The sequence below is a fragment of the Myxine glutinosa genome, chromosome 12 (assembly GCF_964187855.1).
Source record: "Myxine glutinosa chromosome 12, kmMyxGlut1.1, whole genome shotgun sequence".
NCBI classification, from domain to species: Eukaryota; Metazoa; Chordata; class Myxini; order Myxiniformes; family Myxinidae; genus Myxine; species Myxine glutinosa.
This window is the reverse complement of record NC_136272.1, coordinates 39,041,923-39,186,101: the sequence shown is the minus strand read 5'-3', so window position 1 is coordinate 39,186,101 and position 144,179 is coordinate 39,041,923.

Sequence of the window (144,179 nt, the reverse complement as noted above, 5' to 3'; positions counted from 1 at the left end):
CACTTGTACTGGCTTTGAAAAAACACTTTTTGCAGTTGTGATAGTGTTGAAAAACCACTTTTCGCACTTGTGTTAGTGTTGAAAAACCACTTTTCGCACTTGTGTTGGTGCAGGAAACCACTTTTGCACTTGTGTTAGTGTGGAAAAACCACTTTTCGCACTTGTGTTAGTGTTGAAAAACCACTTTTCGCACTTGTGTTGGTGCAGGAAACCACTTTTGTACTTGTATTAGTGTGGAAAAAACACTTTTTGCACTTGTGATAGTGTTGAAAAACCCCTTTTCGCACTTGTGTTAGTGTTGAAAAACCACTTTTCGCACTTGTGTTAGTGTTGAAAAACCACTTTTCGCACTTGTGTTGGTACAGGAAACCAATTTTGCACTTGTATTAGTGTGGAAAAAAAACTCTTTGCACTTTAGATAGTGTTGAAAAACCACTTTTCGCACTTGTGTTAGTGTTGAAAAACCACTTTTCGCACTTGTGTTAGTGTTGAAAAACCACTTTTTGCACTTGTGATAGTGTTGAAAAACCACTTTTCGCACTTGTATTAGTGTGAAAAAAACACTTTTTGCACTTGTGATAGTGTTGAAAAACCACTTTTCGCACTTGTGTTCGTGTTGAAAAACCACTTTTCGCACTTGTGTTAGTGTTGAAAAACCAGTTTTCGCACTTGTGTTGGTGCAGGAAACCACTTTTGCACTTGTATTAGTGTGGAAAAAACACTTTTTGCACTTGTGATAGTGTTGAAAAACCACTTTTCGCACTTGTGTTAGTGTTGAAAAACCACTTTTCGCACTTGTGTTGGTGCAGGAAACCACTTTTGCACTTGTATTAGTGTGGAAAAAACACTTTTTGCACTTGTGATAGTGTTGAAAAACCACTTTTCGCACTTGTGTTAGTGTTGAAAAACCACTTTTCGCACTTGTGTTAGTGTTGAAAAACCACTTTTCGCACTTGTGTTGGTGCAGGATACCACTTTTGCACTTGTATTAGTGTGGAAAAAACACTGTTTCGCACTTGTGTTAGTGTTGAAAAACCACTTTTCGCACTTGTGTTAGTGTTGAAAAACCACTTTTCGCACTTGTGTTAGTGTTGAAAAACCACTTTTTGCACTTGTGTTGGTGCAGGAAACCACTTTTGCACTTGTATTAGTGTGGAAAAACCACTTTTTGCACTTGTGTTAGTGTTGAAAAACCACGTTTCGCACTTGTATTAGTGTGGAAAAAACACTTTTTGCACTTGTGATAGTGTTGAAAAACCACTTTTCGCACTTGTGTTAGTGTTGAAAAACCACGTTTCGCACTTGTGTTGGTGCAGGAAACCACTTTTCGCACTTGTGTTGTTGCAGGAAACCACTTTTGCACTTGTATTAGTGTGGAAAAAACACTTTTTGCACTTGTGATAGTGTTGAAAAACCACTATTCGCACTTGTGTTAGTGTTGAAAAACCACTTTTCGCACTTGTGTTAGTGTTTCAAAACCACTTTACACACTTGTACAGGCATTGAAAACCACTGCCCGCACTCGTGCTGGTGTTGAAAACCACTTTTCACACTTGGGTTAGTGTTTCAAAACCACTTTCCACACTTGTGCCAACGTTGAAAACCATTTCCCGCGCTTGTGTTTGTGTTGCAAAACCACTTTCCGCACTTGTGCTGGTGTTGAAAACTACTTTTCGCACTTGGGTTAGTATTGCAAAACCATTTTTCGGACTCGTGCGAGCATTGAAAACCACTGTCCCCACTTGTGCTGGCAATGAAAACCACTTTTTGCACTTGCTTTAGAGTTGCAGAACCACTTTCCACACTTGTGCTGGTGTTGAGAACCATTTTACGTGCTTGTGCTAGTGTTGCTAAACCACTTTCCACACTTGTGTTAGTGTTTCAAAACCACTTTCCACACTTGTACTGGCGTTGAAAACCACTGTCCGCACTTGTGCTGGCATTGAAAACCACTTTTCGCACTTGTGTTAGTGTTTCAAAACCACTTTCCACACTTGTGTTAGTGCTGCAAAACCACTTTTCGGACTCGTGGGAGCATTGCAAACCACTTTTCGCACTCGTGATAGTGTCGAAAACCACTTTTCACACGTGTTATTGTTGGATAACCACTTTCCGCACTTGTGTTAGTGTTGCAAAACCTTGTGTTAGTGTTGAAAACCACTTTCCGCACTTGTGTTAGTGTTGCAAAACCACTTGTTTCACTTGTGCCAGTGTTGATTCGCCACTGTACACACTCGTGCTGGTGTTGAAAAACACTTTTCACACTTGGGTTAGTGTTTCAAACCCACTTTCCACACTTGTGCCAACGTTGAAAACCATTTTGCGTGCTTGTGTTGCAAAACCACTTTCCGCACTCGTGCTGGTGTTGAAAACCACTTTTTGCACTTGTGTTGGTGTTGAATAACCACTAGTCTCACTTGTGTTGGTGTTGCAAAACCACTTTTCGCACTTGTGTAAGTGTTGAAATACCACTTGTCTCACTTGTGCCAGGGTTGAAAAACCACTTTTTGCACTTGTGTTAGTGTTGAAAACCACTTCCCGCACTTGCGTTAGTGTTGCAAAACCTTGTGTTAGTGTTGAAAACCACTTTCCGCACTTGTGTTAGTGTTGCAAAACCAGTTGGCTAACTTGTGCCAGTGTTGAAAATGCACTTTTTGCACTTGTGTTAGTGTTGAAAATCACTTTTTGCACTTGTGTTAGTGTTTCAAAACCACTTTCCACACTTGTGTTGGTGTTTCAAAACCACTTTCCACAGTTGTACTGGCGTTGAAAACCACTGTCCGCACTTGTGCTGGCATTGAAAACCACTTTTCGAACTTGTGTTAGTGTTTCAAAACCACTTTCCACACTTGTGTTAGTGTTTCAAAACCACTTTCCACACTTGTACTGGCGTTGAAAACCACTGTCCGCACTGGTGCTGGTGTTGAAAACCACTTTTCACACTTGGGTTAGTGTTTCAAAACCACTTTCCACACTTGTGCCAACATTGAAAACCATTCCCCGCACTGTGTTTGTGTTGCAAAACCACTTTCCGCACTCGTGCTGGTGTTGAAAACCACTTTTTGCAATTGTGTTAGTCTTGAATAACCACTTGTCTCACTTGTGTTGGTGTTGCAAAACCACTTTTCGCACTTGTGTTAGTGTTGAAAACCACTTGTCTAACTTGTGCCAGTGTTGAAAATCCACTTTTTGCTCTTGTGTTAGTGTTGAAAACCACTTTCCGCACTTGTGTTGTTTTGAAAGCCACTTTTCGCACTTGTGTTAGTGTTGAAAATCACTTTTCGCACTTGTGTTAGTGTTTCAAAACCACTTGCCAGACTTGTGTTAGTGTTTCAAAACCACTTTCCACACTTGTATTGGCATTGAAAACCACTGTCCGCACTTGTGCTGGCATTGAAAACCACTTTTCGCACTTGTGTTGGTGTTTCAAAACCACTTTCCACACTTGTGTTAGTAGTAGGGGAAAAAGGTTGATACTGGGACACCCGCACCCAAACCCACTGGGACACCTAAAAGGGGGCTTTTTGACTGGAAAAGGGGGTGAAAAGGCACAAAATCGCTGAAAAATGGCCCAAAAGTCCTAAAATCGTTGTTATTTTGCCCCAAATCGTGTGTTTTTTAAAGTGGGTTTTTTGGAAATCATGACCGTTTTTTCGCCATACACCATGCTAGTTTGAAGGGGTGATATAACTTTTTTATAAGACAAAGCGAAGGCGAAGCCGAGCGGCGTCTTTAAAAAAAGTTATCAAGTTAGTAATTCTCTAGCCTCGCCAACGGTGAGGCAATACAGGGTTCACTGATTGTTTGCGGTCCTTTGGTCCTTCTGTTTATTACCCCCTCTGCCAGGGATCCCTCGCCTATTATCCCCCTCTGCCAGGGATCCCCCGTTTATTATCCTCCTATATCGAGGTTCACTGTTTGTCTATGATCCCACTGCTCATGTATCGAGGCTCTAAAATCCACCTACCTGTGATCCCCCGTTTATTATCCTCCTATATCGAGGTTCGCTGTTTGTCTATGATCCCACTGCTCATGTATCGAGGCTCTAAAATCCACCTACCTGTGATCCCCCGTTTATTATCCTTCTGTTTATTACCCATTGACTCATGTATCGAGGTGATTTAGTAGATTATCTATACTTCCATTGTACATCCCCCCTTTAGCAAGAGGCATGATATCCAAAAGGAACCGATGTGTTCCCATCATTATTTAAATATCGTTTATCATCATATGCACCAAGTGCCTTCTTAAGAACTTTCTCGGAATATATTTTATGTTTATAACTTCTTATTCCTTTAATATTTCTGTACACAACCTCCTTTGTATCCATCGTGTTTTTATAATCATCAAATCCGAGAGTTTGTTTTATAACCCCCTTCTTTATTCCCTTTAGCTTTTTACCAGTTTTGTTTTTTGTAATTCTTGTGAGTAAAATGAACCCAATATTTCTTCCCCATTCATATCATTTAATTTGTAAGTCCAAGGAACTGTATCCATTACATCAATGATTTTAAATAATTCACGAGTCCATTTTTGTGTATAACCTTTTTCAAAATGGCTTTTCCATCTGTATATTCTTACAATATCACCAACTTTAAACTTGGGCTTTCTTAAATTAATCTCCTTTTCATATTCTAATTTTGTAAATGTTTCTGATGGTTTTGATTTTGTTGATGAATGAACTGTATTATTGTAATTATCTACAATATCCTGAATTAAATAGACCCATTTTTGAGAACCGAGTTGTGTGAATTTTTTATATAATTTCTCTTTTAAAGTACGATTAAAACGCTCAATAACAACTGCTTTTCCTTCATTAAAGGTGCTGTATAATTTAATACCCTTCCCCTTAAGAAATTTCATGAATATTTTGTTATAGAACTCTGTTCCCTCATCAGTCCATAACTTCTTTGGTTTTCTTTTATCCCGATCAAATATTAGCTTAAAGGCTAACATTAAAGTATCACCCCTTTTATTTTTTAAAGGGACAACCCAGGCAAATCTACTCCTCAAATCAATAACGGTTAAAGCATACCTGTATCCCCTGTCATTATTCAATTCAATTAAATCAGCGGACCATATGTGGTCGGTGTATTTAGAATAAACCTTCCTTCTTTTAAACTTTGTGATTATAGGTTTATGTAATTCTTCAGCCAAAAGCTCCTCAGTCTTGATTACATCATTAGAGCCTAATAGTTTTTTGAGGATGAATAACCAAGACCAAGTTTCAATTTAACACTTATCATTTTTTTCACAATAAACCTATCAACTTTCTCTCTCAATGTCGGATTTCGTATCAAAGACAAATTATACAACATTTCTCTGTCTGATTCATGTTTTTCATCCAATGTGGTGGTATCCCCATAAGCAATATCATGCTTCATACACACTTCATCAACCCTATTTTTTGGTCTGGACCAAGGTTTAGGATTGTCAGTCTCATCTAATCTTTTATCCAAGTTTGTTCCTGGGCCACAGAAAGAATATCCAGGTAGATGTAGTTCCCCAGGAATTCCAGTTGTTGTAAATTTACTTCCTGACAGAATCTTTTGTATGTCTCCTCCACTTTTAGGAGAGATGAATTGACACTTTTTAGAACCACACACTTGACATATTCCTTTTTGATAAACTCTATTATTTTTAGCTTTAACATACAATACACTTTTAGATTTAGTTTTCTTTTTACATTTGAGACAATAACTCATATTTATTTATCAGAAAAATTCCGACAGAGTATCAAAACCTTTTTAGTTTTTAACATATACATTTCTATCTTAATTTTTAAAAAATAAAGAATCCTTAGAAATGTCTTCACTTTCTCCTCCATTTATTTACAAATAAAACTAACTAAAGTCAATACCACTTTCTCGTTTAGATCTCCTCCCTGAAATTGAACTCATCTCATCCGTTTTTAAAACCAATTTTTTCACAAGAGTCATTCTTTCTTTATTTTCCTCCGGTGCGTTGAGATTGATTTATTTGATGTAATACATTTAATCTTTTACGAATCTCACTGATTTCCATCTCCCTCTCCTCCCTCTCCTCCTCCTCCTTCTCTTCTTCAATTCCTTTCTCAGCCCTTACAACCCTTGAGCTTGAGTCCCAAATAATATTATACATATACTCATCTGGATTTTGAGATATACTTGTATCTATAATTATTTTTCTCATAATAGGATACCAATAAGATTTGTTGACGATTTCTAAAAGAGTTTTATATTTCATAACTTTGAGAAGTTCATTTTTATTTAATACTTTAATCAAGTCTCTATTTGTGGGTTTAACAATATCAGTATAAGGCCAGTTTTTAATGACAAAATTTCCATGTGTATGTTCCAATTCGTACGGTATGTAAAACCGAGCACCCTTTTCTTGTAGGTATCCTTGAATACAAAAATTATAATTCTCTTGTAGTCTTCTTCCTGCCATTTATGTATCAGAAATATATGTGAGATTAATATTATGACAGGTGATACCACCCCATCTTCCCACTACCAAATCGGTTTGTATTCCTCGGCTTTCTATCCTTATCTCATTACCTTCCTTCTTTGTCATGCGAATCATCGCTATACTATCATATATTTTTATTTTCTTAAAATCACGTATTTGTTGTTTACTAATTGTACTTCCACATAAATCCTTATCTTCACCAAGTGGATAATATTCTTCTTTACGAGACTGATTTAAATCATGTAGGTCTTCTAAGTTTATTGAAAAAGACCAATTATACCCTAAATCAGGCATATCATACCCCCATTTATTAATTCGCATATTAACTAAATGTCCTTCTTTATAAAATTCAATTGTAAGCAGGTAGTTAAATTCAATGAGGAAAGGTGTATGGTCAGTATAACCAGGTGTTGTGGTTGTAAATTTTACTTGTTTCACAAAACGTGCTGTTTTATTTAACAAGTGTGATAAATCACTGAATCTAATTAAGTCATTCGCATCTGTAGGGTTTGGATAATTGATTAATTTATAAGTATTCTTCATATTAATATTTTTACTTACACTATATTTTTGTCGTTCAGCCTGTGCCTTTGTATAATAATTTGATAAATCAATATCCTGAGAGGATTTTCCAAAGATAGAACCATCTTTTCCAACATAAGTCATTTATATTAGATTAAAAATGATATCATAAAAATTTTCATTATTGTTGAGTTGAAATAATACATATAAACATAATTGACCACAACATTTAGAATTAATTTCTTGAACTTGAAATGTTTGATAAACACCATTCTGTAAGAATTGTATTACTTCAACAGGTGGTGGCATACCATAACTATCAAAATAATATTTATCCTGACTATTATGAATACAAACCCAATGAGAACCATTCTGTGTGTCTAAATTCATAATAATATTCTTTGTATTCTTATTTATATGTATTAATTCATCTCTCATACAGATTACCACATTATCAATTTTTAGTGTTTTACAATACTTGGCTAGTTCTATATTTGACGTTGTATTCTTTCCAAATTGTTTAAACCATTTATCCATTTATTTATGAGAAAGATACAATCCATTACCCCGTTTAGTTAGTTTAACACCCGCTTGAGCGATAGAGGAAAGCATATCTCCAACCAACAATCTAGCTTTATCAGGTAAACTTTCAAGTTTTTGAGCAAAATCTACAATTACACCACTTCCACTAATTTGTTTCTCCAACTCCTTGTTATGTCTTTCCAATTCTTTTTGAGCTTTTAGTTGTGCCTTCCTTTCGTTAGCAGTTTTTACCGCTGCTGAAATACCACCAGTCAATGCTCCCGCCGCACTTAAACCAGCAAATAAAGGAATTAGAAACGGGAGAAATCCTCCTCTTGACTCGTCTATTGAATATTTCTTTAACATAGGTTTCGTCATTTTAATTTTAAGTGATCCAACATCATTTAGTGTTTTTACTTGTGTGTGTGTGAGTAAAACATCAATTCTTACAGCTCCTTTTCTTTGAATTGTATTAACATTAATAATACAAGGCTTTTGATTTTGAATACAAGATGTTAATTTATTAAGATTGATTTGATTAACATATACCCCTACCATTTATTTATGAGAAAAAACCTATGTGATATTAATCATAACACCATTATCTGTATTAATCTGTAATTCTGTTTCCTCCAAAAGCAAACAATAAGCATCAACTTCTTCATTCTCCCCTCTTTCAATGTATAGAGAAGTATCCACTCGATTAGACTTTATAGTTTCCTTTTGAGAACTCAGGTCAATTGCGTAGATTGTATATAAACCTTTAAATGCAACCATATCCAAAATAGGATCATTATTACCATTACTTTCACACACCTTTTGGTAGGACTTGTAGGCTTCCGCATAATCATTTTTTTCCCAATCAATTTCCAATCTATCTCGTGGATAAAATGTGCCATCAAGAGAAACCCGAAGTTGTTTCACCTTAGCATTATCACTCAGCGCATTATTCTTATGAGTACCCTCCTCTCCATCTGGTTTTTTAAAAATGAGCCATAGGTATCGTGGCTTTCCTTCAAGAACACCCAAATTCCAAGTGTAGGTAGTGTGTTCCAGTTTAACGTGTTGACATCTTCTTTTAAGGTATGATACATTTAGCGGTTTCTTTGAGTTAAGTCTTCTATTTAACATCTCTTCCGTTTTAAGATTAGGAGTATATTCACTGATATACCAACACAAATCATTAATAACAAATTTATTGTTGTCTCCAAAAGCATTTTCATCCCCAAAAAGCAACCTATTTACATTATCATTCCTTTGTAGTTGAAATCTAATTTTAAGACCATACAAAACTTTATCATAATCGCAAAATCCAAATATACCTTTAAGAGGTACTGCTATGGTAAAACTATTCACTGCTTTTGTTTCATCATTATACATTGACTTCCTTTGACTATAACCAGGGTCTGTGTTTGTTCCCGTTGACATATCAGGAATAAAGCCTTCAACAGCTCCCTTACCCATTCTATCACCAAACGAATATAGTGTAAATTTCATCATTTCAGATGTAGCAGAGACATAATCAACCGCTTCAACCTCTTGTGTTCCAATATACAGGCGAACACTGTCAAACATTTTCCAGAAGAAATCATTTACGAGTGTAGCATTAGTATTATTCGCAGCCTTAGTGAATTTAAATTTACACAGCAAGAAACTATCAGCTATATTCAAGTAAGTTTGTTGATTATTTATTTCAAAACTTTTTGTTCCGTTTGAATTCCAGTCGGTTCCTGTAATAGCATTTACCTTAAAATAGTCTTCCTTTTTAGTAGAGTTTGAAATGATAATCGTATCATCCAAATCATAGATACTATCAATCGCTTCCATACTTGTATTTATATAGTATTAAAATTGTTGAAACCCTGACCCAAGTATTTTAATGATTTTTTGTCGTTCTTGTGAAGATAGTTGAGTTTTACCTTTTTTAATTTCTTTGATTGCTTGTAATTTATGGGACTCCTTTTGAGCATCTTTTATACTCTTTACAACACCCGCTACATTTCCCATGAGAGAAGCAGTTGAACCAATTAGGTCTTTATGTTTAAGAATGGTTGAACCAATACCCATTAGAGTATCAATTATCCCATCTCCTTTATTTCGAAATTGATGACCCACACCCCGTTGTCTCTTAGGTTTATAGTATCCTTTACCCACATACCTTGTATAGTCTGGTGAAAGGAACATGCCCTCCCCTGTAATTATTTTATATTTTCCCAACTCGTGTTTTCTCACAATAACCATTATTTATTTATTGAAAAACTTCACGTAGGTGAATTCTGATGGATATAATTTCATCATTAAAGGATATCATACGATTATCTTGGTCGGTTATCCTAAAATTTACTCTGTATATGGTTTTTCCTGACACAGGTAAATAGACAAGATTTTTGGGTTCCATATTAAATTTATAACCAATCGGGGTTGAGTATGCACTGAATGAAAATATTGTATTTGTTCTTATTCCATCGTTATAAGCACCATCAATCAAATCACAATGAATTAATACTGAATTTATACCGGAGGATATTTGGATAACATTATCACTGTAAAACGTCCCGTTATTTTCAATCTTTTTTGAAGAGAAACCCAATAGCTCTCTAAACGAATTTTCAATCGTGAAATCAACTTTATAATTATTTTTAAGTTTAATAGTTGATTTTGAAGTGTGTGTTTGAATATCTATTACAATATTTTTTGGTTCATCACCTTTTTCTTTCATAAGGCGAGAGAGTTCTGAAGATATTTGAGAAATCTCGTAAGCTCCGGGTGAAACGGTTATAGTTTTATATTCACTTCCTGGATTATAACTAAACTTGTTGTTTTTCTCTGTGATATTAAACAAGGTATTATAAGTTTCCATCGACAATAAAGATGCCTCATATGAGGTAAGGGGGTCAAGTTGTAGTGGGTAAGGGAATGAAGCTGTGTAATCGCTCGTTGTGAAATTAAAACTAAGAATTGTGCTTCTCATCTTATTTAATATCTAATAAAATATCTTTGTATTGACATTTATTAATTATTTTCATATTCATCAACTGATCTAAAATGGCTGAGGATTCATTAAAACAATTGTTGTTTCCAGCCTTCTTACTACCTAACAACAATAATAGCCTATTAACTAATTGTGATGGGTCATTTGGAAGAAAACTAACACCCGAACCAAGCTTACTTAAAGCATCAATAATATGTTTCTCCTTCTCGTTCTTCTTACTTTTACCAGCAACAGAAACTCCATAATCAAGTGCATTTAGCAACTCAATATATACCCTATCTTCCTCTCTTTCCATATCAAGTGGTTCCTCAAAATATTTTGAACCGCTGAATCCGGGGTTTGTTAGAAGAAACATTAATCTTGGAGTTAATTTAACATTTGGTTGAGTAGAACTCAAGAACATCAATTCATCATTAAATATCAATACCTTTTCTTCCACAAGATGAAACACTGCTGGTTCTTCTGTTGGAATGAGACCTGCTCTGGTTTTTGAACCCGCCGAATATTCATTGTTTTGAAGAGCTTCCACAACATAATTAGGGGGTTGATTTACCTGCTCAAGTTTCCGAAATAATCCCTCGTCATCATATTCTAATTCACCAAGTTCTTGTTTTGTTATCTGACTAAAATCTTTGAGCATTTGAAGTTTTTTCGGAGTAAATTCTACCGTGGGAACTGTAGGGTGTTGAGTTTTCAAAAGTGGTTTAAAGAATTTCTCTTGTTTTCTTTCAAAGGCTTCTTCACCAGTTAGTTTCTGTTTCCGTTTCTTCTTTATCTCTTCCTGTTGTTTAACAACTTTTGAAACTAATTGTTGATGTTCCTTAAACTTTCTTTCTCTTTCTTCGGTATTCATTTAGTATTGAAAAATATCATTTAGTATCTCATCTTGTTTCACAACAATATATTTATATTTTCCAATCGTGTGTTTCATATAATTTTCAAATTCTTTTTTACTACATAACGTAGAGCAATTATCTCTCCAAAAATTATTTACATCTATTGAATTTAACTTAAATAAAATAAAAGTATTGGCATTGTTTCTTATTGAGCGTCGAGGGAGTTGAAAATATGATTGACTAAGATATATACAATTACAAGAAGAATGTCTCCCTCTTGTATAGTAGCTATCCATTACTGTTTGGTTTCTCTCATTAACACAATCATCAAAGATGACGAGGTTCTTTTTTGATTTATCTAAATCTTGAGGTGAAGGTATATCATCCGTATTATCACTGAGAATACAAGTTATGGGTTTCGATTTTGATTTCTGTGTATCACAAAATAATTGTATTATATCATCAATATTATAATCATTTAGTTTGTTTTGAAGTTTAAATAAACCGATAATGTCTTCCTTTTTAAGACCCGCATTAAAACCCTGTGAGAGTAGTTGATACTCGGGTTGAAAACTTGACTTTGTAAAAATTATTAAATTATCATAATCTAAAAAATTAGAACCAAGGAGCATCTTTAAAAGTAAACAGGTTTTCCCACATCCGCTTGAACCAACTATTAGACATCTCAATGAATTTGGAATGTTTTTATGGTTATTAAATTTTATCTTGTTTTCCCAAACGGGTAAAAAATCATTCATTTATATATTTGGAAAACAAGTTATCCAACTTTTTTTGAGCTATTTGAGAAACTCTATATTTTATCCTGAGTTCAGGTTTAATTTCAAAATAATTCATTATTTTATTTATGTAGTATCTTGTATTAACATTTCCATTAAAATTATTTTGAATAATAAATATCATTAAACCCTTATACATTTCCTCAATACAAATAGTCTCTTCCCTTGAAAGAAATGGTGTATTATCATCACAATACTTAACATTCATCTCTCTTATTAATCTTGTAAAGTAATTCATTTTTGGTTCTAATTTAAAAGAGTTATATATATTTTTATATTTTTTATTATCATTAATTAAAATTAAATCACAGAAAATACATTGTTTATATGAACCCTCATTATTAAGCCCTATTCTATCACAAGCCGGACAATTCTCTAATTTATCATATGGAGAGTCTGGAAATTCTAAATATCCTTCAGAACTTATCATATTTATGTGGTAAATTTTTACTTAAACTAAATGCAAGTTTATTCACTAATAAATACAATGTTTCACAACACAAAAGACCAATTTCAATCTATTACCGAAGGTTCTATTGATTGTGTCAAAGATGTAAAGTTGAACAAAGATAAATATGGTAATTTTTGGGTTTATCCCGAATTAAATGATAATATTAGTCCATCAATTATGTTTAAAGGCCGCGGATTTTCTATTCCAGCTAAAAAATCGATAAAAGTCCATTTGGATCATGTCTCCCCCCTTCTAATGGCTATTTATGAAAAGATTGGTGAAAAATTGGACGCCACTTCTTTGGAACTTAATGATAAGACCATCAACTCAAGTAAAGGAGATGTATGTATATTTTTAAATAAAACAGATATTGATGTTAATAATAAAATCATAACCGGGGAGATGACATTTAGGTCAATTATAATTAAAGATTATTTGAAGATAACTTTTAATGTTAAAAATATTATTATCCAAAAGGATATTGAAAAAAAAATTATTGGGCTCGATGGAAATGTAATTTAGTTTAAGTAAAGTTTTCATATATAAATGGGGCACACAATTCAAAACACAATTGATTTCTTCAGCGGAATTCTCAGAGATCCTCTTGAAAAAACTGATACGTTATTGAGCCACTCTCCTCCAAGATATTTGGAAAGAAGCTCAATTAAAAATATATCTGATTTAAAATGGTCTGTTGGAGAGATTCATTTTCAGATGTGTAATAAAAAATTTATTAGTGTTGATACAATAATTATTGATCAAATTAAAAAAGCTTTCAATTTGCTAACCCTTAAACAAAAAACATTTTATGATAAAACTATGGGAGGGTCTTTTGGATTCACATTTATGAATAAAGTTAAAGATACTTGCGGCGGTTATTATTTAAAAGATTATGTTGACCATCTTATTGGTGAGATGGTTTATTGTAATTTTGAAGGCATCATGCATCTATCAAAAATTGAAATAGATCATAAGGAAAGAAATTTTACTTTAATGTTTAATTTAGACAAATTTTTACGCTTGTATTCAGATCAACCAGTTCAACCATATCCCAAAGAAGAAAAAAGACAAACGGCTTATGATGATTATCAAGATTATTTGGAAGAAGAAAACTCTAAAAGAATTTAAAAAAAATATATAATTAAAAGTGGTTCGCTAGAAACATATACACGTCTTCATCCAAATTCACCTCTACCATCTGACTCTGAAGAATCAGACTATGAATTATAGCCCTATAAATATGAGTAATTACGATTTAGAAGATTTTTTAGATTCATGGTCTGAAGATCTCACAAGTCATGATAGTGATGGAGAAACAATTGGGGATGAAGATTCCTACGATTCTGATAGCTTATGCTCAAATGATGAATATGAATCAAGCTTTATTGATGATGACACAACGAGTGATTTCTCGAGCTTCCTTGAATCTCAAAGTTCTGAGTCAGATTAAAAGTTGGCTTGGTGCCAAATGTGCGTGGCTTTAAGGAAAGATTCATAGTTAAATGAGTGCCAAAATCTCACGAGATTGTTCACCTATAAATATGACTTTTTGTGAAAAATGCAACGTGTCAGTTAAGTTTATTTATCAACATAATAAAACTAAAAAACATCTTGGGGTAAATAAGAATGATTTAGTTGGACAGGAAAAAATAAAGTGTGAGCCTTGTAAAAAATTTATAAATAAATCTAGTTTTAAAAGACATTTAACCACTGCTGGTCATGCAAAAAAATTAGCTCCCCCCTCATTAACCATGAGATGCAACAAGTGCCAAAAAGATATTCTAAAAGCTGGATATAAGATACACCTAAAAACTGCTTCTCATCGGAAAAAATTGTTTAGTGTTTCTAGACAAGACAACGCATTTAAGAACCACGTTAAAATTATAAGATTTTCTTTTGATGAATCAGATACAGATAATTTTAATGAAAACTTTGGGAATATTAGACCTGAACTTAGGAAATTCTTTGAAAAAACTTTTAAGGAAATGGGTCCATTTAAATATTATTTTGGGATAAACTATAAATCAACAAAATATGGGGAGACTCATGATATTTATAAGAGGTGTGATAATAAATATATTGTAAATGCTAATGAAAATTTTGAAGATTTTGGAGAAGATTTACACCCCGGGTTAGAAAGCCATGATTATAGTGGTTGGGATGCAATGCTTGGTGTACAAAGTGGAGGGGTTATTGGTGGAACAAACTCTGTTGATGTTCATGTTGTTAGCTCTGGGCCTCTTAGTGGGTCATCTTACATTGATCTTCCACAAAAAATTAGGGGGAAACAGGCTATAATCAATATTAAAAATAATGATAATAAATGTTTTATCTGGTCTATTCTTGCACATCTTCACCCAGTTGACCATGGGAAAAATCCACATAGAGCTTCAAAATATTATAAGTATGAGAATGAGTTAAAATTGGGAAATATTCAGATGCCGATGAAAGTTAAAGATGTAAAGAGATTTGAAAAGTTAAATAACATGTCTGTTAATGTTTATGGGTTAACTGATAATTTGAATGTTCAACCAATTTATTTCTCAAGAGATCTGAAGACAATAAATATTAATCTTCTTTTGATAAAGGATGGAGATAATTCACATTATGTACTTATTAAAGATTTTGCAAAGTTAGTAAGAACACAGTTAACAAAGAGAACAAACAAAATTCATGTGTGCCCAAGATGTCTAAATTGGTTTAAGACAAAGGAGCGGTTAGGAAGACATTCTAAATATTGTAGTGAACATAAATCAACGGTTGTTAAGATGCCAGACAAGGGTTCTTCAATTTATTTTAAAGACACAGAGAAAACAATTAAACACCCATTTGTTATATATGCTGATTTTGAGAGCATCCTACAAAAATGTAATGATGGTGGAAAATATCAAGAGCACATTCCTTGTGGTTTCTGTTATTATATTAAATCTGGAATTGGTGATGAATTAAATAAAGTAGTTGGATACCGGGGGCCAAAGGCTCCTGAAAAATTTGTAGAAAATCTTGAAAATGATTGTATTCGATTAACAAAAATTATCATGGAGAATAAAAAAATTAAAGAAAAACCAAAGTTTATACCTGTGTTTCTACATAATAATTCTCATTATGACACACATCTTTTTATAAGAGAGTTGGCAAAAACGACTGGAAAAATAACAGCAATTCCAAGTACAGATCAAAATTATATTTCTTACACAAAGATAATCCCATCAAGTCCATTAACCAAAATAAGATTTCTTGACTCCTTTAAATTTATGGCAAGTGGTTTGGGAAATCTTGTAAACAATCTAAAGTCATTTCCTAATCTTGAAGGAGCTTTTGAAAACACAAATTTATTAACTCAAAAGGGAATTTATCCATATGACTACATGGATTCGTTTGAAAGGTTCAACGATAGACAGTTGCCAAGCAAAGATGATTTTTGGAATGAACTCAACAATATTGGGATAACGGATAAAGAATATGAACACGCTCAAAATGTTTGGAAAGAACATGGGATTAAAAACATGGGGGGTTATCATGATTTGTATTTGAAAACGGATGTCCTTCTTTTGGCTGACGTTTTTGAATCATTCCGTGATATTTGTTTAAAGGGATATGAACTAGACCCAGCACATTATTTTACATCTCCAGGATTAGCATGGAGCACAATGTTAAAGATGACGAAACAAGAAATTGATTTAATTACAGATGTTGATATGCTCCTAATGATTGAGAAGGCAAAACGTGGAGGAATTTCCCAGGTTTGTAAAAAGAGATATGCGAAAGCAAACAACAAGTATCTTCAAGATTATGATTCCAAGAAAAAGAGCTCTTTCTTGATGTATTATGATGCGAATAACTTGTATGGTTGGGCAATGTCCCAAGCTGTTCCATATGGTGGGTTAGAATGGGTTCCAAAGAAAGATGAACAAGAAGTTTTTAATGAGCTATTAAATAACACGCAAGAGGATCTTGATGATTGGAAGGTTGGGTATTATTTTGAAGTCGACTTAAAATACCCAAAAGAACTCCATTCAAAACATCAGGATCTTCCATTTGCTTGTTCAAAGGGTACGCCTCAAAAAGAATGGTTGAGTGATTATCAAAAGTCATTTAATGTTAAGACAACAACAGAGAAACTTTTAACAACATTATTTGATAAAAAGAATTATGTTCTCCACCAGAGAAATCTTCTTCAGTGTATCAATAACGGATTAGTTGTGGAAAAAATTCATAGAATAATAAAATTTAAGCAGAGTCATTGGTTGGCAAAATATATTGACTACAACACTCAGATGAGAACAAAGGGAACAACTCCATTTGAGAAAGATTTTTATAAGTTAATGAATAATTCAGTGTTTGGTAAGACGATGGAAAATGTTAGAAATAGGAGGGATATCAGATTAACAACAACATGGAAACAGGCCTCTAGGTTAATCAACAAGCCAAACTTTGCTAGTATAACAATTTTTGATGAAAACTTTTGTGGGATCAATATGCTAAGGGAAGAAATTAAAATGGATAAGCCGATCTACATTGGGACTACAGTTCTTGATTTATCAAAGTCCTTGATGTATGATTTTTATTATAAGAATCTGAAACCAAAATATAATGAAAAAGTTGAGCTGATGTATATGGACACAGACAGCTTTATATTGGATATCAAAACTGATGATGTTTTTAAAGACATGATAAATAATTCTGAAGTATATGACACGAGTAATTACCTTGGGTTTAAAGATGGGAGGAAAGAGGCCTTCTCAAAAGCCAATGAAAAAGTTATTGGAAAATTTAAAGATGAACTTGGAGGAAAAATTATGAGTGAATTTATTGGCCTTAGAGCAAAGTCATATGCGTATAGATATTTTGATGGGGATAAACTTGAAACTGGTAAAAAGCTAAAGGGAATAAAGAAGGGGGTTATAAAACAAACTCTCGGATTTGATGATTATAAAAACACGATGGATACAAAGGAGGTTGTGTACAGAAATATTAAAGGAATAAGAAGTTATAAACATAAAATATATTCCGAGAAAGTTCTTAAGAAGGCACTTGGTGCATATGATGATAAACGATATTTAAATAATGATGGGAACACATCGGTTCCTTTTGGATATCATGCCTCTTGCTAAAGGGGGGATGTACAATGGAAGTATAGATAATCTACTAAATCACCTCGATACATGAGTCAATGGGTAATAAACAGAAGGATAATAAACGGGGGATAACAGGTAGGTGGATTTTAGAGCCTCGATACATGAGCAGTGGGATCATAGACAAACAGTGAACCTCGATATAGGAGGATAATAAACGGGGGATCACAGGTAGGTGGATTTTAGAGCCTCGATACATGAGCAGTGGGATCATAGACAAACAGTGAACCTCGATATAGGAGGATAATAAACGGGGGATCCCTGGCAGAGGGGGATAATAGGCAAGGGATCCCTGGCAGAGGGGGTAATAAACAGAAGGACCAAAGGACCGCAAACAATCAGTGAACCCTGTATTGCCTCACCGTTGGCGAGGCTAGAGAATTACTAACTTGATAACTTTTTTTAAAGACGCCGCTCGGCTTCGCCTTCGCTTTGTCTTATAAAAAAGTTATATCACCCCTTCAAACTAGCATGGTGTATGGCGAAAAAACGGTCATGATTTCCAAAAAACCCACTTTAAAAAACACACGATTTGGGGCAAAATAACAACGATTTTAGGACTTTTGGGCCATTTTTCAGCGATTTTGTGCCTTTTCACCCCCTTTTCCAGTCAAAAAGCCCCATTTTAGGTGTCCCAGTGGGTTTGGGTGCGGGTGTCCCAGTATCAACCTTTTTCCCCTACTGTTAGTGTTGCAAAATAACTTTTCGGACTCGTGCTAGCATTGCAAACCACTTTCCGCACTTGTGCTAGTGTCGAAAACCACTTGCCGAACTTATGCTAGTGTTGAAAATCCACTTTTTGCACTTGTGTTAGTGTTGAAAACCACTTTTCGCACTTGTGTTAAGTGTTTCAAAACCACTTTCCACACTTGTGTTAGTGTTGCAAAACCTTGTGTTAGTGTTGAAAACCACTTACCGCACTTGTGTTAGTGTTGCAAATCCACTTGTCTAATTTGTGCCAGTGTTGAAAATCCACTTTTTGCCCATGTGTTAGTGTTGAAAACCACTTTTCACACTTGTGTTAGTGTTTCAAAACCACTTTCCACACTTGTATTAGTGTTTCAAAACCACTTTCCACACTTGTACTGGCGTTGAAAAAACACTTTTTGCAGTTGTGATAGTGTTGAAAAACCACTTTTCGCACTTGTGTTAGTGTTGAAAAACCACTTTTCGCACTTGTGTTGGTGCAGGAAACCACTTTTGCACTTGTGTTAGTGTGGAAAAACCACTTTTCGCACTTGTGCTAGTGTTGAAAAACCACTTTTCGCACTTGTGTTGGTGCAGGAAACCACTTTTGTACTTGTATTAGTGTGGAAAAAACACTTTTTGCACTTGTGATAGTGTTGAAAAAACACTTTTCGCACTTGTGTTAGTGTTGAAAAACCACTTTTCTCACTTGTGTTAGTGTTGAAAAACCACTTTTCGCACTTGTGTTGGTGCAGGAAACCACTTTTGCACTTGTATTAGTGTGGAAAAAAGACTCTTTGCACTTGTGATAGTGTTGAAAAACCACTTTTCGCACTTGTGTTGGTGCAGGAAACCACTTTTGCACTTGTATTAGTGTGGAAAAAACACTTTTTGCACTTGTGATAGTGTTGAAAAACCACTTTTCGCACTTGTGTTAGTGTTGAAAAACCACTTTTCGCACTTGTGTTGGTGCAGGAAACCACTTTTGCACTTGTATTAGTGTGGAAAAAACACTCTTTGCACTTGTGATAGTGTTGAAAAACCACTTTTCGCACATGTGTTGGTGCAGGAAACCACTTTTGCACTTGTGATAGTGTTGAAAAACCACTTTTCGCACTTGTGTTAGTGTTGGTTGAAAAACCACTTTTCACACTTGTGTTGGTGCAGGAAACCACTTTTGCACTTGTATTAGTGTGGAAAAAACACGCTTTGCGCTTGTGATAGTGTTGAAAAACCACTTTTCGCACATGTGTTGGTGCAGGAAACCACTTTTGCACTTGTGATAGTGTTGAAAAACCACTTTTCGCACTTGTGTTAGTGTTGAAAAACCACTTTTCGCACTTGTGTTGGTGCAGGAAACCACTTTTGCACTTGTATTAGTGTGGAAAAAACACTCTTTGCACTTGTGATAGTGTTGAAAAACCACTTTTCGCACATGTGTTGGTGCAGGAAACCACTTTTGCACTTGTGATAGTGTTGAAAAACCACTTTTCGCACTTGTGTTAGTGTTGAAAAACCACTTTTCACACTTGTGTTGGTGCAGGAAACCACTTTTGCACTTGTATTAGTGTGGAAAAAACACTTTTTGCACTTGTGATAGTGTTGAAAAACCACTTTTCGCACTTGTGTCAGTGTTGAAAAACCACTTTTCGCACTTGTGTTAGTGTTGAAAAACCACTTTTCGCACTTGTGTTGGTGCAGGAAACCACTTTTGCACTTGTATTAGTGTGGAAAAACTCTTTTTGCACTTGTGATAGTGTTGAAAAACCACTTTTCGCACTTGTGTTAGTGTTGAAAAAACCACTTTTCGCACTTGTTTTGGTGCAGGAAACCACTTTTGCACTTGTATTAGTGTGGAAAAAACACTTTTTGCACTTGTGATAGTGTTGAAAAACCACTTTTCGCACTTGTGTTAGTGTTGAAAACCACTTTTCGCACTTGTGTTAGTGTTGAAAAACCACTTTTCGCACTTGTGTTGGTGCAGGAAACCACTTTTGCACTTGTATTAGTGTGGAAAAAACACTTTTTGCACTTGTGATAGTGTTGAAAAACCACTTTTCGCACTTGTGTTAGTGTTGAAAAACCACTTTTCGCACTTGTGTTAGTGTTGAAAAACCACTTTTCGTACTTGTGTTGGTGCAGGAAACTACTTTTGCACTTGTATTAGTGTGGAAAAAACACTTTTCGCACTTGTGTTAGTGTTGAAAAACCACTTTTCGCACTTGTGTTAGTGTTGAAAAACCACTTTTCGCACTTGTGTTAGTGTTGAAAAACACTTTTCGCACTTGTGTTGGTGCAGGAAACCACTTTTGCACTTGTATTAGTGTGGAAAAACCACTTTCGCACTTGTGTTAGTGTTGAAAAACCACGTTTCGCACTTGTATTAGTGTGGATAAAACACTTTTTGCACTTGTGATAGTGTTGAAAAACCACTTTTCGCACTTGTGTTAGTGTTGAAAAACCACTTTTCGCACTTGTGATGGTGCAGGAAACCACTTTTGCACTTGTGTTAGTGTGGAAAAACCACTTTTCGCACTTGTGTTAGTGTAGAAAAACCACTTTTCGCACTTGTGTTGGTGCAGGAAACCACTTTTGCACTTGTATTAGTGTGGAAAAAACACTTTTTGCACTTGTGATAGTGTTGAAAAACCACTATTCGCACTTGTGTTAGTGTTGAAAAACCACTTTTCGCACTTGTGTTAGTGTTGAAAAACCACTTTTCACACTTGTGTTGGTGCAGGAAACCACTTTTGCACTTGTATTAGTGTGGAAAAAACACTCTTTGCACTTGTGATAGTGTTGAAAAACCACTTTTCGCACTTGTGTTGGTGCAGGAAACCACTTTTGCACTTGTATTAGTGTGGAAAAAACACTTTTTGCACTTGTGATAGTGTTGAAAAACCACTTTTCGCACTTGTGTTAGTGTTGAAAAACCACTTTTCGCACTTGTGTTGGTGCAGGAAACCACTTTTGCACTTGTATTAGTGTGGAAAAAACACTTTTTGCACTTGTGATAGTGTTGAAAAACCACTTTTCGCACTTGTGTTAGTGTTGAAAAACCACTTTTCGCACTTGTGTTAGGGTTGAAAAACCACTTTTCGCACTTGTGTTGGTGCAGGAAACCACTTTTGCACTTGTATTAGTGTGGAAAAAACAATTTTTGCACTTGTGATAGTGTTGAAAACCACTTTTCGCACTTGTGTTGGTGCAGGAAACCACTTTTGCACTTGTATTAGTGTGGAAAAAACACTTTTTGCACTTGTGATAGTGTTGAAAAACCACTTTTCGCACTTGTGTTAGTGTTGAAAAACCACTTTTCGCACATGTGTTGGTGCAGGAAACCACTTTTGCACTTGTGATAGTGTTGAAAAACCACTTTTCGCACTTGTGTTAGTGTTGAAAAACCACTTTTCACACTTGTGTTGGTGCAGGAAACCACTTTTGCACTTGTATTAATGTGGAAAAAACACTTTTTGCACTTGTGATAGTGTTGAAAAACCACTTTTCGCACTTGTGTCAGTGTTGAAAAACCACTTTTCGCACTTGTGTTAGTGTTGAAAAACCACTTTTCGCACTTGTGTTGGTGCAGGAAACCACTTTTGCACTTGTATTAGTGTGGAAAAACTCTTTTTGCACTTGTGATAGTGTTGAAAAACCACTTTTCGCACTTGTGTTAGTGTTGACAAACCACTTTTCGCACTTGTGTTAGTGTTGAAAAACCACTTTTCGCACTTGTTTTGGTGCAGGAAACCACTTTTGCACTTGTATTAGTGTGGAAAAAACACTTTTTGCACTTGTGATAGTGTTGAAAAACCACTTTTCGCACTTGTGTTAGTGTTGAAAAACCACTTTTCGCACTTGTGTTGGTGCAGGAAACCACTTTTGCACTTGTATTAGTGTGGAAAAAACACTTTTTGCACTTGTGATAGTGTTGAAAAACCACTTTTCGCACTTGTGTTAGTGTTGAAAAACCACTTTTCGCACTTGTGTTAGTGTTGAAAAACCACTTTTCGCACTTGTGTTGGTGCAGGAAACCACTTTTGCACTTGTATTAGTGTGGAAAAAACACTTTTCGCACTTGTGTTAGTGTTGAAAAACCACTTTTCGCACTTGTGTTAGTGTTGAAAAACCACTTTTCGCACTTGTGTTAGTGTTGAAAAACCACTTTTCGCACTTGTGTTGGTGCAGGAAACCACTTTTGCACTTGTATTAGTGTGGAAAAACCACTTTTCGCACTTGTGTTAGTGTTGAAAAACCACGTTTCGCACTTGTATTAGTGTGGAAAAAACACTTTTTGCACTTGTGATAGTGTTGAAAAACCACTTTTCGCACTTGTGTTAGTGTTGAAAAACCACTTTTCGCACTTGTGATGGTGCAGGAAACCACTTTTGCACTTGTGTTAGTGTGGAAAAACCACTTTTCGCACTTGTGTTAGTGTAGAAAAACCACTTTTCGCACTTGTGTTGGTGCAGGAAACCACTTTTGCACTTGTATTAGTGTGGAAAAAACACTTTTTGCACTTGTGATAGTGTTGAAAAACCACTATTCGCACTTGTGTTAGTGTTGAAAAACCACTTTTCGCACTTGTGTTAGTGTTGAAAAACCACTTTTCACACTTGTGTTGGTGCAGGAAACCACTTTTGCACTTGTATTAGTGTGGAAAAAACACCCTTTGCACTTGTGATAGTGTTGAAAAACCACTTTTTGCACTTGTGTTGGTGCAGGAAACCACTTTTGCACTTGTATTAGTGTGGAAAAAACACTTTTTGCACTTGTGATAGTGTTGAAAAACCACTTTTCGCACTTGTGTTAGTGTTGAAAAACCACTTTTCGCACTTGTGTTAGTGTTGAAAAACCACTTTTCGCACTTGTGTTGGTGCAGGAAACCACTTTTGCACTTGTATTAGTGTGGAAAAAACACTTTTTGCACTTGTGATAGTGTTGAAAAACCACTTTTCGCACTTGTGTTGGTGCAGGAAACCACTTTTGCACTTGTATTAGTGTGGAAAAAACACTTTTTGCACTTGTGATAGTGTTGAAAAACCACTTTTCGCACTTGTGTTAGTGTTGAAAAACCACTTTTCGCACTTGTGTTGGTGCAGGAAACCAATTTTGCACTTGTATTAGTGTGGAAAAAACACTTTGCACTTGTGATAGTGTTGAAAAACCACTTTTCGCACTTGTGTTAGTGTTGAAAAACCACTTTTCGCACTTGTGTTAGTGTTGAAAAACCACTTTTCGCTCTTGTGTTGGTGCAGGAAACCACTTTTGCACTTGTATTAGTCTGGAAAAAATACTTTTTGCACTTGCGATAGTGTTGAAAAACCACTTTTCGCACTTGTGTTAGTGTTGAAAAACCACTTTTCGCACTTGTGTTGGTGCAGGACACCACTTTTGCAGTTGTATTAGTGTGGAAAAAACACTTTTCGCACTTGTGTTAGTGTTGAAAAACCACTTTTCGCACTTGTGTTAGTGTTGAAACACCACTTTTCGCACTTGTGTTGGTGCAGGAAACCACTTTTGCACTTGCATTAGTGTGGAACAACCACTTTTCGCACTTGTGTTAGTGTTGAAAAACCACTTTTCGCACTTGTGTTAGTGTTGAAAAACCACTTTTCGCACTTGTGTTGGTGCAGGAAACCACTTTTGCACTTGTATTGGTGTGGAAAAAACACTTTTTGCACTTGTGATAGTGTTGAAAAACCACTTTTCGCACTTGTGTTAGTGTTGAAAAAACACTTTTCGCACTTGTGTTGGTGCAGCAAACCACTTTTGCACTTGCATTAGTGTGGAAAAACCACTTTACGCACTTGTGTTAGTGTTGAAAAACCACTTTTCGCACTTGTGTTAGTGTTGAAAAACCACTTTTCGCACTTGTGTTAGTGTTGAAAAACCACTTTTCGCACTTGTGTTGGTGCAGGAAACCAGTTTTGCACTTGTATTAATGTGGAAAAAACACTTTTTGCACTTGTGATAGTGTTGAAAAACCACTTTTCGCACTTGTGTCAGTGTTGAAAAACCACTTTTCGCACTTGTGTTAGTGTTGAAAAACCACTTTTCGCACTTGTGTTGGTGCAGGAAACCACTTTTGCACTTGTATTAGTGTGGAAAAACTCTTTTTGCACTTGTGATAGTGTTGAAAAACCACTTTTCGCACTTGTGTTAGTGTTGACAAACCACTTTTTGCACTTGTGTTAGTGTTGAAAAACCACTTTTCGCACTTGTTTTGGTGCAGGAAACCACTTTTGCACTTGTATTAGTGTGGAAAAAACACTTTTTGCACTTGTGATAGTGTTGAAAAACCACTTTTCGCACTTGTGTTAGTGTTGAAAAACCACTTTTCGCACTTGTGTTGGTGCAGGAAACCACTTTTGCACTTGTATTAGTGTGGAAAAAACACTTTTTGCACTTGTGATAGTGTTGAAAAACCACTTTTCGCACTTGTGTTAGTGTTGAAAAACCACTTTTCGCACTTGTGTTAGTGTTGAAAAACCACTTTTCGCACTTGTGTTGGTGCAGGAAACCACTTTTGCACTTGTATTAGTGTGGAAAAAACACTTTTCGCACTTGTGTTAGTGTTGAAAAACCACTTTTCGCACTTGTGTTAGTGTTGAAAAACCACTTTTCGCACTTGTGTTAGTGTTGAAAAACCACTTTTCGCACTTGTGTTGGTGCAGGAAACCACTTTTGCACTTGTATTAGTGTGGAAAAACCACTTTTCGCACTTGTGTTAGTGTTGAAAAACCACGTTTCGCACTTGTATTAGTGTGGAAAAAACACTTTTTGCACTTGTGATAGTGTTGAAAAACCACTTTTCGCACTTGTGTTAGTGTTGAAAAACCACTTTTCGCACTTGTGATGGTGCAGGAAACCACTTTTGCACTTGTGTTAGTGTGGAAAAACCACTTTTCGCACTTGTGTTAGTGTAGAAAAACCACTTTTCGCACTTGTGTTGGTGCAGGAAACCACTTTTGCACTTGTATTAGTGTGGAAAAAACACTTTTTGCACTTGTGATAGTGTTGAAAAACCACTATTCGCACTTGTGTTAGTGTTGAAAAACCACTTTTCGCACTTGTGTTAGTGTTGAAAAACCACTTTTCACACTTGTGTTGGTGCAGGAAACCACTTTTGCACTTGTATTAGTGTGGAAAAAACACTCTTTGCACTTGTGATAGTGTTGAAAAACCACTTTTCGCACTTGTGTTGGTGCAGGAAACCACTTTTGCACTTGTATTAGTGTGGAAAAAACAATTTTTGCACTTGTGATAGTGTTGAAAACCACTTTTCGCACTTGTGTTGGTGCAGGAAACCACTTTTGCACTTGTATTAGTGTGGAAAAAACACTTTTTGCACTTGTGATAGTGTTGAAAAACCACTTTTCGCACTTGTGTTAGTGTTGAAAAACCACTTTTCGCACATGTGTTGGTGCAGGAAACCACTTTTGCACTTGTGATAGTGTTGAAAAACCACTTTTCGCACTTGTGTTAGTGTTGAAAAACCACTTTTCACACTTGTGTTGGTGCAGGAAACCACTTTTGCACTTGTATTAATGTGGAAAAAACACTTTTTGCACTTGTGATAGTGTTGAAAAACCACTTTTCGCACTTGTGTCAGTGTTGAAAAACCACTTTTCGCACTTGTGTTAGTGTTGAAAAACCACTTTTCGCACTTGTGTTGGTGCAGGAAACCACTTTTGCACTTGTATTAGTGTGGAAAAACTCTTTTTGCACTTGTGATAGTGTTGAAAAACCACTTTTCGCACTTGTGTTAGTGTTGACAAACCACTTTTCGCACTTGTGTTAGTGTTGAAAAACCACTTTTCGCACTTGTTTTGGTGCAGGAAACCACTTTTGCACTTGTATTAGTGTGGAAAAAACACTTTTTGCACTTGTGATAGTGTTGAAAAACCACTTTTCGCACTTGTGTTAGTGTTGAAAAACCACTTTTCGCACTTGTGTTGGTGCAGGAAACCACTTTTGCACTTGTATTAGTGTGGAAAAAACACTTTTTGCACTTGTGATAGTGTTGAAAAACCACTTTTCGCACTTGTGTTAGTGTTGAAAAACCACTTTTCGCACTTGTGTTAGTGTTGAAAAACCACTTTTCGCACTTGTGTTGGTGCAGGAAACCACTTTTGCACTTGTATTAGTGTGGAAAAAACACTTTTCGCACTTGTGTTAGTGTTGAAAAACCACTTTTCGCACTTGTGTTAGTGTTGAAAAACCACTTTTCGCACTTGTGTTAGTGTTGAAAAACCACTTTTCGCACTTGTGTTGGTGCAGGAAACCACTTTTGCACTTGTATTAGTGTGGAAAAACCACTTTTCGCACTTGTGTTAGTGTTGAAAAACCACGTTTCGCACTTGTATTAGTGTGGAAAAAACACTTTTTGCACTTGTGATAGTGTTGAAAAACCACTTTTCGCACTTGTGTTAGTGTTGAAAAACCACTTTTCGCACTTGTGATGGTGCAGGAAACCACTTTTGCACTTGTGTTAGTGTGGAAAAACCACTTTTCGCACTTGTGTTAGTGTAGAAAAACCACTTTTCGCACTTGTGTTGGTGCAGGAAACCACTTTTGCACTTGTATTAGTGTGGAAAAAACACTTTTTGCACTTGTGATAGTGTTGAAAAACCACTATTCGCACTTGTGTTAGTGTTGAAAAACCACTTTTCGCACTTGTGTTAGTGTTGAAAAACCACTTTTCACACTTGTGTTGGTGCAGGAAACCACTTTTGCACTTGTATTAGTGTGGAAAAAACACCCTTTGCACTTGTGATAGTGTTGAAAAACCACTTTTCGCACTTGTGTTGGTGCAGGAAACCACTTTTGCACTTGTATTAGTGTGGAAAAAACACTTTTTGCACTTGTGATAGTGTTGAAAAACCACTTTTCGCACTTGTGTTAGTGTTGAAAAACCACTTTTCGCACTTGTGTTAGTGTTGAAAAACCACTTTTCGCACTTGTGTTGGTGCAGGAAACCACTTTTGCACTTGTATTAGTGTGGAAAAAACACTTTTTGCACTTGTGATAGTGTTGAAAAACCACTTTTCGCACTTGTGTTGGTGCAGGAAACCACTTTTGCACTTGTATTAGTGTGGAAAAAACACTTTTTGCACTTGTGATAATGTTGAAAAACCACTTTTCGCACTTGTGTTAGTGTTGAAAAACCACTTTTCGCACTTGTGTTGGTGCAGGAAACCAATTTTGCACTTGTATTAGTGTGGAAAAAACACTTTGCACTTGTGATAGTGTTGAAAAACCACTTTTCGCACTTGTGTTAGTGTTGAAAAACCACTTTTCGCACTTGTGTTAGTGTTGAAAAACCACTTTTCGCTCTTGTGTTGGTGCAGGAAACCACTTTTGCACTTGTATTAGTCTGGAAAAAATACTTTTTGCACTTGCGATAGTGTTGAAAAACCACTTTTCGCACTTGTGTTAGTGTTGAAAAACCACTTTTCGCACTTGTGTTGGTGCAGGACACCACTTTTGCAGTTGTATTAGTGTGGAAAAAACACTTTTCGCACTTGTGTTAGTGTTGAAAAACCACTTTTCGCACTTGTGTTAGTGTTGAAACACCACTTTTCGCACTTGTGTTGGTGCAGGAAACCACTTTTGCACTTGCATTAGTGTGGAACAACCACTTTTCGCACTTGTGTTAGTGTTGAAAAACCACTTTTCGCACTTGTGTTAGTGTTGAAAAACCACTTTTCGCACTTGTGTTGGTGCAGGAAACCACTTTTGCACTTGTATTGGTGTGGAAAAAACACTTTTTGCACTTGTGATAGTGTTGAAAAACCACTTTTCGCACTTGTGTTAGTGTTGAAAAAACACTTTTCGCACTTGTGTTGGTGCAGCAAACCACTTTTGCACTTGCATTAGTGTGGAAAAACCACTTTACGCACTTGTGTTAGTGTTGAAAAACCACTTTTCGCACTTGTGTTAGTGTTGAAAAACCACTTTTCGCACTTGTGTTAGTGTTGAAAAACCACTTTTCGCACTTGTGTTGGTGCAGGAAACCACTTTTGCACTTGTATTAATGTGGAAAAAACACTTTTTGCACTTGTGATAGTGTTGAAAAACCACTTTTCGCACTTGTGTCAGTGTTGAAAAACCACTTTTCGCACTTGTGTTAGTGTTGAAAAACCACTTTTCGCACTTGTGTTGGTGCAGGAAACCACTTTTGCACTTGTATTAGTGTGGAAAAACTCTTTTTGCACTTGTGATAGTGTTGAAAAACCACTTTTCGCACTTGTGTTAGTGTTGACAAACCACTTTTTGCACTTGTGTTAGTGTTGAAAAACCACTTTTCGCACTTGTTTTGGTGCAGGAAACCACTTTTGCACTTGTATTAGTGTGGAAAAAACACTTTTTGCACTTGTGATAGTGTTGAAAAACCACTTTTCGCACTTGTGTTAGTGTTGAAAAACCACTTTTCGCACTTGTGTTGGTGCAGGAAACCACTTTTGCACTTGTATTAGTGTGGAAAAAACACTTTTTGCACTTGTGATAGTGTTGAAAAACCACTTTTCGCACTTGTGTTAGTGTTGAAAAACCACTTTTCGCACTTGTGTTAGTGTTGAAAAACCACTTTTCGCACTTGTGTTGGTGCAGGAAACCACTTTTGCACTTGTATTAGTGTGGAAAAAACACTTTTCGCACTTGTGTTAGTGTTGAAAAACCACTTTTCGCACTTGTGTTAGTGTTGAAAAACCACTTTTCGCACTTGTGTTAGTGTTGAAAAACCACTTTTCGCACTTGTGTTGGTGCAGGAAACCACTTTTGCACTTGTATTAGTGTGGAAAAACCACTTTTCGCACTTGTGTTAGTGTTGAAAAACCACGTTTCGCACTTGTATTAGTGTGGAAAAAACACTTTTTGCACTTGTGATAGTGTTGAAAAACCACTTTTCGCACTTGTGTTAGTGTTGAAAAACCACTTTTCGCACTTGTGATGGTGCAGGAAACCACTTTTGCACTTGTGTTAGTGTGGAAAAACCACTTTTCGCACTTGTGTTAGTGTAGAAAAACCACTTTTCGCACTTGTGTTGGTGCAGGAAACCACTTTTGCACTTGTATTAGTGTGGAAAAAACACTTTTTGCACTTGTGATAGTGTTGAAAAACCACTATTCGCACTTGTGTTAGTGTTGAAAAACCACTTTTCGCACTTGTGTTAGTGTTGAAAAACCACTTTTCACACTTGTGTTGGTGCAGGAAACCACTTTTGCACTTGTATTAGTGTGGAAAAAACACCATCTTTGCACTTGTGATAGTGTTGAAAAACCACTTTTCGCACTTGTGTTGGTGCAGGAAACCACTTTTGCACTTGTATTAGTGTGGAAAAAACACTTTTTGCACTTGTGATAGTGTTGAAAAACCACTTTTCGCACTTGTGTTAGTGTTGAAAAACCACTTTTCGCACTTGTGTTAGTGTTGAAAAACCACTTTTCGCACTTGTGTTGGTGCAGGAAACCACTTTTGCACTTGTATTAGTGTGGAAAAAACACTTTTTGCACTTGTGATAGTGTTGAAAAACCACTTTTCGCACTTATGTTGGTGCAGGAAACCACTTTTGCACTTGTATTAGTGTGGAAAAAATACTTTTTGCACTTGTGATAGTGTTGAAAAACCACTTTTCGCACTTGTGTTAGTGTTGAAAAACCACTTTTCGCACTTGTGTTGGTGCAGGAAACCAATTTTGCACTTGTATTAGTGTGGAAAAAACACTTTGCACTTGTGATAGTGTTGAAAAACCACTTTTCGCACTTGTGTTAGTGTTGAAAAACCACTTTTCGCACTTGTGTTAGTGTTGAAAAACCACTTTTCGCTCTTGTGTTGGTGCAGGAAACCACTTTTGCACTTGTATTAGTCTGGAAAAAATACTTTTTGCACTTGCGATAGTGTTGAAAAACCACTTTTCGCACTTGTGTTAGTGTTGAAAAACCACTTTTCGCACTTGTGTTGGTGCAGGACACCACTTTTGCAGTTGTATTAGTGTGGAAAAAACACTTTTCGCACTTGTGTTAGTGTTGAAAAACCACTTTTCGCACTTGTGTTAGTGTTGAAAAACCACTTTTCGCACTTGTGTTAGTGTTGAAAAACCACTTTTCACACTTGTGTTGGTGCAGGAAACCACTTTTGCACTTGTATTAGTGTGGAAAAAACACTTTTTGCACTTGTGATAGTGTTGAAAAACCACTTTTCGCACTTGTGTCAGTGTTGAAAAACCACTTTTCGCACTTGTGTTAGTGTTGAAAAACCACTTTTCGCACTTGTGTTGGTGCAGGAAACCACTTTTGCACTTGTATTAGTGTGGAAAAACTCTTTTTGCACTTGTGATAGTGTTGAAAAACCACTTTTCGCACTTGTGTTAGTGTTGACAAACCACTTTTCGCACTTGTGTTAGTGTTGAAAAACCACTTTTCGCACTTGTTTTGGTGCAGGAAACCACTTTTGCACTTGTATTAGTGTGGAAAAAACACTTTTTGCACTTGTGATAGTGTTGAAAAACCACTTTTCGTACTTGTGTTAGTGTTGAAAAACCACTTTTCGCACTTGTGTTGGTGCAGGAAACCACTTTTGCACTTGTATTAGTGTGGAAAAAACACTTTTTGCACTTGTGATAGTGTTGAAAAACCACTTTTCGCACTTGTGTTAGTGTTGAAAAACCACTTTTCGCACTTGTGTTAGTGTTGAAAAACCACTTTTCGCACTTGTGTTGGTGCAGGAAACCACTTTTGCACTTGTATTAGTGTGGAAAAAACACTTTTCGCACTTGTGTTAGTGTTGAAAAACCACTTTTCGCACTTGTGTTAGTGTTGAAAAACCACTTTTCGCACTTGTGTTAGTGTTGAAAAACCACTTTTCGCACTTGTGTTGGTGCAGGAAACCACTTTTGCACTTGTATTAGTGTGGAAAAACCACTTTTCGCACTTGTGTTAGTGTTGAAAAACCACGTTTCGCACTTGTATTAGTGTGGAAAAAACACTTTTTGCACTTGTGATAGTGTTGAAAAACCACTTTTCGCACTTGTGTTAGTGTTGAAAAACCACTTTTCGCACTTGTGATGGTGCAGGAAACCACTTTTGCACTTGTGTTAGTGTGGAAAAACCACTTTTCGCACTTGTGTTAGTGTAGAAAAACCACTTTTCGCACTTGTGTTGGTGCAGGAAACCACTTTTGCACTTGTATTAGTGTGGAAAAAACACTTTTTGCACTTGTGATAGTGTTGAAAAACCACTATTCGCACTTGTGTTAGTGTTGAAAAACCACTTTTCGCACTTGTGTTAGTGTTGAAAAACCACTTTTCACACTTGTGTTGGTGCAGGAAACCACTTTTGCACTTGTATTAGTGTGGAAAAAACACTCTTTGCACTTGTGATAGTGTTGAAAAACCACTTTTCGCACTTGTGTTGGTGCAGGAAACCACTTTTGCACTTGTATTAGTGTGGAAAAAACACTTTTTGCACTTGTGATAGTGTTGAAAAACCACTTTTCGCACTTGTGTTAGTGTTGAAAAACCACTTTTCGCACTTGTGTTAGGGTTGAAAAACCACTTTTCGCACTTGTGTTGGTGCAGGAAACCACTTTTGCACTTGTATTAGTGTGGAAAAAACAATTTTTGCACTTGTGATAGTGTTGAAAACCACTTTTCGCACTTGTGTTGGTGCAGGAAACCACTTTTGCACTTGTATTAGTGTGGAAAAAACACTTTTTGCACTTGTGATAGTGTTGAAAAACCACTTTTCGCACTTGTGTTAGTGTTGAAAAACCACTTTTCGCACATGTGTTGGTGCAGGAAACCACTTTTGCACTTGTGATAGTGTTGAAAAACCACTTTTCGCACTTGTGTTAGTGTTGAAAAACCACTTTTCACACTTGTGTTGGTGCAGGAAACCACTTTTGCACTTGTATTAATGTGGAAAAAACACTTTTTGCACTTGTGATAGTGTTGAAAAACCACTTTTCGCACTTGTGTCAGTGTTGAAAAACCACTTTTCGCACTTGTGTTAGTGTTGAAAAACCACTTTTCGCACTTGTGTTGGTGCAGGAAACCACTTTTGCACTTGTATTAGTGTGGAAAAACTCTTTTTGCACTTGTGATAGTGTTGAAAAACCACTTTTCGCACTTGTGTTAGTGTTGACAAACCACTTTTCGCACTTGTGTTAGTGTTGAAAAACCACTTTTCGCACTTGTGTTAGTGTTGAAAAACCACTTTTCGCACTTGTGTTGGTGCAGGAAACCACTTTTCGCACTTGTGTTGGTGCAGGAAACCACTTTTGCACTTGTATTAGTGTGGAAAAAACACTTTTCGCACTTGTGTTAGTGTTGAAAAACCACTTTTCGCACTTGTGTTAGTGTTGAAAAACCACTTTTCGCACTTGTGTTAGTGTTGAAAAACCACTTTTCGCACTTGTGTTGGTGCAGGAAACCACTTTTGCACTTGTATTAGTGTGGAAAAACCACTTTTCGCACTTGTGTTAGTGTTGAAAAACCACGTTTCGCACTTGTATTAGTGTGGAAAAAACACTTTTTGCACTTGTGATAGTGTTGAAAAACCACTTTTCGCACTTGTGTTAGTGTTGAAAAACCACTTTTCGCACTTGTGATGGTGCAGGAAACCACTTTTGCACTTGTGTTTGTGTGGAAAAACCACTTTTCGCACTTGTGTTAGTGTAGAAAAACCACTTTTCGCACTTGTGTTGGTGCAGGAAACCACTTTTGCACTTGTATTAGTGTGGAAAAAACACTTTTTGCACTTGTGATAGTGTTGAAAAACCACTATTCGCACTTGTGTTAGTGTTGAAAAACCACTTTTCGCACTTGTGTTAGTGTTGAAAAACCACTTTTCACACTTGTGTTGGTGCAGGAAACCACTTTTGCACTTGTATTAGTGTGGAAAAAACACCATCTTTGCACTTGTGATAGTGTTGAAAAACCACTTTTCGCACTTGTGTTGGTGCAGGAAACCACTTTTGCACTTGTATTAGTGTGGAAAAAACACTTTTTGCACTTGTGATAGTGTTGAAAAACCACTTTTCGCACTTGTGTTAGTGTTGAAAAACCACTTTTCGCACTTGTGTTAGTGTTGAAAAACCACTTTTCGCACTTGTGTTGGTGCAGGAAACCACTTTTGCACTTGTATTAGTGTGGAAAAAACACTTTTTGCACTTGTGATAGTGTTGAAAAACCACTTTTCGCACTTATGTTGGTGCAGGAAACCACTTTTGCACTTGTATTAGTGTGGAAAAAATACTTTTTGCACTTGTGATAGTGTTGAAAAACCACTTTTCGCACTTGTGTTAGTGTTGAAAAACCACTTTTCGCACTTGTGTTGGTGCAGGAAACCAATTTTGCACTTGTATTAGTGTGGAAAAAACACTTTGCACTTGTGATAGTGTTGAAAAACCACTTTTCGCACTTGTGTTAGTGTTGAAAAACCACTTTTCGCACTTGTGTTAGTGTTGAAAAACCACTTTTCGCTCTTGTGTTGGTGCAGGAAACCACTTTTGCACTTGTATTAGTCTGGAAAAAATACTTTTTGCACTTGCGATAGTGTTGAAAAACCACTTTTCGCACTTGTGTTAGTGTTGAAAAACCACTTTTCGCACTTGTGTTGGTGCAGGACACCACTTTTGCAGTTGTATTAGTGTGGAAAAAACACTTTTCGCACTTGTGTTAGTGTTGAAAAACCACTTTTCGCACTTGTGTTAGTGTTGAAAAACCACTTTTCGCACTTGTGTTAGTGTTGAAAAACCACTTTTCACACTTGTGTTGGTGCAGGAAACCACTTTTGCACTTGTATTAGTGTGGAAAAAACACTTTTTGCACTTGTGATAGTGTTGAAAAACCACTTTTCGCACTTGTGTCAGTGTTGAAAAACCACTTTTCGCACTTGTGTTAGTGTTGAAAAACCACTTTTCGCACTTGTGTTGGTGCAGGAAACCACTTTTGCACTTGTATTAGTGTGGAAAAACTCTTTTTGCACTTGTGATAGTGTTGAAAAACCACTTTTCGCACTTGTGTTAGTGTTGACAAACCACTTTTCGCACTTGTGTTAGTGTTGAAAAACCACTTTTCGCACTTGTTTTGGTGCAGGAAACCACTTTTGCACTTGTATTAGTGTGGAAAAAACACTTTTTGCACTTGTGATAGTGTTGAAAAACCACTTTTCGTACTTGTGTTAGTGTTGAAAAACCACTTTTCGCACTTGTGTTGGTGCAGGAAACCACTTTTGCACTTGTATTAGTGTGGAAAAAACACTTTTTGCACTTGTGATAGTGTTGAAAAACCACTTTTCGCACTTGTGTTAGTGTTGAAAAACCACTTTTCGCACTTGTGTTAGTGTTGAAAAACCACTTTTCGCACTTGTGTTGGTGCAGGAAACCACTTTTGCACTTGTATTAGTGTGGAAAAAACACTTTTCGCACTTGTGTTAGTGTTGAAAAACCACTTTTCGCACTTGTGTTAGTGTTGAAAAACCACTTTTCGCACTTGTGTTAGTGTTGAAAAACCACTTTTCGCACTTGTGTTGGTGCAGGAAACCACTTTTGCACTTGTATTAGTGTGGAAAAACCACTTTTCGCACTTGTGTTAGTGTTGAAAAACCACGTTTCGCACTTGTATTAGTGTGGAAAAAACACTTTTTGCACTTGTGATAGTGTTGAAAAACCACTTTTCGCACTTGTGTTAGTGTTGAAAAACCACTTTTCGCACTTGTGATGGTGCAGGAAACCACTTTTGCACTTGTGTTAGTGTGGAAAAACCACTTTTCGCACTTGTGTTAGTGTAGAAAAACCACTTTTCGCACTTGTGTTGGTGCAGGAAACCACTTTTGCACTTGTATTAGTGTGGAAAAAACACTTTTTGCACTTGTGATAGTGTTGAAAAACCACTATTCGCACTTGTGTTAGTGTTGAAAAACCACTTTTCGCACTTGTGTTAGTGTTGAAAAACCACTTTTCACACTTGTGTTGGTGCAGGAAACCACTTTTGCACTTGTATTAGTGTGGAAAAAACACTCTTTGCACTTGTGATAGTGTTGAAAAACCACTTTTCGCACTTGTGTTGGTGCAGGAAACCACTTTTGCACTTGTATTAGTGTGGAAAAAACACTTTTTGCACTTGTGATAGTGTTGAAAAACCACTTTTCGCACTTGTGTTAGTGTTGAAAAACCACTTTTCGCACTTGTGTTAGGGTTGAAAAACCACTTTTCGCACTTGTGTTGGTGCAGGAAACCACTTTTGCACTTGTATTAGTGTGGAAAAAACAATTTTTGCACTTGTGATAGTGTTGAAAACCACTTTTCGCACTTGTGTTGGTGCAGGAAACCACTTTTGCACTTGTATTAGTGTGGAAAAAACACTTTTTGCACTTGTGATAGTGTTGAAAAACCACTTTTCGCACTTGTGTTAGTGTTGAAAAACCACTTTTCGCACATGTGTTGGTGCAGGAAACCACTTTTGCACTTGTGATAGTGTTGAAAAACCACTTTTCGCACTTGTGTTAGTGTTGAAAAACCACTTTTCACACTTGTGTTGGTGCAGGAAACCACTTTTGCACTTGTATTAATGTGGAAAAAACACTTTTTGCACTTGTGATAGTGTTGAAAAACCACTTTTCGCACTTGTGTCAGTGTTGAAAAACCACTTTTCGCACTTGTGTTAGTGTTGAAAAACCACTTTTCGCACTTGTGTTGGTGCAGGAAACCACTTTTGCACTTGTATTAGTGTGGAAAAACTCTTTTTGCACTTGTGATAGTGTTGAAAAACCACTTTTCGCACTTGTGTTAGTGTTGACAAACCACTTTTCGCACTTGTGTTAGTGTTGAAAAACCACTTTTCGCACTTGTTTTGGTGCAGGAAACCACTTTTGCACTTGTATTAGTGTGGAAAAAACACTTTTTGCACTTGTGATAGTGTTGAAAAACCACTTTTCGCACTTGTGTTAGTGTTGAAAAACCACTTTTCGCACTTGTGTTGGTGCAGGAAACCACTTTTGCACTTGTATTAGTGTGGAAAAAACACTTTTTGCACTTGTGATAGTGTTGAAAAACCACTATTCGCACTTGTGTTAGTGTTGAAAAACCACTTTTCGCACTTGTGTTAGTGTTGAAAAACCACTTTTCACACTTGTGTTGGTGCAGGAAACCACTTTTGCACTTGTATTAGTGTGGAAAAAACACCATCTTTGCACTTGTGATAGTGTTGAAAAACCACTTTTCGCACTTGTGTTGGTGCAGGAAACCACTTTTGCACTTGTATTAGTGTGGAAAAAACACTTTTTGCACTTGTGATAGTGTTGAAAAACCACTTTTCGCACTTGTGTTAGTGTTGAAAAACCACTTTTCGCACTTGTGTTAGTGTTGAAAAACCACTTTTCGCACTTGTGTTGGTGCAGGAAACCACTTTTGCACTTGTATTAGTGTGGAAAAAACACTTTTTGCACTTGTGATAGTGTTGAAAAACCACTTTTCGCACTTATGTTGGTGCAGGAAACCACTTTTGCACTTGTATTAGTGTGGAAAAAATACTTTTTGCACTTGTGATAGTGTTGAAAAACCACTTTTCGCACTTGTGTTAGTGTTGAAAAACCACTTTTCGCACTTGTGTTGGTGCAGGAAACCAATTTTGCACTTGTATTAGTGTGGAAAAAACACTTTGCACTTGTGATAGTGTTGAAAAACCACTTTTCGCACTTGTGTTAGTGTTGAAAAACCACTTTTCGCACTTGTGTTAGTGTTGAAAAACCACTTTTCGCTCTTGTGTTGGTGCAGGAAACCACTTTTGCACTTGTATTAGTCTGGAAAAAATACTTTTTGCACTTGCGATAGTGTTGAAAAACCACTTTTCGCACTTGTGTTAGTGTTGAAAAACCACTTTTCGCACTTGTGTTGGTGCAGGACACCACTTTTGCAGTTGTATTAGTGTGGAAAAAACACTTTTCGCACTTGTGTTAGTGTTGAAAAACCACTTTTCGCACTTGTGTTAGTGTTGAAAAACCACTTTTCGCACTTGTGTTAGTGTTGAAAAACCACTTTTCACACTTGTGTTGGTGCAGGAAACCACTTTTGCACTTGTATTAGTGTGGAAAAAACACTTTTTGCACTTGTGATAGTGTTGAAAAACCACTTTTCGCACTTGTGTCAGTGTTGAAAAACCACTTTTCGCACTTGTGTTAGTGTTGAAAAACCACTTTTCGCACTTGTGTTGGTGCAGGAAACCACTTTTGCACTTGTATTAGTGTGGAAAAACTCTTTTTGCACTTGTGATAGTGTTGAAAAACCACTTTTCGCACTTGTGTTAGTGTTGACAAACCACTTTTCGCACTTGTGTTAGTGTTGAAAAACCACTTTTCGCACTTGTTTTGGTGCAGGAAACCACTTTTGCACTTGTATTAGTGTGGAAAAAACACTTTTTGCACTTGTGATAGTGTTGAAAAACCACTTTTCGTACTTGTGTTAGTGTTGAAAAACCACTTTTCGCACTTGTGTTGGTGCAGGAAACCACTTTTGCACTTGTATTAGTGTGGAAAAAACACTTTTTGCACTTGTGATAGTGTTGAAAAACCACTTTTCGCACTTGTGTTAGTGTTGAAAAACCACTTTTCGCACTTGTGTTAGTGTTGAAAAACCACTTTTCGCACTTGTGTTGGTGCAGGAAACCACTTTTGCACTTGTATTAGTGTGGAAAAAACACTTTTCGCACTTGTGTTAGTGTTGAAAAACCACTTTTCGCACTTGTGTTAGTGTTGAAAAACCACTTTTCGCACTTGTGTTAGTGTTGAAAAACCACTTTTCGCACTTGTGTTGGTGCAGGAAACCACTTTTGCACTTGTATTAGTGTGGAAAAACCACTTTTCGCACTTGTGTTAGTGTTGAAAAACCACGTTTCGCACTTGTATTAGTGTGGAAAAAACACTTTTTGCACTTGTGATAGTGTTGAAAAACCACTTTTCGCACTTGTGTTAGTGTTGAAAAACCACTTTTCGCACTTGTGATGGTGCAGGAAACCACTTTTGCACTTGTGTTAGTGTGGAAAAACCACTTTTCGCACTTGTGTTAGTGTAGAAAAACCACTTTTCGCACTTGTGTTGGTGCAGGAAACCACTTTTGCACTTGTATTAGTGTGGAAAAAACACTTTTTGCACTTGTGATAGTGTTGAAAAACCACTATTCGCACTTGTGTTAGTGTTGAAAAACCACTTTTCGCACTTGTGTTAGTGTTGAAAAACCACTTTTCACACTTGTGTTGGTGCAGGAAACCACTTTTGCACTTGTATTAGTGTGGAAAAAACACTCTTTGCACTTGTGATAGTGTTGAAAAACCACTTTTCGCACTTGTGTTGGTGCAGGAAACCACTTTTGCACTTGTATTAGTGTGGAAAAAACACTTTTTGCACTTGTGATAGTGTTGAAAAACCACTTTTCGCACTTGTGTTAGTGTTGAAAAACCACTTTTCGCACTTGTGTTAGGGTTGAAAAACCACTTTTCGCACTTGTGTTGGTGCAGGAAACCACTTTTGCACTTGTATTAGTGTGGAAAAAACAATTTTTGCACTTGTGATAGTGTTGAAAACCACTTTTCGCACTTGTGTTGGTGCAGGAAACCACTTTTGCACTTGTATTAGTGTGGAAAAAACACTTTTTGCACTTGTGATAGTGTTGAAAAACCACTTTTCGCACTTGTGTTAGTGTTGAAAAACCACTTTTCGCACATGTGTTGGTGCAGGAAACCACTTTTGCACTTGTGATAGTGTTGAAAAACCACTTTTCGCACTTGTGTTAGTGTTGAAAAACCACTTTTCACACTTGTGTTGGTGCAGGAAACCACTTTTGCACTTGTATTAATGTGGAAAAAACACTTTTTGCACTTGTGATAGTGTTGAAAAACCACTTTTCGCACTTGTGTCAGTGTTGAAAAACCACTTTTCGCACTTGTGTTAGTGTTGAAAAACCACTTTTCGCACTTGTGTTGGTGCAGGAAACCACTTTTGCACTTGTATTAGTGTGGAAAAACTCTTTTTGCACTTGTGATAGTGTTGAAAAACCACTTTTCGCACTTGTGTTAGTGTTGACAAACCACTTTTCGCACTTGTGTTAGTGTTGAAAAACCACTTTTCGCACTTGTTTTGGTGCAGGAAACCACTTTTGCACTTGTATTAGTGTGGAAAAAACACTTTTTGCACTTGTGATAGTGTTGAAAAACCACTTTTCGCACTTGTGTTAGTGTTGAAAAACCACTTTTCGCACTTGTGTTGGTGCAGGAAACCACTTTTGCACTTGTATTAGTGTGGAAAAAACACTTTTTGCACTTGTGATAGTGTTGAAAAACCACTTTTCGCACTTGTGTTAGTGTTGAAAAACCACTTTTCGCACTTGTGTTAGTGTTGAAAAACCACTTTTCGCACTTGTGTTGGTGCAGGAAACCACTTTTGCACTTGTATTAGTGTGGAAAAAACACTTTTCGCACTTGTGTTAGTGTTGAAAAACCACTTTTCGCACTTGTGTTAGTGTTGAAAAACCACTTTTCGCACTTGTGTTAGTGTTGAAAAACCACTTTTCGCACTTGTGTTGGTGCAGGAAACCACTTTTGCACTTGTATTAGTGTGGAAAAACCACTTTTCGCACTTGTGTTAGTGTTGAAAAACCACGTTTCGCACTTGTATTAGTGTGGAAAAAACACTTTTTGCACTTGTGATAGTGTTGAAAAACCACTTTTCGCACTTGTGTTAGTGTTGAAAAACCACTTTTCGCACTTGTGATGGTGCAGGAAACCACTTTTGCACTTGTGTTAGTGTGGAAAAACCACTTTTCGCACTTGTGTTAGTGTAGAAAAACCACTTTTCGCACTTGTGTTGCTGCAGGAAACCACTTTTGCACTTGTATTAGTGTGGAAAAAACACTTTTTGCACTTGTGATAGTGTTGAAAAACCACTATTCGCACTTGTGTTAGTGTTGAAAAACCACTTTTCGCACTTGTGTTAGTGTTGAAAAACCACTTTTCACACTTGTGTTGGTGCAGGAAACCACTTTTGCACTTGTATTAGTGTGGAAAAAACACTCTTTGCACTTGTGATAGTGTTGAAAAACCACTTTTCGCACTTGTGTTGGTGCAGGAAACCACTTTTGCACTTGTATTAGTGTGGAAAAAACACTTTTTGCACTTGTGATAGTGTTGAAAAACCACTTTTCGCACTTGTGTTAGTGTTGAAAAACCACTTTTCGCACTTCTGTTAGTGTTGAAAAACCACTTTTCGCACTTGTGTTGGTGCAGGAAACCACTTTTGCACTTGTATTAGTGTGGAAAAAACACTTTTTGCACTTGTGATAGTGTTGAAAAACCACTTTTCGCACTTGTGTTGGTGCAGGAAACCACTTTTGCACTTGTATTAGTGTGGAAAAAACACTTTTTGCACTTGTGATAGTGTTGAAAAACCACTTTTCGCACTTGTGTTAGTGTTGAAAAACCACTTTTCGCACTTGTGTTGGTGCAGGAAACCAATTTTGCACTTGTATTAGTGTGGAAAAAACACTTTGCACTTGTGATAGTGTTGAAAAACCACTTTTCGCACTTGTGTTAGTGTTGAAAAACCACTTTTCGCACTTGTGTTAGTGTTGAAAAACCACTTTTCGCTCTTGTGTTGGTGCAGGAAACCACTTTTGCACTTGTATTAGTCTGGAAAAAATACTTTTTGCACTTGCGATAGTGTTGAAAAACCACTTTTCGCACTTGTGTTAGTGTTGAAAAACCACTTTTCGCACTTGTGTTGGTGCAGGACACCACTTTTGCAGTTGTATTAGTGTGGAAAAAACACTTTTCGCACTTGTGTTAGTGTTGAAAAACCACTTTTCGCACTTGTGTTAGTGTTGAAACACCACTTTTCGCACTTGTGTTGGTGCAGGAAACCACTTTTGCACTTGCATTAGTGTGGAACAACCACTTTTCGCACTTGTGTTAGTGTTGAAAAACCACTTTTCGCACTTGTGTTAGTGTTGAAAAACCACTTTTCGCACTTGTGTTGGTGCAGGAAACCACTTTTGCACTTGTATTGGTGTGGAAAAAACACTTTTTGCACTTGTGATAGTGTTGAAAAACCACTTTTCGCACTTGTGTTAGTGTTGAAAAAACACTTTTCGCACTTGTGTTGGTGCAGCAAACCACTTTTGCACTTGCATTAGTGTGGAAAAACCACTTTACGCACTTGTGTTAGTGTTGAAAAACCACTTTTCGCACTTGTGTTAGTGTTGAAAAACCACTTTTCGCACTTGTGTTAGTGTTGAAAAACCACTTTTCGCACTTGTGTTGGTGCAGGAAACCACTTTTGCACTTGTATTAGTGTGGAAAAAACACTTTTTGCACTTGTGATAGTGTTGAAAAACCACTTTTCGCATTTGTGTTAGTGTTGAAAAACCACTTTTCGCACTTGTGTTAGTGTTGAAAAACCACTTTACGCACTTGTGTTGGTGCAGGAAACCACTTTTGCACTTGTATTAGTGTGGAAAAAACACTTTTGGCACTTGTGTTAGTGTTGAAAAACCAGTTTTCGCACTTGTGTTAGTGTTGAAAAACCACTTTTCGCACTTGTGTTAGTGTTGAAAAACACTTTTCGCACTTGTGTTGGTGCAGGAAACCACTTTTGCACTTGTATTAGTGTGGAAAAAACACTTTTTGCACTTGTGATAGTGTTGAAAAACCCCTTTTCGCACTTGTGTTAGTGTTGAAAAACCACTTTTCGCACTTGTGTTAGTGTTGAAAAACCACTTTTCGCACTTGTGTTGGTGCAGGAAACCAATTTTGCACTTGTATTAGTGTGGAAAAAAAACTCTTTGCACTTTAGATAGTGTTGAAAAACCACTTTTCGCACTTGTGTTAGTGTTGAAAAACCACTTTTCGCACTTCTGTTAGTGTTGAAAAACCACTTTTTGCACTTGTGATAGTGTTGAAAAACCACTTTTCGCACTTGTATTAGTGTGGAAAAAACACTTTTTGCACTTGTGATAGTGTTGAAAAACCACTTTTCGCACTTGTGTTCGTGTTGAAAAACCACTTTTCGCACTTGTGTTAGTGTTGAAAAACCAGTTTTCGCACTTGTGTTGGTGCAGGAAACCACTTTTGCACTTGTATTAGTGTGGAAAAAACACTTTTTGCACTTGTGATAGTGTTGAAAAACCACTTTTCGCACTTGTGTTAGTGTTGAAAAACCACTTTTCGCACTTGTGTTAGTGTTGAAAAACCACTTTTCGCACTTGTGTTGGTGCAGGAAACCACTTTTGCACTTGTATTGGTGTGGAAAAAACACTTTTTGCACTTGTGATAGTGTTGAAAAACCACTTTTCGCACTTGTGTTAGTGTTGAAAAAACACTTTTCGCACTTGTGTTGGTGCAGCAAACCACTTTTGCACTTGCATTAGTGTGGAAAAACCACTTTACGCACTTGTGTTAGTGTTGAAAAACACTTTTCGCACTTGTGTTAGTGTTGAAAAACCACTTTTCGCACTTGTGTTAGTGTTGAAAAACCACTTTTCGCACTTGTGTTGGTGCAGGAAACCACTTTTGCACTTGTATTAGTGTGGAAAAAACACTTTTTGCACTTGTGATAGTGTTGAAAAACCACTTTTCGCACTTGTGTTAGTGTTGAAAAACCACTTTTCGCACTTGTGTTAGTGTTGAAAAACCACTTTACGCACTTGTGTTGGTGCAGGAAACCACTTTTGCACTTGTATTAGTGTGGAAAAAACACTTTTGGCACTTGTGTTAGTGTTGAAAAACCAGTTTTCGCACTTGTGTTAGTGTTGAAAAACCACTTTTCGCACTTGTGTTAGTGTTGAAAAACACTTTTCGCACTTGTGTTGGTGCAGGAAACCACTTTTGCACTTGTATTAGTGTGGAAAAAACACTTTTTGCACTTGTGATAGTGTTGAAAAACCCCTTTTCGCACTTGTGTTAGTGTTGAAAAACCACTTTTCGCACTTGTGTTAGTGTTGAAAAACCACTTTTCGCACTTGTGTTGGTGCAGGAAACCAATTTTGCACTTGTATTAGTGTGGAAAAAAAACTCTTTGCACTTTAGATAGTGTTGAAAAACCACTTTTCGCACTTGTGTTAGTGTTGAAAAACCACTTTTCGCACTTGTGTTAGTGTTGAAAAACCACTTTTTGCACTTGTGATAGTGTTGAAAAACCACTTTTCGCACTTGTATTAGTGTGGAAAAAACACTTTTTGCACTTGTGATAGTGTTGAAAAACCACTTTTCGCACTTGTGTTCGTGTTGAAAAACCACTTTTCGCACTTGTGTTAGTGTTGAAAAACCAGTTTTCGCACTTGTGTTGGTGCAGGAAACCACTTTTGCACTTGTATTAGTGTGGAAAAAACACTTTTTGCACTTGTGATAGTGTTGAAAAACACTTTTCGCACTTGTGTTAGTGTTGAAAAACCACTTTTCGCACTTGTGTTGGTGCAGGGAACCACTTTTGCACTTGCATTAGTGTGGAAAAAACACTTTTTGCACTTGTGATAGTGTTGAAAAACCACTTTTCGCACTTGTGTTAGTGTTGAAAAACCACTTTTCGCACTTGTGTTAGTGTTGAAAAACCACTTTTCGCACTTGTGTTGGTGCAGGATACCACTTTTGCAACTTGTATTAGTGTGGAAAAAACACTGTTTCGCACTTGTGTTAGTGTTGAAAAACCACTTTTCGCACTTGTGTTAGTGTTGAAAAACCACTTTTCGCACTTGTGTTAGTGTTGAAAAACTACTTTTTTGCACTTGTGTTGGTGCAGGAAACCACTTTTGCACTTGTATTAGTGTGGAAAAACCACTTTTCGCACTTGTGTTAGTGTTGAAAAACCACGTTTCGCACTTGTATTAGTGTGGAAAAAACACTTTTTGCACTTGTGATAGTGTTGAAAGACCACTTTTCGCACTTGTTGTTAGTGTTGAAAAACCACGTTTCGCACTTGTGTTGGTGCAGGAAACCACTTTTGCACTTGTGTTAGTGTGGAAAAACCACTTTTCGCACTTGTGTTAGTGTTGAAAAACCACTTTTCGCACTTGTGTTGGTGCAGGAAACCACTTTTGCACTTGTATTAGTGTGGAAAAAACACTTTTTGCACTTGTGATAGTGTTGAAAAACCACTATTCGCACTTGTGTTAGTGTTGAAAAACCACTTTCGCACTTGTGTTAGTGTTGAAAAACCACTTTTCGCACTTGTGTTGGTGCAGGAAACACTTTTGCACTTGTATTGGTGTGGAAAAAACACGCTTTGCACTTCTGATAGTGTTGAAAAACCACTTTTCGCACTTGTGTTGGTGCAGGAAACCACTTTTGCACTTGTATTAGTGTGGAAAAAACACTTTTTGCACTTGTGGTAGTGTTGAAAAACCACTTTTCGCACTTGTGTTAGTGTTGAAAAACCACTTTTCGCACTTGTGTTAGTGTTGAAAAACCACTTTTCGCACATGTGTTGGTGCAGGAAACCCTTTTGCACTTGTATTAGTGTGGAAAAAACACTCTTTGCACTTGTGATAGTGTTGAAAAACCACTTTTCGCACTTGTGTTGGTGCAGGAAACCACTTTTGCACTTGTATTAGTGTGGAAAAAACACTTTTTGCACTTGTGCTAGTGTTGAAAAAACCACTTTTCGCACTTGTGTTGGTGCAGAGAAACCACTTTTGCCCTTGTATTAGTGTGGAAAAAACACTTTTTGCACTTGTGATAGTGTTGAAAAACCACTTTTCGCACTTGTGTTTGTGTTGCAAAACCACTTTCCGCACTCGTGCTGGTGTTGAAAACCACTTTTTGCAATTGTGTTAGTGTTGAAAACCACTTGTCTAACTTGTGCCAGTGTTGAAAATCCACTTTTTGCTCTTGTGTTAGTGTTGAAAACCACTTTCCGCACTTGTGTTGTTTTGAAATCCACTTTTCACACTTGTGTTAGTGTTGAAAATCACTTTTCGCACTTGTGTTAGTGTTTCAAAACCACTTGCCAGACTTGTGTTAGTGTTTCAAAACCACTTTCCACACTTGTATTGGCGTTGAAAACCACTGTCCGCACTTGTGCTGGCATTGAAAACCACTTTTCGCACTTGTGTTGGTGTTTCAAAACCACTTTCCACACTTGTGTTAGTGTTGCAAAATAACTTTTCGGACTCGTGCTAGCATTGCAAACCACTTTCCGCACTTGTGCTTGTGTCGAAAACCACTTGACGAACTTATGCTAGTGTTGAAAAGCCACTTTTTGCACTTGTGTTAGTGTTGAAAACCACTTTTCGCACTTGTGTTAAGTGTTTCAAAACCACTTTCCACACTTGTGTTAGTGTTGCAAAACCTTGTGTTAGTGTTGAAAACCACTTACCGCACTTGTGTTAGTGTTGCAAATCCACTTGTCTAATTTGTGCCAGTGTTGAAAATCCACTTTTTGCCATGTGTTAGTGTTGAAAACCACTTTCACACTTGTGTTAGTGTTTCAAACCACTTTCCACACTTGTATTAGTGTTTCAAAACCACTTTCCACACTTGTACTGGCTTTGAAAAAACACTTTTTGCAGTTGTGATAGTGTTGAAAAACCACTTTTCGCACTTGTGTTAGTGTTGAAAAACCACTTTTCGCACTTGTGTTGGTGCAGGAAACCACTTTTGCACTTGTGTTAGTGTGGAAAAACCACTTTTCGCACTTGTGTTAGTGTTGAAAAACCACTTTTCGCACTTGTGTTGGTGCAGGAAACCACTTTTGTACTTGTATTAGTGTGGAAAAAACACTTTTTGCACTTGTGATAGTGTTGAAAAACCCCTTTTCGCACTTGTGTTAGTGTTGAAAAACCACTTTTCGCACTTGTGTTAGTGTTGAAAAACCACTTTTCGCACTTGTGTTGGTGCAGGAAACCAATTTTGCACTTGTATTAGTGTGGAAAAAAAACTCTTTGCACTTTAGATAGTGTTGAAAAACCACTTTTCGCACTTGTGTTAGTGTTGAAAAACCACTTTTCGCACTTGTGTTAGTGTTGAAAAACCACTTTTCGCACTTGTGTTGGTGCAGGAAACCACTTTTGCACTTGTATTAGTGTGGAAAAAACACTTTTTGCACTTGTGATAGTGTTGAAAAACCACTTTTCGCACTTGTGTTAGTGTTGAAAAACCACTTTTCGCACTTGTGTTAGTGTTGAAAAACCACTTTTCGCACTTGTGTTGGTGCAGGATACCACTTTTGCACTTGTATTAGTGTGGAAAAAACACTGTTTCGCACTTGTGTTAGTGTTTTAAAACCACTTTTCGCACTTGTGTTAGTGTTGAAAAACCACTTTTCGCACTTGTGTTAGTGTTGAAAAACCACTTTTTGCACTTGTGTTGGTGCAGGAAACCACTTTTGCACTTGTATTAGTGTGGAAAAACCACTTTTCGCACTTGTGTTAGTGTTGAAAAACCACGTTTCGCACTTGTATTAGTGTGGAAAAAACACTTTTTGCACTTGTGATAGTGTTGAAAAACCACTTTTCGCACTTGTGTTAGTGTTGAAAAACCACGTTTCGCACTTGTGTTGGTGCAGGAAACCACTTTTGCACTTGTGTTAGTGTGGAAAAACCACTTTTCGCACTTGTGTTAGTGTTGAAAAACCACTTTTCGCACTTGTGTTGGTGCAGGAAACCACTTTTGCACTTGTATTAGTGTGGAAAAAACACTTTTGGCACTTGTGTTAGTGTTGAAAAACCAGTTTTCGCACTTGTGTTAGTGTTGAAAAACCACTTTTCGCACTTGTGTTAGTGTTGAAAAACACTTTTCGCACTTGTGTTGGTGCAGGAAACCACTTTTGCACTTGTATTAGTGTGGAAAAAACACTTTTTGCACTTGTGATAGTGTTGAAAAACCCCTTTTCGCACTTGTGTTAGTGTTGAAAAACCACTTTTCGCACTTGTGTTAGTGTTGAAAAACCACTTTTCGCACTTGTGTTGGTGCAGGAAACCAATTTTGCACTTGTATTAGTGTGGAAAAAAAACTCTTTGCACTTTAGATAGTGTTGAAAAACCACTTTTCGCACTTGTGTTAGTGTTGAAAAACCACTTTTCGCACTTGTGTTAGTGTTGAAAAACCACTTTTTGCACTTGTGATAGTGTTGAAAAACCACTTTTCGCACTTGTATTAGTGTGGAAAAAACACTTTTTGCACTTGTGATAGTGTTGAAAAACCACTTTTCGCACTTGTGTTCGTGTTGAAAAACCACTTTTCGCACTTGTGTTAGTGTTGAAAAACCAGTTTTTCGCACTTGTGTTGGTGCAGGAAACCACTTTTGCACTTGTATTAGTGTGGAAAAAAAAACACTTTTTGCACTTGTGATAGTGTTGAAAAACCACTTTTCGCACTTGTGTAGTGTTGAAAAACCACTTTTCGCACTTGTGTTGGTGCAGGGAACCACTTTTGCACTTGCATTAGTGTGGAAAAAAACACTTTTTGCACTTGTGATAGTGTTGAAAAACCACTTTTCGCACTTGTGTTAGTGTTGAAAAACCACTTTTTCGCACTTGTGTTAGTGTTGAAAAACCACTTTTCGCACTTGTGTTGGTGCAGGATACCACTTTTGCACTTGTATTAGTGTGGAAAAAACACTGTTTCGCACTTGTGTTAGTGTTGAAAAACCACTTTTCGCACTTGTGTTAGTGTTGAAAAACCACTTTTCGCACTTGTGTTAGTGTTGAAAAACTACTTTTGCACTTGTGTTGGTGCAGGAAACCACTTTTGCACTTGTATTAGTGTGGAAAAACCACTTTTCGCACTTGTGTTTAGTGTTGAAAAACCACGTTTCGCACTTGTATTAGTGTGGAAAAAACACTTTTTGCACTTGTGATAGTGTTGAAAGACCACTTTTCGCACTTGTGTTAGTGTTGAAAAACCACGTTTCCGCACTTGTGTTGGTGCAGGAAACCACTTTTGCACTTGTGTTAGTGTGGAAAAACCACTTTTCGCACTTGTGTTAGTGTTGAAAAACCACTTTTCGCACTTGTGTTGGTGCAGGAAACCACTTTTGCACTTGTATTAGTGTGGAAAAAACACTTTTTGCACTTGTGATAGTGTTGAAAAACCACTATTCGCACTTGTGTTAGTGTTGAAAAACCACTTTTCGCACTTGTGTTAGTGTTGAAAAACCACTTTTCGCACTTGTGTTGGTGCAGGAAACCACTTTTGCACTTGTATTGGTGTGGAAAAAACACGCTTTGCACTTCTGATAGTGTTGAAAAACCACTTTTCGCACTTGTGTTGGTGCAGGAAACCACTTTTGCACTTGTATTAGTGTGGAAAAAAACACTTTTTGCACTTGTGGTAGTGTTGAAAAACCACTTTTCGCACTTGTGTTAGTGTTGAAAAAACCACTTTTCGCACTTGTGTTAGTGTTGAAAACCACTTTTCGCACATGTGTTGGTGCAGGAAACCCTTTTGCACTTGTATTAGTGTGGAAAAAACACTCTTTGCACTTGTGATAGTGTTGAAAAACCACTTTTCGCACTTGTGTTGGTGCAGGAAACCACTTTTGCACTTGTATTAGTGTGGAAAAAACACTTTTGCACTTGTGCCTAGTGTTGAAAAACCACTTTTCGCACTTGTGTTGGTGCAGGAAACCACTTTTGCCCTTGTATTAGTGTGGAAAAAACACTTTTTGCACTTGTGATAGTGTTGAAAAACCACTTTTCGCACTTGTGTTTGTGTTGCAAAACCACTTTCCGCACTCGTGCTGGTGTTGAAAACCACTTTTTGCAATTGTGTTAGTGTTGAAAACCACTTGTCTAACTTGTGCCAGTGTTGAAAATCCACTTTTTGCTCTTGTGTTAGTGTTGAAAACCACTTTCCGCACTTGTGTTGTTTTGAAATCCACTTTTCACACTTGTGTTAGTGTTGAAAATCACTTTTCGCACTTGTGTTAGTGTTTCAAAACCACTTGCCAGACTTGTGTTAGTGTTTCAAAACCACTTTCCACACTTGTATTGGCGTTGAAAACCACTGTCCGCACTTGTGCTGGCATTGAAAACCACTTTTCGCACTTGTGTTGGTGTTTCAAAACCACTTTCCACACTTGTGTTAGTGTTGCAAAATAACTTTTCGGACTCGTGCTAGCATTGCAAACCACTTTCCGCACTTGTGCTTGTGTCGAAAACCACTTGACGAACTTATGCTAGTGTTGAAAAGCCACTTTTTGCACTTGTGTTAGTGTTGAAAACCACTTTTCGCACTTGTGTTAAGTGTTTCAAAACCACTTTCCACACTTGTGTTAGTGTTGCAAAACCTTGTGTTAGTGTTGAAAACCACTTACCGCACTTGTGTTAGTGTTGCAAATCCACTTGTCTAATTTGTGCCAGTGTTGAAAATCCACTTTTTGCCCATGTGTTAGTGTTGAAAACCACTTTTCACACTTGTGTTAGTGTTTCAAAACCACTTTCCACACTTGTATTAGTGTTTCAAAACCACTTTCCACACTTGTACTGGCTTTGAAAAAACACTTTTTGCAGTTGTGATAGTGTTGAAAAACCACTTTTCGCACTTGTGTTAGTGTTGAAAAACCACTTTTCGCACTTGTGTTGGTGCAGGAAACCACTTTTGCACTTGTGTTAGTGTGGAAAAACCACTTTTCGCACTTGTGTTAGTGTTGAAAAACCACTTTTCGCACTTGTGTTGGTGCAGGAAACCACTTTTGTACTTGTATTAGTGTGGAAAAAACACTTTTTGCACTTGTGATAGTGTTGAAAAACCCCTTTTCGCACTTGTGTTAGTGTTGAAAAACCACTTTTCGCACTTGTGTTAGTGTTGAAAAACCACTTTTCGCACTTGTGTTGGTGCAGGAAACCAATTTTGCACTTGTATTAGTGTGGAAAAAAAACTCTTTGCACTTTAGATAGTGTTGAAAAACCACTTTTCGCACTTGTGTTAGTGTTGAAAAACCACTTTTCGCACTTGTGTTAGTGTTGAAAAACCACTTTTTGCACTTGTGATAGTGTTGAAAAACCACTTTTCGCACTTGTATTAGTGTGGAAAAAACACTTTTTGCACTTGTGATAGTGTTGAAAAACCACTTTTCGCACTTGTGTTAGTGTTGAAAAACCACTTTTCGCACTTGTGTTGGTGCAGGAAACCACTTTTGCACTTGTATTAGTGTGGAAAAAACACTTTTTGCACTTGTGATAGTGTTGAAAAACCACTTTTCGCACTTGTGTTAGTGTTGAAAAACCACTTTTCGCACTTGTGTTAGTGTTGAAAAACCACTTTTCGCACTTGTGTTGGTGCAGGATACCACTTTTGCACTTGTATTAGTGTGGAAAAAACACTGTTTCGCACTTGTGTTAGTGTTGAAAAACCACTTTTCGCACTTGTGTTAGTGTTGAAAAACCACTTTTCGCACTTGTGTTAGTGTTGAAAAACCACTTTTTGCACTTGTGTTGGTGCAGGAAACCACTTTTGCACTTGTATTAGTGTGGAAAAACCACTTTTCGCACTTGTGTTAGTGTTGAAAAACCACGTTTCGCACTTGTATTAGTGTGGAAAAAACACTTTTTGCACTTGTGATAGTGTTGAAAAACCACTTTTCGCACTTGTGTTAGTGTTGAAAAACCACGTTTCGCACTTGTGTTGGTGCAGGAAACCACTTTTGCACTTGTGTTAGTGTGGAAAAACCACTTTTCGCACTTGTGTTAGTGTTGAAAAACCACTTTTCGCACTTGTGTTGGTGCAGGAAACCACTTTTGCACTTGTATTAGTGTGGAAAAAACACTTTTTGCACTTGTGATAGTGTTGAAAAACCACTATTCGCACTTGTGTTAGTGTTGAAAAACCACTTTTCGCACTTGTGTTAGTGTTGAAAAACCACTTTTCGCACTTGTGTTGGTGCAGGAAACCACTTTTGCACTTGTATTAGTGTGGAAAAAACACGCTTTGCACTTCTGATAGTGTTGAAAAACCACTTTTCGCACTTGTGTTGGTGCAGGAAACCACTTTTGCACTTGTATTAGTGTGGAAAAAACACTTTTTGCACTTGTGATAGTGTTGAAAAACCACTTTTCGCACTTATGTTAGTGTTGAAAAACCACTTTTCGCACTTGTGTTAGTGTTGAAAAACCCACTTTTCGCACATGTGTTGGTGCAGGAAACCACTTTTGCACTTGTATTAGTGTGGAAAAAACACTTTTTGCACTTGTGCTAGTGTTGAAAAACCACTTTTCGCACTTGTGTTGGTGCAGGAAACCACTTTTGCACTTGTATTAGTGTGGAAAAAACACTTTTTGCACTTGTGATAGTGTTGAAAAACCACTTTTCGCACTTGTGTTTGTGTTGCAAAACCACTTTCCGCACTCGTGCTGGTGTTGAAAACCACTTTTTGCACTTGTGTTGGTGTTTCAAAACCACTTTCCACACTTGTGTTAGTGTTGCAAAATAACTTTTCGGACTCGTGCTAGCATTGCAAACCACTTTCCGCACTTGTGCTTGTGTCGAAAACCACTTGACGAACTTATGCTTGTGTTGAAAATCCACTTTTTGCACTTGTGTTAGTGTTGAAAACCACTTTTCGCACTTGTGTTAAGTGTTTCAAAACCACTTTCCACACTTGTGTTAGTGTTGCAAAACCTTGTGTTAGTGTTGAAAACCACTTACCGCACTTGTGTTAGTGTTGCAAATCCACTTGTCTAATTTGTGCCAGTGTTGAAAATCCACTTTTTGCCCATGTGTTAGTGTTGAAAACCACTTTTCACACTTGTGTTAGTGTTTCAAAACCACTTTCCACACTTGTATTAGTGTTTCAAAACCACTTTCCACACTTGTACTGGCTTTGAAAAAACACTTTTTGCAGTTGTGATAGTGTTGAAAAACCAACTTTTCGCACTTGTGTTAGTGTTGAAAAACCACTTTTCGCACTTGTGTTGGTGCAGGAAACCACTTTTGCACTTGTGTTAGTGTGGAAAAACCACTTTTCGCACTTGTGTTAGTGTTGAAAAACCACTTTTCGCACTTGTGTTGGTGCAGGAAACCACTTTTGTACTTGTATTAGTGTGGAAAAAACACTTTTTGCACTTGTGATAGTGTTGAAAAACCCCTTTTCGCACTTGTGTTAGTGTTGAAAAACCACTTTTCGCACTTGTGTTAGTGTTGAAAAACCACTTTTCGCACTTGTGTTGGTGCAGGAAACCAATTTTGCACTTGTATTAGTGTGGAAAAAAAACTCTTTGCACTTTAGTTAGTGTTGAAAAACCACTTTTCGCACTTGTGTTAGTGTTGAAAAACCACTTTTCGCACTTGTGTTAGTGTTGAAAAACCACTTTTTGCACTTGTGATAGTGTTGAAAAACCACTTTTCGCACTTGTATTAGTGTGGAAAAAACACTTTTTGCACTTGTGATAGTGTTGAAAAACCACTTTTCGCACTTGTGTTAGTGTTGAAAAACCACTTTTCGCACTTGTGTTGGTGCAGGAAACCACTTTTGCACTTGTATTAGTGTGGAAAAAACACTTTTTGCACTTGTGATAGTGTTGAAAAACCACTTTTCGCACTTGTGTTAGTGTTGAAAAACCACTTTTCGCACTTGTGTTAGTGTTGAAAAACCACTTTTCGCACTTGTGTTGGTGCAGGATACCACTTTTGCACTTGTATTAGTGTGGAAAAAACACTGTTTCGCACTTGTGTTAGTGTTGAAAAACCACTTTTCGCACTTGTGTTAGTGTTGAAAAACCACTTTTCGCACTTGTGTTAGTGTTGAAAAACCACTTTTTGCACTTGTGTTGGTGCAGGAAACCACTTTTGCACTTGTATTAGTGTGGAAAAACCACTTTTCGCACTTGTGTTAGTGTTGAAAAACCACGTTTCGCACTTGTATTAGTGTGGAAAAAACACTTTTTGCACTTGTGATAGTGTTGAAAAACCACTTTTCGCACTTGTGTTAGTGTTGAAAAACCACGTTTCGCACTTGTGTTGGTGCAGGAAACCACTTTTGCACTTGTGTTAGTGTGGAAAAACCACTTTTCGCACTTGTGTTAGTGTTGAAAAACCACTTTTCGCACTTGTGTTGGTGCAGGAAACCACTTTTGCACTTGTATTAGTGTGGAAAAAACACTTTTTGCACTTGTGATAGTGTTGAAAAACCACTATTCGCACTTGTGTTAGTGTTGAAAAACCACTTTTCGCACTTGTGTTAGTGTTGAAAAACCACTTTTCGCACTTGTGTTGGTGCAGGAAAGCACTTTTGCACTTGTATTAGTGTGGAAAAAACACTCTTTGCACTTCTGATAGTGTTGAAAAACCACTTTTCGCACTTGTGTTGGTGCAGGAAACCACTTTTGCACTTGTATTAGTGTGGAAAAAACACTTTTTGCACTTGTGATAGTGTTGAAAAACCACTTTTCGCACTTGTGTTAGTGTTGAAAAACCACTTTTCGCACTTGTGTTAGTGTTGAAAAACCACTTTTCGCACATGTGTTGGTGCAGGAAACCCTTTTGCACTTGTATTAGTGTGGAAAAAACACTCTTTGCACTTGTGATAGTGTTGAAAAACCACTTTTCGCACTTGTGTTGGTGCAGGAAACAACTTTTGCACTTGTATTAGTGTGGAAAAAACACTTTTTGCACTTGTGCTCGTGTTGAAAAACCACTTTTCGCACTTGTGTTGGTGCAGGAAACCACTTTTGCACTTGTATTAGTGTGGAAAAAACACTTTTTGCACTTGTGATAGTGTTGAAAAACCACTTTTCGCACTTGTGTTTGTGTTGCAAAACCACTTTCCGCACTCGTGCTGGTGTTGAAAACCACTTTTTGCAATTGTGTTAGTGTTGAAAACCACTTGTCTAACTTGTGCCAGTGTTGAAAATCCACTTTTTGCTCTTGTGTTAGTGTTGAAAACCACTTTCCGCACTTGTGTTGTTTTGAAATCCACTTTTCACACTTGTGTTAGTGTTGAAAATCACTTTTCGCACTTGTGTTAGTGTTTCAAAACCACTTGCCAGACTTGTGTTAGTGTTTCAAAACCACTTTCCACACTTGTATTGGCGTTGAAAACCACTGTCCGCACTTGTGCTGGCATTGAAAACCACTTTTCGCACTTGTGTTGGTGTTTCAAAACCACTTTCCACACTTGTGTTAGGGTTGCAAAATAACTTTTCGGACTCGTGCTTGTGTCGAAAACCACTTGACGAACTTATGCTAGTGTTGAAAATCCACTTTTTGCACTTGTGTTAGTGTTGAAAACCACTTTTCGCACTTGTGTTAAGTGTTTCAAAACCACTTTCCACACTTGTGTTAGTGTTGCAAAACCTTGTGTTAGTGTTGAAAACCACTTACCGCACTTGTGTTAGTGTTGCAAATCCACTTGTCTAATTTGTGCCAGTGTTGAAAATCCACTTTTTGCCCATGTGTTAGTGCTGAAAACCACTTTTCACACTTGTGTTAGTGTTTCAAAACCACTTTCCACACTTGTATTAGTGTTTCAAAACCACTTTCCACACTTGTACTGGCTTTGAAAAAACACTTTTTGCAGTTGTGATAGTGTTGAAAAACCACTTTTCGCACTTGTGTTAGTGTTGAAAAACCACTTTTCGCACTTGTGTTGGTGCAGGAAACCACTTTTGCACTTGTGTTAGTGTGGAAAAACCACTTTTCACACTTGTGTTAGTGTTGAAAAACCACTTTTCGCACTTGTGTTGGTGCAGGAAACCACTTTTGTACTTGTATTAGTGTGGAAAAAACACTTTTTGCACTTGTGATAGTGTTGAAAAACCACTTTTCGCACTTGTGTTAGTGTTGAAAAACCACTTTTCGCACTTGTGTTAGTGTTGAAAAACCACTTTTTGCACTTGTGTTGGTGCAGGAAACCACTTTTGCACTTGTATTAGTGTGGAAAAACCACTTTTCGCACTTGTGTTAGTGTTGAAAAACCACGTTTCGCACTTGTATTAGTGTGGAAAAAACACTTTTTGCACACGTGATAGTGTAGAAAAACCACTTTTCGCACTTGTGTTAGTGTTGAAAAACCACGTTTCGCACTTGTGTTGGTGCAGGAAACCACTTTTGCACTTGTGTTAGTGTGGAAAAACCACTTTTCGCACTTGTGTTAGTGTTGAAAAACCACTTTTCGCACTTGTGTTGGTGCAGGAAACCACTTTTGCACTTGTATTAGTGTGGAAAAAACACTTTTTGCACTTGTGATAGTGTTGAAAAACCACTACTCGCACTTGTGTTAGTGTTGAAAAACCACTTTTCGCACTTGTGTTAGTGTTGAAAAACCACTTTTCGCACTTGTGTTGGTGCAGGAAAGCACTTTTGCACTTGTATTAGTGTGGAAAAAACACTCTTTGCACTTCTGATAGTGTTGAAAAACCACTTTTCGCACTTGTGTTGGTGCAGGAAACCACTTTTGCACTTGTATTAGTGTGGAAAAAACACTTTTTGCACTTGTGATAGTGTTGAAAAACCACTTTTCGCACTTGTGTTAGTGTTGAAAAACCACTTTTCGCACTTGTGTTAGTGTTGAAAAACCACTTTTCGCACATGTGTTGGTGCAGGAAACCCTTTTGCACTTGTATTAGTGTGGAAAAAACACTCTTTGCACTTGTGATAGTGTTGAAAAACCACTTTTCGCACTTGTGTTGGTGCAGGAAACCACTTTTGCACTTGTATTAGTGTGGAAAAAACACTTTTTGCACTTGTGCTCGTGTTGAAAAACCACTTTTCGCACTTGTGTTGGTGCAGGAAACCACTTTTGCACTTGTATTAGTGTGGAAAAAACACTTTTTGCACTTGTGATAGTGTTGAAAAACCACTTTTCGCACTTGTGTTTGTGTTGCAAAACCACTTTCCGCACTCGTGCTGGTGTTGAAAACCACTTTTTGCAATTGTGTTAGTGTTGAAAACCACTTGTCTAACTTGTGCCAGTGTTGAAAATCCACTTTTTTGCTCTTGTGTTAGTGTTGAAAACCACTTTCCGCACTTGTGTTGTTTTGAAATCCACTTTTCACACTTGTGTTAGTGTTGAAAATCACTTTTCGCACTTGTGTTAGTGTTTCAAAACCACTTGCCAGACTTGTGTTAGTGTTTCAAAACCACTTTCCACACTTGTATTGGCGTTGAAAACCACTGTCCGCACTTGTGCTGGCATTGAAAACCACTTTTCGCACTTGTGTTGGTGTTTCAAAACCACTTTCCACACTTGTGTTAGGGTTGCAAAATAACTTTTCGGACTCGTGCTTGTGTCGAAAACCACTTGACGAACTTATGCTAGTGTTGAAAATCCACTTTTTGCACTTGTGTTAGTGTTGAAAACCACTTTTCGCACTTGTGTTAAGTGTTTCAAAACCACTTTCCACACTTGTGTTAGTGTTGCAAAACCTTGTGTTAGTGTTGAAAACCACTTACCGCACTTGTGTTAGTGTTGCAAATCCACTTGTCTAATTTGTGCCAGTGTTGAAAATCCACTTTTTGCCCATGTGTTAGTGTTGAAAACCACTTTTCACACTTGTGTTAGTGTTTCAAAACCACTTTCCACACTTGTATTAGTGTTTCAAAACCACTTTCCACACTTGTACTGGCTTTGAAAAAACACTTTTTGCAGTTGTGATAGTGTTGAAAAACCACTTTTCACACTTGTGTTAGTGTTGAAAAACCACTTTTCGCACTTGTGTTGGTGCAGGAAACCACTTTTGCACTTGTGTTAGTGTGGAAAAACCACTTTTCACACTTGTGTTAGTGTTGAAAAACCACTTTTCGCACTTGTGTTGGTGCAGGAAACCACTTTTGTACTTGTATTAGTGTGGAAAAAACACTTTTTGCACTTGTGATAGTGTTGAAAAACCACTTTTCGCACTTGTGTTAGTGTTGAAAAACCACTTTTCTCACTTGTGTTAGTGTTGAAAAACCACTTTTCGCACTTGTGTTGGTGCAGGAAACCACATTTGCACTTGTATTAGTGTGGAAAAAACACTCTTTGCACTTGTGATAGTGTTGAAAAACCACTTTTCGCACTTGTGTTGGTGCAGGAAACCACTTTTGCACTTGTATTAGTGTGGAAAAAACACTTTTTGCACTTGTGATAGTGTTGAAAAATCCCTTTTCGCACTTGTGTTAGTGTTGAAAAACCACTTTTCGCACTTGTGTTAGTGTTGAAAAACCACTTTTCGCACTTGTGTTGGTGCAGGAAACCACTTTTGCACTTGTATTAGTGTGGAAAAAACACTCTTTGCACTTGTGATAGTGTTGAAAAACCACTTTTCGCACATGTGTTGGTGCAGGAAACCACTTTTCCACTTGTATTAGTGTTGAAAAAACACTTTTTGCACATGTGATAGTGTTGAAAAACCACTTTTCGCACTTGTGTTAGTGTTGAAAAACCACTTTTCACACTTGTGTTGGTGCAGGAAACCACTTTTGCACTTGTATTAGTGTGGAAAAAACACTTTTTGCACTTGTGATAGTGTTGAAAAACCACTTTTCGCACTTGTGTCAGTGTTGAAAAACCACTTTTCGCACTTGTGTTAGTGTTGAAAAACCACTTTTCGCACTTGTGTTGGTGCAGGAAACCACTTTTGCACTTGTATTAGTGTGGAAAAAACACTTTTTGCACTTGTGATAGTGTTGAAAAACCACTTTTCGCACTTGTGTTAGTGTTGAAAAACCACTATTCGCACTTGTGTTAGTGTTGAAAAACCACTTTTCGCACTTGTGTTGGTGCAGGAAACCACTTTTGCACTTGTATTAGTGTGGAAAAAACACTTTTTGCACTTGTGATAGTGTTGAAAAACCACTTTTCGCACTTGTGTTAGTGTTGAAAAACCACTTTTCGCACTTGTGTTGGTGCAGGAAACCACTTTTGCACTTGTATTAGTGTGGAAAAAACACTTTTTGCACTTGTGATAGTGTTGAAAAACCACTTTTCGCACTTGTGTTAGTGTTGAAAAACCACTTTTCGCACTTGTGTTAGTGTTGAAAAACCACTTTTCGCACTTGTGTTGGTGCAGGAAACCACTTTTGCACTTGTATTAGTGTGGAAAAAACACTTTTCGCACTTGTGTTAGTGTTGAAAAACCACTTTTCGCACTTGTGTTAGTGTTGAAAAACCACTTTTCGCACTTGTGTTGGTGCAGGATACCACTTTTGCACTTGTATTAGTGTGGAAAAAACACTGTTTCGCACTTGTGTTAGTGTTGAAAAACCACTTTTCGCACTTGTGTTAGTGTTGAAAAACCACTTTTCGCACTTGTGTTAGTGTTGAAAAACCACTTTTTGCACTTGTGTTGGTGCAGGAAACCACTTTTGCACTTGTATTAGTGTGGAAAAACCACTTTTCGCACTTGTGTTAGTGTTGAAAAACCACGTTTCGCACTTGTATTAGTGTGGAAAAAACACTTTTTGCACTTGTGATAGTGTTGAAAAACCACGTTTCGCACTTGTGTTGGTGCAGGAAACCACTTTTGCACTTGTGTTAGTGTGGAAAAACCACTTTTCGCACTTGTGTTAGTGTTGAAAAACCACTTTTCGCACTTGTGTTGGTGCAGGAAACCACTTTTGCACTTGTATTAGTGTGGAAAAAACACTTTTTGCACTTGTGATAGTGTTGAAAAACCACTATTCGCACTTGTGTTAGTGTTGAAAAACCACTTTTCGCACTTGTGTTAGTGTTGAAAAACCACTTTTCGCACTTGTGTTGGTGCAGGAAACCACTTTTGCACTTGTATTAGTGTGGAAAAAACACTCTTTGCACTTCTGATAGTGTTGAAAAACCACTTTTCGCACTTGTGTTGGTGCAGGAAACCACTTTTGCACTTGTATTAGTCTGGAAAAAACACTTTTTGCACTTGTGATAGTGTTGAAAAACCACTTTTCGCACTTGTGTTAGTGTTGAAAAACCACTTTTCGCACTTGTGTTAGTGTTGAAAAACCACTTTTCGCACATGTGTTGGTGCAGGAAACCCTTTTGCACTTGTATTAGTGTGGAAAAAACACTCTTTGCACTTGTGATAGTGTTGAAAAACCACTTTTCGCACTTGTGTTGGTGCAAGAAACCACTTTTGCACTTGTATTAGTGTGGAAAAAACACTTTTTGCACTTGTGCTCGTGTTGAAAAACCACTTTTCGCACTTGTGTTGGTGCAGGAAACCACTTTTGCACTTGTATTAGTGTGGAAAAAACACTTTTTGCACTTGTGATAGTGTTGAAAAACCACTTTTCGCACTTGTGTTTGTGTTGCAAAACCACTTTCCGCACTCGTGCTGGTGTTGAAAACCACTTTTTGCAATTGTGTTAGTGTTGAAAACCACTTGTCTAACTTGTGCCAGTGTTGAAAATCCACTTTTTGCTCTTGTGTTAGTGTTGAAAACCACTTTCCGCACTTGTGTTGTTTTGAAATCCACTTTTCACACTTGTGTTAGTGTTGAAAATCACTTTTCGCACTTGTGTTAGTGTTTCAAAACCACTTTCCACACTTGTATTGGCGTTGAAAACCACTGTCCGCACTTGTGCTGGCATTGAAAACCACTTTTCGCACTTGTGTTGGTGTTTCAAAACCACTTTCCACACTTGTGTTAGGGTTGCAAAATAACTTTTCGGACTCGTGCTTGTGTCGAAAACCACTTGACGAACTTATGCTAGTGTTGAAAATCCACTTTTTGCACTTGTGTTAGTGTTGAAAACCACTTTTCGCACTTGTGTTAAGTGTTTCAAAACCACTTTCCACACTTGTGTTAGTGTTGCAAAACCTTGTGTTAGTGTTGAAAACCACTTACCGCACTTGTGTTAGTGTTGCAAATCCACTTGTCTAATTTGTGCCAGTGTTGAAAATCCACTTTTTGCCCATGTGTTAGTGTTGAAAACCACTTTTCACACTTGTGTTAGTGTTTCAAAACCACTTTCCACACTTGTATTAGTGTTTCAAAACCACTTTCCACACTTGTACTGGCTTTGAAAAAACACTTTTTGCAGTTGTGATAGTGTTGAAAAACCACTTTTCGCACTTGTGTTAGTGTTGAAAAACCACTTTTCGCACTTGTGTTGGTGCAGGAAACCACTTTTGCACTTGTGTTAGTGTGGAAAAACCACTTTTCACACTTGTGTTAGTGTTGAAAAACCACTTTTCGCACTTGTGTTGGTGCAGGAAACCACTTTTGTACTTGTATTAGTGTGGAAAAAACACTTTTTGCACTTGTGATAGTGTTGAAAAACCACTTTTCGCACTTGTGTTAGTGTTGAAAAACCACTTTTCTCACTTGTGTTAGTGTTGAAAAACCACTTTTCGCACTTGTGTTGGTGCAGGAAACCACATTTGCACTTGTATTAGTGTGGAAAAAAAACTCTTTGCACTTGTGATAGTGTTGAAAAACCACTTTTCGCACTTGTGTTGGTGCAGGAAACCACTTTTGCACTTGTATTAGTGTGGAAAAAACACTTTTTGCACTTGTGATAGTGTTGAAAAATCCCTTTTCGCACTTGTGTTAGTGTTGAAAAACCACTTTTCGCACTTGTGTTAGTGTTGAAAAACCACTTTTCGCACTTGTGTTGGTGCAGGAAACCACTTTTGCACTTGTATTAGTGTGGAAAAAACACTCTTTGCACTTGTGATAGTGTTGAAAAACCACTTTTCGCACATGTGTTGGTGCAGGAAACCACTTTTCCACTTGTATTAGTGTTGAAAAAACACTTTTTGCACATGTGATAGTGTTGAAAAACCACTTTTCGCACTTGTGTTAGTGTTGAAAAACCACTTTTCACACTTGTGTTGGTGCAGGAAACCACTTTTGCACTTGTATTAGTGTGGAAAAATCACTTTTTGCACTTGTGATAGTGTTGAAAAACCACTTTTCGCACTTGTGTCAGTGTTGAAAAACCACTTTTCGCACTTGTGTTAGTGTTGAAAAACCACTTTTCGCACTTGTGTTGGTGCAGGAAACCACTTTTGCACTTGTATTAGTGTGGAAAAAACACTTTTTGCACTTGTGATAGTGTTGAAAAACCACTTTTCGCACTTGTGTTAGTGTTGAAAAACCACTATTCGCACTTGTGTTAGTGTTGAAAAACCACTTTTCGCACTTGTGTTGGTGCAGGAAACCACTTTTGCACTTGTATTAGTGTGGAAAAAACACTTTTTGCACTTGTGATAGTGTTGAAAAACCACTTTTCGCACTTGTGTTAGTGTTGAAAAACCACTTTTCGCACTTGTGTTGGTGCAGGAAACCACTTTTGCACTTGTATTAGTGTGGAAAAAACACTTTTTGCACTTGTGATAGTGTTGAAAAACCACTTTTCGCACTTGTGTTAGTGTTGAAAAACCACTTTTCGCACTTGTGTTAGTGTTGAAAAACCACTTTTCGCACTTGTGTTGGTGCAGGAAACCACTTTTGCACTTGTATTAGTGTGGAAAAAACACTTTTCGCACTTGTGTTAGTGTTGAAAAACCACTTTTCGCACTTGTGTTAGTGTTGAAAAACCACTTTTCGCACTTGTGTTAGTGTTGAAAAACCACTTTTCGCACTTGTGTTGGTGCAGGAAACCACTTTTGCACTTGTATTAGTGTGGAAAAACCACTTTTCGCACTTGTGTTAGTGTTGAAAAACCACGTTTCGCACTTGTATTAGTGTGGAAAAAACACTTTTTGCACTTGTGATAGTGTTGAAAAACCACTTTTCGCACTTGTGTTAGTGTTGAAAAACCACTTTTCACACTTGTGTTGGTGCAGGAAACCACTTTTGCACTTGTGTTAGTGTGGAAAAACCACTTTTCGCACTTGTGTTAGTGTAGAAAAACCACTTTTCGCACTTGTGTTGGTGCAGGAAACCACTTTTGCACTTGTATTAGTGTGGAAAAACACTTTTTGCACTTGTGATAGTGTTGAAAAACCACTATTCGCACTTGTGTTAGTGTTGAAAAACCACTTTTCGCACTTGTGTTAGTGTTGAAAAACCACTTTTCGCACTTGTGTTGGTGCAGGAAACCACTTTTGCACTTGTATTAGTGTGGAAAAAACACTCTTTGCACTTGTGATAGTGTTGAAAAACCACTTTTCGCACTTGTGTTGGTGCAGGAAATCACTTTTGCACTTGTATTAGTGTGGAAAAAACACTTTTTGCACTTGTGATAGTGTTGAAAAACCACTTTTCGCACTTGTGTTAGTGTTGAAAAACCACTTTTCGCACTTGTGTTAGTGTTGAAAAACCACTTTTCGCACTTGTGTTGGTGCAGGAAACCACTTTTGCACTTGTATTAGTGTGGAAAAAACACTTTTTGCACTTGTGATAGTGTTGAAAAACCACTTTTCGCACTTGTGTTGGTGCAGGAAACCACTTTTGCACTTGTATTAGTGTGGAAAAAACACTTTTTGCACTTGTGATAGTGTTGAAAAACCACTTTTCGCACTTGTGTTAGTGTTGAAAAACCACTTTTCGCACTTGTGTTGGTGCAGGAAACCAATTTTGCACTTGTATTAGTGTGGAAAAAACACGCTTTGCACCTGTGATAGTGTTGAAAAACCACTTTTCGCACTTGTGTTAGTGTTGAAAAACCAATTTTCGTACTTGTGTTAGTGTTGAAAAACCACTTTTCGCACTTGTGTTGGTGCAGGAAACCACTTTTGCACTTGTATTAGTGTGGAAAAAACACTTTTTGCACTTGTGCTAGTGTTGAAAAACCACTTCTCGCACTTGTGTTGGTGCAGGACACCACTTTTGCACTTGTATTAGTGTGGAAAAAACACTTTTTGCACTTGTGATAGTGTTGAAAAACCACTTTTCGCACTTGTGTTTGTGTTGGAAAACCACTTTCCGCACTCGTGCTGGTGTTGAAAACCACTTTTTGCAATTGTGTTAGTGTTGAAAACCACTTGTCTAACTTGTGCCAGTGTTGAAAATCCACTTTTTGCTCTTGTGTTAGTGTTGAAAACCACTTTCCGCACTTGTGTTGTTTTGAAATCCACTTTTCACACTTGTGTTAGTGTTGAAAATCACTTTTCGCACTTGTGTTAGTGTTTCAAAACCACTTGCCAGACTTGTGTTAGTGTTTCAAAACCACTTTCCACACTTGTATTGGCGTTGAAAACCACTGTCCACACTTGTGCTGGCATTGAAAACCACTTTTCGCACTTGTGTTGGTGTTTCAAAACCACTTTCCACACTTGTGTTAGTGTTGCAAAATAACTTTTCGGACTCGTGCTAGCATTGCAAACCACTTTCCGCACTTGTGCTTGTGTCGAAAACCACTTGACGAACTTATGCTAGTGTTGAAAATCCACTTTTTGCACTTGTGTTAGTGTTGAAAACCACTTTTCGCACTTGTGTTAAGTGTTTCAAAACCACTTTCCACACTTGTGTTAGTGTTGCAAAACCTTGTGTTAGTGTTGAAAACCACTTACCGCACTTGTGTTAGTGTTGCAAATCCACTTGTCTAATTTGTGCCAGTGTTGAAAATCCACTTTTTGCCCATGTGTTAGTGTTGAAAACCACTTTTCACACTTGTGTTAGTGTTTCAAAACCACTTTCCACACTTGTATTAGTGTTTCAAAACCACTTTCCACACTTGTACTGGCTTTGAAAAAACACTTTTTGCAGTTGTGATAGTGTTGAAAAACCACTTTTCGCACTTGTGTTAGTGTTGAAAAACCACTTTTCGCACTTGTGTTGGTGCAGGAAACCACTTTTGCACTTGTGTTAGTGTGGAAAAACCACTTTTCGCACTTGTTTTAGTGTTGAAAAACCACTTTTCGCACTTGTGTTGGTGCAGGAAACCACTTTTGTACTTGTATTAGTGTGGAAAAAACACTTTTTGCACTTGTGATAGTGTTGAAAAACCACTTTTCGCACTTGTGTTAGTGTTGAAAAACCACTTTTCTCACTTGTGTTAGTGTTGAAAAACCACTTTTCGCACTTGTGTTGGTGCAGGAAACCACATTTGCACTTGTATTAGTGGGGAAAAAACACTCTTTGCACTTGTGATAGTGTTGAAAAACCACTTTTCGCACTTGTGTTGGTGCAGGAAACCACTTTTGCACTTGTATTAGTGTGGAAAAAACACTTTTTGCACTTGTGATAGTGTTGAAAAACCACTTTTCGCACTTGTGTTAGTGTTGAAAAACCACTTTTCGCACTTGTGTTGGTGCAGGAAACCACTTTTGCACTTGTATTAGTGTGGAAAAAACACTTTTTGCACTTGTGATAGTGTTGAAAAACCACTTTTCGCACTTGTGTTCGTGTTGAAAAACCACTTTTCGCACTTGCGTTAGTGTTGAAAAACCACTTTTCGCACTTGTGTTGGTGCAGGAAACCACTTTTGCACTTGTATTAGTGTGGAAAAAACACTTTTCGCACTTGTGTTAGTGTTGAAAAACCACTTTTCGCACTTGTGTTAGTGTTGAAAAACCACTTTTCGCACTTGTGTTAGTGTTGAAAAACCACTTTTCGCACTTGTGTTGGTGCAGGAAACCACTTTTGCACTTGTATTAGTGTGGAAAAACCACTTTTCGCACTTGTGTTAGTGTTGAAAAACCACGTTTCGCACTTGTATTAGTGTGGAAAAAACACTTTTTGCACTTGTGATAGTGTTGAAAAACCACTTTTCGCACTTGTGTTAGTGTTGAAAAACCACTTTTCGCACTTGTGTTGGTGCAGGAAACCACTTTTGCACTTGTATTAGTGTGGAAAAAACACTTTTTGCACTTGTGATAGTGTTGAAAAACCACTTTTCGCACTTGTGTTGGTGCAGGAAACCACTTTTGCACTTGTATTAGTGTGGAAAAAACACTTTTTGCACTTGTGATAGTGTTGAAAAACCACTTTTCGCACTTGTGTTAGTGTTGAAAAACCACTTTTCGCACTTGTGTTGGTGCAGGAAACCAATTTTGCACTTGTATTAGTGTGGAAAAAACACTCTTTGCACCTGTGATAGTGTTGAAAAACCACTTTTCGCACTTGTGTTAGTGTTGAAAAACCACTTTTCGCACTTGTGTTAGTGTTGAAAAACCACTTTTCGCACTTGTGTTGGTGCAGGAAACCACTTTTGCACTTGTATTAGTGTGGAAAAAACACTTTTTGCACTTGTGCTAGTGTTGAAAAACCACTTCTCGCACTTGTGTTGGTGCAGGAAACCACTTTTGCACTTGTATTAGTGTGGAAAAAACACTTTTTGCACTTGTGATAGTGTTGAAAAACCACTTTTCGCACTTGTGTTTGTGTTGGAAAACCACTTTCCGCACTCGTGCTGGTGTTGAAAACCACTTTTTGCAATTGTGTTAGTGTTGAAAACCACTTGTCTAACTTGTGCCAGTGTTGAAAATCCACTTTTTGCTCTTGTGTTAGTGTTGAAAACCACTTTCCGCACTTGTGTTGTTTTGAAATCCACTTTTCACACTTGTGTTAGTGTTGAAAATCACTTTTTGCACTTGTGTTAGTGTTTCAAAACCACTTGCCAGACTTGTGTTAGTGTTTCAAAACCACTTTCCACACTTGTATTGGCGTTGAAAACCACTGTCCGCACTTGTGCTGGCATTGAAAACCACTTTTCGCACTTGTGTTGGTGTTTCAAAACCACTTTCCACACTTGTGTTAGTGTTGCAAAATAACTTTTCGGACTCGTGCTAGCATTGCAAACCACTTTCCGCACTTGTGCTTGTGTCGAAAACCACTTGACGAACTTATGCTAGTGTTGAAAATCCACTTTTTGCACTTGTGTTAGTGTTGAAAACCACTTTTCGCACTTGTGTTAAGTGTTTCAAAACCACTTTCCACACTTGTGTTAGTGTTGCAAAACCTTGTGTTAGTGTTGAAAACCACTTACCGCACTTGTGTTAGTGTTGCAAATCCACTTGTCTAATTTGTGCCAGTGTTGAAAATCCACTTTTTGCCCATGTGTTAGTGTTGAAAACCACTTTTCACACTTGTGTTAGTGTTTCAAAACCACTTTCCACACTTGTATTAGTGTTTCAAAACCACTTTCCACACTTGTACTGGCTTTGAAAAAACACTTTTTGCAGTTGTGATAGTGTTGAAAAACCACTTTTCGCACTTGTGTTAGTGTTGAAAAACCACTTTTCGCACTTGTGTTGGTGCAGGAAACCACTTTTGCACTTGTGTTAGTGTGGAAAAACCACTTTTCACACTTGTGTTAGTGTTGAAAAACCACTTTTCGCACTTGTGTTGGTGCAGGAAACCACTTTTGTACTTGTATTAGTGTGGAAAAAACACTTTTTGCACTTGTGATAGTGTTGAAAAACCACTTTTCGCACTTGTGTTAGTGTTGAAAAACCACTTTTCTCACTTGTGTTAGTGTTGAAAAACCACTTTTCGCACTTGTGTTGGTGCAGGAAACCACATTTGCACTTGTATTAGTGTGGAAAAAACACTCTTTGCACTTGTGATAGTGTTGAAAAACCACTTTTCGCACTTGTGTTGGTGCAGGAAACCACTTTTGCACTTGTATTAGTGTGGAAAAAACACTTTTTGCACTTGTGATAGTGTTGAAAAATCCCTTTTCGCACTTGTGTTAGTGTTGAAAAACCACTTTTCGCACTTGTGTTAGTGTTGAAAAACCACTTTTTGCACTTGTGTTGGTGCAGGAAACCACTTTTGCACTTGTATTAGTGTGGAAAAAACACTCTTTGCACTTGTGATAGTGTTGAAAAACCACTTTTCGCACATGTGTTGGTGCAGGAAACCACTTTTCCACTTGTATTAGTGTTGAAAAAACACTTTTTGCACATGTGATAGTGTTGAAAAACCACTTTTCGCACTTGTGTTAGTGTTGAAAAACCACTTTTCACACTTGTGTTGGTGCAGGAAACCACTTTTGCACTTGTATTAGTGTGGAAAAAACACTTTTTGCACTTGTGATAGTGTTGAAAAACCACTTTTCGCACTTGTGTCAGTGTTGAAAAACCACTTTTCGCACTTGTGTTAGTGTTGAAAAACCACTTTTCGCACTTGTGTTGGTGCAGGAAACCACGTTTGCACTTGTATTAGTGTGGAAAAAACACTTTTTGCACTTGTGATAGTGTTGAAAAACCACTTTTCGCACTTGTGTTAGTGTTGAAAAACCACTATTCGCACTTGTGTTAGTGTTGAAAAACCACTTTTCGCACTTGTGTTGGTGCAGGAAACCACTTTTGCACTTGTATTAGTGTGGAAAAAACACTTTTTGCACTTGTGATAGTGTTGAAAAACCACTTTTCGCACTTGTGTTAGTGTTGAAAAACCACTTTTCGCACTTGTGTTGGTGCAGGAAACCACTTTTGCACTTGTATTAGTGTGGAAAAAACACTTTTTGCACTTGTGATAGTGTTGAAAAACCACTTTTCGCACTTGTGTTAGTGTTGAAAAACCACTTTTCGCACTTGTGTTAGTGTTGAAAAACCACTTTTCGCACTTGTGTTGGTGCAGGAAACCACTTTTGCACTTGTATTAGTGTGGAAAAAACACTTTTCGCACTTGTGTTAGTGTTGAAAAACCACTTTTCGCACTTGTGTTAGTGTTGAAAAACCACTTTTCGCACTTGTGTTAGTGTTGAAAAACCACTTTTCGCACTTGTGTTGGTGCAGGAAACCACTTTTGCACTTGTATTAGTGTGGAAAAACCACTTTTCGCACTTGTGTTAGTGTTGAAAAACCACGTTTCGCACTTGTATTAGTGTGGAAAAAACACTTTTTGCACTTGTGATAGTGTTGAAAAACCACTTTTCGCACTTGTGTTAGTGTTGAAAAACCACTTTTCACACTTGTGTTGGTGCAGGAAACCACTTTTGCACTTGTGTTAGTGTGGAAAAACCACTTTCCGCACTTGTGTTAGTGTAGAAAAACCACTTTTCGCACTTGTGTTGGTGCAGGAAACCACTTTTGCACTTGTATTAGTGTGGAAAAACACTTTTTGCACTTGTGATAGTGTTGAAAAACCACTATTCGCACTTGTGTTAGTGTTGAAAAACCACTTTTCGCACTTGTGTTAGTGTTGAAAAACCACTTTTCGCACTTGTGTTGGTGCAGGAAACCACTTTTGCACTTGTATTAGTGTGGAAAAAACACTCTTTGCACTTGTGATAGTGTTGAAAAACCACTTTTCGCACTTGTGTTGGTGCAGGAAATCACTTTTGCACTTGTATTAGTGTGGAAAAAACACTTTTTGCACTTGTGATAGTGTTGAAAAACCACTTTTCGCACTTGTGTTAGTGTTGAAAAACCACTTTTCGCACTTGTGTTAGTGTTGAAAAACCACTTTTCGCACTTGTGTTGGTGCAGGAAACCACTTTTGCACTTGTATTAGTGTGGAAAAAACACTTTTTGCACTTGTGATAGTGTTGAAAAACCACTTTTCGCACTTGTGTTGGTGCAGGAAACCACTTTTGCACTTGTATTAGTGTGGAAAAAACACTTTTTGCACTTGTGATAGTGTTGAAAAACCACTTTTCGCACTTGTGTTAGTGTTGAAAAACCACTTTTCGCACTTGTGTTGGTGCAGGAAACCAATTTTGCACTTGTATTAGTGTGGAAAAAACACTCTTTGCACCTGTGATAGTGTTGAAAAACCACTTTTCGCACTTGTGTTAGTGTTGAAAAACCACTTTTCGTACTTGTGTTAGTGTTGAAAAACCACTTTTCGCACTTGTGTTGGTGCAGGAAACCACTTTTGCACTTGTATTAGTGTGGAAAAAACACTTTTTGCACTTGTGCTAGTGTTGAAAAACCACTTCTCGCACTTGTGTTGGTGCAGGACACCACTTTTGCACTTGTATTAGTGTGGAAAAAACACTTTTTGCACTTGTGATAGTGTTGAAAAACCACTTTTCGCACTTGTGTTTGTGTTGGAAAACCACTTTCCGCACTCGTGCTGGTGTTGAAAACCACTTTTTGCAATTGTGTTAGTGTTGAAAACCACTTGTCTAACTTGTGCCAGTGTTGAAAATCCACTTTTTGCTCTTGTGTTAGTGTTGAAAACCACTTTCCGCACTTGTGTTGTTTTGAAATCCACTTTTCACACTTGTGTTAGTGTTGAAAATCACTTTTCGCACTTGTGTTAGTGTTTCAAAACCACTTGCCAGACTTGTGTTAGTGTTTCAAAACCACTTTCCACACTTGTATTGGCGTTGAAAACCACTGTCCACACTTGTGCTGGCATTGAAAACCACTTTTCGCACTTGTGTTGGTGTTTCAAAACCACTTTCCACACTTGTGTTAGTGTTGCAAAATAACTTTTCGGACTCGTGCTAGCATTGCAAACCACTTTCCGCACTTGTGCTTGTGTCGAAAACCACTTGACGAACTTATGCTAGTGTTGAAAATCCACTTTTTGCACTTGTGTTAGTGTTGAAAACCACTTTTCGCACTTGTGTTAAGTGTTTCAAAACCACTTTCCACACTTGTGTTAGTGTTGCAAAACCTTGTGTTAGTGTTGAAAACCACCTACCGCACTTGTGTTAGTGTTGCAAATCCACTTGTCTAATTTGTGCCAGTGTTGAAAATCCACTTTTTGCCCATGTGTTAGTGTTGAAAACCACTTTTCACACTTGTGTTAGTGTTTCAAAACCACTTTCCACACTTGTATTAGTGTTTCAAAACCACTTTCCACACTTGTACTGGCTTTGAAAAAACACTTTTTGCAGTTGTGATAGTGTTGAAAAACCACTTTTCGCACTTGTGTTAGTGTTGAAAAACCACTTTTCGCACTTGTGTTGGTGCAGGAAACCACTTTTGCACTTGTGTTAGTGTGGAAAAACCACTTTTCGCACTTGTTTTAGTGTTGAAAAACCACTTTTCGCACTTGTGTTGGTGCAGGAAACCACTTTTGTACTTGTATTAGTGTGGAAAAAACACTTTTTGCACTTGTGATAGTGTTGAAAAACCACTTTTCGCACTTGTGTTAGTGTTGAAAAACCACTTTTCTCACTTGTGTTAGTGTTGAAAAACCACTTTTCGCACTTGTGTTGGTGCAGGAAACCACATTTGCACTTGTATTAGTGTGGAAAAAACACTCTTTGCACTTGTGATAGTGTTGAAAAACCACTTTTCGCACTTGTGTTGGTGCAGGAAACCACTTTTGCACTTGTATTAGTGTGGAAAAAACACTTTTTGCACTTGTGATAGTGTTGAAAAACCACTTTTCGCACTTGTGTTAGTGTTGAAAAACCACTTTTCGCACTTGTGTTGGTGCAGGAAACCACTTTTGCACTTGTATTAGTGTGGAAAAAACACTTTTTGCACTTGTGATAGTGTTGAAAAACCACTTTTCGCACTTGTGTTCGTGTTGAAAAACCACTTTTCGCACTTGCGTTAGTGTTGAAAAACCACTTTTCGCACTTGTGTTGGTGCAGGAAACCACTTTTGCACTTGTATTAGTGTGGAAAAAACACTTTTCGCACTTGTGTTAGTGTTGAAAAACCACTTTTCGCACTTGTGTTAGTGTTGAAAAACCACTTTTCGCACTTGTGTTAGTGTTGAAAAACCACTTTTCGCACTTGTGTTGGTGCAGGAAACCACTTTTGCACTTGTATTAGTGTGGAAAAACCACTTTTCGCACTTGTGTTAGTGTTGAAAAACCACGTTTCGCACTTGTATTAGTGTGGAAAAAACACTTTTTGCACTTGTGATAGTGTTGAAAAACCACTTTTCGCACTTGTGTTAGTGTTGAAAAACCACTTTTCGCACTTGTGTTGGTGCAGGAAACCACTTTTGCACTTGTATTAGTGTGGAAAAAACACTTTTTGCACTTGTGATAGTGTTGAAAAACCACTTTTCGCACTTGTGTTGGTGCAGGAAACCACTTTTGCACTTGTATTAGTGTGGAAAAAACATTTTTTGCACTTGTGATAGTGTTGAAAAACCACTTTTCGCACTTGTGTTAGTGTTGAAAAACCACTTTTCGCACTTGTGTTGGTGCAGGAAACCAATTTTGCACTTGTATTAGTGTGGAAAAAACACTCTTTGCACCTGTGATAGTGTTGAAAAACCACTTTTCGCACTTGTGTTAGTGTTGAAAAACCACTTTTCGCACTTGTGTTAGTGTTGAAAAACCACTTTTCGCACTTGTGTTGGTGCAGGAAACCACTTTTGCACTTGTATTAGTGTGGAAAAAACACTTTTTGCACTTGTGCTAGTGTTGAAAAACCACTTCTCGCACTTGTGTTGGTGCAGGAAACCACTTTTGCACTTGTATTAGTGTGGAAAAAACACTTTTTGCACTTGTGATAGTGTTGAAAAACCACTTTTCGCACTTGTGTTTGTGTTGGAAAACCACTTTCCGCACTCGTGCTGGTGTTGAAAACCACTTTTTGCAATTGTGTTAGTGTTGAAAACCACTTGTCTAACTTGTGCCAGTGTTGAAAATCCACTTTTTGCTCTTGTGTTAGTGTTGAAAACCACTTTCCGCATTTGTGTTGTTTTGAAATCCACTTTTCACACTTGTGTTAGTGTTGAAAATCACTTTTTGCACTTGTGTTAGTGTTTCAAAACCACTTGCCAGACTTGTGTTAGTGTTTCAAAACCACTTTCCACACTTGTATTGGCGTTGAAAACCACTGTCCGCACTTGTGCTGGCATTGAAAACCACTTTTCGCACTTGTGTTGGTGTTTCAAAACCACTTTCCACACTTGTGTTAGTGTTGCAAAATAACTTTTCGGACTCGTGCTAGCATTGCAAACCACTTTCCGCACTTGTGCTTGTGTCGAAAACCACTTGACGAACTTATGCTAGTGTTGAAAATCCACTTTTTGCACTTGTGTTAGTGTTGAAAACCACTTTTCGCACTTGTGTTAAGTGTTTCAAAACCACTTTCCACACTTGTGTTAGTGTTGCAAAACCTTGTGTTAGTGTTGAAAACCACTTACCGCACTTGTGTTAGTGTTGCAAATCCACTTGTCTAATTTGTGCCAGTGTTGAAAATCCACTTTTTGCCCATGTGTTAGTGTTGAAAACCACTTTTCACACTTGTGTTAGTGTTTCAAAACCACTTTCCACACTTGTATTAGTGTTTCAAAACCACTTTCCACACTTGTACTGGCTTTGAAAAAACACTTTTTGCAGTTGTGATAGTGTTGAAAAACCACTTTTCGCACTTGTGTTAGTGTTGAAAAACCACTTTTCGCACTTGTGTTGGTGCAGGAAACCACTTTTGCACTTGTGTTAGTGTGGAAAAAACCACTTTTCGCACTTGTTTTAGTGTTGAAAAACCACTTTTCGCACTTGTGTTGGTGCAGGAAACCACTTTTGTACTTGTATTAGTGTGGAAAAAACACTTTTTGCACTTGTGATATGTGTTGAAAAACCACTTTTCGCACTTGTGTTAGTGTTGAAAAACCACTTTTCTCACTTGTGTTGGTGCAGGAAACCACTTTTCGCACTTGTGTTAGTGTTGAAAAACCACTTTTCGCACTTGTGTTAGTGTTGAAAAACCACTTTTCGCACTTGTGTTGGTGCAGGAAACCACTTTTGCACTTGTATTAGTGTGGAAAAAACACTTTTTGCACTTGTGATAGTGTTGAAAAACCACTTTTCGCACTTGTGTTAGTGTTGAAAAACCACTTTTCGCACTTGCGTTAGTGTTGAAAAACCACTTTTCGCACTTGTGTTGGTGCAGGAAACCACTTTTGCACTTGTATTAGTGTGGAAAAAACACTTTTCGCACTTGTGTTAGTGTTGAAAAACCACTTTTCGCACTTATGTTAGTGTTGAAAAACCACTTTTCGCACTTGTGTTAGTGTTGAAAAACCACTTTTCGCACTTGTGTTGGTGCAGGAAACCACTTTTGCACTTGTATTAGTGTGGAAAAACCACTTTTCGCACTTGTGTTAGTGTTGAAAAACCACGTTTCGCACTTGTATTAGTGTGGAAAAAACACTTTTTGCACTTGTGATAGTGTTGAAAAACCACTTTTCGCACTTGTGTTAGTGTTGAAAAACCACTTTTCGCACTTGTGTTGGTGCAGGAAACCACTTTTGCACTTGTGTTAGTGTGGAAAAACCACTTTTCGCACTTGTGTTAGTGTAGAAAAACCACTTTTCGCACTTGTGTTGGTGCAGGAAACCACTTTTGCACTTGTATTAGTGTGGAAAAAACACTTTTTGCACTTGTGATAGTGTTGAAAAACCACTATTCGCACTTGTGTTAGTGTTGAAAAACCACTTTTCGCACTTGTGTTAGTGTTGAAAAACCACTTTTCGCACTTGTGTTGGTGCAGGAAACCACTTTTGCACTTGTATTAGTGTGGAAAAAACACTCTTTGCACTTGTGATAGTGTTGAAAAACCACTTTTCGCACTTGTGTTGGTGCAGGAAACCACTTTTGCACTTGTATTAGTGTGGAAAAAACACTTTTTGCACTTGTGATAGTGTTGAAAAACCACTTTTCGCACTTGTGTTAGTGTTGAAAAACCATTTTTCGCACTTGTGTTGGTGCAGGAAACCACTTTTGCACTTGTATTAGTGTGGAAAAAACACTTTTTGCACTTGTGATAGTGTTGAAAAACCACTTTTCGCACTTGTATTAGTGTGGAAAAAACACTTTTTGCACTTGTGATTGTGTTGAAAAACCACTTTTCGCACTTGTGTTCGTGTTGAAAAACCACTTTTCGCACTTGTGTTAGTGTTGAAAAACCAGTTTTCGCACTTGTGTTGGTGCAGGAAACCACTTTTGCACTTGTATTAGTGTGGAAAAAACACTTTTTGCACTTGTGATAGTGTTGAAAAACCACTTTTCGCACTTGTGTTAGTGTTGAAAAACCACTTTTCGCACTTGTGTTGGTGCAGGGAACCACTTTTGCACTTGCATTAGTGTGGAAAAAACACTTTTTGCACTTGTGATAGTGTTGAAAAACCACTTTTCGCACTTGTGTTAGTGTTGAAAAACCACTTTTCGCACTTGTGTTAGTGTTGAAAAACCACTTTTCGCACTTGTGTTAGTGTTGAAAAACCACTTTTCGCACTTGTGTTGGTGCAGGATACCACTTTTGCACTTGTATTAGTGTGGAAAAAACACTGTTTCGCACTTGTGTTAGTGTTGAAAAACCACTTTTCGCACTTGTGTTAGTGTTGAAAAACCACTTTTCGCACTTGTGTTAGTGTTGAAAAACCACTTTTTGCACTTGTGTTGGTGCAGGAAACCACTTTTGCACTTGTATTAGTGTGGAAAAACCACTTTTCGCACTTGTGTTAGTGTTGAAAAACCACGTTTCGCACTTGTATTAGTGTGGAAAAAACACTTTTTGCACTTGTGATAGTGTTGAAAAACCACTTTTCGCACTTGTGTTAGTGTTGAAAAACCACGTTTCACACTTGTGTTGGTGCAGGAAACCACTTTTGCACTTGTGTTAGTGTGGAAAAACCACTTTTCGCACTTGTGTTAGTGTTGAAAAACCACTTTTCGCACTTGTGTTGGTGCAGGAAACCACTTTTGCACTTGTATTAGTGTGTAAAAAACACTTTTTGCACTTGTGATAGTGTTGAAAAACCACTATTCGCACTTGTGTTAGTGTTGAAAAACCACTTTTCGCACTTGTGTTAGTGTTGAAAAACCACTTTTCGCACTTGTGTTGGTGCAGGAAACCACTTTTGCACTTGTATTGGTGTGGAAAAAACACTCTTTGCACTTCTGATAGTGTTGAAAAACCACTTTTCGCACTTGTGTTGGTGCAGGAAACCACTTTTGCACTTGTATTAGTGTGGAAAAAACACTTTTTGCACTTGTGATAGTGTTGAAAAACCACTTTTCGCACTTGTGTTAGTGTTGAAAAACCACTTTTCGCACTTGTGTTAGTGTTGAAAAACCACTTTTCGCACATGTGTTGGTGCAGGAAACCCTTTTGCACTTGTATTAGTGTGGAAAAAACACTCTGCACTTGTGATAGTGTTGAAAAACCACTTTTCGCACTTGTGTTGGTGCAGGAAACCACTTTTGCACTTGTATTAGTGTGGAAAAAACACTTTTTGCACTTGTGCTAGTGTTGAAAAACCACTTTTCGCACTTGTGTTGGTGCAGGAAACCAATTTTGCACTTGTATTAGTGTGGAAAAAACACTTTTTGCACTTGTGATAGTGTTGAAAAACCACTTTTCGCACTTGTGTTTGTGTTGCAAAACCACTTTCCGCACTCGTGCTGGTGTTGAAAACCACTTTTTGCAATTGTGTTAGTGTTGAAAACCACTTGTCTAACTTGTGCCAGTGTTGAAAATCCACTTTTTGCTCTTGTGTTAGTGTTGAAAACCACTTTCCGCACTTGTGTTGTTTTGAAATCCACTTTTCACACTTGTGTTAGTGTTGAAAATCACTTTTCGCACTTGTGTTAGTGTTTCAAAACCACTTGCCAGACTTGTGTTAGTGTTTCAAAACCACTTTCCACACTTGTATTGGCGTTGAAAACCACTGTCCGCACTTGTGCTGGCATTGAAAACCACTTTTCGCACTTGTGTTGGTGTTTCAAAACCACTTTCCACACTTGTGTTAGTGTTGCAAAATAACTTTTCGGACTCGTGCTAGCATTGCAAACCACTTTCCGCACTTGTGCTTGTGTCGAAAACCACTTGACGAACTTATGCTAGTGTTGAAAATCCACTTTTTGCACTTGTGTTAGTGTTGAAAACCACTTTTCGCACTTGTGTTAAGTGTTTCAAAACCACTTTCCACACTTGTGTTAGTGTTGCAAAACCTTGTGTTAGTGTTGAAAACCACTTACCGCACTTGTGTTAGTGTTGCAAATCCACTTGTCTAATTTGTGCCAGTGTTGAAAATCCACTTTTTGCCCATGTGTCAGTGTTGAAAACCACTTTTCACACTTTTGTTAGTGTTTCAAAACCACTTTCCACACTTGTATTAGTGTTTCAAAACCACTTTCCACACTTGTATTAGTGTTTCAAAACCACTTTCCACACTTCTACTGGCTTTGAAAAAACACTTTTTGCAGTTGTGATAGTGTTGAAAAACCACTTTTCGCACTTGTGTTAGTGTTGAAAAACCACTTTTCGCACTTGTGTTGGTGCAGGAAACCACTTTTGCACTTGTGTTAGTGTGGAAAAACCACTTTTCGCACTTGTGTTAGTGTTGAAAAACCACTTTTCGCACTTGTGTTGGTGCAGGAAACCACTTTTGTACTTGTATTAGTGTGGAAAAAACACTTTTTGCACTTGTGATAGTGTTGAAAAACCCCTTTTCGCACTTGTGTTAGTGTTGAAAAACCACTTTTCGCACTTGTGTTGGTGCAGGATACCACTTTTGCACTTGTATTAGTGTGGAAAAAACACTGTTTCGCACTTGTGTTAGTGTTGAAAAACTACTTTTCGCACTTGTGTTAGTGTTGAAAAACCACTTTTTGCACTTGTGTTGGTGCAGGAAACCACTTTTGCACTTGTATTAGTGTGGAAAAACCACTTTTCGCACTTGTGTTAGTGTTGAAAAACCACGTTTCGCACTTGTATTAGTGTGGAAAAAACACTTTTTGCACTTGTGATAGTGTTGAAAAACCACTTTTCGCACTTGTGTTAGTGTTGAAAAACCACGTTTCGCACTTGTGTTGGTGCAGGAAACCACTTTTGCACTTGTGTTAGTGTGGAAAAACCACTTTTCGCACTTGTGATAGTGTTGAAAAACCACTTTTCGCACTTGTGTTAGTGCAGGAAACCACTTTTGCACTTGTGTTAGTGTGGAAAAACCACTTTTCACACTTGTGTTAGTGTTGAAAAACCACTTTTCGCACTTGTGTTGGTGCAGGAAACCACTTTTGCACTTGTATTAGTGTGGAAAAAACACTTTTTGCACTTGTGATAGTGTTGAAAAACCACTATTCGCACTTGTGTTAGTGTTGAAAAACCACTTTTCGCACTTGTGTTAGTGTTGAAAAACCACTTTTCGCACTTGTGTTGGTGCAGGAAACCACTTTTGCACTTGTATTAGTGTGGAAAAAACACGCTTTGCACTTCTGATAGTGTTGAAAAACCACTTTTCGCACTTGTGTTGGTGCAGGAAACCACTTTTGCACTTGTATTAGTGTGGAAAAAACACTTTTTGCACTTGTGATAGTGTTGAAAAACCACTTTTCGCACTTGTGTTAGTGTTGAAAAACCACTTTTCGCACTTGTGTTAGTGTTGAAAAACCACTTTTCGCACATGTGTTGGTGCAGGAAACCCTTTTGCACTTGTATTAGTGTGGAAAAAACACTCTTTGCACTTGTGATAGTGTTGAAAAACCACTTTTCGCACTTGTGTTGGTGCAGGAAACCACTTTTGCACTTGTATTAGTGTGGAAAAAACACTTTTTGCACTTGTGCTAGTGTTGAAAAACCACTTTTCGCACTTGTGTTGGTGCAGGAAACCACTTTTGCACTTGTATTAGTGTGGAAAAAACACTTTTTGCACTTGTGATAGTGTTGAAAAACCACTTTTCGCACTTGTGTTTGTGTTGCAAAACCACTTTCCGCACTCGTGCTGGTGTTGAAAACCACTTTTTGCACTTGTGTTGGTGTTTCAAAACCACTTTCCACACTTGTGTTAGTGTTGCAAAATAACTTTTCGGACTCGTGCTAGCATTGCAAACCACTTTCCGCACTTGTGCTTGTGTCGAAAACCACTTGACGAACTTATGCTAGTGTTGAAAATCCACTTTTTGCACTTGTGTTAGTGTTGAAAACCACTTTTCGCACTTGTGTTAAGTGTTTCAAAACCACTTTCCACACTTGTGTTAGTGTTGCAAAACCTTGTGTTAGTGTTGAAAACCACTTACCGCACTTGTGTTAGTGTTGCAAATCCACTTGTCTAATTTGTGCCAGTGTTGAAAATCCACTTTTTGCCCATGTGTTAGTGTTGAAAACCACTTTTCACACTTGTGTTAGTGTTTCAAAACCACTTTCCACACTTGTATTAGTGTTTCAAAACCACTTTCCACACTTGTACTGGCTTTGAAAAAACACTTTTTGCAGTTGTGATAGTGTTGAAAAACCACTTTTCGCACTTGTGTTAGTGTTGAAAAACCACTTTTCGCACTTGTGTTGGTGCAGGAAACCACTTTTGCACTTGTGTTAGTGTGGAAAAACCACTTTTCGCACTTGTGTTAGTGTTGAAAAACCACTTTTCGCACTTGTGTTGGTGCAGGAAACCACTTTTGTACTTGTATTAGTGTGGAAAAAACACTTTTTGCACTTGTGATAGTGTTGAAAAACCCCTTTTCGCACTTGTGTTAGTGTTGAAAAACCACTTTTCGCACTTGTGTTAGTGTTGAAAAACCACTTTTCGCACTTGTGTTGGTGCAGGAAACCAATTTTGCACTTGTATTAGTGTGGAAAAAAAACTCTTTGCACTTTAGATAGTGTTGAAAAACCACTTTTCGCACTTGTGTTAGTGTTGAAAAACCACTTTTCGCACTTGTGTTAGTGTTGAAAAACCACTTTTTGCATTTGTGATAGTGTTGAAAAACCACTTTTCGCACTTGTATTAGTGTGGAAAAAACACTTTTTGCACTTGTGATAGTGTTGAAAAACCACTTTTCGCACTTGTGTTAGTGTTGAAAAACCACTTTTCGCACTTGTGTTGGTGCAGGAAACCACTTTTGCACTTGTATTAGTGTGGAAAAAACACTTTTTGCACTTGTGATAGTGTTGAAAAACCACTTTTCGCACTTGTGTTAGTGTTGAAAAACCACTTTTCGCACTTGTGTTAGTGTTGAAAAACCACTTTTCGCACTTGTGTTGGTGCAGGATACCACTTTTGCACTTGTATTAGTGTGGAAAAAACACTGTTTCGCACTTGTGTTAGTGTTGAAAAACCACTTTTCGCACTTGTGTTAGTGTTGAAAAACCACTTTTCGCACTTGTGTTAGTGTTGAAAAACCACTTTTTGCACTTGTGTTGGTGCAGGAAACCACTTTTGCACTTGTATTAGTGTGGAAAAACCACTTTTCGCACTTGTGTTAGTGTTGAAAAACCACGCTTCGCACTTGTATTAGTGTGGAAAAAACACTTTTTGCACTTGTGATAGTGTTGAAAAACCACTTTTCGCACTTGTGTTAGTGTTGAAAAACCACGTTTCGCACTTGTGTTGGTGCAGGAAACCACTTTTGCACTTGTGTTAGTGTGGAAAAACCACTTTTCGCACTTGTGTTAGTGTTGAAAAACCACTTTTCGCACTTGTGTTGGTGCAGGAAACCACTTTTGCACTTGTATTAGTGTGGAAAAAACACTTTTTGCACTTGTGCTAGTGTTGAAAAACCACTTTTCGCACTTGTGTTGGTGCAGGAAACCAATTTTGCACTTGTATTAGTGTGGAAAAAACACTTTTTGCACTTGTGATAGTGTTGAAAAACCACTTTTCGCACTTGTGTTTGTGTTGCAAAACCACTTTCCGCACTCGTGCTGGTGTTGAAAACCACTTTTTGCAATTGTGTTAGTGTTGAAAACCACTTGTCTAACTTGTGCCAGTGTTGAAAATCCACTTTTTGCTCTTGTGTTAGTGTTGAAAACCACTTTCCGCACTTGTGTTGTTTTGAAATCCACTTTTCACACTTGTGTTAGTGTTGAAAATCACTTTTCGCACTTGTGTTAGTGTTTCAAAACCACTTGCCAGACTTGTGTTAGTGTTTCAAAACCACTTTCCACACTTGTATTGGCGTTGAAAACCACTGTCCGCACTTGTGCTGGCATTGAAAACCACTTTTCGCACTTGTGTTGGTGTTTCAAAACCACTTTCCACACTTGTGTTAGTGTTGCAAAATAACTTTTCGGACTCGTGCTAGCATTGCAAACCACTTTCCGCACTTGTGCTTGTGTCGAAAACCACTTGACGAACTTATGCTAGTGTTGAAAATCCACTTTTTGCACTTGTGTTAGTGTTGAAAACCACTTTTCGCACTTGTGTTAAGTGTTTCAAAACCACTTTCCACACTTGTGTTAGTGTTGCAAAACCTTGTGTTAGTGTTGAAAACCACTTACCGCACTTGTGTTAGTGTTGCAAATCCACTTGTCTAATTTGTGCCAGTGTTGAAAATCCACTTTTTGCCCATGTGTTAGTGTTGAAAACCACTTTTCACACTTGTGTTAGTGTTTCAAAACCACTTTCCACACTTGTATTAGTGTTTCAAAACCACTTTCCACACTTCTACTGGCTTTGAAAAAACACTTTTTGCAGTTGTGATAGTGTTGAAAAACCACTTTTCGCACTTGTGTTAGTGTTGAAAAACCACTTTTCGCACTTGTGTTGGTGCAGGAAACCACTTTTGCACTTGTGTTAGTGTGGAAAAACCACTTTTCGCACTTGTGTTAGTGTTGAAAAACCACTTTTCGCACTTGTGTTGGTGCAGGAAACCACTTTTGTACTTGTATTAGTGTGGAAAAAACACTTTTTGCACTTGTGATAGTGTTGAAAAACCCCTTTTCGCACTTGTGTTAGTGTTGAAAAACCACTTTTCGCACTTGTGTTGGTGCAGGATACCACTTTTGCACTTGTATTAGTGTGGAAAAAACACTGTTTCGCACTTGTGTTAGTGTTGAAAAACTACTTTTCGCACTTGTGTTAGTGTTGAAAAACCACTTTTTGCACTTGTGTTGGTGCAGGAAACCACTTTTGCACTTGTATTAGTGTGGAAAAACCACTTTTCGCACTTGTGTTAGTGTTGAAAAACCACGTTTCGCACTTGTATTAGTGTGGAAAAAACACTTTTTGCACTTGTGATAGTGTTGAAAAACCACTTTTCGCACTTGTGTTAGTGTTGAAAAACCACGTTTCGCACTTGTGTTGGTGCAGGAAACCACTTTTGCACTTGTGTTAGTGTGGAAAAACCACTTTTCGCACTTGTGATAGTGTTGAAAAACCACTTTTCGCACTTGTGTTAGTGCAGGAAACCACTTTTGCACTTGTGTTAGTGTGGAAAAACCACTTTTCGCACTTGTGTTAGTGTTGAAAAACCACTTTTCGCACTTGTGTTGGTGCAGGAAACCACTTTTGCACTTGTATTAGTGTGGAAAAAACACTTTTTGCACTTGTGATAGTGTTGAAAAACCACTATTCGCACTTGTGTTAGTGTTGAAAAACCACTTTTCGCACTTGTGTTAGTGTTGAAAAACCACTTTTCGCACTTGTGTTGGTGCAGGAAACCACTTTTGCACTTGTATTAGTGTGGAAAAAACACGCTTTGCACTTCTGATAGTGTTGAAAAACCACTTTTCGCACTTGTGTTGGTGCAGGAAACCACTTTTGCACTTGTATTAGTGTGGAAAAAACACTTTTTGCACTTGTGATAGTGTTGAAAAACCACTTTTCGCACTTGTGTTAGTGTTGAAAAACCACTTTTCGCACTTGTGTTAGTGTTGAAAAACCACTTTTCGCACATGTGTTGGTGCAGGAAACCCTTTTGCACTTGTATTAGTGTGGAAAAAACACTCTTTGCACTTGTGATAGTGTTGAAAAACCACTTTTCGCACTTGTGTTGGTGCAGGAAACCACTTTTGCACTTGTATTAGTGTGGAAAAAACACTTTTTGCACTTGTGCTAGTGTTGAAAAACCACTTTTCGCACTTGTGTTGGTGCAGGAAACCACTTTTGCACTTGTATTAGTGTGGAAAAAACACTTTTTGCACTTGTGATAGTGTTGAAAAACCACTTTTCGCACTTGTGTTTGTGTTGCAAAACCACTTTCCGCACTCGTGCTGGTGTTGAAAACCACTTTTTGCACTTGTGTTGGTGTTTCAAAACCACTTTCCACACTTGTGTTAGTGTTGCAAAATAACTTTTCGGACTCGTGCTAGCATTGCAAACCACTTTCCGCACTTGTGCTTGTGTCGAAAACCACTTGACGAACTTATGCTAGTGTTGAAAATCCACTTTTTGCACTTGTGTTAGTGTTGAAAACCACTTTTCGCACTTGTGTTAAGTGTTTCAAAACCACTTTCCACACTTGTGTTAGTGTTGCAAAACCTTGTGTTAGTGTTGAAAACCACTTACCGCACTTGTGTTAGTGTTGCAAATCCACTTGTCTAATTTGTGCCAGTGTTGAAAATCCACTTTTTGCCCATGTGTTAGTGTTGAAAACCACTTTTCACACTTGTGTTAGTGTTTCAAAACCACTTTCCACACTTGTATTAGTGTTTCAAAACCACTTTCCACACTTGTACTGGCTTTGAAAAAACACTTTTTGCAGTTGTGATAGTGTTGAAAAACCACTTTTCGCACTTGTGTTAGTGTTGAAAAACCACTTTTCGCACTTGTGTTGGTGCAGGAAACCACTTTTGCACTTGTGTTAGTGTGGAAAAACCACTTTTCGCACTTGTGTTAGTGTTGAAAAACCACTTTTCGCACTTGTGTTGGTGCAGGAAACCACTTTTGTACTTGTATTAGTGTGGAAAAAACACTTTTTGCACTTGTGATAGTGTTGAAAAACCCCTTTTCGCACTTGTGTTAGTGTTGAAAAACCACTTTTCGCACTTGTGTTAGTGTTGAAAAACCACTTTTCGCACTTGTGTTGGTGCAGGAAACCAATTTTGCACTTGTATTAGTGTGGAAAAAAAACTCTTTGCACTTTAGATAGTGTTGAAAAACCACTTTTCGCACTTGTGTTAGTGTTGAAAAACCACTTTTCGCACTTGTGTTAGTGTTGAAAAACCACTTTTTGCATTTGTGATAGTGTTGAAAAACCACTTTTCGCACTTGTATTAGTGTGGAAAAAACACTTTTTGCACTTGTGATAGTGTTGAAAAACCACTTTTCGCACTTGTGTTAGTGTTGAAAAACCACTTTTCGCACTTGTGTTGGTGCAGGAAACCACTTTTGCACTTGTATTAGTGTGGAAAAAACACTTTTTGCACTTGTGATAGTGTTGAAAAACCACTTTTCGCACTTGTGTTAGTGTTGAAAAACCACTTTTCGCACTTGTGTTAGTGTTGAAAAACCACTTTTCGCACTTGTGTTGGTGCAGGATACCACTTTTGCACTTGTATTAGTGTGGAAAAAACACTGTTTCGCACTTGTGTTAGTGTTGAAAAACCACTTTTCGCACTTGTGTTAGTGTTGAAAAACCACTTTTCGCACTTGTGTTAGTGTTGAAAAACCACTTTTTGCACTTGTGTTGGTGCAGGAAACCACTTTTGCACTTGTATTAGTGTGGAAAAACCACTTTTCGCACTTGTGTTAGTGTTGAAAAACCACGTTTCGCACTTGTATTAGTGTGGAAAAAACACTTTTTGCACTTGTGATAGTGTTGAAAAACCACTTTTCGCACTTGTGTTAGTGTTGAAAAACCACGTTTCGCACTTGTGTTGGTGCAGGAAACCACTTTTGCACTTGTGTTAGTGTGGAAAAACCACTTTTCGCACTTGTGTTAGTGTTGAAAAACCACTTTTCGCACTTGTGTTGGTGCAGGAAACCACTTTTGCACTTGTATTAGTGTGGAAAAAACACTTTTTGCACTTGTGATAGTGTTGAAAAACCACTATTCGCACTTGTGTTAGTGTTGAAAAACCACTTTTCGCACTTGTGTTAGTGTTGAAAAACCACTTTTCGCACTTGTGTTGGTGCAGGAAACCACTTTTGCACTTGTATTAGTGTGGAAAAAACACTCTTTGCACTTCTGATAGTGTTGAAAAACCACTTTTCGCACTTGTGTTGGTGCAGGAAACCACTTTTGCACTTGTATTAGTGTGGAAAAAACACTTTTTGCACTTGTGATAGTGTTGAAAAACCACTTTTCGCACTTGTGTTAGTGTTGAAAAACCACTTTTCGCACTTGTGTTAGTGTTGAAAAACCACTTTTCGCACATGTGTTGGTGCAGGAAACCCTTTTGCACTTGTATTAGTGTGGAAAAAACACTCTTTGCACTTGTGATAGTGTTGAAAAACCACTTTTCGCACTTGTGTTGGTGCAGGAAACCACTTTTGCACTTGTATTAGTGTGGAAAAAACACTTTTTGCACTTGTGCTCGTGTTGAAAAACCACTTTTCGCACTTGTGTTGGTGCAGGAAACCACTTTTGCACTTGTATTAGTGTGGAAAAAACACTTTTTGCACTTGTGATAGTGTTGAAAAACCACTTTTCGCACTTGTGTTTGTGTTGCAAAACCACTTTCCGCACTCGTGCTGGTGTTGAAAACCACTTTTTGCAATTGTGTTAGTGTTGAAAACCACTTGTCTAACTTGTGCCAGTGTTGAAAATCCACTTTTTGCTCTTGTGTTAGTGTTGAAAACCACTTTCCGCACTTGTGTTGTTTTGAAATCCACTTTTCACACTTGTGTTAGTGTTGAAAATCACTTTTCGCACTTGTGTTAGTGTTTCAAAACCACTTGCCAGACTTGTGTTAGTGTTTCAAAACCACTTTCCACACTTGTATTGGCGTTGAAAACCACTGTCCGCACTTGTGCTGGCATTGAAAACCACTTTTCGCACTTGTGTTGGTGTTTCAAAACCACTTTCCACACTTGTGTTAGTGTTGCAAAATAACTTTTCGGACTCGTGCTTGTGTCGAAAACCACTTGACGAACTTATGCTAGTGTTGAAAATCCACTTTTTGCACTTGTGTTAGTGTTGAAAACCACTTTTCGCACTTGTGTTAAGTGTTTCAAAACCACTTTCCACACTTGTGTTAGTGTTGCAAAACCTTGTGTTAGTGTTGAAAACCACTTACCGCACTTGTGTTAGTGTTGCAAATCCACTTGTCTAATTTGTGCCAGTGTTGAAAATCCACTTTTTGCCCATGTGTTAGTGTTGAAAACCACTTTTCACACTTGTGTTAGTGTTTCAAAACCACGTTCCACACTTGTATTAGTGTTTCAAAACCACTTTCCACACTTGTACTGGCTTTGAAAAAACACTTTTTGCAGTTGTGATAGTGTTGAAAAACCACTTTTCGCACTTGTGTTAGTGTTGAAAAACCACTTTTCGCACTTGTGTTGGTGCAGGAAACCACTTTTGCACTTGTGTTAGTGTGGAAAAACCACTTTTCACACTTGTGTTAGTGTTGAAAAACCACTTTTCGCACTTGTGTTGGTGCAGGAAACCACTTTTGTACTTGTATTAGTGTGGGAAAAACACTTTTTGCACTTGTGATAGTGTTGAAAAACCACTTTTCGCACTTGTGTTAGTGTTGAAAAACCACTTTTCTCACTTGTGTTAGTGTTGAAAAACCACTTTTCGCACTTGTGTTGGTGCAGGAAACCACATTTGCACTTGTATTAGTGTGGAAAAAACACTCTTTGCACTTGTGATAGTGTTGAAAAACCACTTTTCGCACTTGTGTTGGTGCAGGAAACCACTTTTGCACTTGTATTAGTGTGGAAAAAACACTTTTTGCACTTGTGATAGTGTTGAAAAATCCCTTTTCGCACTTGTGTTAGTGTTGAAAAACCACTTTTCGCACTTGTGTTAGTGTTGAAAAACCACTTTTCGCACTTGTGTTGGTGCAGGAAACCACTTTTGCACTTGTATTAGTGTGGAAAAAACACTCTTTGCACTTGTGATAGTGTTGAAAAACCACTTTTCGCACATGTGTTGGTGCAGGAAACCACTTTTCCACTTGTATTATTGTTGAAAAAACACTTTTTGCACATGTGATAGTGTTGAAAAACCACTTTTCGCACTTGTGTTAGTGTTGAAAAACCACTTTTCACACTTGTGTTGGTGCAGGAAACCACTTTTGCACTTGTATTAGTGTGGAAAAAACACTTTTTGCACTTGTGATAGTGTTGAAAAACCACTTTTCGCACTTGTGTCAGTGTTGAAAAACCACTTTTCGCACTTGTGTTAGTGTTGAAAAACCACTTTTCGCACTTGTGTTGGTGCAGGAAACCACTTTTGCACTTGTATTAGTGTGGAAAAAACACTTTTTGCACTTGTGATAGTGTTGAAAAACCACTTTTCGCACTTGTGTTAGTGTTGAAAAACCACTATTCGCACTTGTGTTAGTGTTGAAAAACCACTTTTCGCACTTGTGTTGGTGCAGGAAACCACTTTTGCACTTGTATTAGTGTGGAAAAAACACTTTTTGCACTTGTGATAGTGTTGAAAAACCACTTTTCGCACTTGTGTTAGTGTTGAAAAACCACTTTTCGCACTTGTGTTGGTGCAGGAAACCACTTTTGCACTTGTATTAGTGTGGAAAAAACACTTTTTGCACTTGTGATAGTGTTGAAAAACCACTTTTCGCACTTGTGTTAGTGTTGAAAAACCACTTTTCGCACTTGTGTTAGTGTTGAAAAACCACTTTTCGCACTTGTGTTGGTGCAGGAAACCACTTTTGCACTTGTATTAGTGTGGAAAAAACACTTTTCGCACTTGTGTTAGTGTTGAAAAACCACTTTTCGCACTTGTGTTAGTGTTGAAAAACCACTTTTCGCACTTGTGTTAGTGTTGAAAAACCACTTTTCGCACTTGTGTTGGTGCAGGAAACCACTTTTGCACTTGTATTAGTGTGGAAAAACCACTTTTCGCACTTGTGTTAGTGTTGAAAAACCACGTTTCGCACTTGTATTAGTGTGGAAAAAACACTTTTTGCACTTGTGATAGTGTTGAAAACCACTTTTCGCACTTGTGTTAGTGTTGAAAAACCACTTTTCGCACTTGTGTTGGTGCAGGAAACCACTTTTGCACTTGTGTTAGTGTGGAAAAACCACTTTTCGCACTTGTGTTAGTGTAGAAAAACCACTTTTCGCACTTGTGTTGGTGCAGGAAACCACTTTTGCACTTGTATTAGTGTGGAAAAACACTTTTTGCACTTGTGATAGTGTTGAAAAACCACTATTCGCACTTGTGTTAGTGTTGAAAAACCACTTTTCGCACTTGTGTTAGTGTTGAAAAACCACTTTTCGCACTTGTGTTGGTGCAGGAAACCACTTTTGCACTTGTATTAGTGTGGAAAAAACACTCTTTGCACTTGTGATAGTGTTGAAAAACCACTTTTCGCACTTGTGTTGGTGCAGGAAACCACTTTTGCACTTGTATTAGTGTGGAAAAAACACTTTTTGCACTTGTGATAGTGTTGAAAAACCACTTTTCGCACTTGTGTTAGTGTTGAAAAACCACTTTTCGCACTTGTGTTAGTGTTGAAGAACCACTTTTCGCATTTGTGTTGGTGCAGGAAACCACTTTTGCACTTGTATTAGTGTGGAAAAAACACTTTTTGCACTTGTGATAGTGTTGAAAAACCACTTTTCGCACTTGTGTTGGTGCAGGAAACCACTTTTGCACTTGTATTAGTGTGGAAAAAACACTTTTTGCACTTGTGATAGTGTTGAAAAACCACTTTTCGCACTTGTGTTAGTGTTGAAAAACCACTTTTCGCACTTGTGTTGGTGCAGGAAACCAATTTTGCACTTGTATTAGTGTGGAAAAAACACTCTTTGCACCTGTGATAGTGTTGAAAAACCACTTTTCGCACTTGTGTTAGTGTTGAAAAACCACTTTTTGCACTTGTGTTAGTGTTGAAAAACCACTTTTCGCACTTGTGTTGGTGCAGGAAACCACTTTTGCACTTGTATTAGTGTGGAAAAAACACTTTTTGCACTTGTGCTAGTGTTGAAAAACCACTTCTCGCACTTGTGTTGGTGCAGGACACCACTTTTGCACTTGTATTAGTGTGGAAAAAACACTTTTTGCACTTGTGATAGTGTTGAAAAACCACTTTTCGCACTTGTGTTTGTGTTGGAAAACCACTTTCCGCACTCGTGCTGGTGTTGAAAACCACTTTTTGCAATTGTGTTAGTGTTGAAAACCACTTGTCTAACTTGTGCCAGTGTTGAAAATCCACTTTTTGCTCTTGTGTTAGTGTTGAAAACCACTTTCCGCACTTGTGTTGTTTTGAAATCCACTTTTCACACTTGTGTTAGTGTTGAAAATCACTTTTCGCACTTGTGTTAGTGTTTCAAAACCACTTGCCAGACTTGTGTTAGTGTTTCAAAACCACTTTCCACACTTGTATTGGCGTTGAAAACCACTGTCCGCACTTGTGCTGGCATTGAAAACCACTTTTCGCACTTGTGTTGGTGTTTCAAAACCACTTTCCACACTTGTGTTAGTGTTGCAAAATAACTTTTCGGACTCGTGCTAGCATTGCAAACCACTTTCCGCACTTGTGCTTGTGTCGAAAACCACTTGACGAACTTATGCTAGTGTTGAAAATCCACTTTTTGCACTTGTGTTAGTGTTGAAAACCACTTTTCGCACTTGTGTTAAGTGTTTCAAAACCACTTTCCACACTTGTGTTAGTGTTGCAAAACCTTGTGTTAGTGTTGAAAACCACTTACCGCACTTGTGTTAGTGATGCAAATCCACTTGTCTAATTTGTGCCAGTGTTGAAAATCCACTTTTTGCCCATGTGTTAGTGTTGAAAACCACTTTTCACACTTGTGTTAGTGTTTCAAAACCACTTTCCACACTTGTATTAGTGTTTCAAAACCACTTTCCACACTTGTACTGGCTTTGAAAAAACACTTTTTGCAGTTGTGATAGTGTTGAAAAACCACTTTTCGCACTTGTGTTAGTGTTGAAAAACCACTTTTCGCACTTGTGTTGGTGCAGGAAACCACTTTTGCACTTGTGTTAGTGTGGAAAAACCACTTTTCGCACTTGTTTTAGTGTTGAAAAACCACTTTTCGCACTTGTGTTGGTGCAGGAAACCACTTTTGTACTTGTATTAGTGTGGAAAAAACACTTTTTGCACTTGTGATAGTGTTGAAAAACCACTTTTCGCACTTGTGTTAGTGTTGAAAAACCACTTTTCTCACTTGTGTTAGTGTTGAAAAACCACTTTTCGCACTTGTGTTGGTGCAGGAAACCACATTTGCACTTGTATTAGTGTGGAAAAAACACTCTTTGCACTTGTGATAGTGTTGAAAAACCACTTTTCGCACTTGTGTTGGTGCAGGAAACCACTTTTGCACTTGTATTAGTGTGGAAAAAACACTTTTTGCACTTGTGATAGTGTTGAAAAACCACTTTTCGCACTTGTGTTAGTGTTGAAAAACCACTTTTCGCACTTGTGTTGGTGCAGGAAACCACTTTTGCACTTGTATTAGTGTGGAAAAAACACTTTTTGCACTTGTGATAGTGTTGAAAAACCACTTTTCGCACTTGTGTTCGTGTTGAAAAACCACTTTTCGCACTTGCGTTAGTGTTGAAAAACCACTTTTCGCACTTGTGTTGGTGCAGGAAACCACTTTTGCACTTGTATTAGTGTGGAAAAAACACTTTTCGCACTTGTGTTAGTGTTGAAAAACCACTTTTCGCACTTGTGTTAGTGTTGAAAAACCACTTTTCGCACTTGTGTTAGTGTTGAAAAACCACTTTTCGCACTTGTGTTGGTGCAGGAAACCACTTTTGCACTTGTATTAGTGTGGAAAAACCACTTTTCGCACTTGTGTTAGTGTTGAAAAACCACGTTTCGCACTTGTATTAGTGTGGAAAAAACACTTTTTGCACTTGTGATAGTGTTGAAAAACCACTTTTCGCACTTGTGTTAGTGTTGAAAAACCACTTTTCGCACTTGTGTTGGTGCAGGAAACCACTTTTGCACTTGTATTAGTGTGGAAAAAACACTTTTTGCACTTGTGATAGTGTTGAAAAACCACTTTTCGCACTTGTGTTGGTGCAGGAAACCACTTTTGCACTTGTATTAGTGTGGAAAAAACACTTTTTGCACTTGTGATAGTGTTGAAAAACCACTTTTCGCACTTGTGTTAGTGTTGAAAAACCACTTTTCGCACTTGTGTTGGTGCAGGAAACCAATTTTGCACTTGTATTAGTGTGGAAAAAACACTCTTTGCACCTGTGATAGTGTTGAAAAACCACTTTTCGCACTTGTGTTAGTGTTGAAAAACCACTTTTCGCACTTGTGTTAGTGTTGAAAAACCACTTTTCGCACTTGTGTTGGTGCAGGAAACCACTTTTGCACTTGTATTAGTGTGGAAAAAACACTTTTTGCACTTGCGCTAGTGTTGAAAAACCACTTCTCGCACTTGTGTTGGTGCAGGAAACCACTTTTGCACTTGTATTAGTGTGGAAAAAACACTTTTTGCACTTGTGATAGTGTTGAAAAACCACTTTTCGCACTTGTGTTTGTGTTGGAAAACCACTTTCCGCACTCGTGCTGGTGTTGAAAACCACTTTTTGCAATTGTGTTAGTGTTGAAAACCACTTGTCTAACTTGTGCCAGTGTTGAAAATCCACTTTTTGCTCTTGTGTTAGTGTTGAAAACCACTTTCCGCACTTGTGTTGTTTTGAAATCCACTTTTCACACTTGTGTTAGTGTTGAAAATCACTTTTCGCACTTGTGTTAGTGTTTCAAAACCACTTGCCAGACTTGTGTTAGTGTTTCAAAACCACTTTCCACACTTGTATTGGCGTTGAAAACCACTGTCCGCACTTGTGCTGGCATTGAAAACCACTTTTCGCACTTGTGTTGGTGTTTCAAAACCACTTTCCACACTTGTGTTAGTGTTGCAAAATAACTTTTCGGACTCGTGCTAGCATTGCAAACCACTTTCCGCACTTGTGCTTGTGTCGAAAACCACTTGACGAACTTATGCTAGTGTTGAAAATCCACTTTTTGCACTTGTGTTAGTGTTGAAAACCACTTTTCGCACTTGTGTTAAGTGTTTCAAAACCACTTTCCACACTTGTGTTAGTGTTGCAAAACCTTGTGTTAGTGTTGAAAACCACTTACCGCACTTGTGTTAGTGTTGCAAATCCACTTGTCTAATTTGTGCCAGTGTTGAAAATCCACTTTTTGCCCATGTGTTAGTGTTGAAAACCACTTTTCACACTTGTGTTAGTGTTTCAAAACCACTTTCCACACTTGTATTAGTGTTTCAAAACCACTTTCCACACTTGTACTGGCTTTGAAAAAACACTTTTTGCAGTTGTGATAGTGTTGAAAAACCACTTTTCGCACTTGTGTTAGTGTTGAAAAACCACTTTTCGCACTTGTGTTGGTGCAGGAAACCACTTTTGCACTTGTGTTAGTGTGGAAAAACCACTTTTCGCACTTGTTTTAGTGTTGAAAAACCACTTTTCGCACTTGTGTTGGTGCAGGAAACCACTTTTGTACTTGTATTAGTGTGGAAAAAACACTTTTTGCACTTGTGATATGTGTTGAAAAACCACTTTTCGCACTTGTGTTAGTGTTGAAAAACCACTTTTCTCACTTGTGTTAGTGTTGAAAAAGCACTTTTCGCACTTGTGTTGGTGCAGGAAACCACATTTGCACTTGTATTAGTGTGGAAAAAACACTCTTTGCACTTGTGATAGTGTTGAAAAACCACTTTTCGCACTTGTGTTGGTGCAGGAAACCACTTTTGCACTTGTATTAGTGTGGAAAAAACACTTTTTGCACTAGTGATAGTGTTGAAAAACCACTTTTCGCACTTGTGTTAGTGTTGAAAAACCACTTTTCGCACTTGTGTTGGTGCAGGAAACCACTTTTGCACTTGTATTAGTGTGGAAAAAACACTTTTTGCACTTGTGATAGTGTTGAAAAACCACTTTTCGCACTTGTGTTAGTGTTGAAAAACCACTTTTCGCACTTGCGTTAGTGTTGAAAAACCACTTTTCGCACTTGTGTTGGTGCAGGAAACCACTTTTGCACTTGTATTAGTGTGGAAAAAACACTTTTCGCACTTGTGTTAGTGTTGAAAAACCACTTTTCGCACTTGTGTTAGTGTTGAAAAACCACTTTTCGCACTTGTGTTAGTGTTGAAAAACCACTTTTCGCACTTGTGTTGGTGCAGGAAACCACTTTTGCACTTGTGTTAGTGTGGAAAAACCACTTTTCGCACTTGTTTTAGTGTTGAAAAACCACTTTTCGCACTTGTGTTGGTGCAGGAAACCACTTTTGTACTTGTATTAGTGTGGAAAAAACACTTTTTGCACTTGTGATATGTGTTGAAAAACCACTTTTCGCACTTGTGTTAGTGTTGAAAAACCACTTTTCTCACTTGTGTTAGTGTTGAAAAAGCACTTTTCGCACTTGTGTTGGTGCAGGAAACCACATTTGCACTTGTATTAGTGTGGAAAAAACACTCTTTGCACTTGTGATAGTGTTGAAAAACCACTTTTCGCACTTGTGTTGGTGCAGGAAACCACTTTTGCACTTGTATTAGTGTGGAAAAAACACTTTTTGCACTTGTGATAGTGTTGAAAAACCACTTTTCGCACTTGTGTTAGTGTTGAAAAACCACTTTTCGCACTTGTGTTGGTGCAGGAAACCACTTTTGCACTTGTATTAGTGTGGAAAAAACACTTTTTGCACTTGTGATAGTGTTGAAAAACCACTTTTCGCACTTGTGTTAGTGTTGAAAAACCACTTTTCGCACTTGCGTTAGTGTTGAAAAACCACTTTTCGCACTTGTGTTGGTGCAGGAAACCACTTTTGCACTTGTATTAGTGTGGAAAAAACACTTTTCGCACTTGTGTTAGTGTTGAAAAACCACTTTTCGCACTTGTGTTAGTGTTGAAAAACCACTTTTCGCACTTGTGTTAGTGTTGAAAAACCACTTTTCGCACTTGTGTTGGTGCAGGAAACCACTTTTGCACTTGTATTAGTGTGGAAAAACCACTTTTCGCACTTGTGTTAGTGTTGAAAAACCACGTTTCGCACTTGTATTAGTGTGGAAAAAACACTTTTTGCACTTGTGATAGTGTTGAAAACCACTTTTCGCACTTGTGTTAGTGTTGAAAAACCACTTTTCGCACTTGTGTTGGTGCAGGAAACCACTTTTGCACTTGTATTAGTGTGGAAAAAACACTTTTTGCACTTGTGATAGTGTTGAAAAACCACTTTTCGCACTTGTGTTGGTGCAGGAAACCACTTTTGCACTTGTATTAGTGTGGAAAAAACACTTTTTGCACTTGTGATAGTGTTGAAAAACCACTTTTCGCACTTGTGTTAGTGTTGAAAAACCACTTTTCGCACTTGTGTTGGTGCAGGAAACCAATTTTGCACTTGTATTAGTGTGGAAAAAACACTCTTTGCACCTGTGATAGTGTTGAAAAACCACTTTTCGCACTTGTGTTAGTGTTGAAAAACCACTTTTCGCACTTGTGTTAGTGTTGAAAAACCACTTTTCGCACTTGTGTTGGTGCAGGAAACCACTTTTGCACTTGTATTAGTGTGGAAAAAACACTTTTTGCACTTGCGCTAGTGTTGAAAAACCACCTCTCGCACTTGTGTTGGTGCAGGAAACCACTTTTGCACTTGTATTAGTGTGGAAAAAACACTTTTTGCACTTGTGATAGTGTTGAAAAACCACTTTTCGCACTTGTGTTTGTGTTGGAAAACCACTTTCCGCACTCGTGCTGGTGTTGAAAACCACTTTTTGCAATTGTGTTAGTGTTGAAAACCACTTGTCTAACTTGTGCCAGTGTTGAAAATCCACTTTTTGCTCTTGTGTTAGTGTTGAAAACCACTTTCCGCACTTGTGTTGTTTTGAAATCCACTTTTCACACTTGTGTTAGTGTTGAAAATCACTTTTCGCACTTGTGTTAGTGTTTCAAAACCACTTGCCAGACTTGTGTTAGTGTTTCAAAACCACTTTCCACACTTGTATTGGCGTTGAAAACCACTGTCCGCACTTGTGCTGGCATTGAAAACCACTTTTCGCACTTGTGTTGGTGTTTCAAAACCACTTTCCACACTTGTGTTAGTGTTGCAAAATAACTTTTCGGACTTGTGCTAGCATTGCAAACCACTTTCCGCACTTGTGCTTGTGTCGAAAACCACTTGACGAACTTATGCTAGTGTTGAAAATCCACTTTTTGCACTTGTGTTAGTGTTGAAAACCACTTTTCGCACTTGTGTTAAGTGTTTCAAAACCACTTTCCACACTTGTGTTAGTGTTGCAAAACCTTGTGTTAGTGTTGAAAACCACTTACCGCACTTGTGTTAGTGTTGCAAATCCACTTGTCTAATTTGTGCCAGTGTTGAAAATCCACTTTTTGCCCATGTGTTAGTGTTGAAAACCACTTTTCACACTTGTGTTAGTGTTTCAAAACCACTTTCCACACTTGTATTAGTGTTTCAAAACCACTTTCCACACTTGTACTGGCTTTGAAAAAACACTTTTTGCAGTTGTGATAGTGTTGAAAAACCACTTTTCGCACTTGTGTTAGTGTTGAAAAACCACTTTTCGCACTTGTGTTGGTGCAGGAAACCACTTTTGCACTTGTGTTAGTGTGGAAAAACCACTTTTCGCACTTGTTTTAGTGTTGAAAAACCACTTTTCGCACTTGTGTTGGTGCAGGAAACCACTTTTGTACTTGTATTAGTGTGGAAAAAACACTTTTTGCACTTGTGATATGTGTTGAAAAACCACTTTTCGCACTTGTGTTAGTGTTGAAAAACCACTTTTCTCACTTGTGTTAGTGTTGAAAAACCACTTTTCGCACTTGTGTTGGTGCAGGAAACCACATTTGCACTTGTATTAGTGTGGAAAAAACACTCTTTGCACTTGTGATAGTGTTGAAAAACCACTTTTCGCACTTGTGTTGGTGCAGGAAACCACTTTTGCACTTGTATTAGTGTGGAAAAAACACTTTTTGCACTTGTGATAGTGTTGAAAAACCACTTTTCGCACTTGTGTTAGTGTTGAAAAACCACTTTTCGCACTTGTGTTGGTGCAGGAAACCACTTTTGCACTTGTATTAGTGTGGAAAAAACACTTTTTGCACTTGTGATAGTGTTGAAAAACCACTTTTCGCACTTGTGTTAGTGTTGAAAAACCACTTTTCGCACTTGCGTTAGTGTTGAAAAACCACTTTTCGCACTTGTGTTGGTGCAGGAAACCACTTTTGCACTTGTATTAGTGTGGAAAAAACACTTTTCGCACTTGTGTTAGTGTTGAAAAACCACTTTTCGCACTTGTGTTAGTGTTGAAAAACCACTTTTCGCACTTGTGTTAGTGTTGAAAAACCACTTTTCGCACTTGTGTTGGTGCAGGAAACCACTTTTGCACTTGTATTAGTGTGGAAAAACCACTTTTCGCACTTGTGTTAGTGTTGAAAAACCACGTTTCGCACTTGTATTAGTGTGGAAAAAACACTTTTTGCACTTGTGATAGTGTTGAAAAACCACTTTTCGCACTTGTGTTAGTGTTGAAAAACCACTTTTCGCACTTGTGTTGGTGCAGGAAACCACTTTTGCACTTGTGTTAGTGTGGAAAAACCACTTTTCGCACTTGTGTTAGTGTAGAAAAACCACTTTTCGCACTTGTGTTGGTGCAGGAAACCACTTTTGCACTTGTATTAGTGTGGAAAAAACACTTTTTGCACTTGTGATAGTGTTGAAAAACCACTATTCGCACTTGTGTTAGTGTTGAAAAACCACTTTTCGCACTTGTGTTAGTGTTGAAAAACCACTTTTCGCACTTGTGTTGGTGCAGGAAACCACTTTTGCACTTGTATTAGTGTGGAAAAAACACTCTTTGCACTTGTGATAGTGTTGAAAAACCACTTTTCGCACTTGTGTTGGTGCAGGAAACCACTTTTGCACTTGTATTAGTGTGGAAAAAACACTTTTTGCACTTGTGATAGTGTTGAAAAACCACTTTTCGCACTTGTGTTAGTGTTGAAAAACCACTTTTCGCACTTGTGTTGGTGCAGGAAACCACTTTTGCACTTGTATTAGTGTGGAAAAAACACTTTTTGCACTTGTGATAGTGTTGAAAAACCACTTTTCGCACTTGTGTTGGTGCAGGAAACCACTTTTGCACTTGTATTAGTGTGGAAAAAACACTTTTTGCACTTGTGATAGTGTTGAAAAACCACTTTTCGCACTTGTGTTAGTGTTGAAAATCCACTTTTCGCACTTGTGTTGGTGCAGGAAACCAATTTTGCACTTGTATTAGTGTGGAAAAAACACTCTTTGCACCTGTGATAGTGTTGAAAAACCACTTTGCGCACTTGTGTTAGTGTTGAAAAACCACTTTTCGCACTTGTGTTAGTGTTGAAAAACCACTTTTCGCACTTGTGTTGGTGCAGGAAACCAATTTTGCACTTGTATTAGTGTGGAAAAAACACTCTTTGCACTTGTGATAGTGTTGAAAAACCACTTTTCGCACTTGTGTTAGTGTTGAAAAACCACTTTTCGCTCTTGTGTTGGTGCAGGAAACCACTTCTGCACTTGTATTAGTCTGGAAAAAATACTTTTTGCTCTTGCGATAGTGTTGAAAAACCACTTTTCGCACTTGTGTTAGTGTTGAAAAACCACTTTTCGCACTTGTGTTGGTGCAGGACACCACTTTTGCACTTGTATTAGTGTGGAAAAAACACTTTTTGCACTTGTGATAGTGTTGAAAAACCACTTTTCGCACTTGTGTTGGTGCAGGAAACCACTTTTGCACTTGTATTAGTGTGGAAAAAACACTTTTTGCACTTGTGATAGTGTTGAAAAACCACTTTTCGCACTTGTGTTAGTGTTGAAAAACCACTTTTCGCACTTGTGTTGGTGCAGGAAACCAATTTTGCACTTGTATTAGTGTGGAAAAAACACTCTTTGCACCTGTGATAGTGTTGAAAAACCACTTTTCGCACTTGTGTTAGTGTTGAAAAACCACTTTTCGCACTTGTGTTAGTGTTGAAAAACCACTTTTCGCACTTGTGTTGGTGCAGGAAACCACTTTTGCACTTGTATTAGTGTGGAAAAAACACTTTTTGCACTTGTGCTAGTGTTGAAAAACCACTTCTCGCACTTGTGTTGGTGCAGGACACCACTTTTGTACTTGTATTAGTGTGGAAAAAACACTTTTTGCACTTGTGATATGTGTTGAAAAACCACTTTTCGCACTTGTGTTAGTGTTGAAAAACCACTTTTCTCACTTGTGTTAGTGTTGAAAAAGCACTTTTCGCACTTGTGTTGGTGCAGGAAACCACATTTGCACTTGTATTAGTGTGGAAAAAACACTCTTTGCACTTGTGATAGTGTTGAAAAACCACTTTTCGCACTTGTGTTGGTGCAGGAAACCACTTTTGCACTTGTATTAGTGTGGAAAAAACACTTTTTGCACTTGTGATAGTGTTGAAAAACCACTTTTCGCACTTGTGTTAGTGTTGAAAAACCACTTTTCGCACTTGTGTTGGTGCAGGAAACCACTTTTGCACTTGTATTAGTGTGGAAAAAACACTTTTTGCACTTGTGATAGTGTTGAAAAACCACTTTTCGCACTTGTGTTAGTGTTGAAAAACCACTTTTCGCACTTGCGTTAGTGTTGAAAAACCACTTTTCGCACTTGTGTTGGTGCAGGAAACCACTTTTGCACTTGTATTAGTGTGGAAAAAACACTTTTCGCACTTGTGTTAGTGTTGAAAAACCACTTTTCGCACTTGTGTTAGTGTTGAAAAACCACTTTTCGCACTTGTGTTAGTGTTGAAAAACCACTTTTCGCACTTGTGTTGGTGCAGGAAACCACTTTTGCACTTGTATTAGTGTGGAAAAACCACTTTTCGCACTTGTGTTAGTGTTGAAAAACCACGTTTCGCACTTGTATTAGTGTGGAAAAAACACTTTTTGCACTTGTGATAGTGTTGAAAACCACTTTTCGCACTTGTGTTAGTGTTGAAAAACCACTTTTCGCACTTGTGTTGGTGCAGGAAACCACTTTTGCACTTGTATTAGTGTGGAAAAAACACTTTTTGCACTTGTGATAGTGTTGAAAAACCACTTTTCGCACTTGTGTTGGTGCAGGAAACCACTTTTGCACTTGTATTAGTGTGGAAAAAACACTTTTTGCACTTGTGATAGTGTTGAAAAACCACTTTTCGCACTTGTGTTAGTGTTGAAAAACCACTTTTCGCACTTGTGTTGGTGCAGGAAACCAATTTTGCACTTGTATTAGTGTGGAAAAAACACTCTTTGCACCTGTGATAGTGTTGAAAAACCACTTTTCGCACTTGTGTTAGTGTTGAAAAACCACTTTTCGCACTTGTGTTAGTGTTGAAAAACCACTTTTCGCACTTGTGTTGGTGCAGGAAACCACTTTTGCACTTGTATTAGTGTGGAAAAAACACTTTTTGCACTTGCGCTAGTGTTGAAAAAAACCACTGCTCGCACTTGTGTTGGTGCAGGAAACCACTTTTGCACTTGTATTAGTGTGGAAAAAACACTTTTTGCACTTGTGATAGTGTTGAAAAACCACTTTTCGCACTTGTGTTTGTGTTGGAAAACCACTTTCCGCACTCGTGCTGGTGTTGAAAACCACTTTTTGCAATTGTGTTAGTGTTGAAAACCACTTGTCTAACTTGTGCCAGTGTTGAAAATCCACTTTTTGCTCTTGTGTTAGTGTTGAAAACCACTTTCCGCACTTGTGTTGTTTTGAAATCCACTTTTCACACTTGTGTTAGTGTTGAAAATCACTTTTCGCACTTGTGTTAGTGTTTCAAAACCACTTGCCAGACTTGTGTTAGTGTTTCAAAACCACTTTCCACACTTGTATTGGCGTTGAAAACCACTGTCCGCACTTGTGCTGGCATTGAAAACCACTTTTCGCACTTGTGTTGGTGTTTCAAAACCACTTTCCACACTTGTGTTAGTGTTGCAAAATAACTTTTCGGACTTGTGCTAGCATTGCAAACCACTTTCCGCACTTGTGCTTGTGTCGAAAACCACTTGACGAACTTATGCTAGTGTTGAAAATCCACTTTTTGCACTTGTGTTAGTGTTGAAAACCACTTTTCGCACTTGTGTTAAGTGTTTCAAAACCACTTTCCACACTTGTGTTAGTGTTGCAAAACCTTGTGTTAGTGTTGAAAACCACTTACCGCACTTGTGTTAGTGTTGCAAATCCACTTGTCTAATTTGTGCCAGTGTTGAAAATCCACTTTTTGCCCATGTGTTAGTGTTGAAAACCACTTTTCACACTTGTGTTAGTGTTTCAAAACCACTTTCCACACTTGTATTAGTGTTTCAAAACCACTTTCCACACTTGTACTGGCTTTGAAAAAACACTTTTTGCAGTTGTGATAGTGTTGAAAAACCACTTTTCGCACTTGTGTTAGTGTTGAAAAACCACTTTTCGCACTTGTGTTGGTGCAGGAAACCACTTTTGCACTTGTGTTAGTGTGGAAAAACCACTTTTCGCACTTGTTTTAGTGTTGAAAAACCACTTTTCGCACTTGTGTTGGTGCAGGAAACCACTTTTGTACTTGTATTAGTGTGGAAAAAACACTTTTTGCACTTGTGATATGTGTTGAAAAACCACTTTTCGCACTTGTGTTAGTGTTGAAAAACCACTTTTCTCACTTGTGTTAGTGTTGAAAAACCACTTTTCGCACTTGTGTTGGTGCAGGAAACCACATTTGCACTTGTATTAGTGTGGAAAAAACACTCTTTGCACTTGTGATAGTGTTGAAAAACCACTTTTCGCACTTGTGTTGGTGCAGGAAACCACTTTTGCACTTGTATTAGTGTGGAAAAAACACTTTTTGCACTTGTGATAGTGTTGAAAAACCACTTTTCGCACTTGTGTTAGTGTTGAAAAACCACTTTTCGCACTTGTGTTGGTGCAGGAAACCACTTTTGCACTTGTATTAGTGTGGAAAAAACACTTTTTGCACTTGTGATAGTGTTGAAAAACCACTTTTCGCACTTGTGTTAGTGTTGAAAAACCACTTTTCGCACTTGCGTTAGTGTTGAAAAACCACTTTTCGCACTTGTGTTGGTGCAGGAAACCACTTTTGCACTTGTATTAGTGTGGAAAAAACACTTTTCGCACTTGTGTTAGTGTTGAAAAACCACTTTTCGCACTTGTGTTAGTGTTGAAAAACCACTTTTCGCACTTGTGTTAGTGTTGAAAAACCACTTTTCGCACTTGTGTTGGTGCAGGAAACCACTTTTGCACTTGTATTAGTGTGGAAAAACCACTTTTCGCACTTGTGTTAGTGTTGAAAAACCACGTTTCGCACTTGTATTAGTGTGGAAAAAACACTTTTTGCACTTGTGATAGTGTTGAAAAACCACTTTTCGCACTTGTGTTAGTGTTGAAAAACCACTTTTCGCACTTGTGTTGGTGCAGGAAACCACTTTTGCACTTGTGTTAGTGTGGAAAAACCACTTTTCGCACTTGTGTTAGTGTAGAAAAACCACTTTTCGCACTTGTGTTGGTGCAGGAAACCACTTTTGCACTTGTATTAGTGTGGAAAAAACACTTTTTGCACTTGTGATAGTGTTGAAAAACCACTATTCGCACTTGTGTTAGTGTTGAAAAACCACTTTTCGCACTTGTGTTAGTGTTGAAAAACCACTTTTCGCACTTGTGTTGGTGCAGGAAACCACTTTTGCACTTGTATTAGTGTGGAAAAAACACTCTTTGCACTTGTGATAGTGTTGAAAAACCACTTTTCGCACTTGTGTTGGTGCAGGAAACCACTTTTGCACTTGTATTAGTGTGGAAAAAACACTTTTTGCACTTGTGATAGTGTTGAAAAACCACTTTTCGCACTTGTGTTAGTGTTGAAAAACCACTTTTCGCACTTGTGTTGGTGCAGGAAACCACTTTTGCACTTGTATTAGTGTGGAAAAAACACTTTTTGCACTTGTGATAGTGTTGAAAAACCACTTTTCGCACTTGTGTTGGTGCAGGAAACCACTTTTGCACTTGTATTAGTGTGGAAAAAACACTTTTTGCACTTGTGATAGTGTTGAAAAACCACTTTTCGCACTTGTGTTAGTGTTGAAAATCCACTTTTCGCACTTGTGTTGGTGCAGGAAACCAATTTTGCACTTGTATTAGTGTGGAAAAAACACTCTTTGCACCTGTGATAGTGTTGAAAAACCACTTTGCGCACTTGTGTTAGTGTTGAAAAACCACTTTTCGCACTTGTGTTAGTGTTGAAAAACCACTTTTCGCACTTGTGTTGGTGCAGGAAACCAATTTTGCACTTGTATTAGTGTGGAAAAAACACTCTTTGCACTTGTGATAGTGTTGAAAAACCACTTTTCGCACTTGTGTTAGTGTTGAAAAACCACTTTTCGCTCTTGTGTTGGTGCAGGAAACCACTTCTGCACTTGTATTAGTCTGGAAAAAATACTTTTTGCTCTTGCGATAGTGTTGAAAAACCACTTTTCGCACTTGTGTTAGTGTTGAAAAACCACTTTTCGCACTTGTGTTGGTGCAGGACACCACTTTTGCACTTGTATTAGTGTGGAAAAAACACTTTTTGCACTTGTGATAGTGTTGAAAAACCACTTTTCGCACTTGTGTTGGTGCAGGAAACCACTTTTGCACTTGTATTAGTGTGGAAAAAACACTTTTTGCACTTGTGATAGTGTTGAAAAACCACTTTTCGCACTTGTGTTGGTGCAGGAAACCAATTTTGCACTTGTATTAGTGTGGAAAAAACACTCTTTGCACCTGTGATAGTGTTGAAAAACCACTTTTCGCACTTGTGTTAGTGTTGAAAAACCACTTTTCGCACTTGTGTTAGTGTTGAAAAACCACTTTTCGCACTTGTGTTGGTGCAGGAAACCACTTTTGCACTTGTATTAGTGTGGAAAAAACACTTTTTGCACTTGTGCTAGTGTTGAAAAACCACTTCTCGCACTTGTGTTGGTGCAGGACACCACTTTTGCACTTGTATTAGTGTGGAAAAAACACTTTTTGCACTTGTGATAGTGTTGAAAAACCACTTTTCGCACTTGTGTTGGTGCAGGAAACCACTTTTGCACTTGTATTAGTGTGGAAAAAACACTTTTTGCACTTGTGATAGTGTTGAAAAACCACTTTTCGCACTTGTGTTAGTGTTGAAAAACCACTTTTCGCACTTGTGTTAGTGTTGAAAAACCACTTTTCGCACTTGTGTTGGTGCAGGAAACCACTTTTGCACTTGTATTAGTGTGGAAAAAACACTTTTTGCACTTGTGCTAGTGTTGAAAAACCACTTCTCGCACTTGTGTTGGTGCAGGACACCACTTTTGCACTTGTATTAGTGTGGAAAAAACACTTTTTGCACTTGTGATAGTGTTGAAAAACCACTTTTCGCACTTGTGTTGGTGCAGGAAACCACTTTTGCACTTGTATTAGTGTGGAAAAAACACTTTTTGCACTTGTGATAGTGTTGAAAAACCACTTTTCGCACTTGTGTTAGTGTTGAAAAACCACTTTTCGCACTTGTGTTAGTGTTGAAAAACCACTTTTCGCACTTGTGTTGGTGCAGGAAACCACTTTTGCACTTGTATTAGTGTGGAAAAAACACTTTTTGCACTTGTGATAGTGTTGAAAAACCACTTTTCGCACTTGTGTTGGTGCAGGAAACCACTTTTGCACTTGTATTAGTGTGGAAAAAACACTTTTTGCACTTGTGATAGTGTTGAAAAACCACTTTTCGCACTTGTGTTAGTGTTGAAAAACCACTTTTCGCACTTGTGTTGGTGCAGGAAACCAATTTTGCACTTGTATTAGTGTGGAAAAAACACTCTTTGCACCTGTGATAGTGTTGAAAAACCACTTTTCGCACTTGTGTTAGTGTTGAAAAACCACTTTTCGCACTTGCGTTAGTGTTGAAAAACCACTTTTCGCACTTGTGTTGGTGCAGGAAACCACTTTTGCACTTGTATTAGTGTGGAAAAAACACTTTTCGCACTTGTGTTAGTGTTGAAAAACCACTTTTCGCACTTGTGTTAGTGTTGAAAAACCACTTTTCGCACTTGTGTTAGTGTTGAAAAACCACTTTTCGCACTTGTGTTGGTGCAGGAAACCACTTTTGCACTTGTATTAGTGTGGAAAAACCACTTTTCGCACTTGTGTTAGTGTTGAAAAACCACGTTTCGCACTTGTATTAGTGTGGAAAAAACACTTTTTGCACTCGTGATAGTGTTGAAAAACCACTTTTCGCACTTGTGTTAGTGTTGAAAAACCACTTTTCGCACTTGTGTTGGTGCAGGAAACCACTTTTGCACTTGTATTAGTGTGGAAAAAACACTTTTTGCACTTGTGATAGTGTTGAAAAACCACTTTTCGCACTTGTGTTGGTGCAGGAAACCACTTTTGCACTTGTATTAGTGTGGAAAAAACACTTTTTGCACTTGTGATAGTGTTGAAAAACCACTTTTCGCACTTGTGTTAGTGTTGAAAAACCACTTTTCGCACTTGTGTTGGTGCAGGAAACCAATTTTGCACTTGTATTAGTGTGGAAAAAACACTCTTTGCACCTGTGATAGTGTTGAAAAACCACTTTTCGCACTTGTGTTAGTGTTGAAAAACCACTTTTCGCACTTGTGTTAGTGTTGAAAAACCACTTTTCGCACTTGTGTTGGTGCAGGAAACCACTTTTGCACTTGTATTAGTGTGGAAAAAACACTTTTTGCACTTGCGCTAGTGTTGAAAAACCACTGCTCGCACTTGTGTTGGTGCAGGAAACCACTTTTGCACTTGTATTAGTGTGGAAAAAACACTTTTTGCACTTGTGATAGTGTTGAAAAACCACTTTTCGCACTTGTGTTTGTGTTGGAAAACCACTTTCCGCACTCGTGCTGGTGTTGAAAACCACTTTTTGCAATTGTGTTAGTGTTGAAAACCACTTGTCTAACTTGTGCCAGTGTTGAAAATCCACTTTTTGCTCTTGTGTTAGTGTTGAAAACCACTTTCCGCACTTGTGTTGTTTTGAAATCCACTTTTCACACTTGTGTTAGTGTTGAAAATCACTTTTCGCACTTGTGTTAGTGTTTCAAAACCACTTGCCAGACTTGTGTTAGTGTTTCAAAACCACTTTCCACACTTGTATTGGCGTTGAAAACCACTGTCCGCACTTGTGCTGGCATTGAAAACCACTTTTCGCACTTGTGTTGGTGTTTCAAAACCACTTTCCACACTTGTGTTAGTGTTGCAAAATAACTTTTCGGACTTGTGCTAGCATTGCAAACTACTTTCCGCACTTGTGCTTGTGTCGAAAACCACTTGACGAACTTATGCTAGTGTTGAAAATCCACTTTTTGCACTTGTGTTAGTGTTGAAAACCACTTTTCGCACTTGTGTTAAGTGTTTCAAAACCACTTTCCACACTTGTGTTAGTGTTGCAAAACCTTGTGTTAGTGTTGAAAACCACTTACCGCACTTGTGTTAGTGTTGCAAATCCACTTGTCTAATTTGTGCCAGTGTTGAAAATCCACTTTTTGCCCATGTGTTAGTGTTGAAAACCACTTTTCACACTTGTGTTAGTGTTTCAAAACCACTTTCCACACTTGTATTAGTGTTTCAAAACCACTTTCCACACTTGTACTGGCTTTGAAAAAACACTTTTTGCAGTTGTGATAGTGTTGAAAAACCACTTTTCGCACTTGTGTTAGTGTTGAAAAACCACTTTTCGCACTTGTGTTGGTGCAGGAAACCACTTTTGCACTTGTGTTAGTGTGGAAAAACCACTTTTCGCACTTGTTTTAGTGTTGAAAAACCACTTTTCGCACTTGTGTTGGTGCAGGAAACCACTTTTGTACTTGTATTAGTGTGGAAAAAACACTTTTTGCACTTGTGATATGTGTTGAAAAACCACTTTTCGCACTTGTGTTAGTGTTGAAAAACCACTTTTCTCACTTGTGTTAGTGTTGAAAAACCACTTTTCGCACTTGTGTTGGTGCAGGAAACCACATTTGCACTTGTATTAGTGTGGAAAAAACACTCTTTGCACTTGTGATAGTGTTGAAAAACCACTTTTCGCACTTGTGTTGGTGCAGGAAACCACTTTTGCACTTGTATTAGTGTGGAAAAAACACTTTTTGCACTTGTGATAGTGTTGAAAAACCACTTTTCGCACTTGTGTTAGTGTTGAAAAACCACTTTTCGCACTTGTGTTGGTGCAGGAAACCACTTTTGCACTTGTATTAGTGTGGAAAAAACACTTTTTGCACTTGTGATAGTGTTGAAAAACCACTTTTCGCACTTGTGTTAGTGTTGAAAAACCACTTTTCGCACTTGCGTTAGTGTTGAAAAACCACTTTTCGCACTTGTGTTGGTGCAGGAAACCACTTTTGCACTTGTATTAGTGTGGAAAAAACACTTTTCGCACTTGTGTTAGTGTTGAAAAACCACTTTTCGCACTTGTGTTAGTGTTGAAAAACCACTTTTCGCACTTGTGTTAGTGTTGAAAAACCACTTTTCGCACTTGTGTTGGTGCAGGAAACCACTTTTGCACTTGTATTAGTGTGGAAAAACCACTTTTCGCACTTGTGTTAGTGTTGAAAAACCACGTTTCGCACTTGTATTAGTGTGGAAAAAACACTTTTTGCACTTGTGATAGTGTTGAAAAACCACTTTTCGCACTTGTGTTAGTGTTGAAAAACCACTTTTCGCACTTGTGTTGGTGCAGGAAACCACTTTTGCACTTGTGTTAGTGTGGAAAAACCACTTTTCGCACTTGTGTTAGTGTAGAAAAACCACTTTTCGCACTTGTGTTGGTGCAGGAAACCACTTTTGCACTTGTATTAGTGTGGAAAAAACACTTTTTGCACTTGTGATAGTGTTGAAAAACCACTATTCGCACTTGTGTTAGTGTTGAAAAACCACTTTTCGCACTTGTGTTAGTGTTGAAAAACCACTTTTCGCACTTGTGTTGGTGCAGGAAACCACTTTTGCACTTATATTAGTGTGGAAAAAACACTCTTTGCACTTGTGATAGTGTTGAAAAACCACTTTTCGCACTTGTGTTGGTGCAGGAAACCACTTTTGCACTTGTATTAGTGTGGAAAAAACACTTTTTGCACTTGTGATAGTGTTGAAAAACCACTTTTCGCACTTGTGTTAGTGTTGAAAAACCACTTTTCGCACTTGTGTTGGTGCAGGAAACCACTTTTGCACTTGTATTAGTGTGGAAAAAACACTTTTTGCACTTGTGATAGTGTTGAAAAACCACTTTTCGCACTTGTGTTGGTGCAGGAAACCACTTTTGCACTTGTATTAGTGTGGAAAAAACACTTTTTGCACTTGTGATAGTGTTGAAAAACCACTTTTCGCACTTGTGTTAGTGTTGAAAATCCACTTTTCGCACTTGTGTTGGTGCAGGAAACCAATTTTGCACTTGTATTAGTGTGGAAAAAACACTCTTTGCACCTGTGATAGTGTTGAAAAACCACTTTGCGCACTTGTGTTAGTGTTGAAAAACCACTTTTCGCACTTGTGTTAGTGTTGAAAAACCACTTTTCGCACTTGTGTTGGTGCAGGAAACCAATTTTGCACTTGTATTAGTGTGGAAAAAACACTCTTTGCACTTGTGATAGTGTTGAAAAACCACTTTTCGCACTTGTGTTAGTGTTGAAAAACCACTTTTCGCTCTTGTGTTGGTGCAGGAAACCACTTCTGCACTTGTATTAGTCTGGAAAAAATACTTTTTGCTCTTGCGATAGTGTTGAAAAACCACTTTTCGCACTTGTGTTAGTGTTGAAAAACCACTTTTCGCACTTGTGTTGGTGCAGGACACCACTTTTGCACTTGTATTAGTGTGGAAAAAACACTTTTTGCACTTGTGATAGTGTTGAAAAACCACTTTTCGCACTTGTGTTGGTGCAGGAAACCACTTTTGCACTTGTATTAGTGTGGAAAAAACACTTTTTGCACTTGTGATAGTGTTGAAAAACCACTTTTCGCACTTGTGTTAGTGTTGAAAAACCACTTTTCGCACTTGTGTTGGTGCAGGAAACCAATTTTGCACTTGTATTAGTGTGGAAAAAACACTCTTTGCACCTGTGATAGTGTTGAAAAACCACTTTTCGCACTTGTGTTAGTGTTGAAAAACCACTTTTCGCACTTGTGTTAGTGTTGAAAAACCACTTTTCGCACTTGCGTTAGTGTTGAAAAACCACTTTTCGCACTTGTGTTGGTGCAGGAAACCACTTTTGCACTTGTATTAGTGTGGAAAAAACACTTTTCGCACTTGTGTTAGTGTTGAAAAACCACTTTTCGCACTTGTGTTAGTGTTGAAAAACCACTTTTCGCACTTGTGTTAGTGTTGAAAAACCACTTTTCGCACTTGTGTTGGTGCAGGAAACCACTTTTGCACTTGTATTAGTGTGGAAAAACCACTTTTCGCACTTGTGTTAGTGTTGAAAAACCACGTTTCGCACTTGTATTAGTGTGGAAAAAACACTTTTTGCACTTGTGATAGTGTTGAAAACCACTTTTCGCACTTGTGTTAGTGTTGAAAAACCACTTTTCGCACTTGTGTTGGTGCAGGAAACCACTTTTGCACTTGTATTAGTGTGGAAAAAACACTTTTTGCACTTGTGATAGTGTTGAAAAACCACTTTTCGCACTTGTGTTGGTGCAGGAAACCACTTTTGCACTTGTATTAGTGTGGAAAAAACACTTTTTGCACTTGTGATAGTGTTGAAAAACCACTTTTCGCACTTGTGTTAGTGTTGAAAAACCACTTTTCGCACTTGTGTTGGTGCAGGAAACCAATTTTGCACTTGTATTAGTGTGGAAAAAACACTCTTTGCACCTGTGATAGTGTTGAAAAACCACTTTTCGCACTTGTGTTAGTGTTGAAAAACCACTTTTCGCACTTGTGTTAGTGTTGAAAAACCACTTTTCGCACTTGTGTTGGTGCAGGAAACCACTTTTGCACTTGTATTAGTGTGGAAAAAACACTTTTTGCACTTGTGTTAGTGTTGAAAAACCACTTTTCGCACTTGTGTTGGTGCAGGAAACCAATTTTGCACTTGTATTAGTGTGGAAAAAACACTCTTTGCACTTGTGATAGTGTTGAAAAACCACTTTTCGCACTTGTGTTAGTGTTGAAAAACCACTTTTCGCTCTTGTGTTGGTGCAGGAAACCACTTCTGCACTTGTATTAGTCTGGAAAAAATACTTTTTGCTCTTGCGATAGTGTTGAAAAACCACTTTTCGCACTTGTGTTAGTGTTGAAAAACCACTTTTCGCACTTGTGTTGGTGCAGGACACCACTTTTGCACTTGTATTAGTGTGGAAAAAACACTTTTTGCACTTGTGATAGTGTTGAAAAACCACTTTTCGCACTTGTGTTGGTGCAGGAAACCACTTTTGCACTTGTATTAGTGTGGAAAAAACACTTTTTGCACTTGTGATAGTGTTGAAAAACCACTTTTCGCACTTGTGTTAGTGTTGAAAAACCACTTTTCGCACTTGTGTTGGTGCAGGAAACCAATTTTGCACTTGTATTAGTGTGGAAAAAACACTCTTTGCACCTGTGATAGTGTTGAAAAACCACTTTTCGCACTTGTGTTAGTGTTGAAAAACCACTTTTCGCACTTGTGTTAGTGTTGAAAAACCACTTTTCGCACTTGCGTTAGTGTTGAAAAACCACTTTTCGCACTTGTGTTGGTGCAGGAAACCACTTTTGCACTTGTATTAGTGTGGAAAAAACACTTTTCGCACTTGTGTTAGTGTTGAAAAACCACTTTTCGCACTTGTGTTAGTGTTGAAAAACCACTTTTCGCACTTGTGTTAGTGTTGAAAAACCACTTTTCGCACTTGTGTTGGTGCAGGAAACCACTTTTGCACTTGTATTAGTGTGGAAAAACCACTTTTCGCACTTGTGTTAGTGTTGAAAAACCACGTTTCGCACTTGTATTAGTGTGGAAAAAACACTTTTTGCACTTGTGATAGTGTTGAAAACCACTTTTCGCACTTGTGTTAGTGTTGAAAAACCACTTTTCGCACTTGTGTTGGTGCAGGAAACCACTTTTGCACTTGTATTAGTGTGGAAAAAACACTTTTTGCACTTGTGATAGTGTTGAAAAACCACTTTTCGCACTTGTGTTGGTGCAGGAAACCACTTTTGCACTTGTATTAGTGTGGAAAAAACACTTTTTGCACTTGTGATAGTGTTGAAAAACCACTTTTCGCACTTGTGTTAGTGTTGAAAAACCACTTTTCGCACTTGTGTTGGTGCAGGAAACCAATTTTGCACTTGTATTAGTGTGGAAAAAACACTCTTTGCACCTGTGATAGTGTTGAAAAACCACTTTTCGCACTTGTGTTAGTGTTGAAAAACCACTTTTCGCACTTGTGTTAGTGTTGAAAAACCACTTTTCGCACTTGTGTTGGTGCAGGAAACCACTTTTGCACTTGTATTAGTGTGGAAAAAACACTTTTTGCACTTGCGCTAGTGTTGAAAAACCACTTCTCGCACTTGTGTTGGTGCAGGAAACCACTTTTGCACTTGTATTAGTGTGGAAAAAACACTTTTTGCACTTGTGATAGTGTTGAAAAACCACTTTTCGCACTTGTGTTTGTGTTGGAAAACCACTTTCCGCACTCGTGCTGGTGTTGAAAACCACTTTTTGCAATTGTGTTAGTGTTGAAAACCACTTGTCTAACTTGTGCCAGTGTTGAAAATCCACTTTTTGCTCTTGTGTTAGTGTTGAAAACCACTTTCCGCACTTGTGTTGTTTTGAAATCCACTTTTCACACTTGTGTTAGTGTTGAAAATCACTTTTCGCACTTGTGTTAGTGTTTCAAAACCACTTGCCAGACTTGTGTTAGTGTTTCAAAACCACTTTCCACACTTGTATTGGCGTTGAAAACCACTGTCCGCACTTGTGCTGGCATTGAAAACCACTTTTCGCACTTGTGTTGGTGTTTCAAAACCACTTTCCACACTTGTGTTAGTGTTGCAAAATAACTTTTCGGACTTGTGCTAGCATTGCAAACCACTTTCCGCACTTGTGCTTGTGTCGAAAACCACTTGACGAACTTATGCTAGTGTTGAAAATCCACTTTTTGCACTTGTGTTAGTGTTGAAAACCACTTTTCGCACTTGTGTTAAGTGTTTCAAAACCACTTTCCACACTTGTGTTAGTGTTGCAAAACCTTGTGTTAGTGTTGAAAACCACTTACCGCACTTGTGTTAGTGTTGCAAATCCACTTGTCTAATTTGTGCCAGTGTTGAAAATCCACTTTTTGCCCATGTGTTAGTGTTGAAAACCACTTTTCACACTTGTGTTAGTGTTTCAAAACCACTTTCCACACTTGTATTAGTGTTTCAAAACCACTTTCCACACTTGTACTGGCTTTGAAAAAACACTTTTTGCAGTTGTGATAGTGTTGAAAAACCACTTTTCGCACTTGTGTTAGTGTTGAAAAACCACTTTTCGCACTTGTGTTGGTGCAGGAAACCACTTTTGCACTTGTGTTAGTGTGGAAAAACCACTTTTCGCACTTGTTTTAGTGTTGAAAAACCACTTTTCGCACTTGTGTTGGTGCAGGAAACCACTTTTGTACTTGTATTAGTGTGGAAAAAACACTTTTTGCACTTGTGATATGTGTTGAAAAACCACTTTTCGCACTTGTGTTAGTGTTGAAAAACCACTTTTCTCACTTGTGTTAGTGTTGAAAAACCACTTTTCGCACTTGTGTTGGTGCAGGAAACCACATTTGCACTTGTATTAGTGTGGAAAAAACACTCTTTGCACTTGTGATAGTGTTGAAAAACCACTTTTCGCACTTGTGTTGGTGCAGGAAACCACTTTTGCACTTGTATTAGTGTGGAAAAAACACTTTTTGCACTTGTGATAGTGTTGAAAAACCACTTTTCGCACTTGTGTTAGTGTTGAAAAACCACTTTTCGCACTTGTGTTGGTGCAGGAAACCACTTTTGCACTTGTATTAGTGTGGAAAAAACACTTTTTGCACTTGTGATAGTGTTGAAAAACCACTTTTCGCACTTGTGTTAGTGTTGAAAAACCACTTTTCGCACTTGCGTTAGTGTTGAAAAACCACTTTTCGCACTTGTGTTGGTGCAGGAAACCACTTTTGCACTTGTATTAGTGTGGAAAAAACACTTTTCGCACTTGTGTTAGTGTTGAAAAACCACTTTTCGCACTTGTGTTAGTGTTGAAAAACCACTTTTCGCACTTGTGTTAGTGTTGAAAAACCACTTTTCGCACTTGTGTTGGTGCAGGAAACCACTTTTGCACTTGTATTAGTGTGGAAAAACCACTTTTCGCACTTGTGTTAGTGTTGAAAAACCACGTTTCGCACTTGTATTAGTGTGGAAAAAACACTTTTTGCACTTGTGATAGTGTTGAAAAACCACTTTTCGCACTTGTGTTAGTGTTGAAAAACCACTTTTCGCACTTGTGTTGGTGCAGGAAACCACTTTTGCACTTGTGTTAGTGTGGAAAAACCACTTTTCGCACTTGTGTTAGTGTAGAAAAACCACTTTTCGCACTTGTGTTGGTGCAGGAAACCACTTTTGCACTTGTATTAGTGTGGAAAAAACACTTTTTGCACTTGTGATAGTGTTGAAAAACCACTATTCGCACTTGTGTTAGTGTTGAAAAACCACTTTTCGCACTTGTGTTAGTGTTGAAAAACCACTTTTCGCACTTGTGTTGGTGCAGGAAACCACTTTTGCACTTGTATTAGTGTGGAAAAAACACTCTTTGCACTTGTGATAGTGTTGAAAAACCACTTTTCGCACTTGTGTTGGTGCAGGAAACCACTTTTGCACTTGTATTAGTGTGGAAAAAACACTTTTTGCACTTGTGATAGTGTTGAAAAACCACTTTTCGCACTTGTGTTAGTGTTGAAAAACCACTTTTCGCACTTGTGTTGGTGCAGGAAACCACTTTTGCACTTGTATTAGTGTGGAAAAAACACTTTTTGCACTTGTGATAGTGTTGAAAAACCACTTTTCGCACTTGTGTTGGTGCAGGAAACCACTTTTGCACTTGTATTAGTGTGGAAAAAACACTTTTTGCACTTGTGATAGTGTTGAAAAACCACTTTTCGCACTTGTGTTAGTGTTGAAAATCCACTTTTCGCACTTGTGTTGGTGCAGGAAACCAATTTTGCACTTGTATTAGTGTGGAAAAAACACTCTTTGCACCTGTGATAGTGTTGAAAAACCACTTTGCGCACTTGTGTTAGTGTTGAAAAACCACTTTTCGCACTTGTGTTAGTGTTGAAAAACCACTTTTCGCACTTGTGTTGGTGCAGGAAACCAATTTTGCACTTGTATTAGTGTGGAAAAAACACTCTTTGCACTTGTGATAGTGTTGAAAAACCACTTTTCGCACTTGTGTTAGTGTTGAAAAACCACTTTTCGCTCTTGTGTTGGTGCAGGAAACCACTTCTGCACTTGTATTAGTCTGGAAAAAATACTTTTTGCTCTTGCGATAGTGTTGAAAAACCACTTTTCGCACTTGTGTTAGTGTTGAAAAACCACTTTTCGCACTTGTGTTGGTGCAGGACACCACTTTTGCACTTGTATTAGTGTGGAAAAAACACTTTTTGCACTTGTGATAGTGTTGAAAAACCACTTTTCGCACTTGTGTTGGTGCAGGAAACCACTTTTGCACTTGTATTAGTGTGGAAAAAACACTTTTTGCACTTGTGATAGTGTTGAAAAACCACTTTTCGCACTTGTGTTAGTGTTGAAAAACCACTTTTCGCACTTGTGTTGGTGCAGGAAACCAATTTTGCACTTGTATTAGTGTGGAAAAAACACTCTTTGCACCTGTGATAGTGTTGAAAAACCACTTTTCGCACTTGTGTTAGTGTTGAAAAACCACTTTTCGCACTTGTGTTAGTGTTGAAAAACCACTTTTCGCACTTGTGTTGGTGCAGGAAACCACTTTTGCACTTGTATTAGTGTGGAAAAAACACTTTTTGCACTTGTGCTAGTGTTGAAAAACCACTTCTCGCACTTGTGTTGGTGCAGGACACCACTTTTGTACTTGTATTAGTGTGGAAAAAACACTTTTTGCACTTGTGATATGTGTTGAAAAACCACTTTTCGCACTTGTGTTAGTGTTGAAAAACCACTTTTCTCACTTGTGTTAGTGTTGAAAAAGCACTTTTCGCACTTGTGTTGGTGCAGGAAACCACATTTGCACTTGTATTAGTGTGGAAAAAACACTCTTTGCACTTGTGATAGTGTTGAAAAACCACTTTTCGCACTTGTGTTGGTGCAGGAAACCACTTTTGCACTTGTATTAGTGTGGAAAAAACACTTTTTGCACTTGTGATAGTGTTGAAAAACCACTTTTCGCACTTGTGTTAGTGTTGAAAAACCACTTTTCGCACTTGTGTTGGTGCAGGAAACCACTTTTGCACTTGTATTAGTGTGGAAAAAACACTTTTTGCACTTGTGATAGTGTTGAAAAACCACTTTTCGCACTTGTGTTAGTGTTGAAAAACCACTTTTCGCACTTGCGTTAGTGTTGAAAAACCACTTTTCGCACTTGTGTTGGTGCAGGAAACCACTTTTGCACTTGTATTAGTGTGGAAAAAACACTTTTCGCACTTGTGTTAGTGTTGAAAAACCACTTTTCGCACTTGTGTTAGTGTTGAAAAACCACTTTTCGCACTTGTGTTAGTGTTGAAAAACCACTTTTCGCACTTGTGTTGGTGCAGGAAACCACTTTTGCACTTGTATTAGTGTGGAAAAACCACTTTTCGCACTTGTGTTAGTGTTGAAAAACCACGTTTCGCACTTGTATTAGTGTGGAAAAAACACTTTTTGCACTTGTGATAGTGTTGAAAACCACTTTTCGCACTTGTGTTAGTGTTGAAAAACCACTTTTCGCACTTGTGTTGGTGCAGGAAACCACTTTTGCACTTGTATTAGTGTGGAAAAAACACTTTTTGCACTTGTGATAGTGTTGAAAAACCACTTTTCGCACTTGTGTTAGTGTTGAAAAACCACTTTTCGCACTTGTGTTGGTGCAGGAAACCAATTTTGCACTTGTATTAGTGTGGAAAAAACACTCTTTGCACCTGTGATAGTGTTGAAAAACCACTTTTCGCACTTGTGTTAGTGTTGAAAAACCACTTTTCGCACTTGTGTTGGTGCAGGAAACCACTTTTGCACTTGTATTAGTGTGGAAAAAACACTTTTTGCACTTGTGATAGTGTTGAAAAACCACTTTTCGCACTTGTGTTAGTGTTGAAAAACCACTTTTCGCACTTGTGTTGGTGCAGGAAACCAATTTTGCACTTGTATTAGTGTGGAAAAAACACTCTTTGCACCTGTGATAGTGTTGAAAAACCACTTTTCGCACTTGTGTTAGTGTTGAAAAACCACTTTTCGCACTTGTGTTAGTGTTGAAAAACCACTTTTCGCACTTGTGTTGGTGCAGGAAACCACTTTTGCACTTGTATTAGTGTGGAAAAAACACTTTTTGCACTTGCGCTAGTGTTGAAAAAAACCACTTCTCGCACTTGTGTTGGTGCAGGAAACCACTTTTGCACTTGTATTAGTGTGGAAAAAACACTTTTTGCACTTGTGATAGTGTTGAAAAACCACTTTTCGCACTTGTGTTTGTGTTGGAAAACCACTTTCCGCACTCGTGCTGGTGTTGAAAACCACTTTTTGCAATTGTGTTAGTGTTGAAAACCACTTGTCTAACTTGTGCCAGTGTTGAAAATCCACTTTTTGCTCTTGTGTTAGTGTTGAAAACCACTTTCCGCACTTGTGTTGTTTTGAAATCCACTTTTCACACTTGTGTTAGTGTTGAAAATCACTTTTCGCACTTGTGTTAGTGTTTCAAAACCACTTGCCAGACTTGTGTTAGTGTTTCAAAACCACTTTCCACACTTGTATTGGCGTTGAAAACCACTGTCCGCACTTGTGCTGGCATTGAAAACCACTTTTCGCACTTGTGTTGGTGTTTCAAAACCACTTTCCACACTTGTGTTAGTGTTGCAAAATAACTTTTCGGACTTGTGCTAGCATTGCAAACCACTTTCCGCACTTGTGCTTGTGTCGAAAACCACTTGACGAACTTATGCTAGTGTTGAAAATCCACTTTTTGCACTTGTGTTAGTGTTGAAAACCACTTTTCGCACTTGTGTTAAGTGTTTCAAAACCACTTTCCACACTTGTGTTAGTGTTGCAAAACCTTGTGTTAGTGTTGAAAACCACTTACCGCACTTGTGTTAGTGTTGCAAATCCACTTGTCTAATTTGTGCCAGTGTTGAAAATCCACTTTTTGCCCATGTGTTAGTGTTGAAAACCACTTTTCACACTTGTGTTAGTGTTTCAAAACCACTTTCCACACTTGTATTAGTGTTTCAAAACCACTTTCCACACTTGTACTGGCTTTGAAAAAACACTTTTTGCAGTTGTGATAGTGTTGAAAAACCACTTTTCGCACTTGTGTTAGTGTTGAAAAACCACTTTTCGCACTTGTGTTGGTGCAGGAAACCACTTTTGCACTTGTGTTAGTGTGGAAAAACCACTTTTCGCACTTGTTTTAGTGTTGAAAAACCACTTTTCGCACTTGTGTTGGTGCAGGAAACCACTTTTGTACTTGTATTAGTGTGGAAAAAACACTTTTTGCACTTGTGATATGTGTTGAAAAACCACTTTTCGCACTTGTGTTAGTGTTGAAAAACCACTTTTCTCACTTGTGTTAGTGTTGAAAAACCACTTTTCGCACTTGTGTTGGTGCAGGAAACCACATTTGCACTTGTATTAGTGTGGAAAAAACACTCTTTGCACTTGTGATAGTGTTGAAAAACCACTTTTCGCACTTGTGTTGGTGCAGGAAACCACTTTTGCACTTGTATTAGTGTGGAAAAAACACTTTTTGCACTTGTGATAGTGTTGAAAAACCACTTTTCGCACTTGTGTTAGTGTTGAAAAACCACTTTTCGCACTTGTGTTGGTGCAGGAAACCACTTTTGCACTTGTATTAGTGTGGAAAAAACACTTTTTGCACTTGTGATAGTGTTGAAAAACCACTTTTCGCACTTGTGTTAGTGTTGAAAAACCACTTTTCACACTTGCGTTAGTGTTGAAAAACCACTTTTCGCACTTGTGTTGGTGCAGGAAACCACTTTTGCACTTGTATTAGTGTGGAAAAAACACTTTTCGCACTTGTGTTAGTGTTGAAAAACCACTTTTCGCACTTGTGTTAGTGTTGAAAAACCACTTTTCGCACTTGTGTTAGTGTTGAAAAACCACTTTTCGCACTTGTGTTGGTGCAGGAAACCACTTTTGCACTTGTATTAGTGTGGAAAAACCACTTTTCGCACTTGTGTTAGTGTTGAAAAACCACGTTTCGCACTTGTATTAGTGTGGGAAAAACACTTTTTGCACTTGTGATAGTGTTGAAAAACCACTTTTCGCACTTGTGTTAGTGTTGAAAAACCACTTTTCGCACTTGTGTTGGTGCAGGAAACCACTTTTGCACTTGTGTTAGTGTGGAAAAACCACTTTTCGCACTTGTGTTAGTGTAGAAAAACCACTTTTCGCACTTGTGTTGGTGCAGGAAACCACTTTTGCACTTGTATTAGTGTGGAAAAAACACTTTTTGCACTTGTGATAGTGTTGAAAAACCACTATTCGCACTTGTGTTAGTGTTGAAAAACCACTTTTCGCACTTGTGTTAGTGTTGAAAAACCACTTTTCGCACTTGTGTTGGTGCAGGAAACCACTTTTGCACTTGTATTAGTGTGGAAAAAACACTCTTTGCACTTGTGATAGTGTTGAAAAACCACTTTTCGCACTTGTGTTGGTGCAGGAAACCACTTTTGCACTTGTATTAGTGTGGAAAAAACACTTTTTGCACTTGTGATAGTGTTGAAAAACCACTTTTCGCACTTGTGTTAGTGTTGAAAAACCACTTTTCGCACTTGTGTTGGTGCAGGAAACCACTTTTGCACTTGTATTAGTGTGGAAAAAACACTTTTTGCACTTGTGATAGTGTTGAAAAACCACTTTTCGCACTTGTGTTGGTGCAGGAAACCACTTTTGCACTTGTATTAGTGTGGAAAAAACACTTTTTGCACTTGTGATAGTGTTGAAAAACCACTTTTCGCACTTGTGTTAGTGTTGAAAATCCACTTTTCGCACTTGTGTTGGTGCAGGAAACCAATTTTGCACTTGTATTAGTGTGGAAAAAACACTCTTTGCACCTGTGATAGTGTTGAAAAACCACTTTGCGCACTTGTGTTAGTGTTGAAAAACCACTTTTCGCACTTGTGTTAGTGTTGAAAAACCACTTTTCGCACTTGTGTTGGTGCAGGAAACCAATTTTGCACTTGTATTAGTGTGGAAAAAACACTCTTTGCACTTGTGATAGTGTTGAAAAACCACTTTTCGCACTTGTGTTAGTGTTGAAAAACCACTTTTCGCTCTTGTGTTGGTGCAGGAAACCACTTCTGCACTTGTATTAGTCTGGAAAAAATACTTTTTGCTCTTGCGATAGTGTTGAAAAACCACTTTTCGCACTTGTGTTAGTGTTGAAAAACCACTTTTCGCACTTGTGTTGGTGCAGGACACCACTTTTGCACTGTATTAGTGTGGAAAAAACACTTTTTGCACTTGTGATAGTGTTGAAAAACCACTTTTCGCACTTGTGTTGGTGCAGGAAACCACTTTTGCACTTGTATTAGTGTGGAAAAAACACTTTTTGCACTTGTGATAGTGTTGAAAAACCACTTTTCGCACTTGTTAGTGTTGAAAAACCACTTTTCGCACTTGTGTTGGTGCAGGAAACCAATTTTGCACTTGTATTAGTGTGGAAAAAACACTCTTTGCACCTGTGATAGTGTTGAAAAACCACTTTTTGCACTTGTGTTAGTGTTGAAAAACCACTTTTCGCACTTGTGTTAGTGTTGAAAAACCACTTTTCGCACTTGTGTTGGTGCAGGAAACCACTTTTGCACTTGTATTAGTGTGGAAAAAACACTTTTTGCACTTGTGCTAGTGTTGAAAAACCACTTCTCGCACTTGTGTTGGTGCAGGACACCACTTTTGCACTTGTATTAGTGTGGAAAAAACACTTTTTGCACTTGTGATAGTGTTGAAAAACCACTTTTCGCACTTGTGTTGGTGCAGGAAACCACTTTTGCACTTGTATTAGTGTGGAAAAAACACTTTTTGCACTTGTGATAGTGTTGAAAAACCACTTTTCGCACTTGTGTTAGTGTTGAAAAACCACTTTTCGCACTTGTGTTAGTGTTGAAAAACCACTTTTCGCACTTGTGTTGGTGCAGGAAACCACTTTTGCACTTGTATTAGTGTGGAAAAAACACTTTTTGCACTTGTGCTAGTGTTGAAAAACCACTTCTCGCACTTGTGTTGGTGCAGGACACCACTTTTGCACTTGTATTAGTGTGGAAAAAACACTTTTTGCACTTGTGATAGTGTTGAAAAACCACTTTTCGCACTTGTGTTGGTGCAGGAAACCACTTTTGCACTTGTATTAGTGTGGAAAAAACACTTTTTGCACTTGTGATAGTGTTGAAAACCACTTTTCGCACTTGTGTTAGTGTTGAAAAACCACTTTTCGCACTTGTGTTAGTGTTGAAAAACCACTTTTCGCACTTGTGTTGGTGCAGGAAACCACTTTTGCACTTGTATTAGTGTGGAAAAACACTTTTTGCACTTGTGATAGTGTTGAAAAACCACTTTTCGCACTTGTGTTGGTGCAGGAAACCACTTTTGCACTTGTATTAGTGTGGAAAAAACACTTTTTGCACTTGTGATAGTGTTGAAAAACCACTTTTCGCACTTGTGTTAGTGTTGAAAAACCACTTTTCGCACTTGTCTTGGTGCAGGAAACCAATTTTGCACTTGTATTAGTGTGGAAAAAAACACTCTTTGCACCTGTGATAGTGTTGAAAAACCACTTTTCGCACTTGTGTTAGTGTTGAAAAACCACTTTTCGCACTTGCGTTAGTGTTGAAAAACCACTTTTCGCACTTGTGTTGGTGCAGGAAACCACTTTTGCACTTGTATTAGTGTGGAAAAAACACTTTTCGCACTTGTGTTAGTGTTGAAAAACCACTTTTCGCACTTGTGTTAGTGTTGAAAAACCACTTTTCGCACTTGTGTTAGTGTTGAAAAACCACTTTTCGCACTTGTGTTGGTGCAGGAAACCACTTTTGCACTTGTATTAGTGTGGAAAAACCACTTTTCGCACTTGTGTTAGTGTTGAAAAACCACGTTTCGCACTTGTATTAGTGTGGAAAAAACACTTTTTGCACTTGTGATAGTGTTGAAAAACCACTTTTCGCACTTGTGTTAGTGTTGAAAAACCACTTTTCGCACTTGTGTTGGTGCAGGAAACCACTTTTGCACTTGTATTAGTGTGGAAAAAACACTTTTTGCACTTGTGATAGTGTTGAAAAACCACTTTTCGCACTTGTGTTGGTGCAGGAAACCACTTTTGCACTTGTATTAGTGTGGAAAAAACACTTTTTGCACTTGTGATAGTGTTGAAAAACCACTTTTCGCACTTGTGTTAGTGTTGAAAAACCACTTTTCGCACTTGTGTTGGTGCAGGAAACCAATTTTGCACTTGTATTAGTGTGGAAAAAACACTCTTTGCACCTGTGATAGTGTTGAAAAACCACTTTTCGCACTTGTGTTAGTGTTGAAAAACCACTTTTCGCACTTGTGTTAGTGTTGAAAAACCACTTTTCGCACTTGTGTTGGTGCAGGAAACCACTTTTGCACTTGTATTAGTGTGGAAAAAACACTTTTTGCACTTGTGCTAGTGTTGAAAAACCACTTCTCGCACTTGTGTTGGTGCAGGAAACCACTTTTGCACTTGTATTAGTGTGGAAAAAACACTTTTTGCACTTGTGATAGTGTTGAAAAACCACTTTTCGCACTTGTGTTTGTGTTGGAAAACCACTTTCCGCACTCGTGCTGGTGTTGAAAACCACTTTTTGCAATTGTGTTAGTGTTGAAAACCACTTGTCTAACTTGTGCCAGTGTTGAAAATCCACTTTTTGCTCTTGTGTTAGTGTTGAAAACCACTTTCCGCACTTGTGTTGTTTTGAAATCCACTTTTCACACTTGTGTTAGTGTTGAAAATCACTTTTCGCACTTGTGTTAGTGTTTCAAAACCACTTGCCAGACTTGTGTTAGTGTTTCAAAACCACTTTCCACACTTGTATTGGCGTTGAAAACCACTGTCCGCACTTGTGCTGGCATTGAAAACCACTTTTCGCACTTGTGTTGGTGTTTCAAAACCACTTTCCACACTTGTGTTAGTGTTGCAAAATAACTTTTCGGACTCGTGCTAGCATTGCAAACCACTTTCCGCACTTGTGCTTGTGTCGAAAACCACTTGACGAACTTATGCTAGTGTTGAAAATCCACTTTTTGCACTTGTGTTAGTGTTGAAAACCACTTTTCGCACTTGTGTTAAGTGTTTCAAAACCACTTTCCACACTTGTGTTAGTGTTGCAAAACCTTGTGTTAGTGTTGAAAACCACTTACCGCACTTGTGTTAGTGTTGCAAATCCACTTGTCTAATTTGTGCCAGTGTTGAAAATCCACTTTTTGCCCATGTGTTAGTGTTGAAAACCACTTTTCACACTTGTGTTAGTGTTTCAAAACCACTTTCCACACTTGTATTAGTGTTTCAAAACCACTTTCCACACTTGTACTGGCTTTGAAAAAACACTTTTTGCAGTTGTGATAGTGTTGAAAAACCACTTTTCGCACTTGTGTTAGTGTTGAAAAACCACTTTTCGCACTTGTGTTGGTGCAGGAAACCACTTTTGCACTTGTGTTAGTGTGGAAAAACCACTTTTCGCACTTGTTTTAGTGTTGAAAAACCACTTTTCGCACTTGTGTTGGTGCAGGAAACCACTTTTGTACTTGTATTAGTGTGGAAAAAACACTTTTTGCACTTGTGATATGTGTTGAAAAACCACTTTTCGCACTTGTGTTAGTGTTGAAAAACCACTTTTCTCACTTGTGTTAGTGTTGAAAAACCACTTTTCGCACTTGTGTTGGTGCAGGAAACCACATTTGCACTTGTATTAGTGTGGAAAAAACACTCTTTGCACTTGTGATAGTGTTGAAAAACCACTTTTCGCACTTGTGTTGGTGCAGGAAACCACTTTTGCACTTGTATTAGTGTGGAAAAAACACTTTTTGCACTTGTGATAGTGTTGAAAAACCACTTTTCGCACTTGTGTTAGTGTTGAAAAACCACTTTTCGCACTTGTGTTGGTGCAGGAAACCACTTTTGCACTTGTATTAGTGTGGAAAAAACACTTTTTGCACTTGTGATAGTGTTGAAAAACCACTTTTCGCACTTGTGTTAGTGTTGAAAAACCACTTTTCGCACTTGCGTTAGTGTTGAAAAACCACTTTTCGCACTTGTGTTGGTGCAGGAAACCACTTTTGCACTTGTATTAGTGTGGAAAAAACACTTTTCGCACTTGTGTTAGTGTTGAAAAACCACTTTTCGCACTTGTGTTAGTGTTGAAAAACCACTTTTCGCACTTGTGTTAGTGTTGAAAAACCACTTTTCGCACTTGTGTTGGTGCAGGAAACCACTTTTGCACTTGTATTAGTGTGGAAAAACCACTTTTCGCACTTGTGTTAGTGTTGAAAAACCACGTTTCGCACTTGTATTAGTGTGGAAAAAACACTTTTTGCACTTGTGATAGTGTTGAAAAACCACTTTTCGCACTTGTGTTAGTGTTGAAAAACCACTTTTCGCACTTGTGTTGGTGCAGGAAACCACTTTTGCACTTGTGTTAGTGTGGAAAAACCACTTTTCGCACTTGTATTAGTGTAGAAAAACCACTTTTCGCACTTGTGTTGGTGCAGGAAACCACTTTTGCACTTGTATTAGTGTGGAAAAAACACTTTTTGCACTTGTGATAGTGTTGAAAAACCACTATTCGCACTTGTGTTAGTGTTGAAAAACCACTTTTCGCACTTGTGTTAGTGTTGAAAAACCACTTTTCGCACTTGTGTTGGTGCAGGAAACCACTTTTGCACTTGTATTAGTGTGGAAAAAACACTCTTTGCACTTGTGATAGTGTTGAAAAACCACTTTTCGCACTTGTGTTGGTGCAGGAAACCACTTTTGCACTTGTATTAGTGTGGAAAAAACACTTTTTGCACTTGTGATAGTGTTGAAAAACCACTTTTCGCACTTGTGTTAGTGTTGAAAAACCACTTTTCGCACTTGTGTTGGTGCAGGAAACCACTTTTGCACTTGTATTAGTGTGGAAAAAACACTTTTTGCACTTGTGATAGTGTTGAAAAACCACTTTTCGCACTTGTATTAGTGTGGAAAAAACACTTTTTGCACTTGTGATAGTGTTGAAAAACCACTTTTCGCACTTGTGTTCGTGTTGAAAAACCACTTTTCGCACTTGTGTTAGTGTTGAAAAACCAGTTTTCGCACTTGTGTTGGTGCAGGAAACCACTTTTGCACTTGTATTAGTGTGGAAAAAACACTTTTTGCACTTGTGATAGTGTTGAAAAACCACTTTTCGCACTTGTGTTAGTGTTGAAAAACCACTTTTCGCACTTGTGTTGGTGCAGGGAACCACTTTTGCACTTGCATTAGTGTGGAAAAAACACTTTTTGCACTTGTGATAGTGTTGAAAAACCACTTTTCGCACTTGTGTTAGTGTTGAAAAACCACTTTTCGCACTTGTGTTAGTGTTGAAAAACCACTTTTCGCACTTGTGTTGGTGCAGGATACCACTTTTGCACTTGTATTAGTGTGGAAAAAACACTGTTTCGCACTTGTGTTAGTGTTGAAAAACCACTTTTCGCACTTGTGTTAGTGTTGAAAAACCACTTTTCGCACTTGTGTTAGTGTTGAAAAACCACTTTTTGCACTTGTGTTGGTGCAGGAAACCACTTTTGCACTTGTATTAGTGTGGAAAAACCACTTTTCGCACTTGTGTTAGTGTTGAAAAACCACGTTTCGCACTTGTATTAGTGTGGAAAAAACACTTTTTGCACTTGTGATAGTGTTGAAAAACCACTTTTCGCACTTGTGTTAGTGTTGAAAAACCACGTTTCGCACTTGTGTTGGTGCAGGAAACCACTTTTGCACTTGTGTTAGTGTGGAAAAACCACTTTTCGCACTTGTGTTAGTGTTGAAAAACCACTTTTCGCACTTGTGTTGGTGCAGGAAACCACTTTTGCACTTGTATTAGTGTGGAAAAAACACTTTTTGCACTTGTGATAGTGTTGAAAAACCACTATTCGCACTTGTGTTAGTGTTGAAAAACCACTTTTCGCACTTGTGTTAGTGTTGAAAAACCACTTTTCGCACTTGTGTTGGTGCAGGAAACCACTTTTGCACTTGTATTGGTGTGGAAAAAACACTCTTTGCACTTCTGATAGTGTTGAAAAACCACTTTTCGCACTTGTGTTGGTGCAGGAAACCACTTTTGCACTTGTATTAGTGTGGAAAAAACACTTTTTGCACTTGTGATAGTGTTGAAAAACCACTTTTCGCACTTGTGTTAGTGTTGAAAAACCACTTTTCGCACTTGTGTTAGTGTTGAAAAACCACTTTTCGCACATGTGTTGGTGCAGGAAACCCTTTTGCACTTGTATTAGTGTGGAAAAAACACTCTTTGCACTTGTGATAGTGTTGAAAAACCACTTTTCGCACTTGTGTTGGTGCAGGAAACCACTTTTGCACTTGTATTAGTGTGGAAAAAACACTTTTTGCACTTGTGCTAGTGTTGAAAAACCACTTTTCGCACTTGTGTTGGTGCAGGAAACCACTTTTGCACTTGTATTAGTGTGGAAAAAACACTTTTTGCACTTGTGATAGTGTTGAAAAACCACTTTTCGCACTTGTGTTTGTGTTGCAAAACCACTTTCCGCACTCGTGCTGGTGTTGAAAACCACTTTTTACAATTGTGTTAGTGTTGAAAACCACTTGTCTAACTTGTGCCAGTGTTGAAAATCCACTTTTTGCTCTTGTGTTAGTGTTGAAAACCACTTTCCGCACTTGTGTTGTTTTGAAATCCACTTTTCACACTTGTGTTAGTGTTGAAAATCACTTTTCGCACTTGTGTTAGTGTTTCAAAACCACTTGCCAGACTTGTGTTAGTGTTTCAAAACCACTTTCCACACTTGTATTGGCGTTGAAAACCACTGTCCGCACTTGTGCTGGCATTGAAAACCACTTTTCGCACTTGTGTTGGTGTTTCAAAACCACTTTCCACACTTGTGTTAGTGTTGCAAAATAACTTTTCGGACTCGTGCTAGCATTGCAAACCACTTTCCGCACTTGTGCTTGTGTCGAAAACCACTTGACGAACTTATGCTAGTGTTGAAAAGCCACTTTTTGCACTTGTGTTAGTGTTGAAAACCACTTTTCGCACTTGTGTTAAGTGTTTCAAAACCACTTTCCACACTTGTGTTAGTGTTGCAAAACCTTGTGTTAGTGTTGAAAACCACTTACCGCACTTGTGTTAGTGTTGCAAATCCACTTGTCTAATTTGTGCCAGTGTTGAAAATCCACTTTTTGCCCATGTGTTAGTGTTGAAAACCACTTTTCACACTTGTGTTAGTGTTTCAAAACCACTTTCCACACTTGTATTAGTGTTTCAAAACCACTTTCCACACTTGTACTGGCTTTGAAAAAACACTTTTTGCAGTTGTGATAGTGTTGAAAAACCACTTTTCGCACTTGTGTTAGTGTTGAAAAACCACTTTTCGCACTTGTGTTGGTGCAGGAAACCACTTTTGCACTTGTGTTAGTGTGGAAAAACCACTTTTCGCACTTGTGTTAGTGTTGAAAAACCACTTTTCGCACTTGTGTTGGTGCAGGAAACCACTTTTGTACTTGTATTAGTGTGGAAAAAACACTTTTTGCACTTGTGATAGTGTTGAAAAACCCCTTTTCGCACTTGTGTTAGTGTTGAAAAACCACTTTTCGCACTTGTGTTAGTGTTGAAAAACCACTTTTCGCACTTGTGTTGGTGCAGGAAACCAATTTTGCACTTGTATTAGTGTGGAAAAAAAACTCTTTGCACTTTAGATAGTGTTGAAAAACCACTTTTCGCACTTGTGTTAGTGTTGAAAAACCACTTTTTGCACTTGTGTTAGTGTTGAAAAACCACTTTTTGCACTTGTGATAGTGTTGAAAAACCACTTTTCGCACTTGTATTAGTGTGGAAAAAACACTTTTTGCACTTGTGATAGTGTTGAAAAACCACTTTTCGCACTTGTGTTAGTGTTGAAAAACCACTTTTCGCACTTGTGTTGGTGCAGGAAACCACTTTTGCACTTGTATTAGTGTGGAAAAAACACTTTTTGCACTTGTGATAGTGTTGAAAAACCACTTTTCGCACTTGTGTTAGTGTTGAAAAACCACTTTTCGCACTTGTGTTAGTGTTGAAAAACCACTTTTCGCACTTGTGTTGGTGCAGGATACCACTTTTGCACTTGTATTAGTGTGGAAAAAACACTGTTTCGCACTTGTGTTAGTGTTGAAAAACCACTTTTCGCACTTGTGTTAGTGTTGAAAAACCACTTTTCGCACTTGTGTTAGTGTTGAAAAACCACTTTTTGCACTTGTGTTGGTGCAGGAAACCACTTTTGCACTTGTATTAGTGTGGAAAAACCACTTTTCGCACTTGTGTTAGTGTTGAAAAACCACGTTTCGCACTTGTATTAGTGTGGAAAAAACACTTTTTGCACTTGTGATAGTGTTGAAAAACCACTTTTCGCACTTGTGTTAGTGTTGAAAAACCACGTTTCGCACTTGTGTTGGTGCAGGAAACCACTTTTGCACTTGTGTTAGTGTTGAAAAACCACTTTTCTCACTTGTGTTAGTGTTGAAAAACCACTTTTCGCACTTGTGTTGGTGCAGGAAACCACATTTGCACTTGTATTAGTGTGGAAAAAACACTCTTTGCACTTGTGATAGTGTTGAAAAACCACTTTTCGCACTTGTGTTGGTGCAGGAAACCACTTTTGCACTTGTATTAGTGTGGAAAAAACACTTTTTGCACTTGTGATAGTGTTGAAAAACCACTTTTCGCACTTGTGTTAGTGTTGAAAAACCACTTTTCGCACTTGTGTTGGTGCAGGAAACCACTTTTGCACTTGTATTAGTGTGGAAAAAACACTTTTTGCACTTGTGATAGTGTTGAAAAACCACTTTTCGCACTTGTGTTAGTGTTGAAAAACCACTTTTCGCACTTGCGTTAGTGTTGAAAAACCACTTTTCGCACTTGTGTTGGTGCAGGAAACCACTTTTGCACTTGTATTAGTGTGGAAAAAACACTTTTCGCACTTGTGTTAGTGTTGAAAAACCACTTTTCGCACTTGTGTTAGTGTTGAAAAACCACTTTTCGCACTTGTGTTAGTGTTGAAAAACCACTTTTCGCACTTGTGTTGGTGCAGGAAACCACTTTTGCACTTGTATTAGTGTGGAAAAACCACTTTTCGCACTTGTGTTAGTGTTGAAAAACCACGTTTCGCACTTGTATTAGTGTGGAAAAAACACTTTTTGCACTTGTGATAGTGTTGAAAAACCACTTTTCGCACTTGTGTTAGTGTTGAAAAACCACTTTTCGCACTTGTGTTGGTGCAGGAAACCACTTTTGCACTTGTGTTAGTGTGGAAAAACCACTTTTCGCACTTGTGTTAGTGTAGAAAAACCACTTTTCGCACTTGTGTTGGTGCAGGAAACCACTTTTGCACTTGTATTAGTGTGGAAAAAACACTTTTTGCACTTGTGATAGTGTTGAAAAACCACTATTCGCACTTGTGTTAGTGTTGAAAAACCACTTTTCGCACTTGTGTTAGTGTTGAAAAACCACTTTTCGCACTTGTGTTGGTGCAGGAAACCACTTTTGCACTTGTATTAGTGTGGAAAAAACACTCTTTGCACTTGTGATAGTGTTGAAAAACCACTTTTCGCACTTGTGTTGGTGCAGGAAACCACTTTTGCACTTGTATTAGTGTGGAAAAAACACTTTTTGCACTTGTGATAGTGTTGAAAAACCACTTTTCGCACTTGTGTTAGTGTTGAAAAACCACTTTTCGCACTTGTGTTGGTGCAGGAAACCACTTTTGCACTTGTATTAGTGTGGAAAAAACACTTTTTGCACTTGTGATAGTGTTGAAAAACCACTTTTCGCACTTGTATTAGTGTGGAAAAAACACTTTTTGCACTTGTGATAGTGTTGAAAAACCACTTTTCGCACTTGTGTTCGTGTTGAAAAACCACTTTTCGCACTTGTGTTAGTGTTGAAAAACCAGTTTTCGCACTTGTGTTGGTGCAGGAAACCACTTTTGCACTTGTATTAGTGTGGAAAAAACACTTTTTGCACTTGTGATAGTGTTGAAAAACCACTTTTCGCACTTGTGTTAGTGTTGAAAAACCACTTTTCGCACTTGTGTTGGTGCAGGGAACCACTTTTGCACTTGCATTAGTGTGGAAAAAACACTTTTTGCACTTGTGATAGTGTTGAAAAACCACTTTTCGCACTTGTGTTAGTGTTGAAAAACCACTTTTCGCACTTGTGTTAGTGTTGAAAAACCACTTTTCGCACTTGTGTTGGTGCAGGATACCACTTTTGCACTTGTATTAGTGTGGAAAAAACACTGTTTCGCACTTGTGTTAGTGTTGAAAAACCACTTTTCGCACTTGTGTTAGTGTTGAAAAACCACTTTTCGCACTTGTGTTAGTGTTGAAAAACCACTTTTTGCACTTGTGTTGGTGCAGGAAACCACTTTTGCACTTGTATTAGTGTGGAAAACCACTTTTCGCACTTGTGTTAGTGTTGAAAAACCACGTTTCGCACTTGTATTAGTGTGGAAAAAACACTTTTTGCACTTGTGATAGTGTTGAAAAACCACTTTTCGCACTTGTGTTAGTGTTGAAAAACCACGTTTCGCACTTGTGTTGGTGCAGGAAACCACTTTTGCACTTGTGTTAGTGTGGAAAAACCACTTTTCGCACTTGTGTTAGTGTTGAAAAACCACTTTTCGCACTTGTGTTGGTGCAGGAAACCACTTTTGCACTTGTATTAGTGTGGAAAAAACACTTTTTGCACTTGTGATAGTGTTGAAAAGCCACTATTCGCACTTGTGTTAGTGTTGAAAAACCACTTTTCGCACTTGTGTTAGTGTTGAAAAACCACTTTTCGCACTTGTGTTGGTGCAGGAAACCACATTTGCACTTGTATTGGTGTGGAAAAAACATGCTTTGCACTTCTGATAGTGTTGAAAAACCACTTTTCGCACTTGTGTTGGTGCAGGAAACCACTTTTGCACTTGTATTAGTGTGGAAAAAACACTTTTTGCACTTGTGATAGTGTTGAAAAACCACTTTTCGCACTTGTGTTAGTGTTGAAAAACCACTTTTCGCACTTGTGTTAGTGTTGAAAAACCACTTTTCGCACATGTGTTGGTGCAGGAAACCCTTTTGCACTTGTATTAGTGTGGAAAAAACACTCTTTGCACTTGTGATAGTGTTGAAAAACCACTTTTCGCACTTGTGTTGGTGCAGGAAACCACTTTTGCACTTGTATTAGTGTGGAAAAAACACTTTTTGCACTTGTGCTAGTGTTGAAAAACCACTTTTCGCACTTGTGTTGGTGCAGGAAACCACTTTTGCACTTGTATTTGTGTGGAAAAAACACTTTTTGCACTTGTGATAGTGTTGAAAAACCACTTTTCGCACTTGTGTTTGTGTTGCAAAACCACTTTCCGCACTCGTGCTGGTGTTGAAAACCACTTTTTGCAATTGTGTTAGTGTTGAAAACCACTTGTCTAACTTGTGCCAGTGTTGAAAATCCACTTTTTGCTCTTGTGTTAGTGTTGAAAACCACTTTCCGCACTTGTGTTGTTTTGAAATCCACTTTTCACACTTGTGTTAGTGTTGAAAATCACTTTTCGCACTTGTGTTAGTGTTTCAAAACCACTTGCCAGACTTGTGTTAGTGTTTCAAAACCACTTTCCACACTTGTATTGGCGTTGAAAACCACTGTCCGCACTTGTGCTGGCATTGAAAACCACTTTTCGCACTTGTGTTGGTGCAGGAAACCACTTTTGCACTTGTGTTAGTGTGGAAAAACCACTTTTCGCACTTGTGTTAGTGTTGAAAAACCACTTTTCGCACTTGTGTTGGTGCAGGAAACCACTTTTGCACTTGTATTAGTGTGGAAAAAACACTTTTTGCACTTGTGATAGTGTTGAAAAACCACTATTCGCACTTGTGTTAGTGTTGAAAAACCACTTTTCGCACTTGTGTTAGTGTTGAAAAACCACTTTTCGCACTTGTGTTGGTGCAGGAAACCACTTTTGCACTTGTATTGGTGTGGAAAAAACACTCTTTGCACTTCTGATAGTGTTGAAAAACCACTTTTCGCACTTGTGTTGGTGCAGGAAACCACTTTTGCACTTGTATTAGTGTGGAAAAAACACTTTTTGCACTTGTGATAGTGTTGAAAAACCACTTTTCGCACTTGTGTTAGTGTTGAAAAACCACTTTTCGCACTTGTGTTAGTGTTGAAAAACCACTTTTCGCACATGTGTTGGTGCAGGAAACCCTTTTGCACTTGTATTAGTGTGGAAAAAACACTCTTTGCACTTGTGATAGTGTTGAAAAACCACTTTTCGCACTTGTGTTGGTGCAGGAAACCACTTTTGCACTTGTATTAGTGTGGAAAAAACACTTTTTGCACTTGTGCTAGTGTTGAAAAACCACTTTTCGCACTTGTGTTGGTGCAGGAAACCACTTTTGCACTTGTATTAGTGTGGAAAAAACACTTTTTGCACTTGTGATAGTGTTGAAAAACCACTTTTCGCACTTGTGTTTGTGTTGCAAAACCACTTTCCGCACTCGTGCTGGTGTTGAAAACCACTTTTTACAATTGTGTTAGTGTTGAAAACCACTTGTCTAACTTGTGCCAGTGTTGAAAATCCACTTTTTGCTCTTGTGTTAGTGTTGAAAACCACTTTCCGCACTTGTGTTGTTTTGAAATCCACTTTTCACACTTGTGTTAGTGTTGAAAATCACTTTTCGCACTTGTGTTAGTGTTTCAAAACCACTTGCCAGACTTGTGTTAGTGTTTCAAAACCACTTTCCACACTTGTATTGGCGTTGAAAACCACTGTCCGCACTTGTGCTGGCATTGAAAACCACTTTTCGCACTTGTGTTGGTGTTTCAAAACCACTTTCCACACTTGTGTTAGTGTTGCAAAATAACTTTTCGGACTCGTGCTAGCATTGCAAACCACTTTCCGCACTTGTGCTTGTGTCGAAAACCACTTGACGAACTTATGCTAGTGTTGAAAAGCCACTTTTTGCACTTGTGTTAGTGTTGAAAACCACTTTTCGCACTTGTGTTAAGTGTTTCAAAACCACTTTCCACACTTGTGTTAGTGTTGCAAAACCTTGTGTTAGTGTTGAAAACCACTTACCGCACTTGTGTTAGTGTTGCAAATCCACTTGTCTAATTTGTGCCAGTGTTGAAAATCCACTTTTTGCCCATGTGTTAGTGTTGAAAACCACTTTTCACACTTGTGTTAGTGTTTCAAAACCACTTTCCACACTTGTATTAGTGTTTCAAAACCACTTTCCACACTTGTACTGGCTTTGAAAAAACACTTTTTGCAGTTGTGATAGTGTTGAAAAACCACTTTTCGCACTTGTGTTAGTGTTGAAAAACCACTTTTCGCACTTGTGTTGGTGCAGGAAACCACTTTTGCACTTGTGTTAGTGTGGAAAAACCACTTTTCGCACTTGTGTTAGTGTTGAAAAACCACTTTTCGCACTTGTGTTGGTGCAGGAAACCACTTTTGTACTTGTATTAGTGTGGAAAAAACACTTTTTGCACTTGTGATAGTGTTGAAAAACCCCTTTTCGCACTTGTGTTAGTGTTGAAAAACCACTTTTCGCACTTGTGTTAGTGTTGAAAAACCACTTTTCGCACTTGTGTTGGTGCAGGAAACCAATTTTGCACTTGTATTAGTGTGGAAAAAAAACTCTTTGCACTTTAGATAGTGTTGAAAAACCACTTTTCGCACTTGTGTTAGTGTTGAAAAACCACTTTTTGCACTTGTGTTAGTGTTGAAAAACCACTTTTTGCACTTGTGATAGTGTTGAAAAACCACTTTTCGCACTTGTATTAGTGTGGAAAAAACACTTTTTGCACTTGTGATAGTGTTGAAAAACCACTTTTCGCACTTGTGTTAGTGTTGAAAAACCACTTTTCGCACTTGTGTTGGTGCAGGAAACCACTTTTGCACTTGTATTAGTGTGGAAAAAACACTTTTTGCACTTGTGATAGTGTTGAAAAACCACTTTTCGCACTTGTGTTAGTGTTGAAAAACCACTTTTCGCACTTGTGTTAGTGTTGAAAAACCACTTTTCGCACTTGTGTTGGTGCAGGATACCACTTTTGCACTTGTATTAGTGTGGAAAAAACACTGTTTCGCACTTGTGTTAGTGTTGAAAAACCACTTTTCGCACTTGTGTTAGTGTTGAAAAACCACTTTTCGCACTTGTGTTAGTGTTGAAAAACCACTTTTTGCACTTGTGTTGGTGCAGGAAACCACTTTTGCACTTGTATTAGTGTGGAAAAACCACTTTTCGCACTTGTGTTAGTGTTGAAAAACCACGTTTCGCACTTGTATTAGTGTGGAAAAAACACTTTTTGCACTTGTGATAGTGTTGAAAAACCACTTTTCGCACTTGTGTTAGTGTTGAAAAACCACGTTTCGCACTTGTGTTGGTGCAGGAAACCACTTTTGCACTTGTGTTAGTGTTGAAAAACCACTTTTCTCACTTGTGTTAGTGTTGAAAAACCACTTTTCGCACTTGTGTTGGTGCAGGAAACCACATTTGCACTTGTATTAGTGTGGAAAAAACACTCTTTGCACTTGTGATAGTGTTGAAAAACCACTTTTCGCACTTGTGTTGGTGCAGGAAACCACTTTTGCACTTGTATTAGTGTGGAAAAAACACTTTTTGCACTTGTGATAGTGTTGAAAAACCACTTTTCGCACTTGTGTTAGTGTTGAAAAACCACTTTTCGCACTTGTGTTGGTGCAGGAAACCACTTTTGCACTTGTATTAGTGTGGAAAAAACACTTTTTGCACTTGTGATAGTGTTGAAAAACCACTTTTCGCACTTGTGTTAGTGTTGAAAAACCACTTTTCGCACTTGCGTTAGTGTTGAAAAACCACTTTTCGCACTTGTGTTGGTGCAGGAAACCACTTTTGCACTTGTATTAGTGTGGAAAAAACACTTTTCGCACTTGTGTTAGTGTTGAAAAACCACTTTTCGCACTTGTGTTAGTGTTGAAAAACCACTTTTCGCACTTGTGTTAGTGTTGAAAAACCACTTTTCGCACTTGTGTTGGTGCAGGAAACCACTTTTGCACTTGTATTAGTGTGGAAAAACCACTTTTCGCACTTGTGTTAGTGTTGAAAAACCACGTTTCGCACTTGTATTAGTGTGGAAAAAACACTTTTTGCACTTGTGATAGTGTTGAAAAACCACTTTTCGCACTTGTGTTAGTGTTGAAAAACCACTTTTCGCACTTGTGTTGGTGCAGGAAACCACTTTTGCACTTGTGTTAGTGTGGAAAAACCACTTTTCGCACTTGTGTTAGTGTAGAAAAACCACTTTTCGCACTTGTGTTGGTGCAGGAAACCACTTTTGCACTTGTATTAGTGTGGAAAAAACACTTTTTGCACTTGTGATAGTGTTGAAAAACCACTATTCGCACTTGTGTTAGTGTTGAAAAACCACTTTTCGCACTTGTGTTAGTGTTGAAAAACCACTTTTCGCACTTGTGTTGGTGCAGGAAACCACTTTTGCACTTGTATTAGTGTGGAAAAAACACTCTTTGCACTTGTGATAGTGTTGAAAAACCACTTTTCGCACTTGTGTTGGTGCAGGAAACCACTTTTGCACTTGTATTAGTGTGGAAAAAACACTTTTTGCACTTGTGATAGTGTTGAAAAACCACTTTTCGCACTTGTGTTAGTGTTGAAAAACCACTTTTCGCACTTGTGTTGGTGCAGGAAACCACTTTTGCACTTGTATTAGTGTGGAAAAAACACTTTTTGCACTTGTGATAGTGTTGAAAAACCACTTTTCGCACTTGTATTAGTGTGGAAAAAACACTTTTTGCACTTGTGATAGTGTTGAAAAACCACTTTTCGCACTTGTGTTCGTGTTGAAAAACCACTTTTCGCACTTGTGTTAGTGTTGAAAAACCAGTTTTCGCACTTGTGTTGGTGCAGGAAACCACTTTTGCACTTGTATTAGTGTGGAAAAAACACTTTTTGCACTTGTGATAGTGTTGAAAAACCACTTTTCGCACTTGTGTTAGTGTTGAAAAACCACTTTTCGCACTTGTGTTGGTGCAGGGAACCACTTTTGCACTTGCATTAGTGTGGAAAAAACACTTTTTGCACTTGTGATAGTGTTGAAAAACCACTTTTCGCACTTGTGTTAGTGTTGAAAAACCACTTTTCGCACTTGTGTTAGTGTTGAAAAACCACTTTTCGCACTTGTGTTGGTGCAGGATACCACTTTTGCACTTGTATTAGTGTGGAAAAAACACTGTTTCGCACTTGTGTTAGTGTTGAAAAACCACTTTTCGCACTTGTGTTAGTGTTGAAAAACCACTTTTCGCACTTGTGTTAGTGTTGAAAAACCACTTTTTGCACTTGTGTTGGTGCAGGAAACCACTTTTGCACTTGTATTAGTGTGGAAAACCACTTTTCGCACTTGTGTTAGTGTTGAAAAACCACGTTTCGCACTTGTATTAGTGTGGAAAAAACACTTTTTGCACTTGTGATAGTGTTGAAAAACCACTTTTCGCACTTGTGTTAGTGTTGAAAAACCACGTTTCGCACTTGTGTTGGTGCAGGAAACCACTTTTGCACTTGTGTTAGTGTGGAAAAACCACTTTTCGCACTTGTGTTAGTGTTGAAAAACCACTTTTCGCACTTGTGTTGGTGCAGGAAACCACTTTTGCACTTGTATTAGTGTGGAAAAAACACTTTTTGCACTTGTGATAGTGTTGAAAAGCCACTATTCGCACTTGTGTTAGTGTTGAAAAACCACTTTTCGCACTTGTGTTAGTGTTGAAAAACCACTTTTCGCACTTGTGTTGGTGCAGGAAACCACATTTGCACTTGTATTGGTGTGGAAAAAACACGCTTTGCACTTCTGATAGTGTTGAAAAACCACTTTTCGCACTTGTGTTGGTGCAGGAAACCACTTTTGCACTTGTATTAGTGTGGAAAAAACACTTTTTGCACTTGTGATAGTGTTGAAAAACCACTTTTCGCACTTGTGTTAGTGTTGAAAAACCACTTTTCGCACTTGTGTTAGTGTTGAAAAACCACTTTTCGCACATGTGTTGGTGCAGGAAACCCTTTTGCACTTGTATTAGTGTGGAAAAAACACTCTTTGCACTTGTGATAGTGTTGAAAAACCACTTTTCGCACTTGTGTTGGTGCAGGAAACCACTTTTGCACTTGTATTAGTGTGGAAAAAACACTTTTTGCACTTGTGCTAGTGTTGAAAAACCACTTTTCGCACTTGTGTTGGTGCAGGAAACCACTTTTGCACTTGTATTTGTGTGGAAAAAACACTTTTTGCACTTGTGATAGTGTTGAAAAACCACTTTTCGCACTTGTGTTTGTGTTGCAAAACCACTTTCCGCACTCGTGCTGGTGTTGAAAACCACTTTTTGCAATTGTGTTAGTGTTGAAAACCACTTGTCTAACTTGTGCCAGTGTTGAAAATCCACTTTTTGCTCTTGTGTTAGTGTTGAAAACCACTTTCCGCACTTGTGTTGTTTTGAAATCCACTTTTCACACTTGTGTTAGTGTTGAAAATCACTTTTCGCACTTGTGTTAGTGTTTCAAAACCACTTGCCAGACTTGTGTTAGTGTTTCAAAACCACTTTCCACACTTGTATTGGCGTTGAAAACCACTGTCCGCACTTGTGCTGGCATTGAAAACCACTTTTCGCACTTGTGTTGGTGTTTCAAAACCACTTTCCACACTTGTGTTAGTGTTGCAAAATAACTTTTCGGACTCGTGCTAGCATTGCAAACCACTTTCCGCACTTGTGCTTGTGTCGAAAACCACTTGACGAACTTATGCTAGTGTTGAAAATCCACTTTTTGCACTTGTGTTAGTGTTGAAAACCACTTTTCGCACTTGTGTTAAGTGTTTCAAAACCACTTTCCACACTTGTATTAGTGTTGCAAAACCTTGTGTTAGTGTTGAAAACCACTTACCGCACTTGTGTTAGTGTTGCAAATCCACTTGTCTAATTTGTGCCAGTGTTGAAAATCCACTTTTTGCCCATGTGTTAGTGTTGAAAACCACTTTTCACACTTGTGTTAGTGTTTCAAAACCACTTTCCACACTTGTATTAGTGTTTCAAAACCACTTTCCACACTTGTACTGGCTTTGAAAAAACACTTTTTGCAGTTGTGATAGTGTTGAAAAACCACTTTTCGCACTTGTGTTAGTGTTGAAAAACCACTTTTCGCACTTGTGTTGGTGCAGGAAACCACTTTTGCACTTGTGTTAGTGTGGAAAAACCACTTTTCGCACTTGTGTTAGTGTTGAAAAACCACTTTTCGCACTTGTGTTGGTGCAGGAAACCACTTTTGTACTTGTATTAGTGTGGAAAAAACACTTTTTGCACTTGTGATAGTGTTGAAAAACCCCTTTTCGCACTTGTGTTAGTGTTGAAAAACCACTTTTCGCAGTTGTGTTAGTGTTGAAAAACCACTTTTCGCACTTGTGTTGGTGCAGGAAACCAATTTTGCACTTGTATTAGTGTGGAAAAAAAACTCTGCACTTTAGATAGTGTTGAAAAACCACTTTTCGCACTTGTGTTAGTGTTGAAAAACCACTTTTCGCACTTGTGTTAGTGTTGAAAAACCACTTTTTGCACTTGTGATAGTGTTGAAAAACCACTTTTCGCACTTGTATTAGTGTGGAAAAAACACTTTTTGCACTTGTGATAGTGTTGAAAAACCACTTTTCGCACTTGTGTTAGTGTTGAAAAACCACTTTTCGCACTTGTGTTGGTGCAGGAAACCACTTTTGCACTTGTATTAGTGTGGAAAAAACACTTTTTGCACTTGTGATAGTGTTGAAAAACCACTTTTCGCACTTGTGTTAGTGTTGAAAAACCACTTTTCGCACTTGTGTTAGTGTTGAAAAACCACTTTTCGCACTTGTGTTGGTGCAGGATACCACTTTTGCACTTGTATTAGTGTGGAAAAAACACTGTTTCGCACTTGTGTTAGTGTTGAAAAACCACTTTTCGCACTTGTGTTAGTGTTGAAAAACCACTTTTCGCACTTGTGTTAGTGTTGAAAAATCACTTTTTGCACTTGTGTTGGTGCAGGAAACCACTTTTGCACTTGTATTAGTGTGGAAAAACCACTTTTCGCACTTGTGTTAGTGTTGAAAAACCACGTTTCGCACTTGTATTAGTGTGGAAAAAACACTTTTTGCACTTGTGATAGTGTTGAAAAACCACTTTTCGCACTTGTGTTAGTGTTGAAAAACCACGTTTCGCACTTGTGTTGGTGCAGGAAACCACTTTTGCACTTGTGTTAGTGTGAAAAAACCACTTTTCGCACTTGTGTTAGTGTTGAAAAACCACTTTTCGCACTTGTGTTGGTGCAGGAAACCACTTTTGCACTTGTATTAGTGTGGAAAAAACACTTTTTGCACTTGTGATAGTGTTGAAAAACCACTATTCGCACTTGTGTTAGTGTTGAAAAACCACTTTTCGCACTTGTGTTAGTGTTGAAAAACCACTTTTCGCACTTGTGTTGGTGCAGGAAACCACTTTTGCACTTGTATTAGTGTGGAAAAACACTCTTTGCACTTCTGATAGTGTTGAAAAACCACTTTTCGCACTTGTGTTGGTGCAGGAAACCACTTTTGCACTTGTATTAGTGTGGAAAAAACACTTTTTGCACTTGTGATAGTGTTGAAAAACCACTTTTCGCACTTGTGTTAGTGTTGAAAAACCACTTTTCGCACTTGTGTTAGTGTTGAAAAACCACTTTTCGCACTTGTGTTGGTGCAGGAAACCACTTTTGCACTTGTATTAGTGTGGAAAAAACAATTTTTGCACTTGTGCTAGTGTTGAAAAACCACTTTTCGCACTTGTGTTGGTGCAGGAAACCACTTTTGCACTTGTATTAGTGTGGAAAAAACACTTTTTGCACTTGTGATAGTGTTGAAAAACCACTTTTCGCACTTGTGTTTGTGTTGCAAAACCACTTTCCGCACTCGTGCTGGTGTTGAAAACCACTTTTTGCACTTGTGTTGGTGTTCCAAAACCACTTTCCACACTTGTGTTAGTGTTGCAAAATAACTTTTCGGACTCGTGCTAGCATTGCAAACCACTTTCCGCACTTGTGCTTGTGTCGAAAACCACTTGACGAACTTATGCTAGTGTTGAAAATCCACTTTTTGCACTTGTGTTAGTGTTGAAAACCACTTTTCGCACTTGTGTTAAGTGTTTCAAAACCACTTTCCACACTTGTGTTAGTGTTGCAAAACCTTGTGTTAGTGTTGAAAACCACTTACCGCACTTGTGTTAGTGTTGCAAATCCACTTGTCTAATTTGTGCCAGTGTTGAAAATCCACTTTTTGCCCATGTGTTAGTGTTGAAAACCACTTTTCACACTTGTGTTAGTGTTTCAAAACCACTTTCCACACTTGTATTAGTGTTTCAAAACCACTTTCCACACTTGTACTGGCTTTGAAAAAACACTTTTTGCAGTTGTGATAGTGTTGAAAACCACTTTTCGCACTTGTGTTAGTGTTGAAAAACCACTTTTCGCACTTGTGTTGGTGCAGGAAACCACTTTTGCACTTGTGTTAGTGTGGAAAAACCACTTTTCGCACTTGTGTTAGTGCTGAAAAACCACTTTTCGCACTTGTGTTGGTGCAGGAAACCACTTTTGTACTTGTATTAGTGTGGAAAAAACACTTTTTGCACTTGTGATAGTGTTGAAAAACCCCTTTTCGCACTTGTGTTAGTGTTGAAAAACCACTTTTCGCACTTGTGTTAGTGTTGAAAAACCACTTTTCGCACTTGTGTTGGTGCAGGAAACCAATTTTGCACTTGTATTAGTGTGGAAAAAAAACTCTTTGCACTTTAGATAGTGTTGAAAAACCACTTTTCGCACTTGTGTTAGTGTTGAAAAACCACTTTTCGCACTTGTGTTAGTGTTGAAAAACCACTTTTTGCACTTGTGATAGTGTTGAAAAACCACTTTTCGCACTTGTATTAGTGTGGAAAAAACACTTTTTGCACTTGTGATAGTGTTGAAAAACCACTTTTCGCACTTGTGTTAGTGTTGAAAAACCACTTTTCGCACTTGTGTTGGTGCAGGAAACCACTTTTGCACTTGTATTAGTGTGGAAAAAACACTTTTTGCACTTGTGATAGTGTTGAAAAACCACTTTTCGCACTTGTGTTAGTGTTGAAAAACCACTTTTCGCACTTGTGTTAGTGTTGAAAAACCACTTTTCGCACTTGTGTTGGTGCAGGATACCACTTTTGCACTTGTATTAGTGTGGAAAAAACACTGTTTCGCACTTGTGTTAGTGTTGAAAAACCACTTTTCGCACTTGTGTTAGTGTTGAAAAACCACTTTTCGCACTTGTGTTAGTGTTGAAAAACCACTTTTTGCACTTGTGTTGGTGCAGGAAACCACTTTTGCACTTGTATTAGTGTGGAAAAACCACTTTTCGCACTTGTGTTAGTGTTGAAAAACCACGTTTCGCACTTGTATTAGTGTGGAAAAAACACTTTTTGCACTTGTGATAGTGTTGAAAAACCACTTTTTGCACTTGTGTTAGTGTTGAAAAACCACGTTTCGCACTTGTGTTGGTGCAGGAAACCACTTTTGCACTTGTGTTAGTGTGGAAAAACCACTTTTCGCACTTGTGTTAGTGTTGAAAAACCACTTTTCGCACTTGTGTTGGTGCAGGAAACCACTTTTGCACTTGTATTAGTGTGGAAAAAACACTTTTTGCACTTGTGATAGTGTTGAAAAACCACTATTCGCACTTGTGTTAGTGTTGAAAAACCACTTTTCGCACTTGTGTTAGTGTTGAAAAACCACTTTTCGCACTTGTGTTGGTGCAGGAAACCACTTTTGCACTTGTATTAGTGTGGAAAAAACACTCTTTGCACTTCTGATAGTGTTGAAAAACCACTTTTCGCACTTGTGTTGGTGCAGGAAACCACTTTTGCACTTGTATTAGTGTGGAAAAAACACTTTTTGCACTTGTGATAGTGTTGAAAAACCACTTTTCGCACTTGTGTTAGTGTTGAAAAACCACTTTTCGCACTTGTGTTAGTGTTGAAAAACCACTTTTCGCACTTGTGTTGGTGCAGGAAACCACTTTTGCACTTGTATTAGTGTGGAAAAAACACTTTTTGCACTTGTGTTAGTGTTGAAAAATCACTTTTTGCACTTGTGTTGGTGCAGGAAACCACTTTTGCACTTGTATTAGTGTGGAAAAACCACTTTTCGCACTTGTGTTAGTGTTGAAAAACCACGTTTCGCACTTGTATTAGTGTGGAAAAAACACTTTTTGCACTTGTGATAGTGTTGAAAAACCACTTTTCGCACTTGTGTTAGTGTTGAAAAACCACGTTTCGCACTTGTGTTGGTGCAGGAAACCACTTTTGCACTTGTGTTAGTGTGAAAAAACCACTTTTCGCACTTGTGTTAGTGTTGAAAAACCACTTTTCGCACTTGTGTTGGTGCAGGAAACCACTTTTGCACTTGTATTAGTGTGGAAAAAACACTTTTTGCACTTGTGATAGTGTTGAAAAACCACTATTCGCACTTGTGTTAGTGTTGAAAAACCACTTTTCGCACTTGTGTTAGTGTTGAAAAACCACTTTTCGCACTTGTGTTGGTGCAGGAAACCACTTTTGCACTTGTATTAGTGTGGAAAAACACTCTTTGCACTTCTGATAGTGTTGAAAAACCACTTTTCGCACTTGTGTTGGTGCAGGAAACCACTTTTGCACTTGTATTAGTGTGGAAAAAACACTTTTTGCACTTGTGATAGTGTTGAAAAACCACTTTTCGCACTTGTGTTAGTGTTGAAAAACCACTTTTCGCACTTGTGTTAGTGTTGAAAAACCACTTTTCGCACTTGTGTTGGTGCAGGAAACCACTTTTGCACTTGTATTAGTGTGGAAAAAACACTTTTTGCACTTGTGCTAGTGTTGAAAAACCACTTTTCGCACTTGTGTTGGTGCAGGAAACCACTTTTGCACTTGTATTAGTGTGGAAAAAACACTTTTTGCACTTGTGATAGTGTTGAAAAACCACTTTTCGCACTTGTGTTTGTGTTGCAAAACCACTTTCCGCACTCGTGCTGGTGTTGAAAACCACTTTTTGCACTTGTGTTGGTGTTCCAAAACCACTTTCCACACTTGTGTTAGTGTTGCAAAATAACTTTTCGGACTCGTGCTAGCATTGCAAACCACTTTCCGCACTTGTGCTTGTGTCGAAAACCACTTGACGAACTTATGCTAGTGTTGAAAATCCACTTTTTGCACTTGTGTTAGTGTTGAAAACCACTTTTCGCACTTGTGTTAAGTGTTTCAAAACCACTTTCCACACTTGTGTTAGTGTTGCAAAACCTTGTGTTAGTGTTGAAAACCACTTACCGCACTTGTGTTAGTGTTGCAAATCCACTTGTCTAATTTGTGCCAGTGTTGAAAATCCACTTTTTGCCCATGTGTTAGTGTTGAAAACCACTTTTCACACTTGTGTTAGTGTTTCAAAACCACTTTCCACACTTGTATTAGTGTTTCAAAACCACTTTCCACACTTGTACTGGCTTTGAAAAAACACTTTTTGCAGTTGTGATAGTGTTGAAAACCACTTTTCGCACTTGTGTTAGTGTTGAAAAACCACTTTTCGCACTTGTGTTGGTGCAGGAAACCACTTTTGCACTTGTGTTAGTGTGGAAAAACCACTTTTCGCACTTGTGTTAGTGCTGAAAAACCACTTTTCGCACTTGTGTTGGTGCAGGAAACCACTTTTGTACTTGTATTAGTGTGGAAAAAACACTTTTTGCACTTGTGATAGTGTTGAAAAACCCCTTTTCGCACTTGTGTTAGTGTTGAAAAACCACTTTTCGCACTTGTGTTAGTGTTGAAAAACCACTTTTCGCACTTGTGTTGGTGCAGGAAACCAATTTTGCACTTGTATTAGTGTGGAAAAAAAACTCTTTGCACTTTAGATAGTGTTGAAAAACCACTTTTCGCACTTGTGTTAGTGTTGAAAAACCACTTTTCGCACTTGTGTTAGTGTTGAAAAACCACTTTTTGCACTTGTGATAGTGTTGAAAAACCACTTTTCGCACTTGTATTAGTGTGGAAAAAACACTTTTTGCACTTGTGATAGTGTTGAAAAACCACTTTTCGCACTTGTGTTAGTGTTGAAAAACCACTTTTCGCACTTGTGTTGGTGCAGGAAACCACTTTTGCACTTGTATTAGTGTGGAAAAAACACTTTTTGCACTTGTGATAGTGTTGAAAAACCACTTTTCGCACTTGTGTTAGTGTTGAAAAACCACTTTTCGCACTTGTGTTAGTGTTGAAAAACCACTTTTCGCACTTGTGTTGGTGCAGGATACCACTTTTGCACTTGTATTAGTGTGGAAAAAACACTGTTTCGCACTTGTGTTAGTGTTGAAAAACCACTTTTCGCACTTGTGTTAGTGTTGAAAAACCACTTTTCGCACTTGTGTTAGTGTTGAAAAACCACTTTTTGCACTTGTGTTGGTGCAGGAAACCACTTTTGCACTTGTATTAGTGTGGAAAAACCACTTTTCGCACTTGTGTTAGTGTTGAAAAACCACGTTTCGCACTTGTATTAGTGTGGAAAAAACACTTTTTGCACTTGTGATAGTGTTGAAAAACCACTTTTCGCACTTGTGTTAGTGTTGAAAAACCACGTTTCGCACTTGTGTTGGTGCAGGAAACCACTTTTGCACTTGTGTTAGTGTGGAAAAACCACTTTTCGCACTTGTGTTAGTGTTGAAAAACCACTTTTCGCACTTGTGTTGGTGCAGGAAACCACTTTTGCACTTGTATTAGTGTGGAAAAAACACTTTTTGCACTTGTGATAGTGTTGAAAAACCACTATTCGCACTTGTGTTAGTGTTGAAAAACCACTTTTCGCACTTGTGTTAGTGTTGAAAAACCACTTTTCGCACTTGTGTTGGTGCAGGAAACCACTTTTGCACTTGTATTAGTGTGGAAAAAACACTCTTTGCACTTCTGATAGTGTTGAAAAACCACTTTTCGCACTTGTGTTGGTGCAGGAAACCACTTTTGCACTTGTATTAGTGTGGAAAAAACACTTTTTGCACTTGTGATAGTGTTGAAAAACCACTTTTCGCACTTGTGTTAGTGTTGAAAAACCACTTTTCGCACTTGTGTTAGTGTTGAAAAACCACTTTTCGCACTTGTGTTGGTGCAGGAAACCACTTTTGCACTTGTATTAGTGTGGAAAAAACACTTTTTGCACTTGTGCTAGTGTTGAAAAACCACTTTTCGCACTTGTGTTGGTGCAGGAAACCACTTTTGCACTTGTATTAGTGTGGAAAAAACACTTTTTGCACTTGTGATAGTGTTGAAAAACCACTTTTCGCACTTGTGTTTGTGTTGCAAAACCACTTTCCGCACTCGTGCTGGTGTTGAAAACCACTTTTTGCACTTGTGTTGGTGTTCCAAAACCACTTTCCACACTTGTGTTAGTGTTGCAAAATAACTTTTCGGACTCGTGCTAGCATTGCAAACCACTTTCCGCACTTGTGCTTGTGTCGAAAACCACTTGACGAACTTATGCTAGTGTTGAAAATCCACTTTTTGCACTTGTGTTAGTGTTGAAAACCACTTTTCGCACTTGTGTTAAGTGTTTCAAAACCACTTTCCACACTTGTGTTAGTGTTGCAAAACCTTGTGTTAGTGTTGAAAACCACTTACCGCACTTGTGTTAGTGTTGCAAATCCACTTGTCTAATTTGTGCCAGTGTTGAAAATCCACTTTTTGCCCATGTGTTAGTGTTGAAAACCACTTTTCACACTTGTGTTAGTGTTTCAAAACCACTTTCCACACTTGTATTAGTGTTTCAAAACCACTTTCCACACTTGTACTGGCTTTGAAAAAACACTTTTTGCAGTTGTGATAGTGTTGAAAACCACTTTTCGCACTTGTGTTAGTGTTGAAAAACCACTTTTCGCACTTGTGTTGGTGCAGGAAACCACTTTTGCACTTGTGTTAGTGTGGAAAAACCACTTTTCGCACTTGTGTTAGTGTTGAAAAACCACTTTTCGCACTTGTGTTGGTGCAGGAAACCACTTTTGTACTTGTATTAGTGTGGAAAAAACACTTTTTGCACTTGTGATAGTGTTGAAAAACCCCTTTTCGCACTTGTGTTAGTGTTGAAAAACCACTTTTCGCACTTGTGTTAGTGTTGAAAAACCACTTTTCGCACTTGTGTTGGTGCAGGAAACCAATTTGCACTTGTATTATTGTGGAAAAAAAACTCTTTGCACTTTAGATAGTGTTGAAAAACCACTTTTCGCACTTGTGTTAGTGTTGAAAAACCACTTTTCGCACTTGTGTTAGTGTTGAAAAACCACTTTTTGCACTTGTGATAGTGTTGAAAAACCACTTTTCGCACTTGTATTAGTGTGGAAAAAACACTTTTTGCACTTGTGATAGTGTTGAAAAACCACTTTTCGCACTTGTGTTAGTGTTGAAAAACCACTTTTCGCACTTGTGTTGGTGCAGGAAACCACTTTTGCACTTGTATTAGTGTGGAAAAAACACTTTTTGCACTTGTGATAGTGTTGAAAAACCACTTTTCGCACTTGTGTTAGTGTTGAAAAACCACTTTTCGCACTTGTGTTAGTGTTGAAAAACCACTTTTCGCACTTGTGTTGGTGCAGGATACCACTTTTGCACTTGTATTAGTGTGGAAAAAACACTGTTTCGCACTTGTGTTAGTGTTGAAAAACCACTTTTCGCACTTGTGTTAGTGTTGAAAAACCACTTTTCGCACTTGTGTTAGTGTTGAAAAACCACTTTTTGCACTTGTGTTGGTGCAGGAAACCACTTTTGCACTTGTATTAGTGTGGAAAAACCACTTTTCGC